A 144179-nucleotide genomic window follows, 5' to 3' on the forward strand; every position below is an offset into this window, starting at 1 on the left:
AATTTTTGCAGTAAATGACATGTTTACTGGATCCGGACCTTATTTTGGACCTGGAAAATTTTTTCCAGGTCCAAAATATGGTCCGGATCCAAAATCTAGTTCAAAATCTGATCCAAAACCTGGTTTAAAATCTGATCAAAAATGTGGTTCAAAATCTAATCAAACATGTAGTCCAAAATCTAGTTTATTTTCAGGCCCAGTTTGAGAATCTAGTCCAAAATTTGATACGAAATCTGGACCAAAATCTGATTAACAATGTGGTCCTAAATATTATCCTAGACCTGGTCCAAATTTGATAAAAATCTGGCCCAGAATCTGTTGGTCCAGGTCCAACATATGGTTCCAGTCTTGACTCTGGTACAAAATCTAATTAAAAATATTGTCCAAAATTTTGTCCAGAAGCTAGTTCAAATCTGTTCCGAAATTGTTACAAAATCTGATGAAAAATGTGGTCCTCAATCTAAAAGCAAAGTCGTGGGCTTAAACCGTCATTAGACATTACCCTTCTTCATCGACAGACTTCGCAGCCGGCTGTTTAGAGTACGGGAAAATTACGGGGCCAAATTTGATGCAAAAACTAGTTCAAAAGCCGATAAAAAATGCTGTCTACAATCGGGCAAGGTCCACAAACTGGTGCTGGTCTAGACTTTAGTCCGAAATTTGATAAATAATGTGGTCCAAAATATCATTCAAAATCTGATTCAAGATCTTGTTCAGGTCCAGTATCTGATCCAAAATCTGTTCAAAAATGAGGTCCAAAAAGTGGTCAAAATGGTGTCCAAAATCTTGTTCAAATTCTGGTCCACATCTGACAAAAATGTTGTCCAAAATTTAGTCTAGAATCTAGTCCAAATCTGTTCTAAAATCTGAAACAAAAGTTGATAAAAATGCTGTTCGCAATCTGTTCCAAAATCTGGTTGCTGGTATAAAATCTGATCAAAAATGTGAATCAAAATCTGATCAAACATATAGTCCAAAATCTAGTTTTTAATCTGGCCCAGTATGAGAATCTGGTCCAAAATTTGACTGAAAATCTGAACCAAAATCTGATAAAAATGTGCTGTTGAATCTGGTCTTCGTCTAGTATGTGGTTCAAAATCTGGTCCCACATCTGTTCCGAAATCAAAAATGTGGTCCAAAATATTATCCAAAACCAGGTCCAAATTAGATAACAATGTGGTCCAAAATCTGGCCCAGAATCTGATGGAGGTCCATCATCTAGTTCAAGTTAAGAGTCTGATGCAAAATATGGCCAAAATCTAATGAAAAATTTAGTTCATAATCTAGCTCAAATCAGTTCGAAAATTTAGTACAAAATCTGGAAAAAAAAATTAATAGAAAAAAGTGGTCTGCAATCTAGTTCAGGTACAAAATACGGTTCACGTTCAGAACGGTGCACCGAAATTTGGATGGTGGATTAAAAACTGATGATTAACAATGTAGCTCAAAATCTGATTTATATTTCCGTCCAGTTTTAGAGTCTGGACCCGAATTTGATTGAAGTTTTTGGAGCGTCTTGGTAGAATACGAAACCTGGAAATTAAATAATTTAATTTCAGAATTTAAAGCTAAATCTGGTCCAGAATCAGAGTAAGGTCCGCAACTAGTCTTGGCCTAGAATCTAATCCAAAATTTTATAAAAAATGTAGTTCAAAATATCAACCAAAATCTGGTCCAAATCTGATAAAAATATTGTCCAAAATCTGGTCCAAAGGTAATAAAAATATTGTCCAAGATTTGGTCCAGAATTTGACGCAAGTCCAGAATATGATCCAGACCAGGTTTAGAATCTGGGTCCAAAATCTAATCCAATCCTGGTCAAACATCTGATCAAAAATGTGGTTCCAAATTTGGTTTGGAATCTAGTCCAAATCTGTTCTATAATCTGAAACAAAAGTTGATCAAAAATGCGATTCGCAATGTAGTCCTGGTCCGGAATCTGGTTAAGTTTTGAACCAAAATCTGGTGGCTGGTGTCAAAACTGAATAAAAAACTGTGGTCCAAAATCTGCTCCAGGTCCACAATCTGACATAAAATCTGATCAAAAATGTGGTCCAGAAACTAGTCCATATTTGTTCTAAAATTTGTTACAAAATTTGGCACATAATCTGATAAAAATGTGGTCCAGGATTTCGTGTAGGTTCAGAATCTGGTTGGTGGTTTAAAATCTTATCGGAAAGAACACGGATTTAGGAAACGAAGGAGCGCTAAATCTAGTCTTCACCAAGGGCGCCACAATGCCACGCTACGGCTATGCTTATATATACGACTTATATCCCAGGTTTTTGGCCACTACTCGCCGAATTGACCACATTGACTTCGCTGGATTCTTTTTAATCATTCTTTTTCGATCCTGTTCCGTTCAGCGGTAATGAAACGGCACTTGCTTTAGGATAGCTTATCACTTTCCTAAGCCTTCTTTATATAGTACACTGTTTTTTCCGACACGTTTACCCGACGAACTATCTCCTTTTAGGATTGCCAAGTGGCCGGTTTTTAGCCGGCCCGACCAGTTTTTCACTTGCAAAGCCGGTGGCCGGTCAATCCTGCAAAAGGCCGGTTTTCCGTCATCGGATTGGTACATTTTGCCCGATTTGTTAAATTTTCTGATAAATTTATTAGCAATCCTGAGCAGTGGATCATTGAAGATAACCAGTTTTGCAGTAACAATACTTTACTTCTGGCGGTAAAATACATTAAATTGTCCACAAGCACCAGAAGCAAGTAATTGTTACTCTGAAACCAGCTAGGGTTCTTTTCTAATTCCCGTCGTAATAAGTAAAGCCATTCTAATTTTCATCACTTGTTGGATGGATTTAATGAATACTCCAAAAGTTCTTGTGCTGATTTGACTAAAACACACTTACCTTCCGATCCGTGAACTTTGAAATCACTGAAAAGCGACTATTAAAGCATATTATTGAAAATACGCAACTGACTTTATTTCTAAAATTCGTCGTACCGTTTTAAAATCCGTCCATCAAATTTTTTCATCGTCCGAACTAAAAATCACAACAATGTTTACGAAGCTAACGCGCATGTTTGTGTGTTGGACGGCGTGACAAATGTTATTCTACAAAATTTCTGCAGGTCAGGCAAGTTTTCCTGGCTGTAGAATAACGACAATGCCTTGCGTGAGTTATTTTCATTTATGAATGACGGAAATTAAAACGATTAGTCGACATTGTCTTCTTCGTCGCACGAAAAACGTAGGAAATTTGGCTGTCATAAAAATGCTGATATTTTTAATAATTTGTGTTGGATAGGGCGGGAATAGGCAATTACGACGAAGCAGCAACTATCTTCAAAAATCCATTCAATGTTCGTTGTGATTACGACTGTGATATCCTACCGTTCACTATCTCCACAACTGACTGTTCATCACATTTATACGGGAAATTGTTAACCGACTTCCGGCGACTAACCAAATAATATGTCATTAACGCAAATTACACACTCCAGGCATTCCTCTAATAATATGCTTCCATATCTGGTCCAAATGTGGTCCAAAATCTGATCTACAATCTGACGCAGCTCCGAGATCTTGTTCAGATTCAGAATCTGATTAAAAATGAGGTCCAAAATTTGACATAAATTGTGGTCCAATATTTGGTCCAAATCTAATAAAAATGTGGTCCAAAATTTGGTCCAGAAGCTGATGCAGGTCCAGAATTTGGCCCGGACCAGGTCTAGGAGCAGGGTCCAAAATCAACTCCAAAGTCCGATCCAAAACCTGATCAAAAATGTGGTTCAAAATTTGGTCCAGAATCTAGTACAAATTTGTTCCAAAATTTGAAACAAAAGTTGGCAAAAATGGTCCAAAATCTGATTCAGAATCTAGTCCAAATCTGTTCCAGAATTTGTCACAAAATTTGGAACAAAATCTAATAAAAAAATGTGGTCCAGAATTTAGCGCAGGTTCAGAATCTGATAGGTGGTTTAAAATCTTATCTAAAATAATAAAATATTTGACGTGGTTATCGACTGTATTCAATAATTCTTTAGACTTGGGTTTTATCGGCTCATCAGTCAGAAAAAACAAACGAAATTTAGCTTTGCCCTAACGTTTCAACATTATATTATGTCTTTTTCAAAGAGATAGCTATTCGTTTTGTCGTATTATTGTTTATATAGGTATCGTCATTGTGCGTCAAATGTATCGTCATGCATATAAATAAAAATGCATGCATGGCGATACATTTGACGCACAATGACGATACCTATATAAACAATAATACGACAAAACGAATAGCTATCTCTTTGAAAAAGACATAATATAATGTTGAAACGTTAGGGCAAAGCTAAATTTCGTTTGTTTTTTCTGACTGATGAGCCGATAAAACCCAAGTCTAAAGTAAAATAATAAACTTGGAGGGAACACGGATTTAAGAGAGTGCTACATAGGGTCTTCGCTAAGGGCGCCACAATGTCACGGTACGGCTCTGAGTGTAACCACCGATGAAAAAACGTTTTTTTGCTATGATAATCTAGATTCACTATAACGGAGATAACTGGAATGTATGACCAAAACGCCTAAATGTTCTTCTAACGTTTGATGCAACTACGTTACTGATGCCTGTCTTCACTGCGATCTGACGTACCTGGTTTACTCTGCGCTGGTGTTTTAACCAGGGCACTGACATATGCTCGCACCTCACGCACGTTTAGATGCACATGTGGTCGCGTTAAGTCAGACCGAGCCAAGTAACAAAAATCTAATTTTGAGAAAAACGAAGTCAAAGTTTGCTACTCTGTGTTGTTTAAAGCTATCAACGGTTTGAAATCATTTCAAATCTCTGGCTATTTGTAACATTTATGTAATCCGATTATAGAATAAAATGTAGTTTAGGAAGTTCTTGGTCGTTTAACTCTTTTTTTTTTTTAATTTTGCGACATGGCCCCGTCTGATTTGACACCGGCCATGTATTAGTTGTGTAGAGCATGTGTAGAGCATTTTGGGAGCACTGGAGGAAAATGGTGGCAGCAGCAGCATCAGATGAGAAACCGCTCAAACTGTTTGTCGTGGCTCAGTGACTTAGTGAATGAATGAATAATCTGGACGGATAGAAGAAACGTCGTATTCGTTTCCGACATGCTTTCAAACATGGCGGTTTGAAAACTCGTCTGTGCTTCTTCCGTTGAGGTGCATCCATAGTTTTTACTTTTGACACAATATTTCTGAAGGTATAGGTGAGTTTTCCTTAATAATGAAAGGTAATTTCGGCCCGCGTTCAGCCACAATCCTTATTGGTTCCTGTTTGGTTGGGTTGTATTCATCGACACGCAAGCGCAACAACCCTTGTCGATATTGGCGTGTATAACACACGATTGCTGGTGGTTGCGGTTTTACGGTAATGGTGGTTATCAGCCTTCACAAACATGCGATTTCTGTTTTATGATTGACATTCGTGGCCTTCCTGTTGCCCTTCCACCGAACCTGGCGTGGCGTCTACTATATCCGGAGACAAATCGTCTAAAATAATAGTTAGTGGAACTCAACTTGCTGGATTTTATTTTAGACCTCGTTCCAGACACCATTCTTTCCGAAAAAAATATAATAAAATGTCGGTCGTCATTTGAATCGAAAACGATGCGATGATTTGTGTTTATTGCCTATCATTACTTCCACCAGCCCCCCGTCCTGGGGGTGAATCTCGAAGGCTGCCCGGCTCTGGGGTAGCAACTTTTTTTTTCTCCCTCGTCCCTCTAATGGCATACGGTTCTTCTTTTACGGTTCGTTAGCATGGCTTTTATTCCGGATCGCTGATTTTCCTGGAATTTGCCTAGAATTTTGCAATCCGAAATGGAAATGTCATAATTCACGACCGGTAATAAATTTGTTCTACACGTTCCGTATATTTTTATCGCCTCCGACCGGAATCGGGCCTAATGATGACCGACGACTTTACCGCTTTGGATTTTACTGTTGTAACGGCTATGAGAAGAAATAAAATAAACCGATGTTTCGATTTATTCGGTGATTTGTACCCGGCAGCAGCTCGTCTCCTCAGTTGGAGAAATTTTCACCATTCTTCAGCCAACGTCCGAGAACTAAATTGCCAAGGACGACTTTGGCGTGTAATAAAAATTAAAGGTTTATAAAATATGTTAACTGTTATTTTGATTATTCTGAAGCGAAGTAATGTTCTAACCTCACATTTACGTCCTTTTTCCTTCAGGTGCAGAACAGCATCCGCCTCCCGCTGGCCGGCCTGGCACCGCCACGCGTTCTGATGTGTAGCGCTTCGATGGGTGCCGAAGGTTCAGTCACCCTGCAGCTGCGGGAAGCCGTGCAGGCACCGGACGCAGCCGGAACTTCGCTCTCCGAACACGGTGGTCTCACCATCGGTTATCCGGATCCGGAGATGCTAGCCGATATGCTCGGTTCGTTTCAGAGCGCGTCGGCAGCCGGGCTCGAGCAGTCCAGTGCAAGTGCAGCCGTCACCGCCGCCACCTTTGATCTCATTCAGGAAAACAGTAGTAGCAACTGCAGCAGTCGCCAGTCTGGGCTGGACCCGACCGAACAGCAACAGCAGCAGCAGCAGCAACAGCACACGATTGCTAGTGCTCTGCTGGCGAAAGCGTCGTCACCCACCGGTTGTAGTAATAGTAGTAACAGTGGCAGCAGCAGTAGTAGCAGCAACGGCAGCGGCGGCAGTAGCAGCAGCAACGGTGGCCTAACGCTGGGAACTCTGAAACCCGAACTGGGTAAGTTGAAATCGAATGAAACTTTGTTTTTACCAAATCATTGATAACTGTCAGATAGCGGTTAAATTGACAATCAGTTTCAACGTCCGTAACGAGAAGAATTTAAAATAAAACAAACATTTTGTTTATGTTTACAAAGAAAACAGATTTTTGTTTGAGTGAAGTCGACGATAAAAGGATTTTACTTGTTTTTCGACTACTTGTTTTGATCAACATGTTGCTTTTATTTTGTTCGTTCTCATGAATAATCAATTTTTGCCAAAAGTAAACAATTTTCACTTAAATTAGTTTCCGAAAAAATAAGTACAAAATTGCTTTCACTTTCACAAACTTTGGCTTCAAACAGTATCATAGCACAAGCACATAAAGAGTGAACGCAAAAACATAAAATCAAGCTCCACCTGAGCAAGTCTATAAATATGAAGACGCGCCCTTTAAGAACTAACCCACACCATTGTGTAGGTGAAAGATTTTCTTAAATTCATGTGACCTTACTTACTTTTACTTTTTCGGCGACAATCCGCTTATCGAATCCATGCCGAATTCAGGAGTCGTCTCCACATTACTCGGTCTTGGGCTGCCTGCTTGGTCTTCATGTGACCTACAAAGTGCAAAAGTTGAGCAACGTTAGCTTTTACAAGTTGTACTCCATGCATTCAAAAATTACTTAACCTGATCTAGGAAAAATAATTGTTATCATAACAGCACAGACTTTTCTGTCAAAAACTGCCAAAAACGAGCCGCACTTTTTGGAATCAAAACCACTAACATCCGATCACCTGCCGCTTGCCTTTACTCGCCTGCAGCCCAACATAAAATCCTGCTGAAACAAACAGGAAACCGAGTAAAACTGGGGCGAAGCTTGATGGGACGGAGGCTGATGGAACGGACGTTGCACAGTGGTCCAAAAGGGCGAAATGTGGAACTTTTTTCCTAGTGTCTTTTGTTTTCATTTTATCATTTATGGTCTTCAGCACTTTTGTTCGTATGAATATCCCCCTTAATCTAAAACTGCCAATAGTTAGTCATCGCTAACTATAATGAAAATAAAAAAATAACTTTTTTGTGTTACGAAATACAGATATAGTTTCTTCAGCAAAGTTGTAATTATTGTAAAAACAAGCAACTTTACTGAAGAAAGAAAACTTCTATCTTTATCGAGTACTGAACTATAGGGCATATTCTTTAAAACTTCTTTAAAAATTGGTTTTTCATGCTTAGCTTTTCTCAGTTGCATTTTTCAAGAATACAATGTTCTAGGCAATTATCAAAGTTCTCAAAACACACGTTTTTGCAGAAGACCGCAAATCTCTTGGACCTTTACTTGCTGAATTATCGCACATTTAAGTCTTAAAATTCCATAGATTCACTAGCCCATGGAGTAAAATGGAGCAAGCGGATTATTGAAATCAGCGCTTCATGTTGAAGCTTAGGACGAGTACTATAAACTTGTATGGGTTCGGCTTGTCCCCAACCACCCAAACGAGAGTACGGCAAGCATGCGTTTTATAAGTTTTGCGTTCGCTAAAGGCTCGATAACGTCCATTTTTTTGTGTTAGTAAATAGACACATGGTTTCCTAGAGATTCGCAACTTTCTGCAAAAATATGTGGTTTAAGTCTTTCAATATAATTGCCTAGAACCACATACTCTTGTAAAATGCAACCAACATACGCTAAACATGAAAAACTATTTTTTAAGAATTTCTGAAGAAAATGCTCTATAGCTTTGCGCTCGATAGAGATAGAAATGTCATTTCTTTAGCAAAATTATTTATCTTTATATTTTCCATAACTTTGCCGAAGAAACCATGTGTCTATCTATAAACACACAAAAAATGAACGTATATCGAGCCTTTAGCGATCGCGAAACACAAAACGTATGCTTGCCGTACTCTCATTTGGGTGGTTGGGAACAAGCGGAACCCATACAAGTTTATAGTACTCGACTTAAGCTTCAAGATGAAGTACTAATTTCATAAATACGCTTGCCTCATTTTACCCATGGGCTCGTGAATCTATGGAAATTTAAGACTTGAATATGCGATAATTCAGCAAGTAAAGGTCCAAAAGATTTGCGGTCTTCTGCAAAAACATGTATTTTGAGAGCTTCGATAATTGCCTAGAACATTGTATTCTTGTAAAATGCAACTGAGAAAAGTTAGGTATGAAAAACCAATTTTTAAAGAAGTTTTAAAGAATACGCCCTATAGTTCAGCACTCGATTAAGATAGAAGTTTTCTTCCTTCAGCAAAGTTGCTTGTTTTTACAATATTTACAACTTTGCTGAATAAACTATATCTGTATTTCGTAACACAAAAAAGTAATTTTTTTATTTTCATTATAGTTAGCGATGACTAACTATTATTAGTTTTAGGTTAACTGCCAGGCCGGAGTATGATGGAACACAGAATGATGCGGCAGAGAATAGTGAGACAAAGAAAGGTGGGACGGAGAATAGTGCGGCGGAGAATGGTGAGATGGAAAATAATAAGACGAAGGCTGTTGGGACGGAGACTGGAAGGCTGGAGAATGATGATAGGATGGAGACTAGTGTGACGCAAAATGGTCAGAAAATGGTGGGAAGAAGTATAATGGGTCGGAGAATGGTAGGATAGAGACTGGTGTGGCGGAGAATAGTGGGACAAAGAATGGTAAATCAAAGAATGGTAAAACAAAGAATGGTGTGACGGAAAATGATGGGACGGAGAATGGTGGGACGGAGACTGGCGGATCGGAGAATGGTAGGATGGACGCTGGGTGGACGGAAAATGGTTGGATAGAAAACGATTGGAAAGAGAATAGTGGGACGGAGAATGGTGGGACAGAGAATGGTTCGACAAAGAATGGTAGAACGGAGAATGATAGGATGGAGAATAGTGGAACAGAGAATGATGGCACGGAGAATGGTGAGTCGAAAAACGATGGGACAAAGGCCGTTGGGATGGAGATTGGTGGGACGAAGACTGGATGGTCGGAGAATAATGGTAGGATGGAGGTTGATGGGACGGAAAATGGTTGGACGGAAAATGTTGTAAAGAGAATACTGGAACGGAAAATGGTGGGACAGAGAATGATGCGGCGGAGAATGGTGGGACAAAGAATGATACGGAGAATGATAGGATGAAGAGTAGTGGGACAGAGAATGATGCGGCGGAGAATAGTGGGACAGAGAATTGTGAGACGAAAAATATTGAGACGAGATTGATGGGACGGAGATTGGAACTTCGGAGAATGGCAGGATGGTGGCTGGTGGGACGGAAAATGATTGGACAGAAAATGGTGGGTCGTAGAATGGTAGGATAGAGGCTGGGTGATGATGAATGATGTGACAGAGATTGGTGATACTAGCACTGGCACTAGGAATGAAATGGACTGGACTTTATTAATTGATCGCTGCTTTTCGTTCATGGTATTCATTAGCTTATTTGGATCATGAATTACTCATTCTATGATTCTCACAGGAACGTACCGTTTACCTTTTTGTACGATTATTTTGTCTATTTTGTCTTGAATTCGAAGCTGCTATATCCCATTTTTCTTCCAGTGATTTTATGTTGCCTCTATTTTAATTTTATTTATTTACTAGCTGACCCGACAAACTTCGTATTGCCTCAAATTAAACTGTGTTGTACATAAATCGTGAATCACGGATGACCTTTGTCACAATTTCGAGTTATGCAAGTTTGTGAGGAGTTCATGGGTAGTTTAATATACAAATTTTCCTCACAGTAAAGTAGGAAACTGCTCCCCCCATTACTTAGCCTGATAAAATAAACCGGATAGCATTTAAATATTCGCCATGATTACATAACATTTCGCCGAATACCAGTTTGCGGAACAGCACTTCGCGGTTGAGCATAACGCGGAATATAGAGTTTCGCGGAATACCATTTCGCGAAAACCCTTACGCGGGATGTACCATTTCAAGGAAAATGTTTTTGTAGAAATTATCATTTCGCAGGGGTTATTCTCTCCTTACTCGCTGTCACCCATTCGGACCCAACTGAAAGAAAGTAATAGAAGTCAGTAAACCTAGAAAAGTAAATAAGTCTAATTGATAGCTTTTGGAGGTCTTGTTATTGACTAATGTTTTATGCAAGAGGCTAAAATATCTCGAGTTCAATTAGTTTTTAAGTTACGCAAAAATTTCTGTTTTATTTGTATGAGAGTCCTTATCCCCCTACCACAGGGGTAAGGGGACTCAAACCAGCATAAAAAAAATTCCTGCCTCTAAAAGCCCCGCATGCCAAATTTGCATTTGGTTGATTAGTTCTCTAGTTATGAGGAAAGTTGTACATATTTCATCTGTATGGGAGCGTCCTCTCTTTTAGGGGGGAGGGGTCATGATTTCCCTTCTGAAGAAAGGAGGGGTCTCAATGCACCATAGAAAAAATTCTTGCCTCCTAAAACACCCACATGCCAAATTTTGTTCCATTTGGTTGATTAGTTCTCAAGTTATGTAGAAATTTGTAATTCATTTGTATGGGAATCCCCCCCTCTTAACGGGGGAGAGGTCTCTTACCATCATAAGAACCTTCTCCGGCCCCGAAAACCTCTACATGAAAATTTTCACACCGATCGGTTCAATCGTTTTCGATTCTATAAGGAACATAGGGACAGACAGACAGAAATTTATGTTTCATTTGTATGGCAGCTCCCCCTTTCAGTAGGGGGAGAGGTATGTAACCATCATAAGAATCTTCCGCAGCCCCAAAAACCCCTACGCATATCGGCTAAATAGTTTTCGATTCTATAAGGAACATACGGGCAGACAGACAGAAATCTATTTTTAAAGATATTGATTTGTATGGCAGCCCCCCTCTTAGTGGGGGAAGAGGTCTTTTACCATCATAAGAACCTTCTCCGGCCCCAAAAACCCTTACATGCAAATTTTCACACCGATCGGTTAAGTTGTTTTCGATTCTAAAATGAAACATTTGGGCAGACAGACAGAAATCCAGTTTTATAGATATAGATTTCTATGTTCTCTTAGTGGGGGGAGGGGTCTCTAACCATCATAAGAATCTTTCCTGGCCCCAAAAACCCCTACATGCAAATTTTCACGCCGATCGGTTCAGTAGTTTTCGATTCTATAAGGAACACACGGACAGACAGACCGACAGAAATCCATTTTTATAGGTATAGATATTAAAGGAGGTTGTTGCAGTTGCAATTGATTTTCAGCTCAAAAAGTAACATGTATTCGTAGTCGTTACGTTGATCTTGGGAAGCTCGTTTGAGATATATCTAATTGTTCTCAAGGGGGGCACATTATACTACATTACGTTAGTGTCCAAACAGAGTAGGACAAGGCATGAAGTGGGAAGAGCAGAAAATTAGGTAAGGCAGGATCATTGAAGCAACGCTTAAGAAATTGAATACCGCTCCTTTTTAACCATGATTAAGGATCATTAATTTTCCATCCATTAATCTTTCCACTTCACGCCTTGTCCCGTTCTGTTTGAACACTAGCAACACCTATGTTTTATTACTTTCTTCTACCGTCCCCTCCTGTAAAAAATACCGTTAATAAAGAATTAATTATATGCTTGACCTCATTAAAGGTTGATAGTATGGATGCTGTTGGGACGGAGGCTGATATGTAACCGACGCTGCTGATACGAAAATTGATGGAGATTGGTGGGGTAGAGAATAGTAGGATGAACAATGGTGAGACGGAGACTGGTGGGGCGAAGAATGGTAGAATGAAGAATGGTGCGACAGAGAATGGTGGGACGACGAATGATGGGGCGAAGGCTGTTGAGACGAAGATCGGTGGAACGGAAAATGGTGAGATAGAGGCTGATGAACGGAGGCTGCTGCGACAGAGAATAGTGGGACGGAGATTAGTGGGACAGAGAATGGAAGGACGCAGAACGAGGGGGCGAAGAGTAATAGAATGGATAGGATAGGACGGAGATTGGAGTGACGGAGAATGGTAAAACGGAGACTGCTGAATTAGAGGTTTGGCGGATGGGAGCTGGTGGGACCGAAACTGGTAGGACGGAGTCTGGTGAGATGGAGAATGGTGGAACAAAGAATGTCGAATGACAAAGCCGTTGAGACGGAGATTAGTGGGAAGGAAGACGTGTGAGACGGCGAGTGATGGGATGGAGGCTACTAGAACAAAGAATAGTGAGAAGGAGAATAGTGGGACAGAGAATCGTGGGGCGAAGAATAGTGGAAAAGAGAGTAGTGGGAGGAAAAATTGTGAGACGGAAAATGATGGAACGAAGGCTGTTGGAGCATAGATTGGTGGAACGGAGACTGGCGGGTTAGAGAGTGGTAGGTTGGAGGCTTGCGGGACGGAATCTAGCTTTGAACCTCAACTTCGAGTCGAAAATAACGCATAGATCAAGGATAGAGCTAACACATTCCAGACAAGCCGCTCCCATGTTGTATTAATGGAGTAAAACATTGTTGCAGCAGCGACTGTACAATATTACTTTGTACTTTTTACGGTTAACACGCATGCCGTTATCACGGCACAAGTCTAGCATACGATTAATATCTTCCTGTTGTTCAACACAATCGACAGGAGTAGCAATCACTTGAAATTTTTTAATAATTATAAACATTAGAGGACCAACCATACTGCCTTGAGGTATACCAGACGATACGTTACATATTGGGCCCTACTCTTACAGCCATTTCACCTAAATTTTTTAGGTGGAACAGAGAATGGTGGAACGCAGAACAGTGAGACGGAGAATGGTAGGATTGATAGGGTAGGACGGAGATTGGTGTGACGGAGAATGGTGAAACGGAGACTAGTGAGTCGGAGGTTAGTCGGATGGGAGCTACTAGGACGGAAACTGGTAGGACGGAGCTGCCAGGAAGCCAGAGACGGGTGCCCGAGGGCCCTATTTGGACTCCATTTGTTTTATATGCATTTTTTATCGTTTAGAACTATAATACATTAAATGTATTGTAATTCCTAATTTTAACATATGCATATAAAGCAATTGGAGACAAAATAGGGCCCCCGGGATCTCCCCTTCTGGCAACGTGGCTGGCACGAAATCTGGTGAGATGGAGAATGATGGAACGGAGGATGGTGGGGCAGAGGCAGTTGCCACGGAGATTGGTGGGATCGAAAATTGTGAGACGGCGACTGGTGGAATGGAGGCTACTGAGACAGAGAATAGTGGGACGGAAAATGATGGGACGGAGGCTGTTGGGACAGAGACTGGTGGGTCAGAGAATGGCAAGATGATAACAGAAATAAACGGAAATTTCTAACAGGGAAAAACCAGAAATTAAAATGTTTAAGCTAGTGAAACCCAGCACGTTTTTCAATTTATTTACTTTAATGTTTCCGGTGTAGAATTGTATTGTAGAAGTTATAGAAAGATTCAATTTTCTTCAACTTTTAAACTATCTGGCTTATTTGCTGCTAAATTTTATCTACTTATAATTTATTTTTATCAATTAATTCTATGATTCTATTATTTCGAACAATTGTGACCAGAATTATATTTAATCAGGCAGCATAGTTCTATATTCAATAAGTGTTTAGTGTTTCCATATCGAAACTAACAACGAGAATACAGGTTTAAACGAATCAATATATTAAGCCAAAGTCTGATGTCGAATACATGCCAAACAGGGGAATTTCGTAATTAGAACCTAACGTATTAAAGTAGGTTTGTTCGACACCACCATCGGAAGCTTAGCCGGTGTAAGTTCGATACGAGCCGACAAAAGGAACAATAGGAAATAGCGTTCCATAAGTAGGATTAAAGCTAAGCCCTTCGGTGCTGGGAAATAGGAAAACAGTCCTGTCGATGACAGGTGGTGAGCGTTTCTTCATCCCACGAAAGCAGCGTCGCACCTTCGGTTGTATAGTTCTGAGCTAAGCTGTGTGTGTGTTTGTGTGCGAACACCATTACACGAGCAACGTCTTGAAGCATCCTGTCTGTGTCGTGGCCTGAGGATTGATCGGTTGTTTATTTATTTATTTATGCATGTAGACGTATGCTCCGTTTTTGAATTCGCAGAATCCTTTCTGTCGGACGAATTTGTCGATGACGTACTGTATCAAAGCGAATAACTTGCTAGTAACGAGAAACATGTTTCCGACCGTTGCCGGTAGGACAACGATATACTTATGGGGTGAGTTATAATCACCAAGTGAAAGAACAGAGGGTTGCTACAAGTAAAATAGTCATCCCGAGAGAAGTGACTGAGGAAAGTTGGGAAAGAAGTCTTCAAAGAAGTTGTGTATTTTAAAACTCAATCAACTTAAACGGGGTTCGCTTTGTAGACTGGGAATTTTATTCCCATTTTCGGCACTGCCACTCTGTTTTACCCATCTCCATCTCGAGTCCCGAGCAGAAAACTGCTGTTTCTACTAAACATCACTAGCATCACGCCAGGGATGTTTGTACGTAAGCAGGTACTACTGCTCTGTTGTCGATGGTTGCTATTTCAAGATCCTTCGGGGAATGCGGTCGGATCTTTGCTGAAGGAAATGAACTTTTGTTCGAATTTGTGTTGGCAATCGTTTTGAATAGAGTTTTAAGTAGCGGTGGATTGAAATTGATAATTTTCTAACATTTATTGTAATTGAGTAGTTAAACATTGTTCAATTAAGAAATTCCAACTATTAAAGTTCATGTCAAACTGCATTTTACTTTAGTTTCAAACAAATTAAATACCATTTGATAGACCAAAAATAAAAACACTTTCAACCTCAGCAAAAAAAAATTAGCTTCCAAAGCGGAAAATATAACTATCGGAATTACGTCGTTCAACCCGCCTGGTTGGATGGCGCTTTGGGAAATCCCAAATGAGCTCGATATCCATCAATTGAACGAATGTTGTCGGTCTACCGGATATTCCAGAGCACCGCTTTCGGTTCGTTTGTTCCGATAGTGCCGTGCGCTTCGTATGTTCGTTCGTAACGTGAGCCCGGCGAGGACGACTGCCGGCGCTAGAACACGCCAGATAGTGTAGTGCTGCACTGTAAATGCAACTGCACCCCACAAAACTATCACCGGGATAAAATGCAATAGTTTATGCTCGGTGATCCGACCATGGTCCCGTTCTTGGATTTTCTCGAATAGTGCTCCTCCTCCTCCACCTCGTCCTTCTCTTCCCTCTGTTGCCGCCGCACCTGAACGAGAGAACGGGCTCTTTGCAAAACCGGACTTAGAAATCCGTGCACCATGCTGGTTAGAAGTATAGTTACGATCGGATTGTATTGTTTCGATTTTAATGGCAGAGAGGGCAGAATGGCAGGATGGTCGACGTTCAGTTTATGTGCAATGCATGCATTTATTTCTATATGTTTAAATCCGTGCAGCAATTCAGAATTAAAATGTGTAGAAGGGGCGCTCCATGGATGAAACGCACACATACACAGAAATACCTACCAACTTGGGGCTTCCGGAAACTGTTGCTCCAATGGAGCGCAGTTACATGTATTGTTGGTAAACCTTAGCATTTTTATACCGGGGACTTCCTCTCCCAATGAATGCTGGCACGAATTGTTCGTATACAGTTTGTTTATTTACCGTTTGAATGGATGTTCGGCTTTGTTTGGCTAAGCTGATTTGAAAACTTGCCGTTCGGCAGCACTCTAGTGTAATATTGGAATTACCTTAATATGCGAAGCAAAAAAAAGCCGATTTCCATTATTGGAGTGACGCTTGATTTGGCAAACACAGCACAGTAACAAAACAACGCAGTAAAACTATAATTAAATTGGATGTGTGAAATAAACGTTGTGAATTTGAATATCGATACAAAGCTATTATTGTTATTGGGAAGTTGACCGATGGCGCCGGTCTATTACTGATGGTCTTTGTAGCGAACTGATATGCAGGAACCGTTTTTGCCTCAGAACCTCTGGTTCAGTTCGGCCGAACAATCACTCTTACACTTTCTTTGGAAGTGCTCTACTAATTATATTATTAAAAACAAAACTATTGCACTGACTTGACTCTATTTCAGGACTGATTAAATTATTTCCGCACCGGTTTCCTTTGATCGTCTTGCGTTGCCATAGGAGATTGAAAAACAAAATGCCTACATCGAATTCGAATTAATGGAGTCGCATGGTTATTGTTAAACGAAAATATACTTTTCTACTTCTGATAAAATATAGTCTCCGAGCAGGACATATAAAGAACAATACTATATTGGAGAATTTTACACAGAAAGGAGACTCTTTCCGATTAAATCTCTGCAATTCTATTTCTACCAATTAGTGCGGAATGAACGACCCCGTTGAAGGGATGAATTTTTCACCTTGTTTTTCGTTTTATGGCACTATTGGAGCAGTATGCAAATATGTACTACTCACTAAACTTGAATGGAAGTGAAAAACAAAGAAATTCCCCCAACGCTCACATATTATAACCAACTAAATAGGTAGATGGTGACGTTCAAGTGTGAGTATTGAAACCCTTTCCATCGGGAATCTACCCACATAATAGTCTGAGAGTCTGGTTGTGTAGCGGGCATCGGTCAAACTTGTACAGACCCAGTCTTTCCGGCCTGTATTTGCTTGGGCTCCCTACGAATGCGAAGCGGTTGGTATTATGCTTTCGTTTGAAATGAATGGAAACATTTATTCGATTCAAATATTTGAATAATGTTTGCTTTCCGGCTCGTAATAAGTTCCAGCAGGGTGATTTTGGAATTTTCGGAAACATGAATTTATTTGAAGAACAATTCAAGAAAGAGTTACGTATAAGTCTATCTCAATCATTAGTACACATTTCCGCTAGGTTTAGGCAACCAAGTCTGTGGAAAAAGTTTTGAATGTAGTTTACCTTACATAATAATAAGCATTGGCGTGTTCAAAACATGAAAACATGTACACCCGTTAGACGCTTACTTAGAAAAAGCTATAAGAAAACTATAAAAAATCATTTGATTTCCATTCACCTGCGTTTAAGATTCTTTAGTTGTGAACCAAGAATCGCAAAATCAAAATGTGCATTTATGGAGCTTCTGACAAATTTTTACAAAGCTTCAGGAAAGGTGCAATGGAACAAGATTATGTTAATTTGGATTTTAAGCATTGCTAATGACCGCGCAGTTAGCATCGTAGTACGATGCTGGTCTAGCAAGGCAGTCGTCGTATGTTCGAATTTCAGCTCGGTGGTGCAGATAGAGTCAGTAGAATTTTTGCACTATCCCCGTAACTGTCCTGTACTCTAAGAGCCAGCCCTACTAGCACAGTTGTTACAAATCAGTTATGGCAACCGATTTACGACTAATTTCCAATCTAAGTGTCCCAATCCCAGTGCCTCAATCGCAATGTACCAGTCCCAGTGTCCCAATCTCAGTGTATCAGTCCAAGTTCCAGGTCTAGAGTTCCAGTCCCAGTCTCCGGGTTCCAATATCCCAGTGTGCCGATGTCCCAGTCTCAATGTCCCAGTTTCAATCTCACTCTCAGTCTACGTCTCCTAGTATCAATCCACATCTCCCAGACCCAGTTCACGTTTCCCAGTTCCATTTGCGTTCCCAGTTCCAGTCCCAGTCTCAGTCCTAATCCCTGTCCAAGTGTGCCAGTCCCAGTGTCCCAATTCAAGTGTTCCATTCCTAGTCCCGGGGTCCCAGTTCCAATATACCAGTCACAGTGTTCCAATATGCCAGTGTCCCAATCTCAATTTTCCAGTCCCAGTGACCAAGCCCGAAAGTCCAAGTCCCGGTGTCCCAGTTTGCCAGTGTCCCAATCTCAATGTCCCAGCCTCAATCTCAGTCTCAGTCTACGTCTTCTAGTACCAATCCACGTTTCCCAGATCCAGTTCACGTTTCCCAGTCCCAATCCCAGTTCCAGTTCTAGTCCCAGTCTCAATGTCCCAGCCCCAATCCAATTTCCAGTCCTAGTGTCCCAGTCCTAGCGTCCCAGTCCCAGTGTCCCAGTCTCAATGTTCCAGTCCTAGTCCCAGTGTCCCAGTTTTAATACACCATTCAAAGTGTCCCTGTGTCCCAGTATTCCAATGTTCTAGTTTTAATGTCCCAGTCTCAATGTCCCAATTCCAGTGTCCCAGCCAGAACATCCCAATCCCAGTGTCCCAATTTCCCAGTCAACGTCTGCCAGTCCCAGTAAACGTCTTCCAGTCCCATTCTACGTCTTTTAGTACCAATCCACGGCTCCCAGTCTCAATCCTAGTTCCAGTCTCAGTCCCAGTCCCAATCCAAGTTCCAGTCCTAGTGTCCCAATCCTAGTGTCCCGTCTCAGTGTCCCATTTCCAGTATTCCTGTCCCAATGTGCCAGTGTCCTAGTCTCAATATCCCAGTCCCAGTGTCCCAGCCGGAAAGTTTCAGTCCCAGTCCACGTCTTCCAGTCCCAGTCTACGTCTCTTAGTACCAATTCTAGTCTCCCAGACCCAGTTCACGTTTCCCTGTCCCAATCGCAGTGCCACTCCCACTCCCAGTCCCAGTCTCAGTCCCAAACCCAGTCCCAATCCCAATGTTCCAGTGCCCCTGTGTCCCAGTCAATGTTGCGAATCGAGCGAGTAGTCAACCATGCCTCTGCACACGCGAGCGAGTGAGTGAGAAACATAGCATTCAACACTTACGCCGCACACGCAGGTGTGCAGATATTTTGTTACCTACACACTCGTGCACGCACATCCTCACATCGTCTTCCTTAATAGCTTATTCCCGAGCAGGGATGGAAGATCAGTGATTTTGATAAAATCTGTGAGTTGTCGCCACACGCACAGATCACGATCCGTACAGATCATGGCAAACAGTGAATCTTTAGCATTGGATCACAAGATTTTGTTCTCTAAACAGTCTCAGCAGTCGATCACAGTGTTACATCTTACCTAGCTGCGAGAAAAAAGGTCACACATGTTGTTTGTATTGTGATTCATACGATGCACACAACCAATCGTCTGTATCTGTTATATTTCTCAACGCAATCATGCAATGAGCATGATCTAACATGAGGTTTGTCATAATCTGTACGGATCGCGACAAAGTGTTTGTCGCTTACAGGTAGTGATGTCAATGAATCTGAATCTGATCGCTTCTATGATCTTGATCGCTAGAAGCGATTTTTTTCCATCCCTGTTCCCGAGTCAAAAACGAGTATGGGATTCGCAACATTGGTTCCAGCCCAAGTGTGCCAGTGCACAGTGGGGATTTTTTTGCAAAAAAAGTCCTTTATCTCAATATCTCCAAATACCGCTAGGCTAGGATCAGTCTTTTGATATCAAAAGAATGGTATTTTTATGGGGATTCCAATGGTTTGGTCCTCGTTTACGGTACGCACATGTTTTCAGTAGTTTTGGCCAAACAAAAGGGATTTTACCCTACTTTTCTAGGAGTACAGAGAGGTATTGCTCAATAGCTCTGGAATCCGCTGGGATAAAACCGATCTTTATAAAACCGAACCGAAAGCTAACTTTATATACTTTCCAATGGCAGGGTATTTCATCGCGGCAAAATTAGTCATTTTACCTTAATTTTCTCAGTTAACGTTACCACATTAATGTAGCATGATCTTTATGATCTTATTGTTGGTCAACACTAAAAAATGCAAACAGGTGCTGTTAACTGTTTGAAAGCATATTAAAATAACGTTCTTTTGGTGAAAAAAGATTTAATTTATTCCAGCGGCATCCAGAGATATTCACTTTTATTGGTAATTTAACAGATTAAACTGTGTTGTATATAAATCGTGAATGTCAGATGTCCTTTGTCACAATCTCCAATTCTCGGTTGACCATAACGCGGAATATAGAGTTTCGCAGAATACCATTTCGCAAAAAACTTTACCCGGGATGTACCATTTCACGGAAAATCTTTTCGTAGAAAGTACCATTTCGCAGGCTGACCCAACTGAAGGAAAGTAATAGAGGTCAGTAGTTCTAGGAAAATAAATAAACTTAGATAGAGGTGATCTACGGGGCGCTGCATCACCCCGCAGTGGCCGGCGCTTCCGACGGCAGGTCACCAGCAACACTCGCGGCCTGGGCCGTCTCGCCCTGAATTGTCTAATGTTACTATTGATAGTTTTTGGTGGTCTTGTTATTGATTAATGTTTTATGAAAGAATCTAAAATTTCTCGAGTTCGATTAGTTTTTGAGTTACGCCACAATTTCTGTTTCATTTGTATGAGAGTCCTTATCCCCCTACCATAGGGGTGAGGGGTCTCAAACCATCATAAAAAAAATCCTGCCTCCAAAACCCCCCACATGCCAAATTTGGTTCCATTTGCTTGATTAGTTCTCGAGTTATGAGGAAATTTGTATTTCATTTGTATGGTACCCCCACTCCCCTCTTAAAGGGGAGAGGGGTCATAATTCCCCTTCTAAAGAGGGCAGGGGCTCAATTCACCATAGAAAAAATTCTTGTCTCCAAAACACCCACATGCCAAATTTTGTTCCATTTTTGATTAGTTCTCGAGTTATACAGAAATTTGTGTTTCATTAGTATGGGAGCCCCCACCCCTCTTAGTGGAGGGAGGGGTCTCTAACCTTCCCTGGCCCCAAAAACCCCTATATGCAAATTTTCGCGCCGATCGGTTCAGTAGTTTTCAATTCTATAAAGAACATACCGACACACAGACAGACAGAAATCCATTTTTATATATAAGATCTTTGATAAAACTAGGGTAAAATACCGTTTATTGGGCCAAAACATCAAGACGCAACCATGTGTCGTAAACATATACCATGTTCTGGGATTTCTCTTGATGATAGCTTATTTATGGCGAAAAAAGATCAATTTTATCTCAGCGGAATCCGGAAATATGGACTTTTACATCTCTTCATGTCGAGAAAAGTAGGGTAAAATGCCCTTCTTTTGGCAAAAACTGCTGGAAACAGATGCGTGCCGTGAACAAGCATCACACCATTGGAATCTTTATAAAAATATCTTTCTTTTGTCATCAAAAGATTGTTTCTAGCCCAGCGGCATTTTAAGATATAGAGATAATGGACTTTTTTTCTAAAAAATCCCCAATGTGCAGTGTTTCATTACCAGTTTGCCAGTCCCAATATCTCGGTTCCAGAGTCCCAAAGTCCCAGTTCTAATATCGTAATGCCCCAGCCCGCGTGTCCCAGTCCTAGTGTCCCACTCAAAGTATCCCAGTTACAATCCCAGTCCCAGTCCCATTGCCAATCTCAGTTCCAGTCCCAATATTCCAGTATTCCAATGTCCCAGTGTTTCAGTACCAGTGTTTCAGTGCTAGTGTGCCCGTATCCCAGTCCCAATGTTCCAGTGACTCCGACTGTCCCAGTGATCCAGTGCCCATGTTTCTTAGTATCACAGTTTTCCAGTTCAAATATGACAGTACCAGTGTCCCAGTGTTCAAGTGTACCAGTATCCCAGTCTCAACATCCCAGTCCCAATGTCGCAATATCCCATTCCGCGTCTCCAGTCCCAGTCCACGTCTCCCAGTTCCAGTTCCAGTTTCAGTTCCATTGCCAGTCCTAGTCCCAGTTCCAGTGTGACAGTGAGCGAGTACTAGTGTTTTAGTACTAGTGCGCTAGTGTTCCAGTCCCACTGTCCCAGTCACAGTCCCAATGTCACAATCCACGTCTCCCAGTCCCAGTGCCCCACTTAGTGCCTCACTCCAAGAGTCCCAGTCTCAGTACCCAGCACCAGCGCCGTTGCTAAAGGCCTAGTAACAAAAAAGCAGGTAAAAAGTTAGATGTGTAAAAGCGTTAGAATGGTGCAAGAATCGAATATTGCTAAGTTGAAATTGTCACAAGGTTCAAACGTAAGAAATTCGCAATAAATGGTTCAAATTCAAAATGGCGGATAGTCATTGATGTTTTTATGCATAAATTGACTGTCATTGGGTTGACTGCCAAAAATCGATTTAAAATTTTAAAATCCGAGATGGGGAATGGTTTTTCAGTTTTGGCATGAAAACCGCTGACTCTTCTGGAAAGGTTCAAACGATGATCGTAAGGCAATGTTTGACGCCATTTCGAAATCCGAAGTGTCTGCAATGAAACCTCAAAATATGGACTTTTTACCAATGGGGATTGCTGCTGTTCGTAGCTGGATGGAGGACGGTTTTTCAGATTTTGCGTCAAACACTGATTTTCGATTTCAAACAGCAACTTCGATTCTAAAAATTGTTCATGTTGTTATTTTCATGCAAAATATAAAACACTAGAAGACCCGGCAAACTTCGTACTGCCACAAATTGGGCTAAATATACGATATGTAAACTTCAGATGAACTCCTGCTGCGTTTTAGAAAAAGGGATATTTTCTAGGTATAAGTCAAGTTTTTCGTTGTCTAAGGAGTTCTGCGTTTGGTTTATTAAACGCTGGGATTTCAGAGAATGTCCAAATTTAACAACTGTATTAAGTCATTAGTAAGAAATGCATATCGGTGTAAAAGTTGGTTTGCCTATCTCCGCAATATCAACAGTCGTGTTTGTGGTAGTTGCATTGAGTCTTGTTTTATAAACTCTGCTGATTAAAAATAGTAATACTGGATGTTAATATATTTGTTGTAAAATTTGGTACGACGGCTAATATCGTCTGCTGCAACTTTGGAATTTCTCGATAATTTAAGGGCCGATTATTCCACAAAATCAATTGATCGCTGTATTGTTCCTTTGGTAATTCACGCACTAAAACAATTTAACATAAAAGCGTCATTTTATAAACCTTTTTACACTTTTAAAGAGTCTAATACGAAATGAAATCGACTGAAAGTTAAATACGATTGTTTTTTGTTTTGATTATAGTCACTTTAACCAGCTTGGGTCATTCGTGACTTCTGCGGGGTTGGGATTTGAACCCGGGTCCTCGGCGTGAAAGGCGTGAATGCTAACCACTACGCCGGGACTGATCCCTTAAATACGATGTATAATAGTTGCTTCGTTCACTTTTTTTTAAATTCTAAATCATATGCTCTTACTGTTGATTTATTAGCTTGATATTCAGTTAAACCGAATATGCTCATAATCCGTTAACATATGCAAAATATATTCTTCATTTGACGATTGGGAAGTGGCAATTGAGTGAATTTAGTGCTTAAACCTTTTGTTAACCTGCATCTTCTGGCTACGCATCCGATGTAAAAAGGAATAAAAATGATTCCTGTTTGTTTCATAAATTTGATAAATGAATGAACGAATAAATGAAATTAACGAATTTTATTGCTGACACTTTAGGCTTGAGTTTAGGTTGATTAATAAGTTAGACCTATTGATTGGTTATTTTCTGAAATATTTAATAGCATTGTTAGATGTGGCGATTCCAATGAAGGTAACCACGTGTTTGTTTGAACACGACTACGGTGCTGCAAAAAATCGTACGATGATCATAGCAGCCAACGACATGGCGCATGCAATGCGTTGCGGGTTTTAAAGGAAAACTAATTTTTCTAGTTTTCCTATCTTCCGAGTAAATTTTTCAACTTTTCTCGCCGGAAAAACATAGCGGAATACCGACGAATTTCTTGTATGGTTGTAGATAAAGTCAATAGATTCTAGTAGCTTACGTAAACAGCATTGAACGTGAAACTTTCCGAGCGTAGGTCATGTGAAGAATTGAAATGATGTTTTTCATCTATACAATTGCTTCCCTTTTAGTGTGACTTCTCCCACAAACTAGAACTGCGAATATCAAAACTCATTTCTATAGTCTATAAATTTTCCACCATTACGATGAAGCAAAGTAGCTCTCTCTCTCTCTCTCTTTCTGTATAGTAGGATTTTATTTGGTTTTTTTTTCTCCCCTTTCACAAACCATCCATTGCGGGCGCTTTCACAATCCTAACTAACGCAAGTAGTTAGTGCCCGAGCGGCTGCGATAATAAAATACACTGATGGGCAGAATAATATCAATAAATTTATGTTCCACTGGCACGACCGCCATTCATTCGGTCAGTGGAGAGCAGAGTTGCCTCTTCCGGTGGTGGACCTTTGCAGGAATCATACAAGGCTCTTGCCGGAGCCTATACTATCGACCGCAATCTGCACGGCAAGTACACGCTAAATTCAGAATAGACTTTCAGAATAGTAATTAAGAAATAACACAAGAGAACGCGACAATTTTCCGTACCCACATTCAGGCAAATAATTAATTAAAACATGTTTGACTTATTGGTCACAGTGTAATATGCAGCTTCTACGACGATCGACCGGACCGGATGCACATCGCACTGGGAAGACTGGAGAAAATGGCTCGTTACGATTGTTACTGTTGGCCGCCACCCGGAGGCTACTCGAATCGAGGGCTTGCTATCGACTGCAACTTACGGTGCCACAAGTCGACACAATACAGCTCTGAAACTAATTAAGACCTACGTTTATAACCGTGTGCACTTCATTATACACACATTGGGGGAGCGGTTTAACGAGGCAGGGTACGGATAGGGAGGTTCTAATTTATGGCTAAGCGCCACGTTGAGACACGTTGGAAGCATGTTTCTCCGAACCATCGGTTAGGAAGCGCTCGGGTTTTGATTTGTTGACACGTAATTATTATCCAACGTGCTTTCCTAAGCTCGAAATTGTTAGTCCACCACTCCGCAGGGGGACCTTTTCGAAGATAGGCTCAACGTTTTCAAATTAAATTACCACCAAATCCCTACGCTCCGCAAAAGGTGTTTCGACCGTGTCCTCTTCCTCGGTGTAGCACCACCACCGAGAGACTTGCGAGACCAATCGTAATCCTCTACCAATTTTCCGCTTCAATATGTTTGTTCCCATTTCTTGGAAAACTTCCAGTGGTTTGCTGGCCAGAATGGCTCGGCTCGGCTCGGACACAGTCAGGTCTCAGCTCTCGGGCCAGGTCAGGTCAGGCTATAGCCAGCCAGGATTAAAGAAATCACTCACTACTAATAATGAAAAGTGGCATTTTCCAATAGAACCTGATCCACAACGAGATCAAAGCCAGCAGCCAGAGCCAACCGAGCGCTCCCGGACAAGAGGAGAACCAAATGCACCCGGATGTGGAATGTTGTTGGTGGGAAGAAGGTATATCGGAAAGGAGCTTGTGCTCTACACTCACTGGGATGGGAAGAGAAAATCCTTTTTCGGTTTTTGCTATGAATTCGGAAGATTTTCTCCATCGGGGCGTTTTTTTTGTGTGTGTGCTAGAACGGTGATTGTTTGTGTTAAAATCACAAAAAAAAACGTAACGTAAAGAATTGATTTCGACAATTTCTCAACTAGCTACTTGCTAATATTTTGATGAGTGTGACTTTAATTTTTTTTTTTTTGTTTTTTTTTTCAAAACAAAAACGACTTCTGTCGCACCGAATGAGCTGAACGGTGAACGCACCGCTGCTCAGGTTCGGTAATCGGTAACTCGGCTATAGGATAGGACAGATTGCTTCCACAGAAGCTACGATGCATCGTGCATTTACGTGCCGGAATTAAGGCCGAAAAGCTGCAGACCTTTCTGGATTACCGGATGCTATCCAGTCGGTTTTACCATTTCCCGCTGGTTAAAGTTGAGATGATCGGAAAAGGGTGATCAGAAAAGGGAATCGTAGAAGTGGGTTATACAATTTGCAACAAGTCGGAAAGCTAATGTTGGATTGATAGTACAACGTAAAACTGGAACCAATGAACGATGTCTGTTGTATGTTGATTGAAAAAAATATATTCAAATATTCTTTCTTTTGTGCTCATAGGGACAACATCGGAAGGATGCTTTGATCTTAAGTTAATTTTATACTATTTGATTGCATTCAAAGATACATGATGCACATAAATTTGAATTGGAAACCTGGAAATGATGACCTTCTAAACCATTTACTATCTTTCTGGGTCAAAACATTCTGTTATTGAAATATTTTACTGTGAAATTACTGTCTACTTTGAGTGGTTGCCAATAATTGAAATAACAGATTTTTCCCAATCTATTTTTTTCCCTTTCAGCATCCAAAGAAACGCTGAATGGTTGCCTCCCCTCAACGGTCTCCGTCGGTGCGAGCAGCACCGGTAGCAGTAGTAATAGCACCAGCAATAGCAGTAGTAGCGGAAATAGTGGCGTTAGTTCCAATTCCAAGTCCACGGTGGCCGCTGCTTCAGTCGCAACCGTCAACAGTGCCAACAGTAATAACAGTACAATGATCGTATCCGGTGCACCCGGAGGACACAGCAGCAGGAGTGACAGCACGAGTAGCTGCAGTAGCACCAGTAGCAGTAGTAGCAGCAGCAGCGGCAGCAGTAGTAGTAGTAGCAGCAGCAGCGGCAGTAACAGCAGTAGTAACGGTAGCAGTGGGTCATCCACACTGGCCGTAACGGTGAACGGGCTACCAACGGTGGTGAAAAAACCACGGCCCAAAACCGTTTCACCGACGCGGCATGGCCCGCAGCAATGTCAGGTGAGCAAAAACAGAAATGCTTTCTTAACAAATGTTAGTAAGTTCCAAAAACCGAAACTGAACAAAGCACCAGCCAATTTCAGGTCAGTTCGAGTCGAAAGTTTCATAAATTTGCACCTTCTTTCCTTCCTGTCCACCAAACTTACCAGGTAGATGTTCAATTTGGCGGAAGATTATTCAACAATTTATTGCTTTATCTGTTCTCAGCGCCTATCCTAGTGCTGCACCGATAGATTCGGGGCCGCCTGTACTTGGATTAAAAAATCGCCCCCTGGGGGACGCTTCTCGATCCGAATCGTTAATGTACTGCCTGGAACATAACCACTCTACACTCCATTTTCGCTTCCCGTTCCTCGAACCCATCGAGAAAGACGCTAGCGCTAGCCTGCAGTCAAGAGATTTTAAAATGATTTCCAGAGTGGAAACGTTCACTTTATAAATACTTCCTTCTGCTATTTATCGATTGGTGTGCCAACCCCGACCATCAGCGTTCCGACCAGCAAGCAGCAAAAGCTTTGAAGGCCGCGGCGTACTTGCCTTTATTGGCGCTCGTTGCCGGCTGCCAGGAGATGGGGGTGAGCCCTAAGGATTTTGTAATTTTCTTCCTCTCCTTTTCCGCGCTGTGATCTCGCTGCGCTGGCTGGCGAGATCTTCAAACAGCGTCTAACTTCGACAAAGAGCGCGGTTCGAAACAGCAAAATGATGCAAATATTTATGTTTGTATATGTTCGTATAAATAAATTTATCTGAAATAAATACTCGGCAGTTGGCTGGAAGGAGAACGATTCCGAAAACGAAAACGGCGGGAGGAAATATTGATATCACGTCGTCGTCGTCAACGTCGTCATGAACAACCATCTTGATAAACCAACCAGCAGCAGCCGGCAGTCAGTTCCACTGACGCCAGTGATGCATGAAGAGCTGGTAGTCGTCGAGTTTGCGCAAGAAAGGGTTGCGGGAATTGAATTTTCCATGTCAATATCAAATGAAACGATGGCGATGGATGAGGCTGACGTGCTGCTCTGGCTCTGGCTAGACTGACTTTGAAGTCAGAAATCAACGATCATAAATTGATTTAAAACGTTACTCGCTTCAGTAGAAGGATTTATCCCATATGGATGAAGGGAAGTAAAGGTGGTTGGGGGATTTGTTTGAATTTTACTACTTTTCATTGGATATTACAAAACCGTGTAACATGAATCGTAAACTTTAAACTATAAAAACTAAAAACTTAAAAACGAAAAACTAAAAAACTAGAAACTAAGAAACTTAAAACTGAACTAGCTTAGCTTAGCTTAGTCTGATTGCACATATCAATGTTTGCACTCAGTGATTGACCCGAGTCAGTGAAGTTGCACAATGAAACAAATGAATGTGGTTGGAAAGGACCGATTATTCTCACTTTGCAAAATTCAGGAACTCGGTATATAAAGGGTCAACTAACTGCGCCTGCCACGTCTTTGCAATCAGGTGGAATTGAGGAAGAAAAGTTAGTGGCATCTTTGTTGTTTTAGGGACCGTATAACCCTCTGCATCCCCACAAAGATTCTGTAATATCTCAGGCTTCGTCGCTCCCTGAACTGCAATCATCAAAAGACAAAAGTCGATTCATAGCAGCCTTTCCGTGATAAATGTGTCGTCTGTGTTTGGGAAGTCGAAAAATTATGGAAAAAACAATTCCAGTAGAAAACATCCAATAGCCTTTTAAATAGAATTTCATTTAAAAAAATCAGAGGGGTTGTGTACAAGACACGACCGCATAGGTGACGCAGGACTACGTAAGTCTCTTTGTAATGATAGTAGCATGTATCCACGCATGTAATAATACGATTCTTCATGTACATCATACTACATGCAGCATTTGTTGAGACTAACTGCAGGTTGAGAAAATACGATTATTTTTAAATGAATGTTAATAGCGCTAGCGTCTCAAATCTTCAACATCAAACACTATTTACATATACCGTGGACCCCCGTTCGTTTGACCATTTTTAATCTGAACACTTTTTAATTTGAACCCCGCTGGTTTGCACGACGTGCAAATTAAAAATGGTTCAAATGTCATTCTCAACATGACATCATTTGTTTATGCAGACAATGCACATAAATACGACTTGGTTGTACTGACCTAGCGTGTTTAATCGGTTTCACATATCGTTTTAACGATTAAGATAGATATCCGATCGGAAAATTCAATATTCGCACTTGCAACACTTGCCAACTAAAACAAACCACCAAAACAATAACAAAGAGCAGGGCGGCCAGTTTACACAGGTTTCAGCATATTTCGGGTTACCAGTTGTTCAATGTATTTTGATAACATCAAAAAATTGTTATGTTAAAATGACTTGACTGTGCTGCAGGTTGAGAAATTCAATTTTTTGCAAATAGATAATTTTTTTACATGTTTTTACTCATTTTCATGATTGAACGCTACTGTATAAGTTAAAGTCGTTTGGAAAAAGTTTTGTACCTTACTGCCTTATACTGAGCTGACGATCAAATAAACATTGACATCACTACGGATGCCTTCTACCTTGTCTTGTCCATCATTTTCGATAGAAATTAATCTAAATGTAATACTTGACTATGTAACTATGTAAAACATGAAACGTTCAGAACTATTCTCGAATAAGAGAGTCGCTGATTTTCCTCGCGTGGAGTACTGCCGCGTTACGTCACATGCACAAATATCCCTTCAGCCCTGTTTCCGAGCAAGACAACACTTCCGAACAAATTCTTGCAATACATATATGGATGCAATCTGGCAAAAGAAAAGAGTGGTCGCTCACTTTTATATGAAGTTTCACTTTCAGGACATCGAATTGGGCTAGAATTAGTGTGTAATCGTAATATCGGTTGAATGAAAGGGGTAGTTTTACCCTTTCAGTCACAAAATTGTTTACGTGCAGGACATCAAATTGGACTAGGTTTAATGTTTAAACGATAACACAGGTTGAATAAGAGGGGTGGTTTGGCACTCTGGCGTACTTCCCAAGCACAGATATCAAATTGAACTAGGTTTAATAGCTTTCGTAAGAAATTTTGTTGGGAGGGGTCAGTCCCGGCGTATTGGTTAGCATCCACGCCACTCACGCCGAGGACCCGGGTTCAAATCCCAACCCCGCAGAAGTCACGAATGACCCAAGCTGTTAAAGTAACTATAATCTAACAAAAAAAAATATTTTGTTGGAACGAGGAGACTTTGTCACTCTTTCTGGCGTACTTCCCCAGCATAGATATCAAATTGGTCTAGGTTCGATCGTCGCAAAGAATCTTCGACCTGTTGGTACGGGGAGATTGTGTACCTTTTTTCTAAAAATACGTTTAAACTATGATGGTGTCTTTTGCAACCAATCACGAAGCGAGGATTGCCAGTTGGACAATGCTTCATTATTTTCAATTTTTCAATAGTGCGTACTTTGAAATCAATAGGTTTCAATATTGGAAGAATTTCCGATCGGTTAGCGCAAAAATATTTAAAATCGATCGGGAAACCGCTAAGCTATTAGCGCTCAAAACTTATCATTTCTAGTGACGCTCGCATTTTTCGATTTTTTGGAATTACTCCCTATATCAGCTACCTTCCTGAAAGACGTAGTCCTACGTCAAAATCTAAATAATAATTGTTCAAGCGTACATTTATCCACACTGGTAACAGCAATGCTAAGCAAAACCTAGTCCTGCATCCCGTTTTCGAAAATTGATCTATTTTTGCTCAACATACTTCACAGCCAGCTGGTGGAGTACAGGACAATTGCGGGGCTAGTGCTACGTTCCTATTGAGCCTAACAGCCTCCCATCCGAGATTCGAACATATTTATGTACGACGACTAGCTTGTTAGGTCAGCCTCTTAACTCCATGGGAAAATGAGAGGTTAAGCACTGGCAAAGATCTTCAAAACCCAGCAGTCGTCGCAATTCAATTAAAATTGTTATGTCGACTGTAGAATTTAATATTTTCTGTTTTCTTGGCTATCAGTCTATTTGTAATCTTTCCAACGTTTCGACTGTGTATTTTAGGTTTCTTCAGGGATATGCATGGGTGTGTGTTATGGTTAGTCTATACCTATAAAAATTGATTTCTGTCTGTCTGGCTGTCGGTATGTTCCTTATAGAATCGATAACTACTGAACCGATCGGCGTGAAAATTTGCATGTTGGGGTTTCTGGGGCCGGCGAAAGTTGTTATGATGGTTAGAGAACCCTCCCCCGACTAAGAGGGGGGGCACCCATACAAATTGAATACAAATTTCTACATAACTAGAGAACTAATCAGGCAAATGGGATCAAATTTGGTATGTGGGTGTTTTTGGAGGTAATAATTTGGAGGGGAATTATGACCCCTACCCCCTTTAAGAGGGGGGCTCCCATACAACATACAAATGAAATACAAGTTTCCTCTTATCTCGAGAACTAAACAAGCGAATGGAACTAAATTTGGCATGGTGGGGTTTTTGGAGGCCAAATTTTTTTTGTGCTGAATTAGGATCCCTCGCCAGTTTAAAAGGGGGGGAGGACTTCCATACAAATGAAATACAAACTTATTCATAACTTGAAAACTAATCAAGCAAATGGAACCAAATTTGGCACGCGGTGGCTTTAGCAGGCAAAAAAATTTTCTTTGATAAATTATGACCCCTCCTCCTTTTTAGACGGGGCTCACATACAAAAGAAATACAAATTTCCTCACAACGCGAGAACTAGTTAAGCAAGTGGAACCATGCGGCATTTGGGGGTTTTTGAAGGCAAGAATTTTTTCTGTGGTGAATTATGACCCCTCCTCCGTTTAAGAGGACTCTCATACACATAAAACAAATTTTTTTTGCGTAACTCAAAAACTAATCGAACTCGAAATTTTTTTGAATCTTCCATAAAACATTAGTCAATAAGGCTATTATAAATATTTTATAGAGTTTTTGTCCTCCCAGTGTTGGGCAATTGAAAGGAAAGAGAATAATTCTCTTGCAGAACTTTTCAAGAGGACCGAAGTAACAATGAGAGAGTCTCTTTTTGCCTCTTCTCTTCCGCTTACTACGGCGATGTGAATCCTCTTTAAAACATCAGCTTTGCATGAATGCGTTGTTAGCGCCACTATTTAGCTAAATGTTAAGAAAATTTTCGTTGTAATGCATTTATGATGCCGAAATAATCGAAAGAGAGGAACGTCAAAGAGAGTCTCTCAATGTTATTTAGGTCCTTTTGAAAAGTTACGCGAGTATCGAGCAAAAAGAATGCATTTTTACCTAAAGTTTACACGTGAAAACCAAATCTGTTCTTGTTTTTCTTATATATGTTATTGTTTACGATGCAAAAACTTACGAAAAGAACGAAAAAATGGCGATTTTTACAAATTCTATTGTTTGAATTTCCATTTCTGTTTGGTCTTAGACGCGTTAACACACCGTACACTCATTTTTTGAGTTTTTTGGGCTGTGGAGCTCACAGACCATTGATTTTGTTAAAAAAAATCGACTTGGCATCCCACAAATTATTTTTTGCTTTTCGATTTTTCAAGCCAATTTCAAAAACTTTAAAAATAATATGCAATGGTCTAATAAGAGCAACGAAAATTAGCCTCCCCGCAGAAATCATTTCTGTCCAGGTTTATTTATTTTCCTAGATCTACTGACCTCTATTACTTTCCTTCAGCTGGGTCCCAACAAGCGACAGCGAGTAAGAAGACCCCTGCGAAATGGTACTTTCTACGAAAAAGTTGTCCATGAAATGGTACATTCCGCTTAAGGTGTTTCGCGAAATGGTATTCGGCGAAATGTTATACAATCACGGCGAATATTGCTATCCGCTTTCTGGCTAAGCAATGGGGTAGTTGCTTTCTACTTTACTGTGAGGAAAAATTGCAAATTTGTATATTAAACTACCGATGTTTTCATAGTTACGTAACTGTCAAAATGAATCATCTAAGGTCGAGCTCCTCAGAAACTTGCAAAACTCGAAATTGTGACAAAGATTTATGACCAACACAGGTTAATTTGTGGCAATACGAAGTTTGTCGGGCCAGCTAGACTCATATATAAAAATGGATTTCTGTCTGTCGTTACGTTCCGTATAGAATCGAAAACTACTGAACCGATCGGCGTGAAAATTTGCCTGTAGGGGTTTTTGGGGCCAGGGAAGGTTTTTATGATGGTTAGAGACCCCTCCCCCCACTAAGAGGGGGGGCTCCCATACAAATGAAAAACAAAGTTCCTCATAACTCGAGAACTAATCAAACAAATGGAACCAAATTTGGCATGTGGGGGATTTTGGGGGCATGGATTTATTTTATGATGGTTTGAGACCCCTCACCCCTGTGGTAGGGAAGGGGGAGGGACTCTCATACAAATAAAACCGAAATGTTTGCGTAACTCAAAAACTAATCGAAATCGAGAAATTTTAGACTCTTCCATAAAACATTAGTCAATAACAAGGCCACCAAAAAGAGAAAATCCTTACAGTATAACCTGGAATTCCGGAATTTTTAACCTAATTGCGATAAATAAATTAATTTAAAAAAAATAGATCCACAATCCTACGATTACTTGATTTTTTCAGGCCAAAGCATACAGAGTGCTCCACCTTTTATGTCGGTATGTAAACGCTGTATAACTTTCACATTTACCAACCGATTTCTTTCATTAGATATGTTTTGGAAACGCCATTTCAGTACAATTTTCGCCATGTATCGCTTCACACCGAAAGAACGCGCTGAAATAGTGACACTTTACATCGAAAATAGTCGTTCCATTGTGTTAACTCAACCTGCATATCGGAAAAAATATCGCGGCAATTTTAACCTCTCTTCAACCTGGCGGTGTTAATAAGCAAAATTGCCGCATTTGGGGAACGGAGAATCCTCACGAGATTCACGAAATGCCCTTGCATGACCGGAAAATAACTGTGTGGGCCGGGATTTGCGCCGAAACCATTATTGGTCCATATTTTTTCAAAGAAAATGAAACTCTCGATGCGCGAAAAAGGTCTAGAAGGTTACTGGTTTCAACAGAACGGTGCACCATGCCACACTGCGAATTCAACAATTCAATTTCTGCAACGAAAATTTCCGGGGCGTCTGGTGTCAAAAATCCCCAGATCACCTGATTTAACCCGCAATTATACTTCTTTAATAGTTTGAACGTAAATTCTCAATTACTCACGGTTATAATTGGGATTCTATGTTCAAGTTACTAAGGTACAACCATCAAGATACAGATATTTCTCCTTAAAGTATAGTCGTGCCTTCACGCTACTTATCATAGATAACTCAAAAATATTTTCACAAGAATCAACTGTCATTATCCGGTCAGCGCGTGAATTGTCAAAGCCTCCAAGCATTTCTAATAGTCATTCGTTAGTAAATATAAAAAAAGAACCGGAGCGCAATCAAGTAAATTTCAATACTTCCCCCTTAAGTGCGCCTTATGCATTATAATTAGTTCCTCATCCGATGCCTATCTCGACTATCGCATTCGCTCTCGGGGTAAGATCCCAGCCTCCAGTAGTACCATAGAAAATTATTTTCATAAAACAAAAAAAAATGCGAACGAACGTACCTCGGAGAAACTCTACGGATGTCTCATTATCGTTTTCACTTCTCCACTCCATGTCATGTCTGAGTGGTTGAAAGTGGGAGGAAAACCGGTGAGGAAACTGCCTATAGCTTGTCTGCCTTTTCTCGGCCTGTGCTCGGTGTGCGCAGTGCAGATGCTTCCCTGTGCTGTGGAAGCGATATAATGACGTGTCCTTCCGAGGTAATTGGAAATTTTATAGACATCTTTACGTCATAAAAAGGCTTTTTCTTGCACCTCCAAGCGAAAATTTGCCCGCTCAAAACGTGTTGATCTGTTCGATCTTGCAAGGAATATTCTACACAGTTTGGTTGAAATGATTTTGTTTTAATTATATGAGTTAAAGTTCAATCATTAAACAACGTTGAAATGTTTATCAAGTTAAATACCGTATAAAAACTTAAAAATTAATTACCATGTGCACATTGTCTCATAGATAGTTACAGTTTCCGAGATGAGAAGGAGGTATCTGCCCGGTTTAAATCCATCCTAGTCTGCAGTTTGTCTTGATTGCTCCCATACAGACGGGCTGCAAAACTGCAAGACTAACGATGGCCGCTGAAGTTAAATACGTGTACGCCGGACATGTCCAGCCAACCGACACGATCATATCGGTGGCAACAGTCGACAGCTGGCGGTGGTCAGTCGCTGCACCCTGGTTGGCCAGCGGTCCACACAAACTAATGAGAGTAATCTTGTACTAGAATTAAAATTTAATGACTACTAATATTCAGGTTTATTTGCGCCGTCGCGTCGCTGCTGTCGTCGGTCGCTCTCCTACCGGGTCCAGGCTCAGGCCAAGGGCACTAATGAATCCTTTTTGGTGCGTCCATCCATGGTTGCACCTAGTGGAAAGCGACTCGGGGACGTACAGAGCAGCACACTGGAGCGGTCCGATGATGCGGTTTAGAGTGTCAAGTTCTATTTGGCGTTCAAGGCCGAGGGAACGGTGCCGAGGGAAGGGCACGAGCACTGGGGAAAATTTATTCGGGCAGTAAACTCTATCGGACTGCAGCGGTTAATTTAATGACAATCTTCATCTGCCAGTTTATGATGGCTGATTATCTCATTGTGTACTTTAACGAATTCATTTTTTTAAACATTTTAAATTCTAGATTGAATTTTGGGTTTCTGTATTCTAAATGTGGCATCTCGAAGTTAAGTTAAGAACCATACCGCAAAGAGAATTCTTTAAACAGTTTTGATTAACGAAGCCTAACAACAACAAACGCCCGCTACACTGTATTTCTAGACCTACCATTGGCTACCATTGGCAATTCATTAGCAAGTTTCTCTAGAAATAACCACCACCTTCTGCTGGTAACCCTAGTATTTGCAATCAAGTTGGCACAAGCATCAGTGAAAACCACTCTTCCTATCCATCAGAGACTGCCTGCCGCAGATCAATCGGAAGCTGGTGGAGCAAACACTGACGACCACGAGGTGGGTAGGCTGATAAATGATTACGGAGGGAAACTCCCCGGGCAACGCGCAGAAACTTTCTTGCTTGGTATAGATAGGTCGGTACATACTTTAAAAATAGTCGACTAACTGACGCGATGCCAGTTCAGGCATGGAAGCCTCGCAACCATCATCGTTATGGTAACGAATACGACGCTAACGATGGGGAATAGCCTGCACAGCTGCAGCAGTGGTTGTTTATTAAAATCCACAGACTACTGATTCTGATTCTGAGTTGAATTATTTCATCACGTGCCCGCTCAAAAGGTGGAAATTTACAGCCGCCGCTTGAAGAAAAAAGCCGCTGAAATACTCCACCCATATCGGTTCCCGATGATAGCTCGCATGGAGGATTTTCTCATTGGTCGCATTCGATCGTACATGGATGGAATTGTAATTGGAATTTATTGCCAATTGAGGTCATGGAACGGATTTTCACCAATCGAATCAAACGAACATTTCGAGTTTATTTTTAGTGACTGGATCAAACAACGGTCATTTGTTGTAATGAATTCGATTTAATCGAAATGGGAGAGGTTTTATTTAATAACAGCTTTTTTTATGGAGGTTAGGAAAATGACCTGTACCCTCACATCGAGAAGACCTGCCAGGCTTGTGACATACAAATGAAGGACCGCTCGAAGCTGGAAGCTGTTTTACGAGCGTAGTAAACATGTGCGATTCAGACGGTCCGAAGTTCGTTCATGGGCCATTAGGCCTAATGGATGCTTCATTATCCGGTTGACTCGTTTTCTCCCGGACCTTGAGTATGGTTCATTATAGGGCATTTTGATTCGTAACTTTATCAGTCTCCCGATGGTAGACTTTTACGCTTTGTAATATAATTTAACCCTACACGCTTGGTTGGGTGGGAAGCCGCTGACCTTGGTCGAAATGAGTGATTTTCGGCAGAAAACATTTGCGGAAGTGAACTGTGTGATTTTCGTAATTCAATGAAAGCATTCAAAGCAACAGATAATTAGTGTGCACTAAGCAGCGTCTAAAATGCAATGCAATTATGCAAAAAGTTACCGTTTGATTAATCTATTATGCAACAGTTTTAAATGATTATAGATATTTGCGGAAGAGCATTAACCGATAGATCCTGATGCAGAACAAAAACCGACGGTCCTTGTATTTTAAGTTGAAATTCTACTTGAAACTTTAAATAAAAAATCAGAGGGGCTGTGTACAAGACACGACCGCATATATAGATGACGCAGGACTACGTAAGACTCTTTGTAGTGATAGTAGCATGTATTCATGCTTGTAATCATTCGATTCTTCGTGTATACATGCTATATGCAACATATATACATGCTACATGCGTTGTATGTAACATTTATTAAAGTAGTAACATTGCATACGTTCAATTCTCAAAAGATTGTGCATTTGAAAACTATTTAACAAAATCAAGAACACAAACTATTACTTTCCTGCTACCTTACTGAAATTAACCATTTTACCAATTCAATCTTATTTTATCAACAGCACATCTTTTCACTACACTTCTAATGAAACGGCAAGCATGCGTACTCATACAGAGTCGTATTATAACCGAACACTACAGCTGTGGTACCTTTTTCCAACACAGATATCAAATTCGCCGAGGTTTAATCGTCTCGCAGTAAAGAATTTGCGATCTGTAGGGACAACGAACTTGTGTAATTTTTTCTGGCACACTTCCCTAACACAGACATCAGATTGGACTAGGTTTAATCGCGTTCGTAAGAAATCTGTTGGCACGAGGGGGCTTTGTCACTCTCTATGGCGTACTTCCCAAGCAAGGACATCAAAATGGTCTAGGTTGAACCGCGGTGTTAAGAAATTTTGTTGAAATGAGAAAACTTTGTCACTTGTTTTGGCTTACTTCCCAAGCACAGATATCAAATTGGTATAGGTTTTGATCATCGTAAAGAATCTTCCAACCAATCACGAAACGAGAATTCTGGTAAAACATAGGTTCATTATTATCAATTTTGCAAAAATTCAACGTCAAGAATCCATACTTTTCTTCATTTGGGTCAATTCTTAGAAGATTTTCCGATCGATTGGTGTAAGAATATTGAAAATCGGTTTGAAAACCGCTGAGCTATTAGCGCTCAAAACCTTTCATTTTTCGTAACGCTCGCATTTTTTGATTTTTTGGAATGACACCCTATCTCAAAACTTGCCGTAAGACGTAGTCCTACGTCAAAAGTATCCTGGAGTTCCCGGTAACGAAGGAATTATAAAATCCATGCGCTCTAGTGGCATTACTGGAGCGCTAACTCCGATCAAGACAAATCCACATTTAGTATGGATGTGCAGTGCTTGCAAAAACCTTATATCTTAAGTGCGCTTTGCAAGCACTTTGGTATCCGTCAATAAGGCGAGTGAGTCTATAGTCGAATTCATGAAAAATGAAGTCGGCGACGGTTTTCTGGCTGATATTAGGAAAGAGATTCGTTTGAATTTCAAAACGTTGATAAATTCTGTCCCACGCACACCAACGTCCATCTATCATACCCTGCTTCCATCTTCGTCTAGAGCTAAACGACTGTGTGAAAATGACGACGATGATGATGTTTTTTTTTTCGTCGTCCACCAAATGCTGCATGTGGCATCGGCGAACCTGGTTCCTGAAGCTGCTGAACAGGACTCGAATAAATTCTGGCTGTACTTATCAGGCATCTTACCGGAAATTCCAGACACTAAGGTTTCCGAATTAGCAATGTCCAGGTTGAAAACTACCAATCTGCGGGTAGGCAAACTCGTCCCACGTGGTAGAGACACAGGATCACTCACATTTGTGTCATATAAAATCGGAATGCCGTCCGAACTCAAACTTGTCGCACTTTCAAGTGACACTTGACCCCGTGGAATTCGTTTTCGTGAATTCGAAGCTACAGGTAATAAGAAGCAGGTTTTTTGGAAACCAATGATGTCGACCCTCGAACCAACCGTTGTACCCGAGACGCCGAAAGCACCATCCAACTTTCAGAGGCCGCCCAGTAGTATTGACTACCTCTGGCCCAATAAACACTACTGTACCTGTTTGCTGCGCCACCTCTCGCTTCTTCGTGCCTGGTCCCTTGTCTCGACCCACCACACCGCAATCACCTGATGATTTGTCAAGATCAAGCTGTGTGATCGCACCGTTGACTGTTTACTACCAAAACGTAGGCGGGATGCATATGAAAATAAATTACTTTTTCCTAACGACTGCTTTTTGTGACTATGACGTTATCGTGCTGACCGAAACGGGGCTTCAGAGTGATGTGAAAAATGCTTAACTGTCATCCAACTTCAACATCTTCCATTGTGACCGGAGCTCCGCAACCAGCCAGTTACAAAGAGGAGGAGGAACGCTCATCGCTGTAAAGAAAGCTATCTCATGTACCTCCGTACGTCTAGACGACTGCGACTCGCTTGAGCAAGTCGTTATCAAACTTTCCCTCCCGACCAAATCTGTCTACGTATGTGGAATCTACCTGAGACCCAACAGTGAACCGGATAGATACATCGCACATTCCAACTGTGTACAGCAAATCGTGTGTAAAGCAACCTCCAACGATTCAGTGTTAGTAGTCGGTGACTATAATCTACCTCGCTTGACATGGTCCTACGATCTCGATGTAGATTCTTATATAGCGTCAAATGCCTCCTCTGAACACGAGCTTGTTTTCACCGAATATATGATTGCTAGTGGATTACAGCAAAATGCAACGTACGTAACACGAACGGATTCTAGGATTCTAGACTTGGCTTTTGTAAGTAACAGCGGAGAAGTCGAACTGGTCGAAGCACCATTCTCGATTTTACCTTCTGACCGTCACCATAAGCCGTTCGTTCTTCCCTTAACTGTACAATGTCCATCGTAGAATCTATATAGAATATTGGCAGATCGAGATCTTGACTTTAGCCGCTGTAACTATGAAGTTATCGCTGAACTAGGCTTATTGAGTTGAGATTAACTTCTTTACGGTGCAGATACCTATCAACTCTAGCTTAGAGAAGCGCTGTCAAGTGGACAGCATTTACGTGGATTTTGCTAAAGCATTCGATAAGGTGCCCCACGAATTAACACCGAAAAAGTTGGAAATGCTTGGTTTTCCTCTCTGGCTCATCTCGTGGTTGCAATCATACCTATCGGACAGATCTGTTATCGTGAAACTAGGATCTGTCGAGTCAGGCAGTTTTTCAACTCCATCTGGTGTGCCGCAAGGTAGTCATCTTGGCCCCTTAATTTTCATTTTATTCGTAAACGATTTGAGTAACCGATTGAACTCTCAGCATCTCATGTACGCTGACGACTTGAAAATATACCGAACCATCAAGTACAAGTCTGGACACCTTATCATGCAAGCCAGATCGCTCGCATCGAAAGGGTTCAACGCTGTTTCGTTCGTTTTGCGCTTAGACGACTGCCCTGGAATGAACCACAGAGATTGCCGCCTTACAAACAGCGATGCCTACTGTTAAGGCAGCCTTTGCACCAGCGACGCATATACCTAACATAGCGACCGAGTCCAAGACGGCCATTTTATAGCATGTTTTTCGGCTAATGGATGTCCTAAAATGAAAATCGACTTGCGGGGCTCATAGCGAAAATGGCGATTCTTCGATAAAATGCAATATGGTGACCAAATCCAAGATGTTCGCCAAAAGTTTTTTTTGCTCTATTTAAAAGCCCTATTCTTCTTTTTTACAGAAATTGTACAGGATATAGTTCTCAAGGTTTGCTAAAAATTAACCTTTTTTTAACTATCGGGTTCCGTGGCGAACGAAGGGTCCGCTGACTGTTTCGAGGTATTAAAAATGTAATTATCATTTTTCAATCATTTTAACGCTTTATAAGGCAGTGGTAACTATATTGTCACCAACGAAAAATATTTGTTTTGCTTCTATAATAATATCGATATACAATAAAACTGACCCTTGACGCGCTGTAGGGCTTTTAAACTAATCAGTAATTGAACAGCGGTCACGTTTACTTCTGAATGTGGGTAACGGGTGGCAACTAAAATTTTAGAGTTTTTTCGCCGCCTTTATACTTAACAACAAACGAGCTCAGAGAGAAATGAGAGTATGTATGTGTTAGCTCTCTTTCTCCTATTTTTGTCAATATTTTTTGTTTTATTTGTGCTTACCCAGTTTTGCTTGAAATGGCATCGAAACAAGAAGTATGTCGGGAGCGCGTTGATACACTTCTACGAACTGCAACAGAAATCTCGGCAAAAAATATACAGTGCAACATTTTAAAAGCCAATATGTTGCGACTTCGACTGTTTACCATATCCTAAGATGTCCAACAACTATTCGCAAGCAAGGTAGTGGAAGACCAGCCAAAATTATGGACGTAGAAGGTTATCGTTCTCTTTCTCGTGCCTTCAACAACAAGCCCTCTGGCCTGGTTATTAATTAAGATGTGCACCAGACAAATGTTTGAAGAAAATTTGGACCCGAAAAATCTGTCTCAGTGCGCCGGATCGAAGATTTCTTCGGGATTTTGAGTTCCTTGGTGTACAAAAAGAACTGGAGAGCCACGAATTGCGAACAGTTCACCGAACAGCCGATTACGGACCGTTTTCAAATGTACACCAATTTTTTTCAACAATAGATAATGTATCTTTAATTTAGGCAAATCAGATTTTCTTTAGGTATCTTTGTCTTTTTTTGACAGCTTGAGAAAAAAAAATTCCAAAATTTTAGTTGCCACCCGTTATGTGTCAAAATACTTTTCTGATTTCAAGTGGGACTCGGGTTAAAAATTTACCAAATGTGATTGATGCGTTGTTCAGAAAATGCTTTTATTCCGTTTAATAATAAGGCCAGTACGGGGATCTCTGATAATTAATAGATGAACGTCTCTGGAGTTCATCCCTATTTATCACAGCTGTCATAAATATCTCCGAAAAATGTCAACTTGACTGGGTAGGCCGGGTGCTTAGGGTTATTAAGGGGATGTAAGCGGGATACCAGACCCGGTTTGGATACCGAAGGAGAATTCTACAGTGATTATGGGCAATAATAGAGGTACTAAGGTAGCAGATGGGAAATTAGGTCAATTGTTTTACTATATTACATTTAATTTACAATAATAATATTTCTAGCGGTCGGTTTTTTGGGCTTTGGTGCCGGATTCCCATTATAAATACTGCGCACTAGCTCTGTGCCCTCGAGAGTTGGCAGGCGGGTACGACCCTATGTTTTAAAGCTTCTGTCGACTACCGCGAATGCGTAGGTCGTCTTGCGCTCAATTTGCTATGCCTATCCTGGGACACTGCATAAATGCCGGGGGGATGAAAGATGAAATTTATTCCATGGGTCGAGCCCCGATTAGTTGATAACCACTGATGTTCGAAGATTTGTCTTCCTTTTGGTTCATTGGTGGTTGTTTGTGATGGAAAATTGATGGTGGGTGCGCGGTTGAGGACAACCGGTCGGGGCTGACGAGATTTCCACTTCTTCACTATACTACATTTAACAAGTAAGGTAGTACAAAATGTCCTCTGATCATCGATTGATTAAAGATTGTAGATTGGGCCACTGCCTTATAAAAAGTTAAACCAATAAAGTAGATACAGAAGTTCCAATATTTGAAGACCTCGTGTCAGTAGTGGCCCCATTTCAACGAGAATCACTCACAAGATGAAACCATTACCTACCCATTGTGTGTGTTTTTCGTTCTCGCAAAGGAACATTTCTCCCCACGAAAAGTAAAAATTCGAAAAATACCTTAAAGATTATTAAAATTTTTAATTACCTATGATAAAGAAACGTGCGTTTCCCAACGAGATCGTGTTCGTCTCCAGCTATTTCTGACAATCCTCCAGGGTGAAACTTTTCAAACCCTATTCTAGCAAACGCCACGAAACGCGTAAATTTCAACCTGCCAGCGCTGGAATTAATTTAATTTGTTGGATTTGTAGAACACTTCGTTCGGTTGTTTACCGCCATTGCCATTAGCAACGGTTTGTCCGTATCCTGTGCTATTCCCGCACCGCCAATTCTACGCAGGTAATTTATTCCCATCAAATTGAACGCCATTCCTTGAATTCCTTCGTGCACTCCTCTTGCTTCGGTAGCGAATTTTTAAGCCATCAACATACACACACATACAGTCACACCAACAGAGATACCTTTAGACGTACGCACATTGTATTCACGGATCGTTAATTCCGGCCGTCCAATAACGGCGGCACCTTTGCGGCCTTGGTTGAATTGTTCATCATTTTAATGGACACATTATGGTGGTGCGCTTCGGTACGCGGATACCCAACGTGATGACGACGATGATGACGACGACGACGACGAGACAGGCAGGGTGGCCTCCCTGGGAAAGGATAATGTAATTCTTGACTTCCGCCCGTGTTGTCTGTATCGGGACGCGGTGGAGCGGTTGCTGGAGCGAAGAAACCCGGAGGCGGCACAGTGAAATTTCGCCTGTGCGCCTAATGGGGTACTCCAACGATAATAATAGAGGCTGTAATTTCGCTCCGGAAATAATTGCGTGGATGCAAGCAGTTGAATAATGTGTACAACAATTTCCGTCTTTCGCATCTGGAGTGATTGATGGTAGATGTTGAATTGTGATTCTATAAAAAACTGATAATTATATTAACATTCCTTTGCTCACTCCGACATGCCTACGTTTGGCCCGATTTATAACTTTGTCAATTTTCTTTTCGGATTTTTTTTACAGGTGTGCAGTAAAGTGTTCGGAAATGCATCCGCCCTTGCTAAGCACAAGCTGACGCACAGCGACGAACGGAAGTACGTATGCATAACGTGCTCGAAAGCGTTTAAAAGACAGGATCATCTGTAAGTACGCCCATAGTCTGCATCCATTGCGAGCAATGGCCACCCGCGGTGGCCGGGCAGGACAAACACCTTTGATTAATTGGAATTTTTGTCATTCTCCGCAGCAACGGACACATGCTGACACACCGGAACAAGAAACCGTACGAGTGCAAAGCCGAGGGGTGCGGAAAGTCCTACTGCGATGCTCGTTCGTTGCGGAGGCACACCGAGAATCACCACAGTGCCGTCGGTATGGCATCAGGACCATCGACGCCCCTGACTGTGGCGGCTGCTAGTCCGACGGGCGGAGCGGCACTGCAGTCGGTCATTGCAACGATGGCTTTGACTACAACCACTACGACGACGACGGCAGCCATGACCACTGGGCCCCTTAGTGGGCTCAGCCTTTCGCCGGCAACCGCCAGTGGTAAGATAGAATTCCACACTCAACCTATCCGTTACCTCCGCCCAAATCTAGCCCGAACAATCCGCTTCAGAACCTCACAACATATTACGTGCCATATTCCTTTCACCATTTTTTCTTTCCTACAACATCCTGCCCGCCGTGGTTGTTACTCTTTCACTCCAATCAACTCCGTCCGCACGGGACAATGCCATTAAGAAAAGCTTTCCACATGTATGAGCTACCTTTGGCAAATCCTGCCTCCAACAATTCCAATAAACTGTCGAAAGCAATCACATTTTTCTTCGTCTCGAAGCGATGTGTTCCGGAGACGTAGTTTTCCGCATATTTTGCCACTTCATCTGCACACTACGAGCTCGCTGACGGCCGGGCATATTCCGTCACGTCGACAAACTTTGTCGCCTCCGACAAAAGGACAGAAAATTCCTTGCCCCCCGTTTCCTTCGACCTACCTGTCTTTGTTTGCTCAACTTCACCGCACCGTGCATGTGCTGTGGGTATGGATTATTCATGCTACCTTCATCCATCATGCAGGGAAGAAAAATTTCTCTTCCTGTTATCGCCGCACCGTCGTCGAAAGCCTCGACTCGTTTTTCTTTCACAGTCCTACGGTTTGTTGGTTGGTTAGTTCGATGGTTCACTGCCACTGCTAGTCAGGTGTGTCAGCCTCCGCCCTCTCCCTCCCCATCACTGGGTATAACCAAAACTAACAGGACGTAGTGCCAATGGTGATGGTGACATTTTTCCATTTCTAACCACTTTTTTTCGTTTTTATTTTCTTCACTTTGCCCTCTTTCGCAATTGACTGGTCTGTTAAAACTAACTCTTCCTCCGAGAAAAGATGAGATGAGATGTTGGAAGGTACAATTTCGTCGGGGTCGTGTACGTGATTTTTGCTTTTCAACGGGAGTCAAATTATGACGTGTCGCTAAAGTATGTGGAAAAGTTGTTTTTTTGTATACATAGTTCTGGCTTTCAGAAGAAAAAAAAACATTTCTGAAGCACTGTCGCAAGATTCGGAATAGTAGTTCGAGAATTTTAAATTAAATTATTTGATTAGTATCATGAAATACCAGACAACGAGACTGAAAATGAAAAGTAGCTATCGTGATTCGTGATCCGGTACGACTATTTAGTAACATCAATGCACTGTGGTCCAGAAAGCCAAATTAGGTGGAATAAATTGTTTCCTCGGTATACGTTGATTTTAGACTATTTATAAGTTAGCAACAAAATCATAATTTGGGATAGCGCTTTTTTGGCATGAGCTATTTTAGAGTGACCCTTAAATTAACCAAGATCCAGAAATTATCTTCAAAAGGAAACAAGATAGAGCGATATTTACTTCAACAATTTTATAGCTTGAAGTGTTTTGAGTAATATTGCAGAAGATATAATCCCTCTATCTCAAACCGTTTCCATATTAGGGCGTTTTTTCTGAATCAAGTTAGGGTGACCCTGCTATTTTGCGGTTTTTCTCCATAACTTTTTTATTTTGCATTTCTCGCAAAATACTTCTTAAGATGACTTTTGAGGCCTAATAAGACACAACTTTTGGTGAAAAAAGAAACTGGCTATCTAATTTAGTTCTACACTTATATCGATTTTGTGTTAAAAATAGGCCGTTTTCAAATGTTAGTATCTTGGAAAGGTGCAAGCAGAATCAAAATCGGTTGATTGAGTTTGAAAGAACGTAGTTTTCTGTACATAATATTAAAAAATTGAAGAGGGGATTTTAGGGATTTTAGTCTATTTATACCTATAAAAATGGATTTCTGTCTGTCTGTCCCTATGTTCCTTATAGAATCGAAAACTACTGAGCCGATCGGCGTGAAAATTTGCATGTAGGGGTTTTTGGGACCAGGGAAGGTTCTCTCGATGGCAAAAGACCCCTCCCCCCACTAAGAGGGGGGGGGCTGCCATACAAATCTATGCCTAAAAAATGGATTTTATCTGTCTGCCCGAATGTTACTCATAGAATTGAAAACTACTGAACCGATCGGCGTGAAAATTTGCATATAGGGGTTTTTGGGGCCAGGGTAGGTTCTTATGATGGTTAGAGACCCCTCCCCCATTAAGAGGGGGGGGGGGGGGCTCCCATACAAATGAAACACAAATTTCTGCATAACTCGAGAACAAATCAAGCAACTGGAACAAAATTTTACATGTGGTTTATTTTTGGAGACAAGAATTTTTTCTATGGTGAATTGAGACCCCTCCCCACTTTAGCAAGAGGGGCTCCTATACAAATGAAATACAAATTTCCTCATAACTCGAAAACTAATTATTCAAATTAAACCATATTTGGCATGTGGGTGTTTTTGGAGGCATGAATTTTTTCTATGATGAATTAGGACTCCTATCCCTTTTAGGAGGGGGGGAGGGCTCGCATTCAAATTAAATACAAATTTCCTCATAACTCGAGAAGTAATCAAGCAAATGGAACCAAATTTGGCAAGTGAATTTTTTTAATGATGTTTTGAGACCCCTCACCCCTGTGGTAGGGGGATAAGGACTCTCATACAAATAAAACATAAATTTTTGCGTAACTCAAAAACTAATCGAACTCGAGAAATTTTAGACTCTTTCATTAAACATTAATCAATCAAGACCACCAAAAACTACATCCCGCGTAAGGTATTCCGCGAAATGGTATTCTGCGAAACTCTATATTCCGCGTTATGGTCAACCGATAATCGGTGTTCCGCAAAATGGTATTCGGCGAAATGGTTTGTAATAATGGCGAATATTTAAATGCTATCCGCTTTATTTTATCAGGCTAAGCAATGGAGGGAGTTGTTTTCTACTTTACTGTGAGGAAAATTTGTATATTAAATCACCCATGAACTCCCCAGAAACTTGCAAAACTCAAGATTGTGACAAAGGTCATCCGAGATTCACGATTTATGTACAACACAGTTTAATTTGTGGCAAAACGAAGTTTGTCGGGTCAGCTAGTCTCAAATAAATCAACTTTGAATATGTGGGGTTTTAAGTATATTAACTTTTAGTTAACGAATTGCGCCATAACTCCGGAACGCCTTGACTGTTCTTCAGAAAACTTGGCGTACATGTTTCTTTACATAAGTAAATTAGCACAGGGGGTTGACAAAGGGGGGAGGACCAAAACGAAAAACAGAACGACAGACAGGAGAAAAAGCAGGGCATAATAAGAACAAAGAACGGAACTGACGAAAACCAGAAATTAGAAAAGGAGTTAACGGTATTGAACACAAAACATGAGACTGGAAAAGAGGAAAAAGGGAAGGAAAAGACTTAACGGAATCGACAAAAACAAGAGGAAAATCTAAACTGATGAGGACAAAAAACGGGACAGACAAAGAAGAGCAAGAGGAAACAGTGGAGAAGAAAAAGGAAACACAACAAAGAAAAAGAGTGAAACCAAAAATAGAGAGAGAGAAAACGAGGAAAATAACCGGGATATGAGAGCAGGAAGATGAGACAATATGGAAACCAGGACGAGATGGGAAAATGGGATGCAAAAACATACGTAACAAAAAACGAAAAGAAAAAACGGTGTTGGATATCAACAGCCCATGCTTCATCCTTGGTTAAATCAAAAACATTCCATCAAGAAGACTGACATCTCTTCCGCGCGCCTATACAAATGACAAGCAACAGAAGCAATAGCGCACTCCTCCCGACAAAAGTTGAAGCTGTGTGTATATGTATTGGTGGGAAAAGATGTTTGCGAGCGTGACAATGCATTGCATACATGTTTGTGTACATCCATATTTTGATTTACACACACTAGTATGTGTTAGTTCAACTTTAACTCGGTAGATAGCATTGCTGTTACTGTCTCTCGACTTTTGGCCGAGTTGCCAGTCTTCTTGATGGAATGTTTTTGGTTAAATTCTGCGATTCACTAAATTTCTACTATCCGCTGCAGCAGCAGATAAACATATTCGATTAACATCGTCGTTATCATCGTAACGGCATCGACCGAAGCCACTTAGGATAAGTGGTCGTGAGCCGTTATCAGCGCAGTTCTATCGGTGACGTATCGATCAATCGATAACTACTGATATTAGCCAAGAGAGCCGTGGAGATCCTCTCAAGGGATGGGAAACCCATCATTGACTGCTGATAATTATCAGTAAGCAATAATACCACTAAGTATCAGTGAACTTCACTGCTACTGATATGTACTGATACAGTTGCATCGTCCCGTTAGAAAAATCAGTTAGATTGAACTCATTGGCCGGTAGCTGTGTACGATGGACGAGGATGACACAATATATCGACGTCATCGTGTGCAACATAGAGCCAAAATGGCTCGTTCTGTTTCAAGCAGCCGTCTCCATTTAACTCGAGCTTGGGCCACTCGTCGCCAATTTCCCAGTCATCTCAGAAGTCGCGAATTCGAACGCACTGTCGTCCAGTATCCTTACAACGTGTCCAGCCCACCGGTGCCTACCGGCTTTCGCTAGATGTAGATGAGAAACTCTTTAAGCAGTGCAAGCCTCTCTCTGCTTTCAGTTTGTACTCTCTTTGTACTCTTTGCTTATGCCGCCGAGAAAAAAGAATAGAATATCTAGTCGGTCAGTGCGATAGAAACAAGCAGCGCGTTGCCGACAGCCGCTCCGGCAAGTCTCGTGTCAAACCACCACCGGGTGTGTTTTTTCGTTTTATTTACTCGTGAGTGCATGTCATAACTTATGTATTACGTATTTGAGGACATTTCATAACTGCAAAGTTATTAGAAATGTATGATCAATAGCATTTGTAATTGTATTGTAATATCTATTGTAAACTTGTTGGCAGGAACAAGATAAGAATTGTGAGCGATGATCAGCTGTGGAGCCACCAACACAGGACAAGGTTAAGAAGACAACCAGTGAGCTCCAAAAAAGTGGAAGGTTGCATCAGCGACCCTGCCGCCTGTTGACGTAGGACTACGCAAAGCTATATGTGTGATATGTTTTCACCTTAGAAATACTTATACATCAATAGATCAAAAAATTGTCTTTGCATTGAAAAAATAGTCGATTTAACTACTTCTCACTTGATGATATATTTCTTTATAATTAAATGTTCTACTGAATTTGTTTTACAATGGGTCCAGTTTCTAAAAATATGTACCAATTTTAAAACCACACTCGAATTGCATAACTGAAAACTGACTTCAAAATTAGGCACAAACGTAAATGAACAATTAATTGTGGGGCACTTGTTGTAGTGAGTCAGACTAGAAGTCTCGGTAGGAATTCGTTCGAATTAACTGATTTCGTTTGAAAAATCACCTGTAGGAGTGAATCTGCTTCAGGACCTTATATATGTGCTTCTTACAACGATTTTTCTTATCATCCTTGGTGATGTTTTACGAGCCATGCGCGACTTTTATCATTAATTTTCGGACCTAACCGGCAAAATTCACGTACTATACGTTTAAACCCTTCGTACACTCTTAAATGAGTGTACAGTACCGCCCCGCTAATCCGACAAATTTATAGCCGGATTAGCGAATTTTGACTCGATAATCCGACAGTCAAACTGAAGTCAGTGTGAGTTTGAAATGTGGTTTTGTTTACATCCATACGTAAACAACTCCGGAAATTTTTGAAAATATTTGTCGTAAGTACGCAATAACTATGTTTTATACTCGGTAATGCTCTATTTCGTCAACAAAATACTTTGAAATTCTTAGTTAGTGTCGAAATAAGCGCAAGCATCAGTCTATTGAGAGTAGCAATGAAAATATTATAGCCATGGCAAGAGTGAACGTATTGTCTATTGAGAGTAGCAATGAAAATATTATAGCCATGGCAAAAGTGAACGTAGTTAGAAGCAACACCATGTACCATTTTCATTTAGTTAGAAAGAGTGCCATTCTGACTTTAACGGAGACGCCAAACGAAGGTAGTGTTCGATTGAAAGAAGTCAAGTACAATACGTTTTAATTCGGAATTTTCCGGAGTAGCGAGATCCGGACTATTGAGTCGTCGGATTATTGGGTGTCGGATTAGCGGGGGGATACTGTACATGTAAATTGGTTGGATTTAGCTTGGTTAAAACTACTCAAAATACACTTAAAGTGTACAAACTCAGATTTTTATTAGTTTTTCAACCAAAAAATTGATGATAGGATCTTAAAAGTGCGTTATTTGTCACAGAGAATGATTCAATTCCAGTGTTTCTATAAGGACTTGGCATGAAAGGAAAAGCTATGGAATTGTGAGCTTAAATATCCAATATTTAGTAAAATAGCAGTAATTAGACAGAAAAGTTACAAAAATGATGGATCTCACTCCCACATATACCTGATAAATGCAATAGAAGTAACAAGTTCATACCCGAAGATGCTCAAACGTGATTGGTTGGAAGCTTATGTAAATTTACTCAAATTGTTTGACTTTATGTAAAAATTCCAGCAGCTAGCTGTAAAGACCCACCTTTTTGTGAAAACCACATAACGGGCACACGCTTTGTGAATCGATTGGTATGTAACCCAGCAAAATCCGTTCGGAATTGAGCGAGCTATTAGCGTTAAAAATCTATCACACCGTGTCACGATTGTTTTTGCTTTCGTGATTTATCACCCTAATAAAGTAAGACGCAGTTCTGCGTCGAAAAGGTAAGGCTGCTGGGAAGAGATACCAGCCAGACTTCTTAAGGTGGGGAGTGAGCGTCTGTACGAACCAATCCACCGGATCATTTTCAAGGTCTGGGAGGAAGAAAAAATGCTGTTGGATGGCCTCATTTGTGCTTTAAAAAAGGACATCGACTCGAGTGTAAAAACTATAGAAGTATTACCCTGCTAAATTCTGCCTATAAGGCGTTCTCCCGTATCCGGTTCTGTAGACTATACTTGTTCCGGGAGTACAACTTGCCGACACCATGTGTTTACGGACTTTAAGGCGGCATACGATTCAGTCAAACGAAATTAGTTGTGGCAGATAATGCTAGAACATGGTTTTCCGACGAAACTAATTATGCCGATAGGTGAAAATCATGAGTCAGAATAGCGGGTGAGACCTCAGTCGCTTTCGTGACGTGGGATGGACTGAAACAAGGGGATGCACTCTCGAACCTGCTACTCAACATTGCCTTGGAAGGTACAATACGAAGAGCAAACGTTGAAAGGGACGGGACCATTATCACGAAATCTCACATGCTTCTTGATCTTACGTGGAGACGTGGAAATCATCGGAATCAACCATAGAGCAGGGGACGAGGCCTTTGGGCCTTTTGAATGGGAAAATGCGAGTTCGGATTTTTTTTTTCCAAGAGTGGACACTGCGACCAGTATCGTTGATCTATTGTGATATCGCCCGGGTGGTTGCTGCATGACCCGCACTGCACTATTGAGTGAGCGATATGCTTATTAAATTTTATGCGTGCTTGTATGTACTAGTGTTTATCCTTCCTTCAAAGCTTGCTCTACGTTACCCCCTCGTTCCCCGCTGCCTATACAATCCCATATTATAGCCGACCCTGGCGAGGACTCATTTGTTCCTTTGACCAGTACACTCAACTATAGGAGGGACTTTTGCACTGTCAAGAGGCTTCAGCGGGTATTATTGAATTCAGCATGAAGGCAGGGTAAATGAGGGGACTGAGAATAAACCCATGCTAAAGTCACTTGACATCGAATGGCTTGATTCTACTAAGATTCTCCAGAAGACAAAGGTAAATAGAAGAAAGAACTGAGACAAAGCTGTTGATAGTGTTTCCAGGGTGAGACAAGACGTGAAGGGAAATGTGTGGAAAATTAGGTAAGGGTGGTTCATTGAGGCAACGCTTATTAAGTTTGTACAACGTTTCTCTTTACCCAAGTTGGGGGATCCTTGGATCGAACCAAGCTATTATCAGAGCCAATTATAACCGGATTTGAATCCAACTTTTCCCCACCCTATGGATCACTGATATCGGTGAAGCTTTGAACCTCAGCGGAATTCAGTCTAGCTCGTCTTATACCTTTATCCCATTTCCATTTAACTGAGCCGAAAAAAAATTATTTCTCCATAAAATAGCTCAAATTGTCAAATTGTCCCAATTTCAGGCGATGCCAGTTCCCCCCATGGAGCGACCACCTGCAGCATCCAGTTCAGTTCGTCGGCATCAACGACGCTGGGATCGGCCAGCAGTGGCGGTACCATTCTGAGCAGTTCAAGCGCAAGCTCTTCCAGCAATTCCAACAACAGCAACCATGGCCACCAGAGCGACTCGAGCGGAACCGGCGGCAGTAGTAAGTCGCTTTCGCCTAGCTCGCCGGCAGGCGGTAGCGGAAACGAAGGCCTAACCCGACAGCAGTTAGATCTGATCACGCAGATTATGCAACAGACGAAACAAGCTAACGCAGCCGCGGCCGCCGCCGGTCAGAAGGTTCATCCTCGACCCCGAACGTGGAATATGCAGGTAAGTTTATATCCAAAGTAAAAGGATGGCAAGTTTTTGGTTGACTTGCACTTTAAATCTGCATAAACTCACTAGTATCATCGATTTGCTCCACAAACTGCCAACGAAGTATCGCAAATTGATGGCAAACAAATGGGACAACTGTCCCGTTGATAACCAACTCCCGCTCGTCGATTTAGAAATGGCAGAAGATGCAAAATAACAGCATATCGACTAGGAAGCAAAGCGCATTGATAAAGTAACTCCTTTTTATAGTCACTATACCCACTCGGATCTAGAGACAACTCCTGCAGCTTTTAGCATAGGGCAATGGGGTTGACAGGGATGAAACTTTGAAATCCGTCCCACAGCACTGCACTGCACTGCACTGCACTGCAGAGATTAGGTTCTGAACTGATATCCGACCGTTACAGCCCCTGCCGATCGTTAGTACATCGAGTGCTTGCTTTCAGCAAACATCACCAACAATGGCCAAATGGTTGGAATGCCAAATGCCAAATGATGTTTTATTCATGAATGCTGCCTGTGCCCACACCGTAACCAATGGACACCGATCCTGGAACGATGGACCAAGTTTGGTAGCCTTTTTTCTGCCGGGTTTTTTTTTCTCTCCCCGTCGCGTCGGTCGTCGTCGCGTGTCGGTGTTATGCTGCCTGTCAGTGCAGTGCTGTGTCTGGGAGTAGTCCTCCGTAAGCAGACCGAAAAGCGAACAGTTGAATTTGCTCGGTTTTAATCGGGTGTTAATGCAGTAAAGGTTTGCTGTTCAATCGTTTAGTTTTTTTTGCTTTCGTACACCCGCAATGAACTCATGCCAAGTCCAGTCGGGGGCTCACTTTGGAGCGAATTAGCATCCATCGCAGCTGGAAACATAAAGCTTTCATGAAGTGAATTAGCATAATTTTAGCACAGTGCGAATGGGTAATGGACACGAAGGCGACGGAATAGTAACTTGATAAAACTTTTCGAAATTTACATTTTCAATTTGATAAGCCACATCGTGCGTCTCTTATTAGCTAACAACTAAGGTACACAATTTTGCGGAGCGGAAAAAATACTCGAGTTGTATTTTGCACAAAAAATGCAGAATTTTTAATGTTGCAACGTCGCTTATTGGTTGATTTCGAACGATTTTCCATATAATTGCATGACTGGCTTGTTTCGAGCATCAAAACTCAGCCTTTCAAATGTTTTGTAAATTTAATCCAAACTCAATTCAAATCAAATCAAAATTTAATTCGAAACTAAATTGCATCCAAATTCACTTCTAATCGAATTCAAATCCCGTCCAAATCCAATCCAACAACAATGCATCTTTAATCCAATCCAATAAAAATCAAACTTAAATCCAAACTAAATCCAATCCAACACCAAATCCTATCCGGGGTCAGTTCCGGCTTAGTGGTTAGCATTCACGCCCCTCACGCCAAGGACCCGGGTTCAAATCCAAACCTCGCAGAAGTCACGAATGGCCTAAAGCTGGTTAAAGTGACTACAATCTAACAAAAAAAATCAAAAATAATCCAATCCAACACCAAATCCAATCCAAATTCAACTCTAATCCAAATCCAGTACATCTACAATCCAATCCAAATCCAACTTAAATCCAATCCAAATCCATCTACAATCCAATCAAAATCCAACTTAAATGCAATTCAATCCAACACCAAATCCAATCCAAATCCAATTCAAATCCAATCCAAATGCAATCCAAATCCAATCCAATTCCATTCAAATCGAATCCAAATCCACCTTCAATCCAACTCAATTCATCTCCAATCAAATCCAATTCAAATCCAACTTAAATCCAATCCAATCCAACACTAAATCCAATCCAAATCCATCCCAAATTTAGTCCAATTCCAATGCAGATTCAACCCGAACTCCCCCAAGGAACATTTTTGCTGTATAGCAGCTTATGAAGCGCTTCTTCCATTGATTTTAGCTATTAATAGTTGAATAAGCTGCTTTTAAACAAAATTGTTTGTTGGGAAATAGGGTAATTTGCCAATGTTCGCACAGCTAAGCCCTGTGTTTTTAGTTTTAACGATACTTTCTAAACAAATAATTACAAATAGACAGAAACATGAAAACTCTGAATCAGATACAAAATATGTTCACATTACGTGACCATTTTTGCGAAATAAATAAGCTTTTCGTGGAAAAATATTCGATTTTTTGACAACGCTTGAATGTCCAATCGTTGAACACTTCTGAAACCGTATTGTCCTATAGTTGGACACTTATTGTCCAATGATTGGACATGCAATATATTGCACCGACCCTAGGGGCGTCTCACTAGATTTATATTAAATATATTCACTGCAAATGCTGCAATCACTGCAAATATCGCTTTGCATCCACGGTTGCAGCCAATAAAAAAATTTTGCAGCAAAAAAATCATTCATTTTTGCAATGAATGCAAATGATGTAAAAAGCTAATGCAAAATTGCGAAGTGAGACACCCCTTGCTCATACATCATTTTTTTGTAGGTGCTTTAATTTTCGCAAATACTTGAATAGCTTTTTTTCCGTAAAGGACTTAAAAAAGTTTTAGTTTAGAAACCTTTTTTCCCTTAAATCCCCTTGGGCATTTTGCGATGTATGGAAGAATTGTAGGCCATATAATTATCTATCTTCAGAAAAAATTTCATCAATTTCTGAGATGGCCTTTTTTCGAAAATCGATTTTTAGTTTTTAAAATGCTTTATTCTCAGTATAGAAATTAATTTTTATTTTTTTCAGTATTTTTTTATGAAAATTCAGAAGAATGAAATTTGTTTTAGGTCCTATAGTTTTCGAGTTATATTTTTTATAATAAAAAAAATAAAGCCCTTTCCAAAAGTTAGTCCAGACCAATTCGAAAAACTAAGTATGCAAAGATGTTTATTTACATGAACTCTTTACACACACAAAGTTTCATTGAATTCTAAGCAGGTCATGCCTACCTCTGGTCGAGTTGGCGTGAAATCCGTCAAGAGTAGGTCCAAAATAAGAGCTTCGGGGTACAGTGGCTTGTCTAGTTTTAAATATCATATTCATTAAATTTTACTGCTCATTGACAGTTGATCAAATGTTGTTCTTACCATATCAATACCTTCCTCGACTCAATGTTAAATTTTCGCCATTTGAAATGCAGCAATTCCCAACCAAAGTCTATCTTGTAATATCGATTTTCTCCAATGAATAGCTTAAACTCAAATAAATTTCTGAATTGTGACAATAAAGCTTGCTTCATTTAGAATTGGAACAAACTTTTGCTCATATTGTGGCGCTCTTGGTGGACGGATTTGAAAGTTCTTGGCGCCCACGTGTCGGAAATTTTGTTAACTTCACCTATGTATTTTTGATATTTCGCAAAACGACTGTATTTTGTAAAAAAACAACATGGAAGCCGAAAGAAGGGAAAAAATTGTGCACAGTTATTTGGAAAATCCATTGTGGTCTGCATCTAGGTTAGCCAAACAGCTGAAATTGCCCAGAAATACCGTATGGTGCATTATTAAACGGTATAAGGAAACATTAACGACGATTCGGAAGCCCCAAGCTAATCATCGGAGTGGAACTGTCGACCGGAAACTGCGTGGTAGGATTTTGAAGACCATCAAGAGGAATCCTAATCTGTCGGACCACGATTTGGCCAGAAAATTCGGTGCCCTGCCCATAGTACCGTGAGGAGAATTCGACTCCGGGCAGGAAGCAAGTCGTATCGAGCTAGCGAACAACCAAACCGAACCTTAAAACAGAGTAGTGTGGCCAAAATCCGTGCTCGAAAGCTATACGACCGGGTGCTAACCAAGTTCGGCGGGTGTCAAGGCTGACTTCGGGCAAATAATAGGTCAAAAATTTTACTTGGCAAGGGCTCGGGGGATGTTCCAAGCAAATTTAAATTTGTTTTTGCCGACAAAAAAAGTGCCTCCTAAAACGAATTTTGCCGTTCATTCGATCCCACCACCATCCCGTGATGTTTTGGCCTGATTTGGCAAGCTGTCATTACAGCAAAGTCGTTCAAGAATGGTTCGAAACCTGTGATGAATAATTTTATCCGTAGTTTTTCCTAAAAGTATGAAGAAAATGCTACATTTGTGTAAGAAAAGATCTTGAATTTAATAATAAATACCTGAAATACACGCAATTGGTTTTGTTCCAAAGCAATCTGAAGCAAGCTTTAATTACCAGCTTCCAAATAATTTTGCCATGCTAAAAAAAGGAGTTACGTCACGCTTCGTTGCATTAAATTCATACAACTGATGTTACTGATGAATCTGTCGAAGCAACGATGATGATGAGCATGCCCATCAAAGAATATCAAATAGGTAAAATGTTCGACAAACCAAGGGCCTGAACGCTCGCACGTTGCCATTGGTTTATCAATTAGTCCGATTTTGAATGCCGTCAATCCACAGCACAGAAGAACCGAGTGCTAAAAAATCGATACCTTTGATAAAAAGTCTGGTCCTTTCAGGATTGGGAATTACGTCCAACCGTCCGTCCGACCGACCGACCGACGTTCTGTGTGCGCTGTATGAATAGCGACGAATATGAAAAATTCAATTTATTACCCCCTTCCGTACGTTTCGGTGGAATAATAAAAGCAAAGCTTTTCGGTTTCCCAGACGCAACGAGAGCGACTTCCCGGTCCGAACCAATCCGGACGCGGCGCGGCGCGGCGAGAACCGAACGAGATAAAAGGTGGTCTCTTCCGGGCCGAATCTCCGAAGCAAAAAGCCGGTCCTCTTATCATTGTCCATTCACTTTGATCTTTATTAATAGCGGCCATAAATCTTGAGCTCACACGAAGCCCTCCGAAGCTAGCAGCCAGAGCGTCCCGAATTGCACCTGCGAAGTGAAAAAGTCCTGTCCCGTGAGTGTCGTCCGTAAAGTGACGTCATTCATTTCTGTCTTAAGATTGGTGATGTTGAAAATTATTTTATGGCTGCTTTCAGTTGCGATGTCGCAAACAGTTCAGATAAATGAGCAGTTTCAATGTCAATGTCTGACTGACACATGGCAATCGTAGTTCTACGTCATACATACTGTCAACACCCGTAAGCCCGGAATGGTAAAAAGTAAGCCTCTCTCGGACGGGTTCAGCCTTTATTCAATCGTAATTTATCCATTCAATCAAAATCCTCTGTCCATGTGCGTCACGCTTGCTTGCTTGCTTGCTATATACAATTTGGTGCGAAACAAAACGGTCCATCAAAGGAAAGCGCTAAGCAGCTGGATTTTGGGATCAGTTAGAGAAAACAAAAGCTCACTTTCGTCCTGTCTGAAACCTCCTGACGGTTGCTGACACGTTAGATTGAAATTGCCTCCGGAATTCGTCGAACACGGTAGCTTAGAGCTCATCGCTCTGATATCGAAATTAAATGAAATAGTTGGACATTTAGAACTTTAGAGCGAACCGACCTTAAACATATTTCGATTGATTCGAGTATATCACCTTTCATCTAACTTTGATTGAATGCGTAATAAGCACTCCACCACACTGTTTTTGCTTCCTGTTAGTTCATACAAAGCGAGAATGATGCTTTCCCTTTCCTTCCATAAAACAGTACAGATTAATTACTACAGCTTTGGGGTAGCCTCAATCACTCCGTCCGTCGAAGGCACATCAGTTGAAGTAACGAACATGAAGATTAATCCTCAGGAAATGGCAGAATTTTATCTTTCCATGTTGACTTTGACTGGCAGCGAGCGGGCGGAGGACCTTTTCATCGTTCCATCGTCCCACGAGAGCAGGCGTGCACAATTAGATCCGACAGATGTTTATGGCAATTTTATTATATTGCCATATCGTGAACAAAACGACGACGAACAGCAGCGGAAGCAGTCAAATATACGACAATTTGATTTGGTATTCGGATCGTAACACCCTTTCCTCGAGCGTCCTCGAGCGGGCTGCCCATTCGCTCTTATCCTGTGTGCATGAATACATGTACATGAATATATTTCCGCCGGCATCGATTCCGGTGGGAAATTTGCCACCGGCTTCCCGCAGCAATTGTTACCACCGAGCACCGAGCTGCTGCTGCCGAGAGTGTCATCTCTGTGGATTGGTTTAATTGTGAACCATAAATTTTTGCCAAATTTAGTTTGAGCGTAGAATATAAAATGTAAATATAAAACGACGCCCTCCGGAGCTCTCCGATGAAGCCTATCTGACAGAGTTGTAAAGTGGCCGAACACTGGGGGGTTTTCAAATTTATGCCATTTAAATTAGTGCGTTATGCTGGGTTTTCTATCATAAAAGTAAAATTTATCTTTCTTGGCGGCCAGCTCTGTTCAGAGTTGTTACGGGTGTTGAAATTTTCGAAAAATACCCATCCTTGCGTAGATACATGATAATGTAGTTTGAACTGCAGTGCATGTATGAGTTTCAAACAACCAAACCGCGCTAGAAGGATAAGTTCTACGGTGCGTGTTCATTGTTTCAGCCCCCCCCCCCCCGCAAGCTTCTAGCATTTTCACCCACCACGAACCCACAGCCGTAAGCTCATTATGTCGTAACATTCCAGTTTCCAACGCTTTACAAAACGTTTACTTTTTGCAACAGCTTTTTCACTCTGTATGTGAGCGTTTTCCCCCCTCGAACGAATGGTGCAAATGAAAAGGCTTTTAATTTAGGTTCGTCCATTTTGCATGCTGGCCTGGCTTCGACCCGAGCCCGGCTTTTTTGCTCGTTCGTTACTTTACATACATACCTACCTACGTATGGACGTTGGAAAATTGATTCACGGTTCGTCCGGCAGATTGAGTTTATTTATTTTGCGAACCCGATTGATCTCCGGAATGTTTTCAGCGTGTCCCGGAGCTTGAACTGATGAATTACATTGGTTCTGTATATTTTTGTATTTTTGTATTGCAATTGTAATACTAACGATAAAGAGTAATCGAACCAAAAGCATATAAAGCGGGATTCGAAATATTCTAAGAATTCAACGCGTGAAAAAACAGTACTTTTTAATTATGCAACAACCAATCGTGGTATTAGTACATGACTTGATGACATAAACTTAAGGATATTTGACATTTTTTCTTGTGACATAAATTATGCATTGTTTGACTATACACGAACGAAGAAAAAATGTCATTAAAGAGATAGCATTTTTATCATTTTTGTGTCGCTTATTTACATTTATATGTACAGTAACATTTTCCACCGTTGTAGTAACGTCCAACACAACAAGTCCTGCAACTTTTTTGCTGTATGGGCATTTACACTGCGACCAGTGTTTTGATCTATTGTGACCACATTTGTTGTGACTGGTTATTGTAAAGACCGGTCAGGTGTTTTTCTGAAATTTCTGAAATTCTGAAATTACTAATCAAGCAAACGGCACCAAATTTGGCCAGGCGGGAGTTTTTGGAGGCATGAATTTATTTTATGAAAGTTCTGGTTAATCATTTTTTTATTAGTTTTATTAGTGGTTTTAAGAAATTGGTTATGAAAACCACTATACGAACGTAATAAAACTTGGAATTGTTACTTGGGATGTACATGTACATTCATTTGAATAAATGAATAGAGCAATAGTCTAAGGTGATTGGCAAATCGTTAATAAAAAGCGAAAATAGAAGAGGGCCAAGAACAGAACCTTGTGGCACTCCAGATAAAATTGGTTGTAAGGAAGATAGCACGTCATTACAAGAAACAGCTTGATAACGTTCAGTAACGTATGACTTATTCAATTTGGCAGCAGTTGCAGAAAAGCAAAACGATGATATTAGTTTATTGACTAGTTTGTTGTGCGAAACTCAATCAAATGCTTTGGCAAAATATACCATTAAAAGAATGGCAATTCTCTTCTTATCTAAAGTCCGTCCTATGTCATTGTGTACCTTCAATAGTGCAGTTTCTGTACTATGGTTTTTCCGAAAACCCGATTGGAAGGGACTGAGAAGATTCATTTCCTGAATGTGGTTTGAAATCTGTGCTTTTACTAATTTTTTAAAGGCTTTAGAAAGAGAGCTTAAAAGGCTGATGGGTCTGAGGTTTGTGTTGTGAGTTAAATTACTCTTCTTTTTAAGAAGTATTATCTTCACAAGCTTCCAGTCTCTTGGATACTTTGAAGTGCAGAGAATTGAATTGAATAAGTGTGTTATAACCGGTAAACCCCAAGACAACATTATTTTAATAAACGCAATTGGAATATTGTCCAGATCATGCGCATTTGACTTAACCGAGAAAATGGCATTGGCGATCTCGTTTTCATCAACACGACGAAAGCCAAAGCTATTTCTATCACTAAAAGGTAATGAAGGGGATTGATCTGAGATAAAATTCAAAATAAAAATTTCATTGACTTCGTACGCCGTATACCTTACAGGTAGCATTTTTCGTTACACCAAGCTTTTTAATATTACTCCAAAACTGTTTGGAGGGAGCATAAATTCGAATTTTTTTTCTCTCATACTCAGTTTGCTTGGATAAATATGAGCACAAGTGTAGTAAATAGGACTGAAAGTTAAATTTAATTTGTAACCTGATACTACGGCAACACCTAGATACAGCCGTGTCGACCCTAATTGCAGAGTCGCGCAGCTGTAGCCAGCGTTCTGCATTATCAACGACTTTGACAACTATCGCGAAATTTCCTGGTTCCTGAACCCAGTGTTGTGTGTCATGCAGTTATCAATTCGATGGTATTTGTCAACTCGCTGATCAACGCCATATAAAAAAGAAGACAGGTTGATGTGATCATCGACTTTAGCAAGGTTTTAAACAAAGCTCCACACTTGTTATAGGAAAGTGAGGAAGGGTCTCGTGCAAAGAGTGTTAAACTGGAAAATTACGATATGTAGGCTAAAAATGCATTGAGTCGTTCAATGGCAGGTGGGACTTCAACCCACACTCTTTTGGTAGGTACCTAAAAGTTTTATGCAAACAAACTACTGCCGCACCCTTATATTAGATAGTCTCATATCTAATTTTGTCCCTCCAGTGTAAATTATTCCATACACGTACGCAGACGCTCTTCTGCCGACGGTAATTATTTTTGTATGATTACCCTTTGCTTCTACCACCGAGAAGATCAACTGTTGTGTGGTAGAAGCGAGTGAGCAGAGGAGACGGTTGCCGACCATCGAAACGGCATGTTCAGTGTATACCACATCGGGTACGTTTTTTTCTGTTTTCCTTGTCTCTGACTCTGTCCCAGTCCAACGTAAACTTTTTTGTAAAGAGAAAAAGTGTTTGGTACGAAGAATGATAAACTGGATCAAACTGGAAAATTTCGATATGAGGTTAAAAATATGTTGGGTAATAATTAGGTTGGTATACGGGAATGAACAGGGAGAGTAAAACAACACTAAGCATTAGACTACCTGATATAACGGGCGGCAGTAGTTTAGTGAGTAAAACATTCGGGTACCAATCGAAAGAGTGTGGGCGCGAATGCCACCAGCCATTGCAAAACCCAATATATTTTTGGTCTATAACGAAATTTTCCAGTCCATCCTATTAATCATTCTTTGCATTAGACACTTCCTTCCTTTCCAAAATAGGTTACCAAATAGAAAAAAAAGATACATTCAAACTACTGAAACTATCGTACCCGTTCGATAACTCCTGCGATAAACCTGCAGCTCATGTACGCCTAGAATCCTTAGACTTGGCATCACTTTTAGCTGACCAGGCTGTTCTCCGGTTTTATGACGGGATCTTCGATGTCATCCATGGGAATATTTCAATTAGACAACGACTTCCTTGTATGCAATACAGTAAACCTTGGTGGACCCCTGAACTGCTACATCATAGAAACCGCGAACGAACAGCCAAAATACGCTTTTTGAAACGTTAAAAATAGCGGTTACTCCACGACATGGAACAGCTCTACTCCAGTTAGCTCAACACAGTATTGCATGAGTACATATTGCGCAACGAAGCAAACGCACATCGTGATTCGTCGACATGGTTTCATGAAAAAAAGCGGTCTACAATCACTAATTTGATGGTATGGCACAGCGGATACAATCATTGCTCTTACCGATCGCTCCGCTTTTACCAGACATTAATTCGCCTTGTACCGAGATACTATCTTGCGTACCCCTAGGTAGTCACCTACGGTCTTTGTTAGTCGTACTTTTCGTTAACGAGCTGTGCACTCGTTTAAGCTGCTCTAAGCTTACGTTCACCGACGAATTGAAGGTATTCCGTGAACTAAAGACCGATCAAGACGATATTGATTCTCCATCACGATGACATCTACGTGAGTCCCTTGCGAAACGATTACACTATCGAGTGGAGCCATCTACGCTGAGGGTTTATTGTAATTTATTGTGATTGCCAGTTATTTCTACAGATGCAGCACAACCACCGATTCTCTTCTTTCGGTTCAAAGGTTTTTTCGAATTGGATCATCTCAAAAGACGAAGTATTTTTTGATTTCGATTTTGAAATAAACGAATGTCTGATCTTAGAAAAAAGGTCCGAACTACAAAATTTGCACTCCCAACACGTTCGGCAGAATCAAAAACTTTCCTACACAAAATCTCGATAACCATCTTTTCCGCTTATCTTTTCAATATTTCTTTGTCCAATGTATAAAATTTTCGAGACTTGCTAAGCTTCTTGTATTGAATGCTAGCTCATAAAGACATTCTCGACGCAATACAGCACCTCATCACTCCCTCAAACCACCAATTCGTTTGTTCGTTTTAAATTCAATCGGCACCGGAATGAATGTGCAAATTTAAAGCTGCTAACCGGGGAGAAACTTTTTCCGAAAATCGCTCGCCCCCCCTCCGCTCCAGCGCGATTTTGTCTTGAATTTTAAACCAACCCTTGCGAAACGCATTTCGAATTCATAAATTCCACCACTCGGAGGAAAATTGAAACTTGAAACTTTTCGATTCCTGCTGCCTTAGGTGTGTGCTTATATCATGTGTGGTGTGGCGCGTGTAGCAAAAAGGCTTCCCAACTAAAGCTGGCAAATATATATTCATGATGGCGCAGCCTTCGTTTCCTCGTTCCGTTCCGTTCCGTTCCAACCCCGTCGAAAGTGTGTCACAAACGGGAAAACAATTCCGCCCGCCCCTCTCGCGCACCTCATAAACGTAGATGAACACAAAAATTCAATCCCACCCTAGTTGCTGTCTGAACGTGGATAAAAGGATTTTGTCGTAAAATATTGGCCCAGAAATTGCCTGGTGTTGAGAATTTTTCGGGAACGATACCAGCGGCAATGACATCTTCAGCACAAACCGCACACCTGCTGATTTCACTGGCAAAATGGTGCACGAAAAAGCAACAATAAATCTCCAGCTTCGGATGACATCAATCTCTGATAAACGATGTAAGTAAACGTGTGGAATCATCTCGATTCGCAGTTTGCGTTGGCGGCAGAAGCACGTGTTGCTCCAATTTTGATTTTTTCCATCCTGCCATCGTTGAGAAGTAATCCTCGAATGATAAATTACCGGTGGTAACGGCTTACCGACATTGCCAACACCCGGACCCGGAGAGAAACTACCGGTGGGGATTTGCTTGTTTCGTTCAAGGTCGCCAACACTATGCGTGAGGAGGTCCGCACTGAAAAATTGATTGATTTTCCTAAAGGATGACTTTCCCAACTGTTACGCAAGCCGAAGTCGATTAATTTCGCAATAATTAATTCACTGTCAATCACCGATTTATTCATTACACGAAAGCGCTCCGAACTCGGTAAAGTCATTAATAGCAGCAGATCCGGTTAGCCTTTTTTGAAACAAAAACTTCAGCAGGATGAGGAAAATCGTTAGGACTAAATTAGGCTGATTTCATTATAAGGCAATGGAACACTGGGTCATTCCGTTCGGATCAAGAGGAGAAAAAAATTAAAACCCAAGACCCGAACCGGAAAGGTATCTGCTCTGTTGGAGTGTTCGGCGGAAGAAAAAAAACGGGTGGGTGTGAAATTCACATTGTCTGCTGTCTGAACGGCACACGCAGACCGGACCGGCGGAGCAACGAAGGAATTAATGGTAACGATTGCGTCGTTCAACTTTGTCCCCAACCTCTGGGAAATCGGCCAAAGGAGACTGCCACGGAATGCGCTATAAACGATAACGAGGTGTCATTTTGGAGAATTGGACAGGAGTGGCCAAACTATGCGAGACTTATTTTTAGAAACGATAATGTTTTGCGTGATTCAGCGAATGTTCGATGCGAGAGCTGCTTGAGCGGTACCATAAACTGGAGTCCGACTGGTCGATTATGGATGCTTTTTAAATCAACACAATGTCATTGTGTGCAAAACCAGTCGATCCGGAGTGAGGATTTCCACGAACTGGCTGAATTTGAGAATCATTCTAATAATTGATCAATTCTATTATAAATATTTTGCATTTAAAATGCGATCAATATCACAAAGGACTAACAAGCCTGACACTTTCGGTTTGATCCGGCTTTAACACGTAACTTTCCGATCACTCAGCCCCACCGTGTATGATTTTCATTATTACTTTCACCGACCCCGCATTCACCATCTTCAAGCACTAATCCCATAAATTTATCATGAGCTCGGAAATGATCCACATCATTACAGAGCGTCTCCCAGCCAGTGTCTAACCTCAGGCAGGCCAGTCGGCAGAAACTTTCCCACAGCGCAATTATCTACGCTCTGGCCGCCACATCAGCAGCCTCCGGGAAGCTGCTCTAGCTAAGCCGTCAAATGATAAAATACGCCGGCTTCCAGAGGGTGACACCGGCTGACCACCGATGGATGCATTGCGTTTTTACCACCCTCTCTTCATTTTCCCATTCCGCTGCCCGTTCGTAGGTTCATCCCCCCCCCCACACACACACACGTACAGCACTAATTTATTTCCCTGTACAAATTGTCGCTTTTCCAACTATAAACGTCGACCGACAAAACCTACAATGGCAACGACAGTCGGTGGCCGGCCTCGGTAATCTTATCGTTAAATACACTTCCCCGCAGCATGCATGGTTTTCCTTCTCTGATAACTGAAGCTTTATATGTAGGCGGTAGAACGAGAGAAGTGCATCTCGATTTGAGAATAAAATTACCAGGAGTAGGGAAGAAGAGTTTAGAAGCAAACAGTACCCTAAAGAGGTGCAGATGTTAAAGCAGATTTACGATTGTGTTGGCATTAAATCGATTGGTTTAATTTTACTACCTACTACACATTTTTGTGACTAGATTTCATCTGAATTCAAGACTAGTGAAGAACTGTGGAAATATTTAAGATGGTAACGCTTAAAGTTTTATTGTAATGCGGCTCGTCAGCTCGTTCTGCCCGACAAAACTGTTTTCATCACTCGTTCATGATTTCGTTTGCACCGACGCATATGCAATACGAATTTAGTTTAGTTACGAAGGTGATGAGCAAACCGTTCAACACGACGTTTGAACGTTGCTTTAGAGATCTCAATGCACAAGCATACCAACAAATTATTCCTGGTGTTGATTCTTGATACTGAATTAGCACCAGGAACAATGTGTTGGTACGAAGGAGATAAAAAGAGAATGTGAAACAGCTTTTACTCGAAAGCGCGGGCGCATTATTGTCTCATTAACTCGTTCATCTTCAGCATTGAACAACTTACGCATATTGCCAGTGGTGCGCGCGCATCGCAGGAGGTGGTTATTCTTGAATTTGGTTCAATAGGTAAATTGAACGAAAAGCTTTCGGTTCGTAGTTAAATTCAGAGACGAGTTTGCTGGTAAAGTAAACCGTCGAATTCCGTTGTTATTTAACCCTTAAATGCGCACGCTGAAAAAATCATTTGAAAAGAAAACTTACTTATCTAAAGGCGGTAAACATAATTTACTTTGGGGATGTTTTTCACTATGTTGTTTTAAAACAACATTGCGCATTTAAGGGTTAAATAATAGTAGTATTCACGTAGCGCTTGCTATGTTGCGTATACGGAGTATTGCGGTGGTTGAACAGGTAAGGCTAAACCCCCACGAGTCGCCACAACATTTTTGATATGAAATGGGGAGAGTTGCCTGGAAGCAGTGTCTTCCTCTAAGATCGAAGCCAAACAACAACGATCGATGGCCTTACCTGGTTTAAGCATATACTGGTACAGCTAACAAGGAAACATCACTATTGGTCACAGGCTTAGAGCTTAACCATATACACTATAGTGTAGTCCTGTCGAACCAGAACTCAACTGCACTGCTCGTATAGGTGTAGCCTATGAAACTTTTTGGAGAAAACTTAACTTGAAATTTATATGCGCATTTGACTTAATGGAGGTGCATGGTACATTTGGAATATCCGGAACGTAACAGATCGAAAAGAAAATGATATTGTTTGAAAAAGGATAATTAGATTATACAACAAGCTTTTCTAAAATCCCTTTTTCGTGTGTTATTAAACTTTTCTCCTCGTTAATTCCGGGAAGCATGTTTGGTGTTCTGAATTGAAACTACAAATGTACTAGAAAAAGCAAAAATTAGTGCAAGATTGTTTATTGCATGTTGCTTATCTTGAAAAATCAAGACAAAATTACGCTGGTGTATTAAATTCATATGGATGTTCATCAATGAAGTCGGTCCGATACCATGAATACCATGATACCATAAAAACTTTCTAGCCTTGGTATCAAAGCATGTCTAGAATTGCCAATACATTGTTCCGCTCAAGATTGTGATGCCATTGAATTTTATTACATACGTTTCGTATGCGATCCTTGAATGGCCGATTAATATATATATATATATATATATATATATATATCTGCGGTTTACAGAACCGAGGTTGAGTCAGGCGGAAGTAAAATGATTTCCAATTTTTTTCTGAGCGATATACGGCTACTCCATCATTTGCTTATAACCGGACCATGAGTTAATTTTTAAAACTCTGCCATCTTCAACTCTCCTTCATCCATTACTTACGTGACTTTTTTAGCGACAATCCACTTATCGAATCCATGCCGAATTCAGGAGTCGTCTCCACATTTCTCGGTCTTGGACTGCCGCTCTCCAGTAGTCCCTAACACCCGCTGCTCTAGCAGCTACGTCAACAGCGCTCATCCAATGGGTACGCGGTCTGTTTTCGCTGGTCTCTCATCCAACATCCTTGCTACGTGACCAGCCCATTTTACCCTGCCGTGGTTTAGTCGCTTCACAATATCCGCATCTTGGTTTACTTGTTAGGTTTCATGCGCCTGCGCCACACTCTTTTGTCTGATATGCCGCCAAGAAATGATCGCGAAAATGATCAAAAACGACAAGAGTTCGTCGGTCGGTTTCTTTCAATTTCCACGGTTTGTGGCCGTAGAGTACCACCGGGAGAATTAGCGTTTTATATGGTACGAGTGTTGTACGGAGTTGCAGGCTACGGGACATCAGCTGGCTACGTAATCCGAAAACGGCCCTGTTGGCAGCCTTTTTACTTAACGAGTCACATCGCTGTCACTTGTCATGAACGTACCAAGGTAAACAAATTCGTCGACCATTTCAAAAGTATATCCAACTATCACCACCGCAGTTCCAACATCCACGGGCCAACATATACTTTGTTTTGAAAGAATTTATGAAAAGCTTTGCGTCGCGCAGCTTCCACTTTAGGACGCGTGTTCTCTGTTTCCACAGCTCTACGGTTAACACCGATGATACCGATGTCATCCGCAAACGCTAGGAGCATATGAGGTTTCTTGAAGATGGTACCGATTCTCTATATGCCTACCCTTCGAATAGCACCTTCCAATACAATGTTGAAAAGCAAATTCAAACCATCTAACGTCACCATCGAATCCGATGTTTCACCCGCTATCCTAATGCTTGATTGGAACCATTAACAATAGAACGTTTCAGCCCTGTCAGTTTTGTTGGAAAACCATGTTCGAGCATAATTTGCCACACCTCATTGCGTTTAACTGAACCGTACACCGCCCTGAAGTCTATAAACAAATGGTGAGTCTGCAAGTTAAATTGCCGGAATTTATCGAGGCGCTACAATGCTAGTAGATCTTTAGTGACTAAGTGAACGTTCATTTAGTCACTAATGAGTTACTAGCATTGTAGCACCGTAAATACAAAAGATACAGCAATACTTTATTCAGAAAAGTTGTAGATAATAAGTAGTTCTTCAATCGTCCCATATATAAGTTTTTCAAATTCTGAATGACTGAGACGGTACTGTCAAATGAATGTGCGCCCGTTCTTTCAAAAGTTCGGTCCCGACTTTCAAAAGTTCAGCAGGGATGTCATCCTTTCCAGCTGCTTTGTCATTTTCAGCAATCTCGCTGATAAGATTATAAACCTCGTACAAAGTTAGTGGATCCACAGCTTGTCCATCATCTTCAGTCGTTCTCCTATTTCTGTTGAGTGCTCCATCTTGTTGACCATTCAACAATGTATCGAAATATTGTTCCCAACGCCTAGCCACCTCCTTCATCCATTGCTTGGCAATTTCGCTGCCCATCAAACCAGATATGCTGGAGTACAGTCTGTCCACAATCATGGGTCACACACAATTGTGGGTCATTTTAGCTCTAGCTGCTGATTCGCGTTTACATATCACCTAATGATTGATCAAATTATTACTGCTACTTATGACTAACAATTTTAGCAATCACTTCGTATAATATTCACGCATTAATCAGCAGAAAAAGCTAAAATGGCCCATAATTGTGTGTGACCCATGATTGTGGACTGACTGTATATTTGCAAATTTCCAATTGCTGTTTTATTCAACATGATACGTAACAAAGAAAAGGTCTTTACCTTGCCTTTTTCGGTTATCCAGCAGCTAAACTATTGTAAACATCTCTGAACCGTATTTAGTTAAATAGAGAGAAGATACCGTCCTGTATCGTAAATGAATAACTTGAACCGCAATTAACGTATTATCAGTATGAGAAAAGTTTAATAATACTTCCAGGTGGACAAAAAAAAGGAGTTTAGAAATGCTTGTACGAGTGCAAAAGGCAGAAACATGTCGAAAATAATTTTCACGCATTCAACTACGAGCAGTTCTGTTAGTGGTAAAGAGGTCGTGCGGTGCCGTCATAGCGAATTGAGAGCGGATGCAACTTCGTTACTTTTGCTTGTCTTGAATGCAGTCTGGCATAATTGGTTTGTGTCTCGCTTAATGCGGACGATTGTACCACGAAAATATGGCGCCCCATCAGGGGCCTGGTTTCGGTTACAGACAAGGCTCTTATATGTGCAGAAGAAGAAGATAGATGGCAGGACACCTGACAAGTGTTCCCTTGCGTGGCACTTAAAAATCGATATTTTTCTGTATTGGAACCGATGCGATGCACTTTAAGATTTTTCAGACGGACACTCTACCTTCCCGTGAGGCGTAGTCTGACGTCAGGAAACAATCTGCTGGGTCTTCGTCCATCTGTGATTCATTTTCATCCACAAAATCAGTATTAATTTTAAGCTTATAAGAAAAACGCATTAAGACTGTTAAGACTTTTCGCGTTTCTTTTAAAAAAGCTATAGATAGAAATTCTTTGTAATATTGTAAGAAACAGAAAGTAAAAGTTGAATTTGGCTTCTCCTTAATCACCAGAAATTCTTTCGAATTGTTCGAATCGGGCGAGACCAGACAGCAAACCCTTCCATAGGTGGCCACATCTCCGAAGTTTGCTACCGTACTGCGGTGCAATGGTACAGCTTCGTCTAAACCCTTTTGGTTACCTTCACCGTCATTAGGTGCGTGTGTCGCAATCTTCTTGTTCCAGCCATTCGAAAGACGTATCAAATCTCCATCCTTTCGAGCTTCAACTAGCCATTACAACAATAAGCTCTTTATCGTCGCCAGAAAAGAAACAGAAAAGAGCTACCGAAAAAAAAGTAGAACCACTCCCCAATTCCGTTCCGTAATTCCCGCTGGCTTTCAGAGTAGCACAGCAAAAGAAAAGAAAAACACGTCAGCGGCACTAACCAGCCAAGCGTATGTTCACTTCCAGCGGAACCACTCGAGCCAGCATTCACCATCAGAGAACTTTCAGCGCCAAGTGGATCCTCTCATCCTCATGCTGGATGCTGCTGGTGAAGAAACCAGAAACACAATTCGACACAACACACTCACGCGGAATAATACCTTGCGCGCGGACGCCCCAAACTGCCGGGTTTGAAAAGGGGAGGAATACACACAGTGTGTAACTCCGGTATTTGCACCGGAAGAAAACAAAAAGTAGCTCTCGCAATCACAGGAGCAGAACTGTTTTTTTTGCCTTCTACCATTTTACTACTGGTACTGGCGAATGCACTGAGTCGAAAAACTCCACCCGAAAGCCCTCTCAGAAGTGGCTCTTAGTGTGTGTTATAACAATCACAATCAGCACTCGGTGCCGTCCGATTCAGGCTCTCAAGATATAGCCGGTTTCATTGTTAACGGTCTAACGGGAAAAAATGTAACTCCATTTTCGTCGTCGTCAAAATATTTGGCCAGAAACCCCGCTATCGGCCTGAGACGGACCGAAAAAAAAGTCAATAAATTTGACCTTTTCCGGTTGAATTCTCAAGATACTTTCCCGCCCATCGGTCGTCCGCCAACTAGCTTTGCACTTTTCCTGCGAGCATTCAGTTACAGATAGCTTGATTAGTGAATCGTAAATTATTCTTACATCCCTTTCTCTTTTACGTTCCTTTCTCCTACCAGCTCCAGCTGAGCCAGCACAAATTGACCCCGACGTCATCGGTGATTGCCAACTCCGTTTCCACAAGCCAAAGCAGTTCTTCGCAAAGCCTCACCAGTACGAGCTCCATCACAACGCAAGCGGCTGTAAGCGTCGACAGCGCGGGTTCTTCCACAGCAGCAGGTGGCGCTGGCGCCGCTCAATCGCAGAACTCATCCGTAGGGCAAGCGCTGAACAAGTCCGACCAGAAGCCCGTCGAGTGCAACCTGTGCCACCGGAAGTTCAAAAACATCCCGGCCCTTAACGGGCACATGCGCCTACATGGAGGCTACTTCAAGAAAGACTCCGAAACGAAAAAATGTGATAAGAAAGAACATACCGGACCGCCGCTGCAAACCGCCAGCGTCGGTGTGCGGGCCCTGATCGAGGAAAAGATCATCAACAAGCGCAGTAAGGACCTGAAGGTATGTACCCGCTATTCATTCAACTTTATCGGTGTTTGGTGTTCTAATCTAGTTGAACTTTTCCCAATTTGGTAACCGTAGAATCTGTTGTTGAAGGGTTCGTTCGTCGTGCCAGCGGCACCGCTGACCGCTCGAAGACTTCTAGAAGCTAGCGAGGCGTTGCTGACCCCCAAGCCTGGAACGGTAGCGATCGTATCAACACAAAATGGAACCACTCAGATTATCAATCCGAAAGCAACTATTATGGCGGCGGCAGGTGGTGCACTCTCGGTCACTACCAACTCCGGAGGGCTTCCTACCGAAGTCAAAGATGCCACATTGATAGAGCTGCTAAAACGAGGAACAAAGGTGGCCGTAAAGCGTACCTGTTCGGATCCTGGTCAACTAGCGATCGCAACACAAACAACGCAATCTTCGATTGCAACGAGTGCAACCACCAGAACCGTCGTGCTGCCGGCAAACCTCAATACGGCGTCGTCAACGACCGGCGGGGCACTGTCGATCGCCAATAGTTTGACAACGACCGCCAGCAGCGATTCAACGCCTCTGTCACTCACAATATCACAAGCGCCTTCCGGCAGTGCGGATGTTTTCACTTTAGCCTACTCGACCGATGCAACCGGCGCTGCTGCCTTCTTTAGTGATAACGATGTGTACAGTGTTAGCGATACGACCATGCTATTGCAGGCCGTAGACTCGATCCAGCTCCTTCAGGATCCCTCGTCATCCGATCAGCTAGACGAAATAGCATCACTTTCCGACTACACAACAATCAACGAGCAAACCTTTACTCCTTCCCGTCAGCTGCAAGCCGTACTGGACTCTCCACTACCTGAAAGTTTAGCTGAATTCAGTGCTCTTCATTCCAAAGATTTCATTCTGTACAGTGGCAGTTCATCGAATGCCGGTAATAACTCTGACCCGACGGGAAGCCAAACCTCTAACTCGCCCCTTCCATCGCCGCTGGCATACCCGACACCGCCGGCTTCCCACGAGCCCGTAACGCAGGCATCTCCCTTCCTGGACGATTCCCGCCACTTCTCCGACGCCAGCTCCTTCTTCGATGACAAACGCAACACTACCAACTTTCTCGATGATGGCTTCTTCAAAGTAGAACCCAAAGACGTTAAACTCAACGATGAAAAAATCCTCGCCCTAAAGAATGAACTGTTGGATGAAAACCACGATCTTTTCCGCAGCAACAAGAACATCCTTGACGAGCACTGTCACGAGCTGTTCAAAAGCGAAGATAGTTTCTTCGTCGAAGAATCAAGCGCCAGTAAACCGACGGATTCCTCCATTAGCACCCCTGGCAATGTGCACTCCCCTTCCAAAATCAATTTGGACTTTCTCGACGAAGCACAAGCATTTATCAACGAAAATCGCAACGCTTCCTCTCCACTGTCGAATGCCTTCTTCTCCGCCACCATGTCCAGTGCGGAAGAAGTCAAGGAAGCACTGGAAGAGGTACTTCCCAGCGACGAAGACGTAGCCATCGCAGAAGCCGACATCGATTTATACTACCTGAATGGGCTTTCCTCGCTGCAATCGCAAATGATGCCCAACTCGGACGATCCGTTGCTGTCCTCTTCGCCGAAAGATTTCGCCCATCGACAGCACCAGAAATTCTTGTTCGAGCAGCAACAACAACAGCAGCAGCAACAACAACTAAGTCAGCAGCAGTTGAGCAACAACAACAATAACAACAACAGCACCTTCTCACCACCGAGTGCCAAAAAGCTTAAAACTGAAGCGGATGCTCCAGCGTTCGCCGCAGCTAGTGATACAAACAAAATTCCACTAACCGTACAAACTGAGCAAATTCCAAAAGACAACCCGAATGACTCCGTATTTCTCAGCCCGAGTAGCATCTCCAGTACCAGCAGCAGCGGCAGCAGCAGTTCCCCGAAATTGCAGCATGCTCTCCTGCGTAAACGGCCCGCCGCCCTGCTGCCGACGGTATCGATCCGGAAGTCACCCATTTACCACTCGAAGTTACGCAAATCCACCACGGCAGTTCCCGTTACGCACTACACTCCACAGCCGATGCTGAATCCAAACCGAACTGCTTCCGGACTGTACTCGACGATCGCTTCCACACTAGCCAGCCAGTCCAGTTCTGTTTCCGATTCGACCGTTGATGACACCTCCGACATTTTCAGTGAACCACCGCTTCCTATACGGCCTCGCATCAATCTAGGCAACGACTATCAGGCAACAATTCCCGACTGCACCGCACCCAGCTACAATCAGTCTAACAATCAGTCCGATCAACACATGTGGGACCCTGTGGTGGTTCAGAACGAAACCCAAATCGCACGCTACGTTGAACTTTCGCGCTCTTCCGCAGTACCGCTAGGATGTCATTCCGAAGAAACGGCTTTAAAGGCACTACTGGAAGCTCAAGGTGAAATCCACATCGCTATTCTGAACCTGATGCAAACTCCTGCGACCGGTTTGCACCGGCGATGGTCACCCAGCGAAATGGAACAGTTTATCCGTGGATTGGAACTGTACGGAAAAGACTTTTTCCGAATAGCCTCCGAGTTGCTGCCGGCCAAGTCTACTGACGACTGCGTTCAATTGTATTACTTTTGGAAAAAACTATGCGTAGATTACAAAACCACTCACCTTCTTCAGCACGGCGACAATTCAATGAAATTCATCAACATGAACGTCAATCCGGACGATTTACTCCTAGATCACGCCGCCTATACCACCAACACTGTCAAATCCAGCGGTCTAGGTCACCATTCGAGTGCCAACAGCAGCAACAGTAGCTCCACGAGCGACGTGCGTCCGCACGTCTGTGAGGTTCCCGACTGTTCAGCGGTAAGATTTTCTCAAAATTTTCCCATTACACTTCCTCCTTCAATCAACCAAATCTTCTTCACAGAGTTTCTCCTCGAAAGCCGCCCTGCACGGTCACATCCGCATTCACTGTATCGGACGTTCGGCGGCACACCTGAACGGCACTACGCAAAATGGTAATTTCTTGAGTACTACCGCTGCTGGTAACCCTATTAACCCTAACCACATACCAACAAAGGATGATTATCCCTGCAAGGTGTGCGGCAAGTAAGATCACCCCAGTCATTGTCCGTAATTAGAACAAAAACAAGTACACGAACAGACAGATTTAGTCAAAAAAAAAAACAAAACAGAAAACCCCCTATTCAGAATCAGTGGTTTTTTCAAGCAACCTGCGCGTTTTGATTTCGTTTTCATTTTCAGTTCAAATCGTTCTGTATTTATGAATCCTTAGTTCGCTAGACAACAAGTATCCTACTATTGTTCTTCTCTAGAAAACTAGAAACAGTAAACTACACATCACTCGACTCGGCTATGTGTTGCTAGCGAGTATATTTGTGTTCGTGTGTTCGTCCGGTCAAGTATTTCCTCTAGTATTTCTTCAGTTTGCGTTCGTGGTTAGAAATCACCGTATATACATTTCATCCGCAGCAGTGTAGCCAGACAGAAATACACAGACGCGTCTTTTCCTATAGCTCTTCTCATGTCTCCTCTAGTTTCCTTCTAGTCAGTGTTCGTTTCGTTTTGTACAGACAGTAGCGAAGCACGTACTCGACTGCCATAAAAACTCAACGCTGCCATCTATCCAGTTGCAACAACAACAAACAACAACCACAACAGCAAAAAAGTGATGAACCGAAATAGTTTCACACTTGTTTAGGACAATTTTAACACCTACAGTCAGTGCCGCTTCTTATTATGTCAGTGTGTGTTTGTGTGATGCGTCCCCTTATTTCCTAGTGCCTCTTAAATAGCGCATTCTAGTTGCGAACCGCGCGGGGACACCGTCAAAACCGATGAGATGAAGCGAACCGTTTTAGTATCGTTTTGATGGAACTCTTTCTTAAGAAAAAAGAAACTTTTTGTGCCCTCCAAAGGCGTTGTCGTGCAGAATCGTCGGTTCATCTACGGTTTCAACGGTGTCTCCGCTGAGTACTAATTTACTAACACATACAAACAGTCCAACATGTGACCTTCGAGGAGATGAGATATTCGTCGGTTAAATTTATTGTTTTTTGTTTTCTTTCAAAATTAGTATCGAAATATTATCCTTAATACTGTTCAACTGTTTATACAACTTACTTTACTTTTCTAGGAACTGGAGATGTAGTTATTTACTTCGCAGGTGAGACTAGAACCCACAACACTCTGATTGCTAATCGGAGTGTGTTTATAGTTGCATCACCCACTAGGATGGTTGTACAAATTAAATTTACAAGCATTGATTCAAGCCATAGAAAATCAGGGAAGGGTGATATTTGTGAATCGTTCGTGACCTTAATTTTGCGGACAAATAATATTGAGGAAGATCTTACGTCTCCGATTTGGAAGCTTCAATACTACGCATTTCAAACGTCTCGTCGTAAAAGACAGCATTTCTGCTCACCACTCACTCATCCGTCGTGTGGTTTGCTGTGCTGTGATAGCGACAAACTTGAAAAAGGAAAGAAGCAGCAAAATATCTGGCTGCTGTCCACCATTGTGCAAGGTATTGTCATTCGTCGGCTGATGTGCCGTGGAGACACCAAATCAACGCTATCGACTTCAATTTAAAATAACTAGCCCTTTTCAGGGCCATCAAAATTTTAGTTGAAATTTTATAATGACCTCGACCTAGCCGCAGGCAAAATCGAAGCGAAAAGAGTGTGCCACCTTTTCGCTTCGATTTTGCTCTTTTGATTTCTGCAAGCAGAAATTGAAAATCTCATGGTCGTGATGATCTTGAGGATTCTTCCAAGTTCGTTCGACCGGATCGTCGGATGTGGACTTGACTCTGGAACTTGTCAAGCAAAAAATCTTGGGTAAGACCGCGAAATGGCATGACTCCGCGAGGGATTCGGCGATGAAAATCAGACAGGGTAGAAATAAATCGCTGGCCTCCCACTACTGCAAGAATGTGGGCCACATGCAGGATTTGTGCGCTTCAACCAGATGGAACCGAAATCGAAAAAACCGGGAAATCTATCATCGCCCGAAAAAGAGGTAAATTACAATTCCGTTTCATTTGTATTTCTGGCCGACCAACACGAGGATCGAAGCGCGGACAAGCCGTGGATCGTGGACTGAGGAGGACCGAGGACTGAGGACCGAGAATTTTTCACGAAAGCGAGGTGAAACATGGCACACTTGCCGATAGGAAGCGAGCTATCGTCGAAGTAGAAGGCCCCGGGCGTGATCCGATGCTACAACGACCAGGGCATCAAGCAAACCGAGATGACCGTGAGCAGAACGCTCTACACACCTACGCTGGCTATGAACCTTTGGTCTGTTCCGTCGCTGATGCAGAAAAATGCAACTGTTATTTTTGACATCAACGGTTGCCGAATGATGCTTGTCAACCATAACAACGCTCAAACAGGGCCTCTTCTACCTGAAGCAACCGAAGGTGGTCATCCTGCTGGCCGTTGAGAGCCACAAGAAGGGGTTTCAAGCAGGAGCGGCACCAAAAATTCGGCCACCGAGACCTGAACGCGATTTCCCGAATAGAGAGAGATGATTTAGTCACCTGCGAGTGTTGTTGGAAAGGTAAGCTCGACCACTGAAGCACCATTGGACCTGGTGAATAAGAACGTGTACCGGAAACGGGGTAGCAGAACGACGAAACCGTTATCTGACCGAGATGAGCCGGTGTCTACTATTCGATTCCGGACTGGACCAGTGCTATTGGACGACTATAATATAACACGACAATATATCTTCAAAGTATATCATCATCAATTTCCGTAACAGTCACGCCATATGAACTGTGGAATGGCCTCAAACCTGATGGACTCAAACCTAATTCCTACATCCCGGAAGCTGGCGTTCCCAGGATCACGAGGCGTATCGTTTCCTCGACAAAACCTTCCGGAAGGTCTACATTATCAGGGATGCTTCATTTGTAGAAGGCGACTACGATGAGCTTACCGAAAGCGTTCAAGAGGAGAACATGATTGAATTCTACTCCAAATTAAAGCTAACCACAACAGAACAAGAGGAAAGCGTGGACGGCGGAGCGACGGGACCGTTGTTGTGAACCAATCCGATGACGACGATACCCAGAAATCCAGTTAGAGGACGACGTTCGAAGAGATCCACCAAGGCAGTCCAGCCACAATGCTATGGACAAGTCACGGGTGTCACCAGCAACAACACCAACAAGCCAGGTAACTATTCCGAAGCAATCCAGTGCTCGAAAGCAGAAGCTTGACAGAACGGGATCCTCAGTCATCCCGTCAACTGCTTGCTGCGGGACAACCAAACGCGGGAGCTAGTGTCTCTACCAACCCTAGCGTGCAAACAATCGGTACGGGCCTGGAACTAGAAGCTTGACAAAACATTCAAGAAGATAGACTTCAAGCATGCCGACTCGGATCCTTGCCTGTACATGTGGACGACATGGCCGTATGCTGTCACACACCAGAAGAATTCGAGATGATCCCGAAGGCGCTGGTGAAGAAGTTCAAATTTTCAAGCCAGCGAGAGTTACGACTATTTCTCGGGAATCGGATCGAAAAGTAAGACGGACACTAAATACGGGTTGATTCAACAAGATCGTGAAGCGGTTCGGACACGTGAATACCAAAACGTTCAAAATCCAATCGACCCTGTCTACGTCAAGCGAAAGAAGGAAGAAGAACTGCCAACTACCAACGAGTCGTATCAAATCTTGCTGGGTAATTCGCTGTGCGTCGGGGTCAACACCCAGCTAGATATCTGTCTTGGCACATCACGGCTGGGGAGAAGGGTATCCTCACCTCGCGCTTGGTGATGAATAGAGAAAAATGTTAAAAATGGAACCAATGCAATCGACCCAGATGGTATTCTACTCGTATTGAATTATAGGCGAAGAAAACACACTGTTACTTCTCCTGTACTGATTGGTGGTAGGCTGAGCTTCAGTAATGAAATCCAACATCTCGGAATAATTCTGAACAAAAAACTAAACTTAGCTGCCCACAGTGATCTACGCACGATCATGGATCTCCTAACCGGACACAGTTCCCCTCTTTATCATTTAAAGAGTATCGGATGATACCGACACATTATACCTCTAAACTTGAAACGAGGCTCTTGCTTTATCTAGGCATAACTTCTACAGAAGTTTCTTTCATATTCCATACCAAGCATAGAACCCAAACCCCAAAAGGTCATTGATTTTATAAACCATGAGTACAAAATTGGGGCACAGCATAACAACTATCTAGCTCAACTTCATCAATGAGTAAGAGTAGTCCGTGAACTGTGTTCAGCAATCGAAGTCTGCTCTAAAGTCGATCATTAAGACTGCCACAGTGGCCTTTTAACCCACCGCCCTTATCTATACCTATAAAAATGGATTTCTGTCTGTCGGTATGTTCCTTATTGAATCGAAAACTGTATCGCCGATCGGCGTGAAAATTTGCGTGTAGGGGTTCTTGGGTTGTAAGGGGAAGGTTCTTATGATGGTTAGGGATCCCACCCCCACTAAGAAGGGGGGGGGGCTCCAATACAAATGAAACACAAATTTCTACATAACTAGAGAACTAATCAAGCAAACGGAACCAAATTTGGCATGTGGGTGTTTTTGGAGGCAAGAATTTTGCACTTGCATTCAGTTGGGTCCGAACGAGCGACAGCGACACCCTGCGAAATGGTACTTTCCACGAAAAAGTTTTCCGTGAAATGGTACATTCCGCTTAAGGTTTTTCGCGAAATGGTATTCGGCGAAATGTTGTACAATCACGTCGAATATTGCTATCTGCTTTCTGGCTAAGCAATGAGGGGAGTTGTTATCTACTTCACTGTGAGGAAAAATTGCAAATTTGTATATTAAACTACCCATCCCAGGTAACTTTACTTTACTTTATTTATTTACTTCCTTGTGATTTCATCTGGCCTTCACAGGCCTCAATGAAATTTGGGGGGTGGGGAAAAGCCCACCCGAGGTCGACCCTCAGGTGCGCGTAAAAACCCCACCATCTTTTGACACCATTACAATAGTTTTACAATTACAAAACTGTCTTACGAGCTGTATACATTTATAGTAGCTTATATAAAAAATCTGTTTACCATTAATACATATTTAACTCAAAAAACACATTACAACATTCGCTTAAGTCGATTCTTAAAAGTAACACTGGATAAATTAAAGTCAAATAGTTCACACGCGTAAAGACGTCACACATCGCCCTAATGGGTTTGTTTTGGCCATAATCGGTTCGGTGAAATGCAAGGCGCAGAAAATTTCGTAATCTTAGTGTTCTGAAAGGCACATTTATATTGATTTGTGAAAGTATATGTAGATGCTCCACATTTCACCACCTAAAAGTTTTCCTACGAAAACAGCTCTTGCGATATTTCGCCTTTTTTCAAGTGTGTCAATTCCCAATAGTCGACAACGGTCAACATAGGTTGGCAGATGGTTAGGATCACGCCACGGAAGAAAGCTGAGAGCGTAACGTAGAAACCTAGCTTGTACTGCTTCAATGCGGTTGGTCCAAATTTCAGTTTACGGACTCCAAATTACAGCTGATGTCTCCAAAGTGGAGCTGGCTAGTGAAAAGTACAACGAACGTAAGCAAAACAGGTCAGTGAACTCTCTAGCAATCCTCATTATGAAGCCAAGGTTTCTGTTAGCGTTTGCTATGATGTGTGAATAGTGATGCATAAAGGAGAGTTGTGAGTCTAGTAATACGCCCAAGTCTTTAATTACTGTTACTCTTCCCAGTATTTCTCCAGATGCAGTGTAGTTCCATAATAATGGGTTGTTCTCACGTGTGAAAGTAATTACAGAACATACTAAGAGCCAGTGAATTGTGCAAGCACCAGTTACAAAAAGAGTTCAAGAGCCGTTGCAGCCTAATACAGTCCATTACAGTTCGTATGACGAAGAATAATTTCAGATCGTCAGCATAGATGAGTTTACAGTTTGGCGGGATAATGAAGCAGACGTCATTGAAAAATACGGAAAATAGCAGCGGTCCCAGGTTGCTTCCTTAAGGAACACCTGACTAAGGGAGCTGTTAGACTCAATGTTTCCTAATTTAACACAGAGTGAACGACCAACTATGTATGATTTAAGCCATTCAGTAAAATGTATTGTGGCTCCGAGACATTCGATTTTTGCTAACAGGATAGAGTGATCCTGACGCGGTCAAACGCTGCTTTTAGGTCGGTATAGATAGTGTCCACTTGCACGCCTTTTTCCATATTTCGAATGCAGTTTGACGTAAACTGAAGCAAGTTTGTCGTTGTCTACCAGGGTAAAAACCATGCTGATCCGTGGAGATATAAGGGTTGAACTCCCGGAGTAGGACATTCCCAATTAAAATCTCAAATAGTTTCGATCCGGCGGAGAGACCAAAAGGCATTAACATAAGCAGAAAATCAGCTTATCTGGCATTTATACTGCACGTTGTTCTATTAGCTTTTTGACTGCATAGGTGTTGTAAATTGGCATCTAAAATTCTATTCAAATTCTTCGAAATTCTATATCTCAAAATGCCGCTAGGCTAGAATCAATCTTTTGATGACAAAAGAAAGATATTTTCATACGGCTCCCCTTCCTCTTCATTTGGCCAAAACTACTAGAAACAGGCGCGTGCCATAAACAAGGACCACACCATTGGAATCCCCATAAAAATACTCTTCTTTTGATATCAAAAGATTGCGCAATCTTCTGAAGGACATCAACGAAGAACTCGTGTGCCCAACCATCGTTTACGAGGACAACTAATCGTGCATCTAAATGGTGGAAGCCGCATTTCTGGAAAGGAGCTCCAAACACATCGACACGAAATATGCATTTACCAGAGAGCCAGGAACGGATCATCGGCCTGCAATATCTACTGACCACCGAGATGGAAGTCGGCCTAATGACCAAACCTTCAGAGCGGGTGAAGCTGGGTGAAACAACCAGATCGAAGCCAATCATAATAATCTTTATATGCTGAAGAGAATATCTTTTCTTTCACTATTTAGTAACTATTTAAACCACTTGAGTTTTCCTTCCAGAATAAGTAATGAGCCAGACTGATTTATTCCGTATAGAAATGATAAGCACGATAGCCGCATCTCTACACTCTTAAATGAGTTTGCACGTAAATTGGTTGGATTTAGCAAAAACTTGGTTAAAACTACTCAAAATGCCCTTAACCTTTCGCTACTCGCGTACTAAAACCTAACAGAATTCACTCGTATACTAATGCCATGGTGAAAAACTTATGAAACTTTTTCCACCATTTGAAAGCTCTTGGTCTGAGTATCAACTTTACTGAAAACAGCAATTTTGTTTGTTGTTGGAATCCCGAGATATTCCGAGCTAAAGTTAACGGTTCACAGACGTTGTACAAAATACAACAGCGCGAGTAACGGAGGGTTAAAGTGCACAAACTCAGAATTTGAGTAGTTTTTCAACCAAAAGTTTGGTATTAGGTACTTGAAAGTCCGTTATTTGTCACAGAGAATAATTCAATTATCGGTAGCAAGTAGACAAAATTGGTTGAATTTTTTACACAAAATTTGAGTTTGTGCACTTTAAGTGCACTTTGCGTAGTTTCAACTAAGTTTTAACTAAATCTGACCTATTTACAAGTAGAATCATTTACGAGTGGAGGACTTGGTGCCATCAAGTAGCGGTCTAACGCTTAAGGGGACATCATCACGGCGACGTTTCTTTGAAGGCTCGTCGATGGGCAATCTTGAACTTAACGATGTAGCGGAGTTTTCCTGAACTTACTTATGTTGGCGCATTTGCACGATCAGCCTGGTCACAGAAGCCCCATGAATTGTGTGTACATTTTTGTGTGTTTATTTTTAATAAGCTGGAATTTCAAAATGATGAAAGGCTAAGCTTCCATTAAAGTACTTTGAAATCTGATAAAGTTACTTTTTTCTAAATTACACTCTTAGTAAAGACTCACAATTGAATATAAGTAAGATAATAAGTCGATTTAATTTTTATATTTTGTCGTCATTTACCGAAAAATATCTCACGTTCTCTCGAAGCACTCTACTTCTGACGATACAACTTCTGATTAATCCATTATTTTCATCTTCTCTTTTTGATGAAACACTAACCGATCTCGCCTTAGGGTATTTAATAAGGTAAAAAGTCGCAGCGCTCACATGAAATCTCACAGGCCTCAGGATGCGAGCGATCAACTGCAACACCAGCTGCAACTACACCAGCAGCAGTTACAACAACAACAGCAGCAGCAACAACAACAACAGCAACATCAACAACTTCAACCGCAGTGCTCAACATAAGCAAAATCCCAGCTGACGGTCGACAACCGAACTGGTTGTCGACGGTCACAGCAACCGATAAAAGACAAAACGAGCTGAATTTCGAGACAATCTTTAAACCGGTAAAACACGCAACTGTGTTGTTACAAAACAAAATAAAAATAAATAACCGAAAGCCACCTCGAATAGTAACCAACAAAACAAAAAAAACACTTTTTAAGCAAAAGTAAAACCTGAGCAAATCACTGTAACGGAGGTTGTAAAACAAACAAACGCAAATAATATGAGAAAAATCCCACAGAAGCAAAACAAGGAACAAACTGAACACTCAAACTCACACTCATTCACACGCAAACATAAATACATATAAAAACACTCACCTACATCAAGGAACACAGAAATGCGAAAGCGAATCGTCAAATTATCTTTAAACATATTATACACATTGAGGTAAAACTTCCAATTAATCTTAAATATATATATTGATATATTATCTACTTAAATGTAAGCTAAAAGAAAACTGTTTTTGTATACTTTTTGTTGTTAAACTTTCTATACACTTCAAAGACGTAACATGTACTTGTACATAGAAAAAAAACAATTGTTGATGAGAAATTGTGTATTCTTTTAAAACTCTTTTAGCGAAAAGTAAACGAAGAAATAAAAATAAATCAAACAGTCGATAACAAATCAAAAGAAAAAACTGGGCGTGGCCTTTTAACTGAGATGTAAGAAGTCAAAACAAAAGTTTTAGCGAAGCTATTTCTCTTCACCGCCAACAGTATAGACACGCCCTCAACCCGCCCCTGAAAGATGTTTAAAGCGTGTGTGATTGCAACTCCTTTTCTCTTTCTATCATAAACAAAAAACAAACAATTACACACGCTCATTACCAAACAATAACAGCAACAACAACAAACAACAAAACAACTATGAAGCAATGCCAACTTAGTTTCCTACGTAGTCGTCCTACAGTTCTCTAAACAACAAAAAATCTTACAACTCACAACTCTATATAGATGACTTTTTATCTTTCCAGTATTATGTAGAGAAAAAAGAAACAGAATGAAACCTACATTACAAAAAACAATAACGACTTTCCGGTCGAGAAAGTTCATAAATTGTAGTAATAATTCAAACTGATTATGAAAAAGTACATTCTTTCACGAACATACACACCATACGACACTCTCTCTCACACACACAAACTCATTCAAACGTAGAACAATGTTTAATCCAAAAACTATCGAGGAAAAGTAAATGACGAAGATAAAAAAAACCATGGTTGTATCTAGAACTTAAGTGTTGATCGATGTCCCTAATTCTATATATTATTATGAACAGAAAGGAAACTACAAGAAGCCCTAGCAAGGAGGCAAAGAAAAATCCAATACAGAAAAATAAGAACAAAAAGCGACAAAAAGATATATATTATAATATATTTATTACCTAAGAAAAGATATATTGCGTGAACACTTCTCACGGTAGTCGGCAAAACGAGGCAAAACCGGGCCACCGGGTCGGGCCATTTTAACCTGCAGCAAAGGCAAAGAAAAGTGACTGGATTTTCTTTCTTCGGGGAATTATTTTAACGATTTTCACAAAACGGCTGACGATATACAGTGAAACAAAATATCGGCTCAAAATCCAAACGGCAATAAAGAAAGAAAGAAAAAACAAAAATTAAAGAAGAGGAAATCTAAACTCGCTCGCTCAAAATCGTGAAAGCGCCAAACCAAACCAAACCAAAAAAAAAATAGGTAATGGAAGAAAAAACGCGTTGTGATTCTCACACCTGCTCACGTCACGGTGCAGCTTTTCTATTGATTGTGATACTAGTTTTTCTGTTTTTGTTTTTCGAATCGGAAAGTAAACGAATAGTGAAGAAGTGATGATGATGACGCGTGAACGTTGAAAGCTCAAGCTCAAGTAGGGTTTTTTTTCTCGGTCATTCGAGCGGTGTTAGTTGAATTTAATTGTAATCGGATCTATGTACCTATATATTTACAGAGAAAAAAAATCTAAATAGTGCAGACAACCAAACGTGACAAACCCAATTGGTGCAGAGATGAAAGTACTGAATACTGAATACTTTCCCTACCAGTGTTTGTTACTTTTGTTTGGCTGCGTGACAGAATTACTAGGCATTACCGGCGGGGTTGAAGTGGTTAGTCGATTGCACCTGAAGATGGGGAACCTGATGCTTTTTACTTTCACCATCATAGGCACAAAGAACGCCAAAGAATTACCGAATTTATCGTTGCTGAGAATTTCAATATAGATTTTTACTTTAGCGTCGTGAATTTTTGATGAAATTTGAGTTCTGAACAAGGCTAGCTACCTATAGATCAGTATTCAGAGTTGTTTTGTCAATAGTCAAAATGAATGATTCCGACCCCATAAAAAGCCGATGTTCAAAACCACTTTGTGGAGATATAAACCTTGTTAATGATGTAAACTAACTTAATTTATTGTGAAAATTCGTAGGGAATATTTCGAAAATGTGTGCAAGTTTTACAACACCATTTCAATGTTTTTCTAAAACAAAAATTAGAATTTGCGACGCTTTTTACATCGCTAATTTTGAATTTTTCTAATGTAACCTTTGGGAATGCGTGAGTTTTGGGAATGGGTTAAATTCACAAGTTCCGCGAGTTGGATTCACAAAGATTCTGGGCTCTATTTTGACAGTCACCATCACCTTCCCTTACAAGCCCTATTTGATTGATTTGACAGTCACGCAGATGAGAGGAGCCACCTAGGTAACTCCCATAATCGCAAAATGTGCTCTCTCCCAAAAAACGTAGGTGAGGTGAGATTTCTGCCCAATTAAAATCCATCACTATATTTTCACTTTTTCGCCGTCGATTTTTCATTAATTTTTTTCGGCCGTTCCATTCGTCACATCACTCGTGAAACTTAACTTGAGGCACAGAAAACTTTAATTAGTTACAATTAGAAACAGTTATTTAGTAAGATATTAAAATGATTTTGCCCAAACTGTTCACTTAATTTGATAAGAAAAACTTTATACTTCGTTTCGATTGCAATTCCGAATTCGCGACCGTCGTTGTTGTACGTTGCCAAGGGAACGGACGTTTATATGGAGTGATGCCAACGTAAACATTTGAGCATGAAATTGGCCAATTATTTTGGCTATGAAGTATTCCACCACGCACACATATAAAGATTTTTTGACATTAGCTGAGGCCCTCGCTGAGACTGTTTGCAGTAGGAGTAATATCAACAACATCAAATTCCAAAATCCCGGATCCTCTCCTCCACTCTTTGCTCCCCTCTCACTCCTACATAAGCGATCCTCAGCAAATGTCATTCTCGTTGGTGACGAAACCGCAAATTACTTCATTAAATTAAAGGTCGTAGAGTGTCGATAATCTATACCTATAAAGAAGGATTTCTGTCTGTCTGTCTGTCTGTCTGTCTGTCTGTCTGTCTGTCTGTCTGTCCTGTGTTCCTTATAGAATCAAAAACTACTGAACCAATCGGCGTGAAAATTTGCATGTAGAGGTTTTTGGGGCCAGGAAAGGTTTTAGTGATGGTTAGAGACCCCTCCCCCCACTAAGAAGGGGGGCTCCCATACAAATGAAACACAAATTTCTGCATAACTCGAGAACTAATCAAGCAAATAGAACCAAATTTGGCATGTGGGTGTTTTCGGTGACAAGAATTTATTCTAGGGTAATTTGAGACCCCTCCCCTCTTTATAAGGGGAATTATAACTCCTCTCCCCTTTAAGAGGGGGGGTTTCCATACAAATTTCCTCATAACTCGAGAACTAATCAAGCAAATGGAACCAAATTTGGCATGTGAAGGTTTTCGAGGGCAAGAAAATTTTCTATGTTGAATTAGGACCCCTCCTCACTTTAAGAGGGGGGGCTCCTGTACAAATGAAATACCAATTTCCTCATAACTCGAGAACTAATCAAGCAAATGGAACCAAATTTGGCATGTGTGTGTTTTTGAAGACAAAATTTTTTTCTATGATGAACTGGGACCCCTCCCCACTTTAAGAGGGGGGGGGGCTCCTATACAAACGAAATACAAATTTCCTTATAACTCGAGAGCTAATCCAGCAAATGGAACCAAATTTGGCATGTAGGTGTTTTTGGAGGCAAGAATGTTTTCTATGATGAATAAGAACCTCTCCCCACTTTAGGAGGGGGGGGTCCTATACAAATGAAATACAAATTTCCTCATAACTCGAGAACTAATCAAGCAAATAGAACCAAATTTGGCATGTGGGTGTTTTCGATGACAAGAATTTATTCTATGGTAAATTGAGACCCCTCCCTCTTTATAAGGGGAATTGTAACTCCTCTCCCCTTTAAGAGGGGGGGCTTCCATACAAATTTCCTCATAACTTTGGCATGTGAAGGTTTTCGAGGGCAAGAAAATTTTCTACGGTGAATTAGGACCCCTCCCCACTCTAAGAGGGGGGGCTCCTGTACAAATGAAATACAAATTTCCTCATAACTCGAGAACTAATCAAGCAAATGCAACCAAATTTGGCATGTGAAGGTTTTCGAGGGCAAGAAAATTTTCTATGGTGAATTAGGACCCCTCCCCACTTTAAGAGGAGGGGCTCCTGTACAAATGAAATACAAATTTCCTCATAACTCGAGAACTAATCAAGCGAATTGAACCAAATTTGGCATGTGTGTGTTTTTGGAGACAATTTTTTTTTTCAATGATGAATTGGGACCTCTTCCCACATTAGGAGGGGGGGCTCCAATACAAATGAAATACAAATTTTCCCATAACTCGAGAACTAATCAAGCAAATAGAACCAAATTCGGCATGTGGAGGTTTTTGGAGGCAAAAATATTTTCTACGGTGAATTACGATCCTTCCACACTTCAAGAGGGGGGGCTTCTACACAAATGAAATACAAATTTCCTCATAATTCGAGAACTAATCAAGCAAATCGAGCCATATTTGGCATGTGGGTGTTTTTGGAGGCAACCATTTTTCCCATGATGAATTAGGACTTCTTACCTTTTTAGGAGGGGGGGGGGCTCCCATTCAAACGAGATACAAATTTGCTCATAACTTTAGAACTAATCAAGCAAATGGAACCAAATTTGGCATGTGAGAGTTTTAGATGGCAGAATTTTTTTTCTGTGGTGTATTACGACCCCTTTCCCTTTTAAGAGGGTGGGCTCCCATACAAATGAAATGCAAATTTCCTTATAATTTGAGTACTAATCAAGCAAATGGAACCAAATTTAGCATGTAGGAGATTTTTGAGTCTTGAATTTATTTTATGATAGTTAGAGACCTCTCACCCCTGTGGTAGGGGGATATGGACTCTCATACAAATAAAACAGAATCCAACTCGAGAAATTCGAGACTCTTCCATAAAACATTAATCAATAACAAGACCACAAAAACTATCTATAGTAACACTAGATCATTCAGGACGAGCCGGTCGCGAGTGTTGCCGGTGACTCGCCGTCGGAAGCGCCGCCCACTGGGGGGCTTGCAAAACTCGAGAAGTGACAAAGATCATCCGAGATTCATGATTTATGTACAACACAGGTTAATTTGTGGCAATACGAAGTTTGTCGGGTCAGCTAGTATACTTATAAAATTCACTGATAATAAAATTCACCGTAAACAACATTTTATGTGATAGAATTACTGTCGGATCTAGGTTAACAGCAAAAATAGATACGCGATTTTGCGTTTCATAATTGTTCATAACAGATTATTACCTACTACTAGCAACTCTATTCTCAACAAAACGATAGTGGCAACAAGTACTGAAATCAGTAAAAAGGCAACTGAATTCTGATGACCTTCAAAGTTGCAGCTTCGAAAGCAGCTATTAACAAGCCTGAAGCTTGATAAAATCACCAGATTTAGATGTTTAGGAGCTGAAAAAACTGTTTTTATTTCTAAACCTAAACCATATTTCAGCCACAGGTTGAAATAAAATCAGCTATAAAAGCGTTTGATCAGCCTGAAATTGTTACTTGGGTACACTGTTACCCCTAGTAGTATTCTTTTGTCTGTCAACGCATTAACATGACTGCTGAACTGCTGGCAGTGTTTGTGTTTCTCAGTTTTCTACCCTTCAAAACAATTCATTCATGAATTGCAGTGCTAAATGATTGCTCGACTAACCTTTCAGTCATTTTTATTGCTCTTGAGTAATATTTTAGATCTTAAAGTTTAGTTTTTTAAACTGTTTGTTACAACTTCATTTGCCGTTGTCGGCAGTTCAAAATGAATGTATGATTCACATTTGGTTTCGTTCTCTATTGTCGAGAACGAATGAATATAGAGAACTACACAAACATGAACGCTAGTGATTCGCTCGAATCGGCGGTTTCAGCTTTGCAATGCTGGGTGTACTTTATCTGTACTAGAAGCAGTACTAGAACACTTTTCTCTTCTCCTTTAAACTGACGACTACATTTAGTAGGCAAATATGTACCTCTTCTGTTGGGTACTCTTCCCAGTGCGTCCATAATTTTGAACTACTGTGGTATGCCCCGTTTATTTCTTTTGCTGTACGCTTCAAGGGATTACCTACGAATGGCCGAATCACGAATGGCCGTAATAACAAATGGCATAATATATCTAATAGCCGAATCACGAACGGCCGAATCACAAAAGGCCGAATCACGAATGGCAGAATTATAAAAGGCTGAAACACGAATGACCGAACATCATATTCGGCCGAATATAATCATGGCCTTCAGCCTGCACAAATGTTAGGTATATGCTGTCCTTACTCGTCACCGCTCGTTCGGACTTAACTAAGGGATAATGCCTACTAGTCAGTAAACCTAGGAAAATGCATGTACATGAGCGTGTGTAATGCTGTGATTGTAAATTAACCAGCTTGATATGCAAACTGGTGTTTCGATTATGGATATCTAATCATGTTTTCAAACGTCAGACAGACAAACATAGTTTTTAACTATACTGATGATAAACTAATTGGTCTGAAAGCTTTTGGAAGTGATTTGTCACGTTTTCCTGCTTTTGCTATGAATACAACTTTTACTAATCTCCACGTAGACGGAATAAGATTTAGCATCAGACTTGCCTTACTAATCTCGATAAGAGATGAAATTAGCGCTGATTCTCCGTTTTGAATCTGAGCTGGGAAAATCCCATCTGCACCTGGCCGATTTATAAGATTGAAAGGATCTCACTGCGTTCTCCACCCTAGCCCTAGTGAAGACCAGCCCAGCGACTCTGGTTGTGATCTCTTTTGTCCTCTCAGATCCTGCTGGAAAGTTTCCTACATCTTTTACCACAATCGGAATCAACGCTGGTAACAACGTTGACTGAGGAAAATCCCGGAAAATGAGTCCCCATTATTAAGTCTAGTACTTCAGCAGGTGATTTTGTGAATGAACTGAGTCCGTTTGAATGCTCCTTCGCAAGAGTCTTGTTAAGTGTTGCCACAATTGGAGTACGTGTCAGTTCTTTGCTATATTTGGTTATAGCTATCCAGTCCGAAGTAATATTAGCTCTATTGAACAGTTTTCGCACCATTTTCTGAAGCCGTTCGAGCCTTTTGTTCCACCAGGGAACATTCCTAGTTGAAGTAACCCTTTTAAGTGGACAATTACTATTATAAGCAGAGATTATGTTTCGTTTAAGACCTTTGAAGCCGAAGCAAGTTGTTGACTGACCTAATTCTTGTAGTGAGGCTTTTCGATTCGCGTTCCAGCGCATACTGATCCCAGTTGGTACTGATCCTTGGATCTCGATATACAGCCTGTCACACTAGGCCACCCACCCATTCGAAAATAATGTGCCTGTGATCAGACAGCGATGCTTCGTCCGACACGTGCCAGTTCTGTATTTTCTCCGAAATTACTGGACTGCCCAGGGTCAGGTCCAAGACTTCCTCCCTGATAGCATTTATGAATGTTGGTTCATTGCCTCTATTAGCAATATCGATATTGTTTGACGAGAGAAATTCTATAAGGCACTCACCTCAATTGTTGATGTCAGTACTTCCCCACAGAGTGTGATGAGCGTTGGCATCACAGCCGATGATAAAGTCTTTGTTGACTTCTCTGCAGTATTTTACAAACGCCGCAACCTCTTGAGTGGGAGCCTCAGGACAATCACCAGGAAAATAGGCCGATGCTATGATAATTGCGGTTGGTACCTCAACTCTGATCGCGACGATGTCTCGTTTAATTAACTCTGTAATGGGAAAACAATTAATATTTGCATTAATCAGGACAGCAGCTCTCGGAGAGTCATGCTTGTCATCATAGTATAACTTACATGTTCTTGTTTGAATACCTTGTATTCTTCCTTTGTAGACCCAGAACTCTTGAATCAAGGCCAGGTCCACAGCAACTTTGATAAACCTCCTGGAAAGTATGCCCGATGCAGCTTTCGCAGGATGGAGGTTTATCTGCAGAACCCTAGTGTTCTGCATTTTTGTGAATTTTCCGCTCACTAGCATTTGGGAGAGACGGATTCCCTGGAGGTTTAGACTTCATGGTGGCAGTTTTCTTACTGCCAGTACCCGAACTCGGTTTGAATCGAGAGGGGGCTGACTTCGAGTGGTTTCGCTTTTTTCCACGGATCTTGCAGGAGTTTCCTGGGCCACTTGTGGAGACCACTGTTTTGATTCTACTCGGCCCTGGCACCGCCATACTGTCAAGATCCATGGGCATGGGAGACTTACCCCGATGAGTCTTCTCTTTACCAGAATCACAGTTGGGAGCCATTTGAGAGTTCTGTGGAACCTCCTGTTTGGTTCCAGTAGCCTCATGGATTTCCTGGTTGTCAGGATTCTTGGAGTTTTGAGACTCAGCGCCAGCGAACCCTTGATTCACTTTGACTTCGCTAGTACTGGCCTCAGAGATTTTTGCCTCCATAGGCTGACTTGTGATTTGTCGTTGCCTCGGGGTTGTTTTCCTCAGCAGGGTTTCGCCGAACCGAAAATTTATGATGAAGTTCCTATTCACGAGTTGACGCATAGAAGCTTTAACAATTGTTAGCGACCAATCCGCATGTTTCCCATTCGGATTAAGTTGGCTGCAGAATTCGCCATTTATCAGTAACTAGATTCTCATTCTGGCTCTCTATGAATCTTCTGATTCTCTCGTTATCGAATGACGCGCTTTGTGGGAAGAAAGCATGATAGATTTCTGGACGCGGAATGTTCTTTGCATCCAGAGCAACGAGTCTTGATCCTTCCCATAGTGATAAGCCAGGAACCACTTCCTTTAACCACTCCGAAGTTTCCTGGTCTTTACAAGAAAGAACCAGATACCCGGACTTGTACGAGCAGTTAAAGAACTTAAGTTTAACCTGCTCGTTACGTTGTTGCTCTATGGCTATTAGTAGAGCATCTTGAATCGAATCCAGTTGTGTCGTACTCAGTTCAGTGCTGGGATAATCCTCAGAGAGGATCTCAACTCTGATCTGACCTACGACCTTCCTGTAGGAAACACCAGTAGTGGAGTCCGAGGGAAGCTTGGGGGCTTCTCTCGTAGACCTCACTCTTGTTCCTCTCCTTCGAGCGGGATGGGTGGTTTGCTTTCGCACGACCTGTCCCACTCGCTCTCCAGGGTATAGAATTCGCTTTTGTTTTTTGGGATCGGCTTTTCTCCGCTGCTAGGCAGCTCCAATCCTCATTGCCTTTTACCTGACACAGAAGCAGATTGTGTTAACACTTGCTCCCGTGCCTCCTTTGCAGGAAGCCCAGAGGCAAGCAAACTCTTTAACTTCTTTTTCTGAGCTTTAGTCAGGTTCCGTTTCTACGGAATGTCATTCTCAGCTGGACCTTCCACTTTAGGTCCAGATCTGATTATGACGATTATTCCGTCGCTTTCGTCGTCCGTCGACTCACAACGAGTCGGCGTGTTGAGAATAGACGAGGAACAAGACGGAACCTCTGCTAACGCATCGTTCAATTCCTGACCCTGCCCTATGTTCATCTCCTCCTCCTTCGTTTCCGGCAGAGAGAGCCTGCCGGAGCCCTGTGTTTTATTTATATTAAGACTCTCCATATGAATCCCACGAGTAGCTCGGTAAAAGATGGTCCGGCTGCTGAGTATTTCTAGAACCCCCTCCACCTTTCATCCCTCGGCACGGGTCGCATGACACCTTGAATTAGGGGTTTATCCAAACGTGCATACTCAACACTCTAAACCAAATTTAATACTCACTTACCAATCAAATAAAAGTTTTTCGTCTATTGGCACTAATGCATGACTGCCATGCTTTGATAAATACGCAAAATTACAACAGCCTACTTTGCCATTCGTCGTACCACACTAAAATCCCAATAAAAAATTCCTCCAATTTACATAACTGTTCACTGCTTCAAAGAAAGATAACTATCAGGGAAGGAAAAGAACCGATTTCTCTCTCTCCAACTCCATGTGCAATCGACTTTCCAGCAACGTTCGCTCACTCGCCACACTCTGCGTTGTGATTTACCTTACCGCCGAAGGTTATGAATGTGAAGCAAATCTATACTGTGTACGACTTTAATTAGCTGACTGATCTGCTGCTCAAATTAGTAAGTTTCCTCTTCACTGAGATGATATATGTATATGTTTTTTTATTTCTATCAGTCACCACCAAAAGAGGAAAGTCCATGCGAAGAAACTGTGGCCTAGTAAAATGTGTAGCGAAATCTTATTGTTCACATTTCGGTTGCAATTCCGGGCGATCAGTTTTATTCCGCTGAAAAAGGCAATTCGGAAGTGTCATCCTTTGACCGCAGTCGGTCGATCGGCTAAAAATCCTGCATACGAAAGGCAAGTGAAAAAAACACGATTGGATGCTTTTAAGAAATCCAATAATTCAAAAAAAACAGTAAATATTGAAGAAACTGAAATTACAATGAAGAAAATGAGATAATAGTTGAAACATATCAGTTTTCTAGAAGCAAAAAAGTGTATTTAAAAGAAGTAATCTTAGTAAGCAGATTGATTAAAAATAAAAGAAAAAAACCTTTATTAAAAGTCACAAACGTTGAAAGCCATAATTCAAAGAGAAAAAAAACACAACTCACATTTAAGAGTAATGAACTACGAAAAGTGTTGTACCTTATCTTAAACCGAAAAAAAATAACGAGTAGATTAAAAGAAATCGTAATTAAGTCAAAACTTTACAGTTGCACCTTAGGCTTAAGGTAAAACAGTGAACTACAACTCGGAGAAGAGCCGAACAAAAAAAAACAATAAAATATGCCAAATTGTACATACACAAACAGGCCGGGATTACACGGAAAGAACCGATTCGGAACGGTGGCAATCGCGCGTGAAAATGTGTTTCGAAATGCTTCCCTACCTACTACAGGCTCACCGCCAACCCGAGCAGGAGTAATGAAGTTAGAAGAAATCAAACAAACAAAAAAAAAGACAAAAGACAAGCACACCCTTCCGGACACAGTTGTGCGGCCAGGCAAAAACTTGAAAAGTAATATATAATGACAATCCTGAACGTTTAAAAACACACTGCGGCTGTGCGGTGAAACCTCCATTCAACCGCACGCCTCGTTTTGTACTGTTTGTAAATATTGAAACAAAAAAAAATCACGTGGCAATTTGTCGTGGCCGAGGCCTCAAACTGTCAAAACTAAGAGTAAAAAAAAATCATAAAAAATAAGAAGGAACGAATGAAACAAGTCAATGTGTCTTCATGCTCAATTCTGTCTCACAGCATTTTTTACTGTGCAAAAGGTGAAAAAAAACAAAACAAAACAAAGTGATTATTGTCATAGCAACTGGCAACAACTGAGTAGCTAAACAAAAGCGCCCCTCTTCCTTCTGGTTTGGTAAAATCTGACAGCAACACGATTGCTTTCCTTTGCTACTTTCAACTAAAAGAAGCTTGAAACAGTCTTTGTGTTTATTTTCCATCCTGTTACCCTGCGAGGATAATTAACAATAATTAAAGAGGCTGCATCCAAAGAACACGGCCCTGCGCATCGCGAACAACTAGCATTAGGTCCTGATTTAGCTTTACACGACTAGCTTTAAGTTTCCTAGTTAGAAATTGTTTTTACCCTGTTGAGTGTTTTGTTTTCTTATTCGAGGTCATAAAAAAAACTTTTCACTACGTTGACGTTTGAGACGGTTCAACGGAGCGATCCACCTTAACCCCGTAAGCTTTTTAGTTAAAATGCTTATTTATTTTCGTTACACTCTAATATGATGAAACTGGTTTTCACATAGAATCAACAAGTCTAGTTCAATTATTGTTACGAGTTTTCTAAAAACTTGATTCGTTCGTTAGTTCATAAATTAGTTAGTTTAATGTGCGAAGTGAGTCGGAACGCGGCCCATCCGCTGCTGCTAGTGCGAGTCAAAAACCAAAGCAAACAAAAGGCAACACAAGCAATGTGTAAAACAAAACAAAACCCTCCTTATTCTCTCCTTTATTACCTTAAAAAAAACCTGATTAAATTTTCCTCCAATCATTTCATCATCTACGCACCTCCCCGTCTGCTTTGCTTGGTGAGATTTAAACAAAAATGCCTAACACAAACAATACATAATGTTCGAGATAAGTTTCCGAAGGCTTTGAACTTACAAACAATGCCCCCTTTTTAGCTCCGTAAAACATTGTGTACTTTATTGATTGTTAATCTTAAGTAATTGTGAGTAAAAAAAACCAAAGGATAATTATCACAGAATGCCAAAAAGAAAATAAACAAAAAGGAAAACTAATGGAATTAAAAAACAAACACACAGTTTGCGCTGATTATGAATTACCATTAGAGTATGTTACGTCAACAAAGCAAAGGCAAACATTTAACTTATTTGTATTCGATATCACAAGTGAAATAAGTCAAGTCAAGCCGGCGAGCCGAATGAATGAATGGATGTGGATGTGGAGTCGGACGGACAGCCACAGAAAATGCTCATGACGTTGCGAGGCGGCATAATGCTCTAGAAATTACTTAAAAGATTCAATGTTTTAACTGCTAGTTTTAAACCGGTAACGAATCTGGATGCCACGCGCGAGTTTAAGCAAAGCGGATTTATTTTAAGTCTTACGATGTACCAAACGTGTAGAAGATTGCAAGTTTCCAAAAACACTTCTCAAAGACATACTTCATTGTGCAGAACAAACACAGTAAACAATTTAAAAGAAAGAAGAAGAAAAGAAAAAAAACGCAACCGAAAGAAGCAGAAGCAAAACAAGTACAGATACTATTAAAACAAAAAGCCAAACAAACGAAGAAAAAAAACTATTGTTGTTCAAATTTCACTCTAAGTGAAGCTTCTTTTCTGTTGAGGAAAATAAATTGCCTAAATGTGTAATGTTTGTTGTTTATGGTTATTTTAGCGATCACTGCCATTCGAAAACAAACGGAGAACGGAGAACAAACTTTGAAGAGATTTTCATGACGACACCAGCCGAAATTCGGAAAGTTAAGATGAACCAGTCACGTCGCGCGGATGCCGAACAACGAACAACTTTCAAAGTTTCAACGGACGGAAAAAAAGAACGAACATCAACATTACAGTTTTTATTTCTTCCACACGATCGAATCGATCCACTGTATGTAGTACGAAACCCGCGTATAGACACCGGGCTTCCGCGCCGTTCCGCAGATTCCACCGATCGAGGTAATTCCGACAATGTCGTACCGACAGCTCGGATCTTGCGAGCGTACTTGCAGTGGTCCACCGGAATCGCCTTCGCACGTATCCTTGCCGCCCGTCAGTTCGCCAGCACAGATTTGCGACGGCAGCACGCCCTGTCGGAGCCGCCGGCTAGGGGGGCTGGACAGCAACCGGTTGCACTCGTTCTGATCGACCAGCGGTAGGTCCACCTCGTGCAGTTCTGCCGGTTGATCACCATCTAAGAGAAAAAAAATTGAAATAATCTAAAATCAGTGTGGTTTGATGGAACAAAAGATTTTCAGGAATTTTTTTTAACAATTCTAAAATAAAGTGTAATGAATTAAACTCAGTTCGCTATTTGGCGCTATTTATTCGAACGATGTCGGACAGACGCAAGCAAAAAATTCGTTTGAGTTGGATGATGTCTGACCGACAATTCTAACCGGATTCTAACAAAATTAGAGTAATTTGCATGTCATTGGAGACTTGGGGCCAAATCTCAAAAACGCGATCGCTTGCTATTACGTAAAAAATACGATATTTTTGAGATGCCACTTTGGAAAGGTTAATTATAAAATATAGCAAGCATCAACCGTTTGCGATTGATGGAGCTATCTAAACGTGTACTTGTTGCCACTATCGTTTTGTTGAGAATAGAGCTGCTAGTAGTAGGTAATAATCTGTTATGAACAATTATGAAACATAGAATCCAGTATTTATTTTTGCTGTTGAACTAGATCCGACAGTAATTCTATCACATAAAATGTTGTTAACGGCGAATTTTATAAGTATATTATCGACGCACTACGACCCTTAATTTAATTGCGAAAATAATTGGTCAATTTCATGCTCAAATGTTTACGTTGGCATCACTCCATATAAACGTCCGTTCCCTTGGCAACATACAACAACGACGGTCGCGGATTCGGAATTGCAATCGAAACGAAGTGAAGTTTTTCCTATCAATTCAAGTGAACAATTTGGGCAAAATAATTAATGTCTCTCTAAATAACTGTTCGGATGGTAAATTAAAGTTTTTTGTGCCTCAAGTTAAGTTTCGTGAGTGATTTGACGACTGAAACGGCCGAAAAAATTAATCAAAAACCGACGGCGAAAAAGTGAAACTATACTGATGAATATTAATTGGATACTAATCTCAGTATTTAATGTAATTAATGACCGAAAAAGTAATAGAACCTATAGAATGCAATGTTTAGTGCTTCGAGTTGCAAGATCTTATTACGGCTAGCAGGTTAGTTGAACTAATTTTATATTTTTGTGATGGTTTCCCGAGTCTATGGGAGCATGTTGATACACTGAAGAAGGGAAGGGAAGGGTGATATTCGGTGCCATGCTGACTGCCATAAATGGACTCTGACGACCTTGTCGTTAAAAAGTGACCGAACATGGGAAAACCCACTGTGAACATTATGTTAGGCACCGTCTAGGGAACGATATCTTACACGGAAAGAAATCTATTTTTGCTTCCATCAATAAAAAATGATGTAAACATTGGGCTTGAAATTTTATGAAATCATTACTATAACCCATGATTTCATGACTGTACCGAAAAATATGAAGAACTATAACAAGTATTTTTATGAATATTCTTCATGATTGCTTCAAGCGTTACACGAACTGTCAAATCGGATCTTTGAAATCACAGCAACCAATGAAATTTGTTAGTGATTTAGTAGTATGTGACGTTTTATTAAATGGTCGGTGTTAAGTCAGACCGAACCAAACCACAAAATTCTGATTTCGAGAAAAACGCGATCAAAGTTTGCTGCTCTGTATGCTTTATAGCTATCAATCGTTCGAAATCATATCTGGCTGTTTGCAACATTTATGTGGCCTGATTAGAGTAAAATGTAGATTTGAAAATTCTTGATCGTTTGCTGTCATTAATTCATTTTTGACGTAGGACTACGTCTTTGTTTACTATACTGGGACTGGGTAGCACTTTGTGAAAACGAAAATAGAAGCGTAACGTTTGAATGAAAGATTTCAAATGCTAACAACTACTAAACTACTGAACGAAACTGAACAATTTATATGTCGTTGGATAAATAAAATGACCAGCAATTTTATGGAGGGGTAAGAGAGCAATTTCAAAGGGAGCATAAGAGCGGGGCTCCTATACAAATGAAACCAAATTTCCTTAAAACTCGAGAACTCATCAAGCAAATGGAACCAAATTTGGCATCCCAAGCAACAATGTGAGTTTTATTGTACTCTTATGGTTGCTCCATCAGCGGGATAAGAACCTTAGGTCAACAGCCTACTGTACCGGAACATAAAAAGTTAATGAAAATGGAAGAAGAAATTGGCAACGACCTTTAGCATGAAAACACGGACACGAATCGGAACATCAACTTGCAAGGGAAGCTAGCCGTCTGAAGCTTGAAATCCTGGAGCTGAGCGAGGTCCGATGGCCGGGTACTGGCGAGCACAGGGCATTGTTCGGGCAAGTCTTGCTCTACTCTGGCATACGAGGTGAAAATGCTACTCGAGAAAGAGGAGTTGGATGATGAAGTGGGAACCGCCAAACGAGCGACTAATCGTTGCCAGATTCAGAACACGGGTTAGGAACCTTACAGCAATCCAGTGCTATGCGCCAACAGCTGCTGCCGACCTGCAGGAAAAAAGAGCTTTTACAGCCAGCTGAACAGCGTGGTTGAGAAAATCCCGAAGAGGGACATCCAAATCCACTTGGGCGACTTCAACGCGAAGATTGACTCAAACAACGCGGAGCGTCATGGGACGCCATGGCCTAGGAGAGATGAGCGAAAACGGAGAGCTGTTTACAGAATTCTGTGGTAATAACGACATGGTCATTGGTGGATCGCTCTTTCCCCATAGACCAGTGCATAAAGTCACGTGGGTTTCCCGCGACGGCCGAGCAGAAAACCAAATCGACCACATCTGCATCAGCCGGAAACGCAGCGCTGATATTGCATTCGATCATCATCTTGTTATCGCTGAGAGACGTTTGCGCGTCGCACGTGTCCAACGACGGAAGGAGAAAGTCGGGTGCCGCTACGACATCCGTCGATTGGAGAATTCTGAGGTGAAAAGGGCCTTTGTCGAACAACTTGACTCTCGAGCCTCGGAGTTGCTACCTGGTGGAACCGTCGAAGAACAATGCACCGGCATCAAGAACGCCTTCATCACGACCAGTGATGGAACCCTCGGCAAAGCGCGCAGCGGGTGAATGGAGTGGATTTCGGATGAAACTTGGAGGAAGATCGACGAGCGGAGAGAGGTGAAAGCCGGCATTGAGCGAACGCGGACCAGATCGGCTAAGACAGCTGCCCGTCAACCATACGCCGAACTGGAGAGGGCTGTTAAACATGCTTGTAGGCGGGACAAGAGAGCCTGGACTAACTCCCTAGCCGAACAAGGGGAAACCGCCGCCGCCAATGGTGATATCCGTTTGTTGTACGATATTTCTCGCCGCCTTAGTGGTGCCAGGATGAATACAAAGATGCCGCTAAAGGACAGAGCTGGTCAGCTATTGACTGACCGTACAGAACAGCTTAAGCGATGGACTGAACATTTTGAACAACTCTTCCGCGTTTCAAATGTCAGAGACCAACAAAACCAGCAGCGTATGACGCCTACAGTTATTCGAATTAGTCGCGTCAACTCGGAGGCGCCATCGCTGGATGAAATTGTAGCAGCCATCAAGAGTATGAAATTCAATAGAGCGCCAGGGATAGATCGTATTTCAGCCGAAATGCTCAAAGCTGACCCATCTTTGTCAGCCCAGATGATGCATCAGCTTTTCAGCAATATTTGGGAAACCGAAACTTTTCCGGTCGACTGAATGCAGGGCATATTAGTCAAAGTCCCTAAGAAAGAAGACCTAACTGAATGCGGTAACTGGCGTGACATCACGTTGCTCTGTATTACTCTCTAGTACTCTAAGTACTTTGTAATCCTTACTGAACTTCGCCAGTGACGGACCTTCGCTGATGAACCGTCACGTGTGGCTCCCTTAAAAAGAGTGAACAAGTGATGGTGAAATTGGATCGGGACCCGAGCTGTCTGTCACAAGCCAGGATAAAGGAGGAGTGTTAAGATTTGTCGCTCGGCGTGCGGCTCCGGGTGGCTCCATGGCAAATTTGTGGTGGATCCATCCGGAATCGCACATCGAGTCTCTTCCGCAGCAAATCTTGTAAAACACTTTCACTCCAATGCAGCAAGCAAGCATTCTGAGCAAATTGCAGAGGAGGACCCCAATCCTCGGTGTAACGCGACCCGTGCCTGAGCATGAATGTTTGGGGGGGTCTAATTAAGTCTCCCAAGGTCGAACGGAGCTTTCATGTTACCAAGGCACCCCGGGCAGTAATTTGCTCTCTCTGTTCTAACCTGGTAAAGGACAGTTGACTATTTCTCCCAGCAAATTAAAGCCATCGAGATGGAAACAATCAATGAAACTTCTAATTTGATTATAGATAACAAATCAAGTGAAGGATCAGCGCTCAGGAATGACCCTGACATCGATAAGACCCAAAAGGAAACTGGCTATGTTGATATAATCAGTCAAATCCCAGGATCCAGTGGTGTCAACGGTGCAGGATTAAACCCAATACAGCCCGGTCGTACCACAAATCATATAAAACCACAAAGAAGAAATATTAAATTTGTTTAGGTGAATCTTCACCATGCCAACTTTTGTAAACGCAATAAGCCAAGTAGTACTTGACTTAACACTATGCAGTCCAACGATGACTGATAAAATAAAAAAATTGGCACGTATTGAATGAAGAATCCTTGTCCGATCACAAGCTAATCATATTTGATTACGAAGCTAATCAACAACTTAAGGAAATTATAAGAGACCCCAGGAAAACAACCTGGGATTAGTATAATTTGAAACTGAAGGTTGGAGTCAAAAACTTGAAAGGCTGCTCAAGGACATGTAAAGCACTTGAGGACAACTCAAAACAACTTTCAAACCTGATCCAACAAGCTCATCCCGAAAGCCGTCCTGCAAAGGAACGCTCTACGAATAGAGATGTACCTTGGTGGAACAAACCTTGGGAGAAATTTAGGATGAAAACTCGGAAATTATTTAACCGAGCAAAACGGACACAACAGTGGAAGGAGTATAAACAAACTCTCACTGCCTATACTAGGGAAATATGAATATCAAAGAGGATTCACTGGAGGCACACTTGTGAAAACATTGAATATACTCCAGCAACTGCTAGATTGCAGGAAATCCTCGCTTAAGATCATTCTAATCGGTTAGGCACTTTAAAAAAAGAGTATGACTCTTTTACTAACTCAACTAAAGAAACATTAGAGTTAATGATGAAAACACATTTCCCCTGTTCAATCATTAATACATGTGGAGACCAAAGTGCAACGGCACTGAGAACTGTAAATCTTGAAACCGGGACAGACATTCACGAAATAGCGAATGAAATAACTGGGTTAGATAGAAACAGGAATGATGCTTGTACTTTGGTCAAAGAAATTTTACGAGAAGCAAGGTTGAGTGGGCGATTGACACATTTGAACCCTTCAAATCACCGGGTAGGGATGGAATTTTTCCTGTACTACTACAGAAGGGCAAGGCGTTTTAACACCTATTCTAACAAACCTTTTTCAATGAAGCCTGATACTTAGGTCATATGCCAACAGTATGGCGACAAGTATGGGTCACGTTCATTCCGAAGGCTAATAAGAAGGATAAAACTTCCGCAAAATCCTTCAGGCCGATAAGCTTACCGTCTGTTGTGTTAAAAACAATGAAAAAAATAATTGATGAGCATTTAAAGTCATCAAGGATCCTTTGAACAAATATCAATTCGCATATCAAGAAGGCAAATCTTCAATAATCGCAGTACAAAATGTTGTAAAAAAAACTAGAAAAGTCTTTTGAAGCTAAAGAAATTTCACTAGCTGCCTTCCTAGACAACGAAGGCGCATTTGACAATTCATCTCATAATTCAATGATCACGGCTATGACGAAACGTGGTTTCGATATATCCATTATCCATTGGATTAGCGAAATGTTATCAAAAAGGGAGATTTGTAAAAGGAACGGAACACTTTTAAAACTTTCAGACACTGTCAAATATCTTGGAGTAGGGTATGTTGCTGCTTCGTCGTAATTGCCTATTCCCGTCCTATCCAACACAAATTAGTAAAAATATCAGCGATTTTTATGACAGACAATGCAAAATTAGTTATTCCCTAATATTTTAGTTTGTTGTCTATCATAGGCGATCAATCAAAGTGAGCTGAGATCTATTTGAATGCATTTTTTAATTAAAGAATTCCTAGCAGCCAAATTTCCTACGTTTTTTCGTGCCACGAAGAAGAAAATGTCGACTAATCGTTTCAATTTCCGTCATTCATAATATGAAAATAACTCACGCAACGCATTGTCGTTATTCTGCAGCCGGGAAAACTTGCATAATCTCCAGAAAATTTGCAGAATAACATTTGTCATGCCGTCCTACATAAATACATGCGCGCTAGCTTCGTAAAAATTATTGTTATTTTTAGTTCGGACGATGAAAAATTTTGATAGACGGATTTTAAAACGGTACGACGAATTTAAGATATAAAGTTAGTTGCGTAATTTGAATAAAATGCTTTAATAATCGCTTTTTAGTGAATTCAACGGGAATTAGAAATAAACCCTAGTACCGAATTGGGGCACAAGATTACAACTATCCTGCTCAACTCCATCAATAAGTATGAGTAAACTGTGTCCAGCCATCGGGGCCTGCCACAAAACACGATCATTAAGTCTGTCGCAGTGGCCTTTTAACCCAATGCCCTACTGGCATACAATAAAAAAAATGAATGTGTCCAATTGAAATCAAAATTATCCACATAAATCTACACTGAGATGTTATCAAATCTTTATGCTACAGCTTGCTGAACGTTTTTCAGAACAAACTTGATGAGTTTATCCGGGAAAACAAACATGAACGAAAACGAATGAATTCTGATAAAAACACAAATACGACCGCTAGCGATAAGGGGCCGATTGATTGCTCAGACTAAGCAAATTTCATTGACTTTTTCTATACCCAGAAAACACTTGAAACACACCCAGTCAGTGGACACTCACTGCACTGCACTGTTTGCTTTCGAACTGCTATAGAACGCTTAAATCATCGTTCCAGAAGTGGGAACGTGCTTCCACTGTCCAGCGGAACGCGTGCGATAATTTAACGTCGTGAAAAAATGCTTTAAACTTCCCGCGTCACGTGACTTATTATCAAACGATGATGGCATAAGCTAATTTGTGAAAACGTATTCCATTCACTGATAAATCGTTATCAAACATAAGAAATCCCCCAGCTGACTCGGGATAAACCAAGTCTTCGTGGACACAAACAGAAAACCCATTCTCATACTCACAGTATCCCAGCCGGCCCCAGCCGATCGCAGTCAGATGCTCATCGGGCAATGTTTGAAGCTGCCACAGACAGGCCGGTCGTATGAACCGGCTGAAGGTTATGGTCTGATTCATCCGGATCAGTGCGATATCGTTGTAAGCCTGAACGCCATTGTAGGCCGGATGATGCACTATACTAGCGACAGCCACATCCTGATGCTCGCTATCGTCATCCGTGCTGAGATCGAACTCGCCAAGACGCACCACTAGCGGGGGATCCCTGCAATCAGATCAAAGAAATAATCATGAAGGATATTCACTTAGTTGTAATTATTTGTTACTTACGACATCTGACTATTAGCACAGTGAGCTGCAGTCAGCACGTATCTGGCCGAAATCAGCGATCCGCCACAGAACCACTCGAACGAGTCATTGTTTCTCGGGCGCCCTAGCACGGCCATATGTGGATACGCGCCCTGGTTGGTTATCCATCCACCGACAATGTACGCCATCATCGGAAAACCTTCGCACACCGTAAGACCCACGAGGAGCAACCAAGGCAAGAATGCAGCTGACATCCTGATTTTTTTCTATCTCTCACCGGTAGGTACCGAGGGCAAACACTTGCTGGATGATTTTTGAAATGCTTCAGTACTCGACCAATTACCAACTTGGAATGATTCACGTTTTGGCGCTCGGGCTGCTGCAGGGCGCAAAAGTGTTGTTCGCAAGCCGCTCTAGTCGACGTTCGTTCGTTTCGTCGTCCGTCGCCCCACTTAACCCGCCCGTGGAGCCACCTGTTCCCTCATCCTAGTTAGGCGGGAGATGATACCGCTGCTGCTGCTGCTGCTGCTGTTGTCGTCCGCTCGTGTACTCTACATAAAAATGCAAGAATATATGCTACCGCCGTAAAGCTCTGCAGCGGAAGGCTCCCCGCGATTGGTCGGCCGATTGGATGACCACCGAAGCAAGAATTCGAAGCATTTGTTTGGGTAAACAAGCACGACGGTAGGGGTGGGTCCGGTTTGCTGTTTCTTTTTTCTCTCTCTCTCTATCTCCTCTATCGGCCGATGATGAGTTGCAGAATTTCACAATTAGATTATTAGGAAGTTAAGTTAGGTTGAAACCAAGTCAAGATATAGTAGAGAAATTTGTACCTTACTTTTTTTACCTTCTGTGTGGCAAGGTGACAAATTGACAGCAAAATTATTGTAAATGAATTTGCAAGAAGTATGAATTAATATGTCGTCATAAGTAATGGTTATTAAATAGGCTTCTTTTTCAATTTCTATAAGTTTTTTTCTGTGATAGAAAAATTTGTTTTCTAGATTGAATAATAAGGCCATTGCAAATCAAATTTAAAGTTTTTGTCACCCCCCCCCCCCCCCCCTTGGAAATTGGTTTGAAAAATCGGGGGGCAAAAAATAATTTGTAGGATATGAGTCAAATTTATTTTTATAAAATCAATTGTCTGTGGGCTCCACAGTCTGAAAAACTCGAAAAATGAGTGTACGAGTTGAATTAACGCTTCTAGCACAAAACAGAAATGGAAATTCGAACAATGGAATTTCCGAAAATCGTCCAAAAAAATTTTCCTTCGTTTTTGTCTTTTTTCGTATATTTTTGCATAGAAAATAATAACGTATATATTATAAGCAAGAATAGATTCGATTTTCACGTTTAAACCTTAAATAAAAATTCTTAAAATCCATGTTTTTTTTTGCTCGATTAAAAAATTCACTTTGTTTTTTTTTCGCCCCCCCCCCCTTCAGTGACCGAACACCGGAAGGACAAAAACTTTATAAAATATTTGCTGTTATTTAGGCGTTCTTATTGGATAATGTTAGGCCATTACATTATCCAATAAGAACGCCTAAATAACAGCAAGTATGTTAAATGTTAATTAAATTACAGCTCAGTTATTATTATCAGTTATTAAGTCACGTCCCAAGATATAGAAAGCCTGATGAACAAAATTCATCCAGTTAACTCAGTTTAGGACTGCAGGTAACAGTTGGTAAAAAAGTGTTAAAAGCAGTAATCAAATTTATTATTCAATACAATCTTGAAATTACATTTCAAATTACTTGAAATTATAATTCACTTTACTTTAAATACTTTGACTTTAAATTGCATTTAAATTAGACTTGAAATTGGACACGCAATTGGACTTGAAGTTGGACTTGACATTGGACATCAATTTAGCCTTGAATTTCGACATGGACACGAAATTACATGCAAAATTTTACCTGAAATTTGGATTAACATATTTTGTCTTACACTCTCACTCGTTTTTCTCTCTCCTGGTTCTTTTTTCTCTTTCCAGTTACATTTTTCCACTTTTAGTTCCGTTTTTTCCTTTTTATGTAGGGGAGAGACGTCTACAGTGAGACACTTTTTTTCCAAAAATTTTAATTTTTTTTTGGTGATAGCTACCAACGCGCTCTTCAATCTATTTGAAAGGTATATCCTTCTAGTTACCTGAAAAAAAGTTTCAGCCATTTTGGTTATAAGCTAAATTAGTTACAAAAACAAACGTGGAGGTGTATTTTTGTCTCACTGTTAACCAATAGGTGGGAAGAGTGAGACAACGAGTATTGCGTACTGAGACACCAATTTGAAATCGATTTGAACCATATTTTTGGGTAAGAAAATACATGTTTATTGTGTCGTGTTGTTTATCATGTCTATAAAGCATACATTATTATGGGTATGATTGAAAATTCCGATTATTTTCACACATACATTTATGCTCATTTAGAGGACAAATCCTGGACATCTGACTTTTAACTTACACTTCAGAATTCATTTACAGTCAATTCCTATAGATTGATTTGCTATTGAACACAAAAAAAAATTTTCAAAAAAATTTGCCTGGCAAAAGCTATGTTTCAGTGTTACCCACGACTCTGTGTCTCACCGTTGCCAATAGGAATGTTTTATGAAAAATAGTGAACTAGCGGAGTTAGCAAACAATTCGATTGTCATATTTTTTCAAATATTTACTCTTATTAGTATGTGATGCCATGCAGTAATTTTAATTTTAATTTAATATGCATTTTGTTGTTGAAAATCACTTGAAAATGATTGCAACAAAATTTTTTTCTCGTTTTTCTTTTAATCTGTCCCGTGATTTCTTTTTCATTGTTCCGTTGTTCGTCGTTTCCAGTCACTTTTTTTCTTATTCTCTGTCCTGGTTTTTCCACTTATTTCTCACTCATTTCACTCATAATTTTTTTCACATTTTCCGTCTTTTCTCTTTTTTCGTTTATAGTTTTCGTCTTTTTCTAGCTCTTCTCGTTTTCGTTTTTCGTTGTTGTCTATTTAGTTTCTTTTAGCTGACAAGTTTTTTCTTCTTCTCTATCAGGTATATTGTATTTTCGACTTCTTTTTTTTCCTTTCCAGTTCGGTTTCCTCAGCAGGTCTCAGCAGGTTCACCTCTTTTTTGGTTCATTTTACCTGTTTTTCTTATCTTCTTTTTCTGTCACATCTTGTTCCCATTTGCCATTCTCTTTTTGTCCCATTTTTCTCCTTTTACATACCGTTTGATCTCATTTCTCGTTTCCTCTGTCAGTTTTTTTCCTCTCGCCTTTTCTACTCTGTTTCTCTTGTTTTCTGTTCCGTTTTCCCCTTCTTCTTTCCCTCTTCTTTTTTCCCTCTTTTTCTTTCCCGTTTCCCACCTATTCTGTCAGGTCCCTCTTCACTCTATTTGTCTCGTTTCATCCTTTCTGCCCTCGTTTTTTTCTTTTTTCTACCCGCGTTTCTCGTTTTCTTCTTTTCCTGTCCCGTTTTCACCCGTTTCAATTCTTAAATCCTTGGTTTTGTCTTTGGTGATCCGATTTTCGTCTTTTATCTACGTTTTTCAAGCGCGTTTTTCGTTTTCTGTCTCGTTAGCTCCTTTTCTATTTTTTGTTTGTTTTCATCTTCCGTTCTTCCTGTTATTTATTATTTATTATTTATTTATTCATTATAAATTATATTCATCTGACTAAGTCTTAATGAAACATAAAGCACAAGTCAACAAATTAATATTATATCCAGTCAGTTCTCTGCAATTTTTGCACAAATTTTACGGTAGATTCACCAAACTCGAACAGTCCTTCAGCCTGCGTTATTGTGTCCTGCTTCTCCTCTTTTTCTGTCACGTTCTGTTAGTCGTTTTGTCCCGTTTGTCTTCTGTTTTCGTTTTTTCTCTCAATTTACTTCCTTTCTATTCACGTTTCTCAATTTTCATGCTTCTATGTTTTATGCTTTACTTTTGCTCATGTTCTATCCCGTAGTTTTTGTTCCGTTTTTCTCCTTTTCTGTCCAAGTTTTCTCATTTTTTGTATCGTTTTGCCTTCTCTCCTCTCATTTTTCTTCTTTTCTCTTCAGTTTTTTCTCTCTCTCTTTTTTCGTTCAATCTCCTTTTTTACAACGTTTTCCCATTTTTCTTCACGTTTTTTCTGCAACTTTTTTTCTTTTTGGATCTCGATTTCCCTCCCTTTACGTCACAATTGTTCTTTCGCTTTTCTTTTTTATACTAGTTTTTCTTCTTTTTCTTTACCGCGCTTTTCATCTTTTTCTAACTCGTTTGTCCAGATTAAGGTTAATTTGTGAATCCGCTAATAGTGAAATTGCTATACAGTGTAATTTTGAATTTGGCATGGCTCGATTTTGGCAACACAATATATTTCACTTCCAAAAGTAGGGTATTGTCGTTATCGTCGGGCCACTGTTATGGTCGGGCCATCACGATTTTACAGTTTTAGTAACTCATGATATCTATGATACAACCATTGTAAAACTTCTTACTGTGATAGCTAACTTTTCACAATATTGTGAGTTTCAATCGTGTATTCAAAACACCCGTACTGAATTCAGTGACTAAATCTTACAAAAAAAGTTTTCCAGGCGCAATAAACTTTTCTTCAAGAAATGATTCATGAAATGCAATTATCGAGATAAATTTTGGAAATGTTAAACACTTCATTGTTGTGCTGCACACGAAGGCTATAGAAAAATCTCCTCCAGAAAGGTGTTTGGGAGGGCTAAGGTGAAATACTAGAAAAGCGCTATTTGTAAGGGTCGGGCCACTTGAGTAGTCATGGTTGGTCCACCACAATTTGAAGCGCAGAAGAGCAATAATCGCTAGAGAATGTCAGTCACGTAAAATGTCATGAAATAAAGCAAAATTAATACGATAAAGATTTTTGTTGTTTTTTTTTTCATTGTAGTTATACACTTCGGAGAAGGCGATTGTAGCAATATTCTTTTCATGTCTCTATATAGAATTTCAATACGTATGTCTTAGATTTTCTGCGGTGGCCCAAGCTGTACAACATGGCCCGACTATGACAACATTTTTTGGCATCGCGAAAATGCCTATAACTTTTTTATTTTTCAAGCAATCAGTTCAAAACTTGCCGGAAATATACCTTATTCTTAGACCTTTGCAACGATGTATTTAGATTTCCAAAACTCCTTTTGAAACGAAAGTTATGGGCGACTTTCAAAACGTGGCCCAACTACGACGACACTATTTATCCTATTACCACAAATATTTCCGAAAAATATCGGATTGATTGGGTCGGTCGGAGGCTTAGGGTTAGTAAGGGGATGTAAGCGGATCCGGTTGGATGCCGAAGGACCACTCTACAATGATTACGGGTAATAGTAGAAGTGCTTAGGTAGCAGATGGGAAAATTAGGTCAATTCGTGTCGTGTGTTCAAGTCTCGGCTGGGTGGTGCTGTCCTGTGATCTGATGGCCGGACGCGGGGTCTGTCGATGGGAAGAGGTCGAGTCTTAGAGAGACGTTTAAGCCCACAGCTTTACTACACTAGCTCTTTTTTGTCGTGGGTTTGAAGACGAGTGCGTCTCTATATTTTAAAGCTTCTGTCGACTACCGCGAACGTCTAGGTTGTGCTGAGCTCAATTTACTTTGTATCATGGGACAGTGCATAAATTTTGGGGGAATGAAAGATTAAATTTGCCCTGATAAGTTGATAACCAAGTTTTTGACGACCTGCGGTAAGACGTAGTCCTACGGCAATAGAAAATATTATTGTTCGAAACATTCTATAACCGCAAACTTTTTTTTATGAACACACGTAGGGCATTATTTTCTCATCATTTAAAGTATGTATGCGGAAACTGACTGATATTTAAGAATATTTTTGGAAGTAAAATATTTTGTGTTGCCAAAAACGGATACTTTTGTTGCCAAAATCGAACCATGCAAAATACGAAATCCAACATTATTTTGTCTTACACTCTCACACGTTTTACCTCTCTCCTGTTTTTTTCTCCTTTCCGGTTCCATTTTTCCATTTTTTGTGCCGTTTTCATTAATCTGTACGGTTTTCTTGGTTTTTGCTGTCATTTTTCATCTTTTTCCTTCCATTTTTCTTTTAATCTGTCCCGTGTTTTCTGTTTCATTGCTCCGTTTTTCATCGTTTTTAGTTCCTTTTCTTCTTTCTTTCATTTTTTGATTCGAGTTTTCGTCTTTTTCTAACTCTCCTACTCGTTTTTCGTTTTCGTCTGTTACGTGTTTCCTCTTTTAGATACCCAATTTTTCTTTTTCTTAGTCACGTTTATTCTGTTGTCGGCTCCCTTTTTCTTTTGCTGTCCTTTTTCGTTTTTTATCTCCCATTTTTTGTCTTTTTCTCTACAGTGTCACCTCTTTCTTTGGTCCGTTTTTCCTATTTTACTTATCTTCTTTTTATGTCCCATTTTCCTATACCGTTCCCATTTCCTACTCTCATTTTATCCCATCCTTCGCCTTTTATGTACAGTTTGACTTCGTTTTCCAGCTTCCTTTTTTCCTTTATCAGTTTTTTTTGTCCCACCTTTCCACTATGGGCCAGAAATTAAAATTTCGGGACAAAAATATTTGCGGTCAAACGGCATGTCTCAGCTCAATGTGGTCTTCGGTAACTTTTTGAATAGAAAATTGATGCATATTGTGAAGGGGTCGTCCAATATTTAAGCGCTACTTAAACAACAGTTTAAGTAATAACTTTTTGAGTAAACTTTTTTCACCTTTTTGGTTTCAAGATATTAAAGATAAACCAATTTCAAGTATTTTTTCTGAAGATATCAAACTTCTACCTTTTACCCATTTTCAGCAATAGACCTTAGTTTATAAACGACCCCTCAAATCACATTTCGTCTTGTAACATGGTTATTTCAACAGACAGCTCAATATAATGTTCTAGAAAATATATTGCACATAAAAGAGGAATATTTTTGCTGAAGACTGTTTTGCTTTATATGCAATAATAATTAAGATATAACTGATTTTAGGTTAAAAACCGTCTGATGAAGATGCATTATTTTTTTATTCAAAAAGTTGCCGAAGACCACATTGAGCTGAGACAAGCCGTTTAACCGCAAATATATTTCTCCCGAAATTTTAATTTCTGGCCCATAGTGCGTTCGGCAAACGGTATTCGTCGTCTCTTTTATTCTCTAGTGTTCTCATGGGAGACTGCGAGTTTGACGTTCTAGCTCGCTGTTCATAAGGATGGTTGGGGGGAAAACAAAAGAGGCAAAAATAGCAGTGTAAATCTTCGAACCTATAATTTTTAAAAAAATAATTTTTTTTCGCACTTTTAGGGGGACTAATCAAAATTTGAAATCCGCTAGATGATAGAACTTTTGATTTTAGGAAACTCTTCCAAAGGTTTCATAAACTTAAAACCAAGTTTTCCCACTCAAAACTGTAATGCGCACCAAAACAGGTTCTGGGCCAGTGTGCTGTGCCCGGTTTACTAGATTGCGTTGAGGTTTCGGTTGATCAATTAAGGGCTGAAATTTAATTTTTAGTAGAAGTCTTAGATATTTCAGGGTCGTAAGTCTTGAATTTTGAAAAAAAATTCCAAAAATTTTTTCCCGATTTTGTCAGCTCAAAATTTAACATGGGGCTGACAAAATGGGAATATTACTGTACTAATATAGTGCACAATATGGTTGATGTGTGATTATTTTAGATTCATTTGAGGTATTTTCTTTCATAAATTGCATTTAAATTGAATATGTCAAAGGTAGCCCTACGTATCCAAAGAAGCCCGGCTCGATGGTATGCTAAAAAAATAACTTACATTTTCAGGAGAAACTGTTTGCTCATACAGCGTATTAAAACAGAAATCAAAGCCCTATCCTAAAATGAATATCCGTTGACACAAAACAAAATGTTGAACGCTCAGTCGCATACTAGTCTAATATGGGACCATTAAAAAGTAACAAACATTTCCATACGAAATTAGCGTCACTTCGAGTAAAACGTAACTGCTCCACATAGATTCCTGTTCATCTAACTCCTGGTGACGAATGCCAGAGCATCCGCTTACCACACTCAGTTGGGCACGGGTGGGAATCTGCGAAACATTCCACCACTCAGTAATCAGACCAGGTGTCACCGAAAACATTTACTACCGATCGCCGATAGATTTAATTACCTGTGGTGGGTTTTAATTGTGCCACCCAAGAGATTGCCGGATAAGACTCTCGACCACGTACGCATGTTCGTTGGACCGACGAAGGCGAACGATTAAAACCAAACATGAATGAATCACCGATTCAAACGGGCTGCTCGATCCGGGGGCCGGCTTCGTGTTGCCCATTATGATAAAACTGGTCCACCATGTCCTCTATCTATATGCATCATGCTACAGCTGATTCTTCACAAGAAGCCGAACCGGACAACATATGAATAACTCAAAGCAGCATATGCACGTCATACGAGTGTGACTCATCTCGTGATTGACCCGACTCCGAAGGAGAAGGTCCGTTCTCCGTGATCGATTCCGCCCTGGCTGCAGAGGACACACCAATCATGCGTCGCCGTGAAAAGAAAGAGAGCAAACAACCGGATCATCTTCAGCCGGTAAAAGGCTCCTAATGTATTCTTCTCCAATTCGCGTCCGTTTCACACCGTTCGCGTTCGCACACGAAGCCACGGGGGTTGACGAAGCTCACCTGTTGCAATGTTTTGATTTCTGTTTTAAAGCACCTTCTGTTTCTGTCCGGTTTTCTTCTATTGCGCCAGCCCCAGCCGGTATGACGCTAGCAAACGCGACCGACCATGGCTTTACGCGTCACGCTCCTCGCTCGTTCGTCGTCAATGACGTAGAGAAGAATTTATTATACACGATACACGAATGTGAGAGCTTTAATCTTTGCACGGATCCAGCGCAGCGCGGTGTTTCGAATGGTGAACTTTGTTGGAGAAATGCCTGTGGAATAAAGCCAAAAGGCATTAAGGTGAAGGTCGTCAGAGTCCAGCAACTTTTTTACTGATTTCAGTACTTGTTGCTACTATCGTTTTGTTTATGCTAAGTTTATGCTCAGTTGCTAGTTGTAGGTAATAATCTGTTATGAACAATTATGAAACGTAGAATCGCGTATCTTTTTTTGCTGTTGAACTACATCCGACAGTAAGTCTATCACATAAAATGTTGTTTACGGCGAATTTTATAAGTATATTATCGACACACTACGACCCTCAATTTAATTGCGAAAATAATTGTTCAATTTCGTGCTCAAATGTTTACGTTGGCATCACTCCATATATACGTCCGTTTCCTTGGTAACGTACAACAACGACGCCCGTGGATTCGGAATTGCAATCGAAATGAATTGAAGTTTTTCCTATCAATTCAAGTGAACAGATCGGACAAAATCATTATAATATCTTACTAAATAATTGTTGGGATCGTAAATTCATGTTTTTAGTGCCCTAAGTTAAGTTTCGCGAATAATGTGACGAATGGAACGGCCGAAAAAAATTAATGAAAAATCGACGGCGAAAAAGTGAAAATATAGTGATGAAATCTCAGTATTTAGTGTAATTTATGCCCCAAAAAGTAATAGAACCTATAGAATACAATGTTTAGTGCTTCGAGTTGCAAGATCTGATCATGGCTAGCAGGTTAGTTGAATTATTTTATTTTTTTGTGATGGTTTCCCGAGTCTATGGGAGCATGTTGGTACACTCAAGAAGGGTGATATTCGGTGCCATACTGACTGCCATAAATGGACTCTGACGACCTCCTTAAACCTCCTGCTTCATACAATTTATTAACTTTTTAGAAGCAAAATTTTTTGGAATGATTATTTCTCAAGGCGTGTTCCTTTAAAATTTTCCTAAAAATGTGTAATAAAACTTTCTTTTACTTGCCAACTGGAAGCTCTGGTACCGTTCTACAACTCGCTCTTTTACGTGAAACACCTATCTCATTAGTTTCGTGGCAATTTTATTTTAAACGTATTGTGTTGGGTGTCTGAAAGCTGCACAAATTCATACATCACGCATAGCACACTAGATCACCGCGTGCGACGAACACAATTTGACACGTATGAACAAAGAAACAGACTTCTCGGGTCTCTTTGGGAAATTTCAGCTAATGATTGCAGCATCAAAATGCATTTTCTGAAAGGACTTGCTTTAACTTTATGTTAAAGCTTTTTGCTACTGAAAAATGTATAAATTTCATGAAGCAGGAGGTTTAAGTGCAATTTTTAGTGTCAAATTTGCTCAGCTTTCCAATGAAAACAACAGAATTGAGCATATTTTTCGTACTAGAACTGATTTAAGGAAACAGAACCGAAAACTAGAAAAGTTTAATAACTCTGAGGCGATTAAGTTTGACCATGTCCGTAGATGAATTTTTTCGTCAAATCTGTTCTTCTATGACCCCCTGAAATATTTACACATATTCCTTGACATAAGACAATCAGCACGTTTCTGTTGTATCCAGACAACAGACCTCATAGTCCCCAGACAAATAGTGGCGCTGGTATGCAGGAATAAAATAATCAAAGTGAATTATTGGGCTTTGCAGCAATTTGACGAGTACCGAACAAATTCATATTTGAACATTCATTATCTCGTACACACCGTTACGTTGAAAATACGCTTGTCAAACAAGGAGACGTACAGAACTATCCGAACTATCAGTTTGGGGGTGAATAGAGGCGTAAAATTGCTAAATTGCAAATGTGTGGGTGAGCCGCAGAAAAAATCAGGCCTATAATTTTCGCGTGGGAGTCTAAGGCTGTGAACCCTTTCGCAAAACTTTTAACTTTTTAGTTGAAATTTAACAGTTCAATAGTTATTTCATCTTCTGTCGAAATCAACCCTGCTCTGTCTGAAGCTTGGTTATTTCCACCCCATCGGCAGGCAACCATGTTATCGCCGCCAACATCTCGTGTGTGCGAAAATAAGATAGCATGTCAGCACTGCGTTTCACTCAACTGCCAGCAGTCTGATTTGGGCCCGTTGTCAAATTTTGAGCCCAGGACATGCTGTCGCTGACGTTCACTGCAGCTCGATGTAGAGATGTCGATGGGGTGGTTATTTCTGACAGTTCAATGGTTATTCTGAGAGCCAATGAGACATCCACAGGTGTGGATGAGAGCTTCGATGTGTTTCACTGATTTTTCCTTGGATTTTTTTTTACCAATCTTTGGACAGCCTAAAGGTTTGGCCGGTGATCAACCACTCTCGTTTATTCTACAACTAGCATTGGTTCTAGGTCCTAACATGTAGGGGAGTTTTTCACATCTAGGCGATTTCTCTACGTGAGAATCACTTTTTCCTGTTCTGGCGATAGCCAAATTCCACCCCATATCCTGAGTACCTTGGCCGCCCTCTTTATTTCATCTTCGCGGAGGTCGAAAATCATTTAAAAAAAATTGGTCAAACGAAGAGAGTGCTTCGCTTACCTTGCGCACGCTCCGAGACGTCACCGGTCTGACGCCTATGCAGCTAACTATAAACATGGCCGTGGCACTTTCTGCAAGCTACACGGAAATATTGATTTGTTCGTTTTTCGAGCCTCAAGGCACATCAAAAAGCAGTTTAGTTGAGGTTTTAATTTCATTTTCTTTGCGCGCACTCTTGGAGAAACCGGACCGCGCATTCCAAAAAGTGTTTTTATTATTTTACGCCGTCGTTGGTCGTTTTATTTCCTGACCAACCGACTACTTTTGACTTGCCATGAATTGATCGGAATTCAATCCTCTGGGTACATGCTATTTCCAAAATTCGTTACATAGACAGCAGGGCACATAACGTTAAAGTTGCCTTGTATTCACATAGATATTGCATGAAAATGGTGTTGAATACCGTGACGTTTACGTTAAAATCACATAGCTGTTATTATGTTTAACATTAGCTAGTTATGAAACGAATTACCAATGCACTATTTGGTCGAATTTGAATAGTGACAGCTTACCAAGTCGGGCCTGAAAATAATCCTTGTGCTACTCTTCAAAAGATCATTTCTGATGGTACTTCTTTTGACAAAATTTCCAGGTTAATTGCTCCTGAAACTGGACTAGTTGCGAAAACGTCCCTTTCAAGACCGCAGCTATCAAATAGGTTACCAAACGACTTTTACCCCTTTTTATTTCGTAGTATTTCGAAGAACTCACTTATCATACGAGCTATAAAATTCTAATCCGAAAAAAAAATTGGTCTTGCCGTCCATTACGACGCAATCGTATTTCGTCAGTAAAATGTACAACCCGATACAACTTGTGCTCTGAAATATCTCAAATCAACCTTTTCCTTGTTTTTTGGACATGTTTTCTGGTTTGAGAAACTCCTGCGATTTTCACCGCATTGCTCAACGACAACTTCGGGTTTCGTTGAAAGACAGCTACTACTATCGAAAGAGTTTTAGGATAAGCTGTCTTTGCTATTCTACTGCTTCCAGATTTTATTCTCAATTGGTGGTCAAACGTTCTCCAAATCATTTCACCGTGGATTTGGAATAATTCAGGATTTTCATTGCAAGTGTCCAGGATCAATTTGCAACACGCTTGTTGTAACATCATGGTATAAACAAAAAAGAAAAAATTGCTTCTAAAAGTCCGATTATTATATAAAATTTTTGCAAATTATAGATTCTAATTAAGACTACGGTCCCCATAATTAAACTTTGGACGAATGTTATTCCGTAGAATTTTAAAACTTTGCAATTGGTTTACCTGGCAAAGCTTACTGCTCTTCAAAGATAAATCATACAAATAATAAATTTACAAAGCAAAACATCTACAGAGACGACCATCTATAGATCGGCAGGATCTCACTGGTCATTTTGGTTTGAACTTTATTCGAGAAGCGTTTGATTCGAAACCTTAAAACTATTTACAGCCCTTCCGAATGTTGCAGGGGCAACCCTGGCATCCCTGCTACGATGCTATCTGTCGCTGTATCCAATCGGTATAGGACGAGATCCGAGTGTACACTCCGGGAAAGTTGGACACCCCACAGGTGCGTGGCCCGAACGAGACCAACCCGAGTAGCACGAAGCGGTCCCGGCTGGAGATGGCTTCGTTCATTAACGGTCCACCGGAATCACCCTGGCAGGCATCGCGATTTTCCTGACCCTGGACGCACATCTGATTGCTTGACACAACAATCGGCGTTCGTGAATTAACGCTGTACCGAGCATAGGAGTTAGCACACTGGGTCGTGTCCACGATCGGCAACCGAAGCCACTGCAACGTTGGGCTGGGAGTGTTACTACCTACAAAGAGAGACTGGATCAGCTTTAGTCGACCATTAGATAGTTACAAACTTACGATTACTCGTCGATCCCCAGCCAGCAATGATTCCCGTAGTACCAGTCAGATTTCTAGCATAATCCGAATACTGGTCCATGGGAAGACACAGCGGACTGAGGATGTTGTATGTTTCGGTTGTCTGCTGTAATTTCACCAGCGCAATGTCATTAGCATATTTGGGGCTGTCGTAGTTTTCGTGTGGAATTAAACGTTCAATTGCAAAGTCCTGATAGCGATTGCGGCATCGACTATCGGTCAAGGAGTTACACTCGAGGTCGCCCAACCTCACGCTAACTCTGTAATAAAATCGCATTGTCATTAACCATTAATACTTAAATATTTTAAACGAATCTTACAACTCTAATTCATCGATCAAATTCGTCACACAATGAGCAACGGTGATCACGTGACGATTGGTAATCAAAGAACCCGCACAGCGATACGTCACTCGTCCCGAAGCTGTAAAAGACAGGCAAACATTTACTCACGGATGAAATCGAAACCAAATTGCAACATTCGTTACTCACTTCGATTCCTGTAGGCTAACCGCGCCATCCAGGGGAACTGGCCGGGAATTTCCGCCTCTCCGCCGATGATTCTGGTGTTGACGGAGAGCCCGCACAAGGCGTCATTTACAACCGGTGGTGGTGGAACAGTCGCAAGCAATCGTGCCGTTGTTTCGATCACTGGTGCCTGTGTGGTCGCCACGGTCGCGGATTCTACAGCGTTCAATATTTCCTGGTTAGTTCGGGTGTTGCTGAAAACTGGCCGAGGACGAGCGGTTGTCGTTCTACGGCGAACCGCTGGGGCAATATATGGTTTGCTCGCTCGGCTGACGCTAGCTTCGCTAGCTGGGTATATCACCGGTGGACAATTTTTTAATGTTTTGGGATCTTCGAAGGATGTGATGAAATTGTATCTGTGCTCTTGTTCGGCTTTGCCGAAACCGAACTGACTCTTAGAATAGTGCATGTACTTTAGATTATCACTATCTGAGAAACCGAAACTGGACCGTGAATTTGGTTCCGTATCGTCGGTAAGCCAACTGTCATCCAACGGACAGCATATACTGGGTTCTCTACTCAGCCCGAAGCCACAGGTGAGCCGTTTTAGTTTCGAGTTAAAACTACTATAGCTAGACTTTGGGGTTCGCAGCATCTCCAAAATTTTTGGACATTCTCTCAACGTAACACACCGGCAATTGATGCCGACCGATGACTGGCGGGTAAAGGAGGACGCCGGCTCCGAGTCCGGTTCCTCATGATCGAAATGATGCACAAAATAGTGATCGAGCAGCGTCGTCCCACCGTGATCGTTCTCCTGTTCCTTCCACGGTTCCGACCGAACTGGAATTAGAATAAATCGTATAATTATGCAAAACTTTTACTCTTGGAATCTCCTATACAACGAAATCCGCTTCACGTGCTGATTCGCTGATGTGTGCCACTCCAGTGCCAACAGTTTGGACCAGTCGCAGTCGTCGGCCACTGAACAGGCTGTTACATAAACGTGCTATCGAAGAGAAACCGATCAATGGCAGAGGTTTTACGGTAGATTGTCGTAGTTTATCGGTGTAAAAGTAAAGCAGTTTATGCTTTTCCACCTGCGCAAGTCAAGGTCATTGGCAGGCTAAACGAGTGCAATCGAACAGCAAACGTTTGCCGGTCGGAAATACGATGAAGCGTAACCAGCGAGCAGGCAAGCAACGGAATTATGGCTCGCGGTCATGAGTCACTAGGTCAAATCGTCCGAAGAGCGGCGGCTGTCGGTCAAGTTCGCAGCTGATACTAGCCAAGGACAAGCAAAGCAAAAAGATAGTTTCCTCGTTCAAACGAGTTGTTTGATTATGAATTCCAATAGTTTTTTTATTTTATTTTATAAAGCCCCTACCCCGAGACCCGTCATCGAGACAGAGAGAAAAAAAGCGAAAGAAAATTTGTCGCAGTGTGAAATTTCGGTGCAAAAACAAAAACTAGTCGAAGACGGAGAAAAGCATCGCACGCGCTGATCTGGCATTTTAAGGCTTGCTCTGTCGGTCGTCGCTCGTCGGTGGTCGCACGCAGTTACCTCACAGGGGAAATGCTATACGATCGAAGGACGGTTTATGGGTCAACCGAAATCGTGTGCTTTAATTTTGGGTAACTTTTCTCTGCGTGTGGTGCAGTATCTATGGTAACGGAACGATGGAGGTCTTTTGTTATTGCTTTTGACATATCCGTTTCAAATGTTTATATTTCAATTTAACTGTGTTTCTGCTATAATACTGTAGGTCAATCGTTTTTCGATAGGCCTACGATTCTATGGTTATTATATGGTTTAAATAATTATTTATCTATTCAATCGAGGAGACCCAAATCCTTCTCATGCTTTTTGATTACAAATGAACTTGTAAATAACCACTTGTCCACTCAGTTTTTCACAAGATTAAACAAGCAATGCAAAAATAGGAAACAAAATCCCAAATTTACACGTGCAGCAATATTTACATAACATCGTTACTTTTTCACCTAACAGAATTTCCTTGATTGTATTTTCTTTAATAATATTCATCTGACTTATCAGTCTTGATGCTTTACTTACTTATCCTGGTGCGATGCCCCTAAGGATTGCACCTGCATAATATTGTTCTACCAACAAACTCGGTCCATGGCTGTCCGTCTCCAATTTCTCGTGTGTCCACACTTTCCAGGTCTTGCTCCACTTAGTCTAACCATCTAGCACACTGAGCACCTTTGCGTCTGGTACCAACCGGATTCGAGGCGAACGCCATTTTTGCCGGGTTCTTGTCCGGCATTTTCACAACATGTCCCACCATTGTACCCTTCCAGCTTTAGCAAGTTCCCAGTAAACCATTTGGTTTGTATATATCGATTGCAAATGAGAAATACAACATCATATCTGAACGAAAAAATTATATTTCACGCCAGATAAGAACATATAAGTGCCAAAGTGGAGGCAATATACGTGCGAAAATTTTGACAATTATTTATAATTCTATCTTGCATTTTATACAGCAGTTTTTATAACACGCAACTTAATACTCCTGGATATATGATTAAGATATAACTCAATATTGCAATCATCTGTACTGCTTTATAATTCACAGTCATGAGTTGTATATGAGAACAGGCACGACTGTAAAACAATTTATTGTTTACTTTGTTTTGACATAGGGTAGATGATCCATTAGTTGCGCCACTAAGCACAATATAACTTCATTTTGCTTGTTTATTGAGGTATATGCTTCAATTAATGCTTGTGGGATATTAATTTATCAAATACAAGGCATTTGTCACAAGGCAAGACAATTGCTTTCGTTGTACGAGAAGTTTTATAAAGAAAAAATGAATTTTCCGATTCAATTATATTGTACCAACAGTTGCGCTAATGTTTCCTTAATTAATTTTGGTGTTCCTTTAATTGTGTTATTCCATATACATTGCTAGGTTGCAAAGTGAAAAAACATCGTAGCAAAACTATAGATGAGCGCCTATAGTTGTGCGCTCCAACTGTGCGTTAGATTTTGGAAAATTGGCATTTTAGCAAATAATGCTTTAATTTTAAATGGTGTAGTCTAACTACCAATACTTCTAAAAGCCTGTTTTATATAATGAATGTAATTGTTTTATCTAAAATGCTACGGTGACGAAAATATGCATTAATAATGAATAGTAGCGCAACTATTGGTACTACCACAACTATTGGATCAACTACCCTATTCTGATCATTATACAATTCCAATATAAAATTGACATGAAAACGATTTAATGTGAACTTTCTGCTCCTTTTTTTCAATCGCATTTACACCGCGTATTCAAATTCACACCGTCCGTTTAGTGGTGGAAAACGAACGCTATGCATAACACAACTAGCAGTCATACCTCCGACTGAACAGCAGAACGAATGTGTTTTGAACTTTTTTAACATTTTCGTTTCGATCAAGTTTCCTTTAACCTTTATCGTTTGGAGCAGCGAATGACTGCAAAACAGTCAAATGACTGGCAGTTACCACACTAACAAAAAGCAACCGCGCTTTCGTATGATTCAATACTACAAAAAACCAAGGGGTAGCCGATTTGGAGACAAAAAGAGAAACGAAAAAATACGTCACTTTATGCTTCCAGTCAGTTTGCAGTTTATATTCGTCAATGTGAACGCAAAGCGGAAGAACGACTGTTGGTTTCTCTGGAGAGGCCGCATGGGCAGCAGCGGCGCAAGCGCTAGATTGACTGGATTCGAAAAACAGTCAAATGATCGTCAAAAATACGCGAGGCTGGAGGCAACGTACGACAACTGCACGTCACGGGACATCAAGATCGTCATCGGGGATATGAACGCCCAGGTCGGTAGGGAAGAAATGTATAGACCGGTGGTAGGACCCCATAGCCTGCACACCGACACAAACGATAACGGCCAACGATGTATAAACTTCGCAGCTTCCCGAGGCCTGGTGATCCGAAGCACCTTTTTCCCGCGCAAGGATATCCACAAAGCCACCTGGAGATCACCTGACCAACGTATAATGAACCAAATTGACCACGTTCTCATAGAGGGCCGGTTTTTCTCTAACATCACGAACGTACGCTCCCGTCGGGGTGCGGATATTGATTCTGACCATTATCTAGTAGCAGTACATGTGCGCTCAAAGCTCGCCACGTCAAAGCCAAACATCAGGCAGCTAGATAACCCACAAGCTGCCGAGAACTACGCGCGAGTACTGAATGAAGCACTGCCTTCTTCCGAGGAGTTAGGTGCTTCAAACCTCGAAGACGGTTGGGGCAGAATACGCTCGCCCATCGGAGAGGCCGCTACCGCGGCACTAAGTATTGAGCCTCGGAGTACACAAAATGATTGGTTTGATGGGGAATGTCAACAAGCGGTGGAGGAGAAAAAAAATGCTTGGAAAAATTATCTAAGTATTGCCACTAGAGAGAACCTGGCCAAATACCGACGAGCTAGGAACCAGTTGACCACGATCCTGAGGAGAAAAAAGCGCCAAAAGGAGGACAGAGATCGTGAAGAATTAGAGCAACTATTCCGAGCTAATGACACGCGCAAGTTTTATGAGAAAGTGAACCAAACTCGGAAGGGTTACACACCAAAACCTGACATGTGTAGGGACGAGGGAGGGAATCTAATTACAAACGAGCGCGAGGGGGTCGACAGGTGGAAGCAATTCTTCGATGAACACCTCAATGGCGAAGTCGCAGAAGGAGGTGGAACGGGAATTAACCTAGGAGCGCCCATGGAAGATAGTAATGTCCTAGCACCGAATCTCCAAGAAGTCAAACGAGAAATCGGGCTGCTGAAGACCAATAAAGCCGCTGTGAAGGACCGCCTACCGGCAGAGCTTTATCAACATGGCGGAGAAACGCTAGCAAAGGCTCTACACTGGGTTATTTCGAGGATTTGGGAGGAGGAAAAGCTACCGGAGGAATGGATGGAAGGAGTGGTTTGTCCCATCTACAAAAAGGTTGATCGGCTAGACTGTTGCAACTATCGTGGTATTACGCTGGTAAACGCCGCCTACAAGGTACTCTCCCAGATCCTGTTACGCCGGCTGTCACCGATAGCACAAGGTTTCGTAGGGAATTATCAGGCGGGTTTCATGGGGGCTCGCGCAACTACGGACCAAATTTTTACTATCCGACAGATCTTGCAGAAATGTCGGGAGTACAACGTGACCACGGATCACATCTTTATTGATTTCAAAGCAGCATACGATACAGTCGATCGAGACAAGCTATGGCAGATAATGCACGAATACGGTTTTCCGGACAAACTGACGTGACTGATCAGAGCTACATTGGATCGAGTGATGTGTTTCGTACGCATCTCTGGGACACTTTCGAGTCCCTTCGAGACACGACGAGGGTTGAGACAAGGTGACGGTCTATCTTGCATGCTGTTCAACATCGCTCTTGAGGGGGTGATCCGACGAGCGGGCATCGAAACGAGAGGCACGATTTTTACCAAGAGCAGCCAACTTCTAGGCTTTGCAGATGACTTAGATATCATAGCCAGGAACTTTGCGACGGCGGAGGCAATCTACGCCAGACTGAAAGCGGAGTCTAGGAGAATTGGGCTAAAAATAAATGCGTCGAAGACCAAATACATGAAAGGAAGAGGCTCAAAGGAAACAACTGCGCGTCTCCCACGGACGGTAACCGTTGACGGCGGCGAACTAGAAGTGGTAGAGGAGTTCGTCTATTTGGGATCGCTGGTGACCGCGGACAACAACACTAGTAAGGAGATCCAGCGGCGCATCCAAGCGGAAAAACGGGCCTACTTTGCCCTTCGTAAAACGCTACGATTAGGAAGCATACGCCGCCGTACGAAGCTAACAATGTACAAAACCATTATTAGACCGGTAGTTCTTTATGGACTTGAAGCCGTGATGCTGCTTACGGAGGACATACGCGCTCTTGCCGTGTTTGAGCAGAAAGTGCTGCGGACGATATTTGGCGGAGTACAAACTGAAAGCGGAGAGTGGCGGAGGCGTATGAATCACGAGCTACAGGCACTGCTTGGAGAGACTCCCATCGTACATCTAGCGAAAGTTAGCAGGCTACGGTGGGCAGGACACGTCGTAAGGATGCCGGACGACAGTGCGACGAAAATAGTCCTCTTCTACAACCCCACCGGCACCAGGAACAGGGGGGCCCAACGTGCACGATGGCTCGACCAGGTCGAAAGCGATTTGCGACTTCTGAGACGACTAGGAAATTGGCGACGAGTGGCTCAAGACCGAGTTGAATGGAGACGAGTGCTTGAAACAGCACGAGCCATCCCGGCTCTATGCTGAAGAAGAAGAAGAAGATCGTCAAAAATGTGCAAGTTGAATGCGGAAAGCGTGCGTATTCACGTCACAGTCAACTTACGATCCCTTTTCAAGTCCTGGTCTGTCGTATAAAAACAGAAGTTCAAGTTTCGATGACGAAATGTAGTTTGCTAATTGTCGGCGATTTGATTCAGAGCGTCATAATCTCGTATTTAGAGACGCTAATAGTCAAGTTATTCACTTTACACCAATGTACCGACGTATCCAAATGAGGTTGAAGGCGATGACAATCCTCGATCTAACGAATCGTTAAGTAAAATTTAAAATCGTCACAATATACCAGTTTACAGTCTCTTCCAAGGGCAAAGGTAGCGTCGTTAAAGAATAAAATGAAAAATAGTGAACCTAGGATAGTGCCTTGCGGTACATCAAATTATGAATTGTATGTATTAAAAGTGTTATTATGTAGTATAATGTATTAAAACAGTTTAAAGGCAAAATAACCCCTCCCAGTTGTCTTAAAGTACGACGCTGGTCGGACAAGCCAGTCGTCATATGTTCAACAATCGGCTGTGAGAGGCTGTTAGAGTCAATAGGAACGTAGATATGAGTGGGACTGAAACACAGCGATTATGGAGAAAAGCTTATTTTATCAAACAGTCAGTTGAATAAACAAAGAAAACTTAACAATAAACTTTTACTTTTCTAAATCAAGCATACGCGGATTTAGATTTATAATATTGCAGACTTTGGTTAATTCTAAGCGTGGTGTACGCCTTTTGATTCGAAGTGTACAATTTGTACTCGGTTTTTTATAACTAGGAATAATTTTAGCTTCCCGAGTGAGTCCCAATAATGTTAAAGCAGCATACCGTCAAAAGAAAATGTGACGAAATGCAAATTACAATATGTATCATAATGTTATATTGGCTACTCAAAATTATCTAGTTTTTTAGTGTTCAGATTTCAATACCACATGGTATGCCAAACCCCAGTTGACCTCAAGAAACGACACTAGTCGAACAAACCATCAGTCGTCGCAAGTCCCAATCTCGACTGGAAATGTTAGAATCGCTAGGATCGTAGCACTAGCTTGTATTTTAACGGTGAGTAATTCTTTAACTTTAACGGAACTGAAAGTCAGGCTGTGCAAACGGAATATAGAATATGGTCTTTACTTTGCTTTAATATGAACATCATCGAAATCCGTTTAGAATTAAAAGAGCTGTATGTATTGCTAAAAAAAATTATCGCTAAAAGTAAAACCCATTAATGCCCATTATTGAGTTCAGCAAACCAACACCCTTAAGATAATAAAATATATTTCTTAAGTATCAATTCATATTCAACCGATTCTAGACACTTGACTGGTCGTCCACTAACTGGATGTCTGGACGCGTGCGCTACGACGGAACGGTTCAGTGATTATATTAATTAAACCCGGCAAAGTTGTACGTCGTTCCGACCCTGACAGTGCGTTATTGAATATGGATTACCTACTATTTCGCAAGCAAAATTACCGTCCCCATCGACGACGCACGCTACGGCCAATATTTTCCACAGCAATTCGACTCAAAGGTTTGATTTTTTGCACCTCTCTTCGACATGATACCGGCATGATCGAGCAAAAAAGGCGGAAACTGACTCACGCTTATGCTCCCGCCACGCAGAGATGGATCAATCAAGACGAGTGCGACAAAGACGACGACGACGAAGACGACGGTGGTCTTTAATGGCCAGTGAGCTTGTGTTTCGATTGCACTACTAGCTAGCCGGTGGTAACTGCTTTGGCCGGTTGTCGCACAAAGTTGACCATGACAGCAGGCAGCTGGCAAACTGTGAGAATGCGATCGCTTTTACGGTTTGCTCTTAGAACTTACCACTGCTATAATGACACAGAATCGCAGCAACACCTGCTAGGGTTTTAATCCATGGCACCATCATTGCACGCAATTAACAAATCTCGCTGGGATGTTTCAAAACTCCAACAACCGCCACCTTTGTTTCACTTAACACGATTACTATTGCACATAGATTGGTAAAACAATTTTTCAACTCCGCCCCAACGTTGACACACTCGGGATCATAATTTGATTTCCTTCGATTTGACTCGCTTACACTCACGAAACACTTTAATCCAATGTTCCAAATCGTTGATCACCTGTAATTCCAACCTTCCGAAAGACAATAACATCCACCATCATCGGCTCGAAAGCAGCTGCAACAGGTTGACTCGCGCAGCCACCGACTCCGATCCGGTTGGTTATAAAGTCTCTAGACCTTGCCGGTTTGGAATTGCGAATTTTTCAAAACTTCACTTAACCGCCACCGAACGTTGCTTTTGCTGTTCCGCCACGCTGTCTAGCTAATTGAAGGGGGTGCAACGATTTGTAGCGCGTTCCGATCGCGACTGTTTCCAGCAGAACGGCAGCAGACACAGTTAAAGTGTTTTTGTGTCCATCGTCCACAGCAAGCAGCAGCGCACAGGCACAGCACAAGTGCGGTTCGTCGGGTGAGCCGCCTTCGAAATGCATTGGTAACCGCCAATGCCGCCCGTGTGCGTGGCTACCAAAGCGCGAAGACAAGGCGATGCGATGCAGAATAAATGCCTACTAGCAGACACTCACGAGCAGGCACTTATGCTCTTGAGCGGTATCGGGTAAATGGCGCACTTTTCACACGTGGTTGTCTATGAGCATTATCAGGTACAATTTGCAAAAAAAAAATTAAACAGCTTGCAACTCTCTCCGATGTGAACGAAAATTTCAACGTTTTGCCTTTCTACTATATAAATATATAGTATAAAGGTATAGAAATCACTTGGAAAACCGGAAATGGAAAGAAGGTCCTGCGGGCCGAATGTTATATACCTTTCGACTCAGTTTCGAAAACTGAGCATTTTCTGTGTGTGTGTGTGTGTGTGTGTGTGTGTGTGTGTGTGTGTGTGTGTGTGTGTGTGTGTGTGTGTGTGTGTGTGTGTGTGTGTGTGTGTGTGTGTGTGTGTGTGTGTGTGTGTGTGTGTGTGTGTGTGTGTGTGTGTGTGTGTGTGTGTGTGTGTGTGTGTGTGTGTGTGTGTGTGTGTGTGTGTGTGTGTGTGTGTGTGTGTGTGTGTGTGTGTGTGTGTGTGTGTGTGTGTGTGTGTGTGTGTGTGTGTGTGTGTGTGTGTGTGTGTGTGTGTGTGTGTGTGTGTGTGTGTGTGTGTGTGTGTGTGTGTGTGTGTGTGTGTGTGTGTGTGTGTGTGTGTGTGTGTGTGTGTGTGTGTGTGTGTGTGTGTGTGTGTGTGTGTGTGTGTGTGTGTGTGTGTGTGTGTGTGTGTGTGTGTGTGTGTGTGTGTGTGTGTGTGTGTGTGTGTGTGTGTGTGTGTGTGTGTGTGTGTGTGTGTGTGTGTGTGTGTATGTGTGTGTGTGTGTGTGTGTGTGTGTGTGTGTGTGTGTGTGTGTGTGTGTGTGTGTGTGTGTGTGTGTGTGTGTGTGTGTGTGTGTGTGTGTGTGTGTGTGTGTGTGTGTGTAAGCTGTTACAGTACCAGACAATGGCAGGACTAGTGCTACGATCTTATTAACTCCAACAGCCCCTCCTAGCTCAGATTCGAATATATGACAACTGGCATGTGTCGTACCTCGATGCCATCCGGGAGACCTGCTTTATTATGTTGGGAAATAGTAGTTCGTTACATTTTTTCTCCATTTCCACAAAATATATGGATATTAGAGGCATCTTAGATAGACGCACTCCTTCTCTTGTGAATACGCCTTAAAAATGATCCCAATAAAATAGAATGAAAATTTTGAACCGAAAGCAAACGTTTTTGAGATGTTCTCAGATTATTTTGCATCTTCTGGTAGATTTTAATATCTATGTAGGAACAAACATAAAAATGCCGACCATCGTACCATTACCCTATGGGAGGATAGAGGAATACAAATTTCACAACCGGTAACTCACATGAAGAACTTAAGCTCGGACCTGTGTGCGAGTGTGAGTTCTTCAGAACGACGACGTCGCACGGGTGCACTCCTGGGAAAACCATTTTGGCTCGATTTTCGAGTCCAAAGCCGGTATGTGGAAGTGTGAAGCGCAAGGCGCCAGGCTTTTGAACTATATTAGAATGGATCAGAAACCACCGCCGAGTGAATCAGTCGCTTCAGGAAACGAACGCATTTAGCCGACGGTCATGACGTTGGAGATCCCCGTTCCTCTAGGATATGCGTACCAGTTTTCCTGGGCGACCTCAATTCCGCAGGTGTCACGAACCTCATTTTGATGATTTTGCGTGCGTCAGCTCGTATTGCAATCGTAATGTAAAGGCCAAATCAATTAATTTTAGTAGAACACAATTAACGGCCAGATTGCGCCCAATTCCGTGGGAATCATTGTGAAAAGGTTTGCTCAATCTAATTCGATTGTTTTGCGAGTTTTACGATTTAACAAGCATTCAACGGAATCTCACCCCCAAAACAGCATGCATCTTCCAGCTTATTCAATTCGAATTTCATGTTCAAGGGTGCCATGTTATGTGCCCGGCTAAATTAGTCAGTACCGCAAGATGAAAGAGTATAGCATGCTAATATGTAGGTGAAAAGATGTGTTCAAATTTGAGGTGAAGGCGGCGCAGGCCTTGTCGCGTCTAGCCACTACACACCGACACCGGCTTTTTTTTGCAGCAGCAGAACGCAGGTATTTACAATGCACGCACGGGGCTTTGCAAGCTGTGAGGTAGCCGAGCCGCGTGAGGAGACGTGAGAAAATATGCATCGGCCTACTTTGTCGACCAAATTATTCGATTCCGATGGAGCAGGCGATTTTGATGGTCAAAAATTCAAAAAAAATTAAGATGAAGAAGAACGCGGAAATTTAATAATTTAGACTGGAAGTAAATTTGAACAAGGAAGTTGATGGATGTTGATTTTCCGAATCACAGGCGTGAAATTGACCCGGTCTGTTGATTGGATCCTTGCCTTGGGATCTTTGTTGATGGGGTTTTCCAATTTTATGGGTGCTAAATCAATCTTTGAACGTCATTCTCGTAAAATAATAATTAAATGTTCACTGGTAGCTGGTACATACGTATATGGACATATTAAATTGGCTTTGTATCATCCTCCAGTTGAGCTAAAATCCTATTTCATTCGAAGGGACGGATCCGTTTTTATGATATACCATTTAATAGTTCTCCGAAAAGAAGACAATTACACCTTTTAAAGAATTTAAAACCTGATTCATCTTCTAGACAGGATTGGCTTTAGTTAGCGTAAAATAACAGGAAATATTTCATTCATTTAGTCCGTTCTGATTGGATTGACTCAATTGCAGAAGCATATTTGGTTCGAAAACATTTAACCGGTTAGTGTTTCATCTTATTTTTCTTTGTGAACTGAGATGAACGATAGGGGAACCACCCCAAGTCATGGATACGGATGATGGTAGAATTAATCCAGTCCACATCCGACGTTAATATTGCTAAGAGCAATGAGCATAATTAATCCTAGATTAGTAAGCTCTACTTCCCGTTCCAAATCAAATCATGTCATGTCATCATGTTAAGAATGTGTTCAAAATCAGGCTGAAAGTAGCAGCTTGTAGTAGAGAAAAATGAAAATTGTTCCTTTCAATTGAAATATATCATTTTTATTCTGACAGATACCTATTACACCTCCAGCTTGCAAACTGTAGCCGTATCAGGTTAAACTTTGCATGTTAGATGCGTAAATGCTTTGTGAGCGGCGTTGATCAATCAGCGTCGAAATGATTGCTACCATTTAGCTAATATTCCTATTTGCAGAAGGGACGTAAAATTCTGTGGCAGCTATTAAACAACTCAAAGTACCGTTGCCTATTGCCCACAGGATCTCTAGGAGATCTAATTCTTGCCGTACTGTTGTCGTTTGTAGCCTTGTCGGTTTGTATTCTCCACTGATTCCCGCTTCAACTCTTTCATCTGAATCAAAATCTGTACCCAACAGGTGAAGAAACCGTTAATCATAGAACATTGGCGATTTGGTTTGTTATTTAATGATCAGATGACCGCCAGGTGCCTTTCTAAATATGTCTTCGTTTAGTAAGACTTCATCACACGCATCCATCCGACAATCCCTACGCACACAGCACGTGAAACTATTCTCCCCGCTGAAACAGTCGCCGAAAATGCTACTGATCTTACCTGTGGCTTCTACAACAAGCATTTTTTGATGATCTATTACCAAAATGTCAGGGGACCACGAACTTAAACAAACGAACGAACTTCGGAACTAACGGAAACATGGCTTCGTCCGGACGTCGTGAGGAGCAAAATATCATCCGATTACTGTATCTTCAGGTGCGATCGAAACGACTCTACAAGTCAATTATCGAAAGATGGCGTAATGCTAATCGCCGTTAAAGTTCATAAATGTTGTGCACTTTTTTTGGACGATTCAAGTCAATAAGAACGACCCCGGTAACCAATAAGCATTACTGGGCAATGAGCATTTAAGTCACATTAAATGCTACTTAAAAACTATTTTGGTCAAATATACGGCAACTTTACTGCTAACCTTCTTATATTCTTTTCTATCCTTATTAACCTTCTCACGCTAACAAAATTAATTTCCGCAGCAGGTCTTGTTCAGACTGATGCACTAAGTAACGCCAACGGTCGAATTCTTAATTTGGCTTATGTTAAGATTCTAAACTATTTATGTTAAACTTTTTAGCTCTGCCACTGTCCTACAACTCAATCCGTAGTTCACAGTGCCAAATTTCCGCAACGACACGATGGATGACATTGCTCTTGACTTTAACAATGTGCCAACCGTTAGACGCAAACCTTGCTGGACACCACAGCTTTGTAATTGACGCAATAAGGTCCGAAAAATCCGCAACTGTTACTTTATCGCCAGATCTGAAAAATCAACAGTAATCGTCTACGAATCATTGCAAGTGACTACAATGTTCTACTTATAGCGTCCTAGGAAGAGTACGTGGATAGACTGCAATCAAACTTGAAGCTGAATTCGTCATCATTTTGGGTCACGTCTCACCTGGAAAGATTTCACCTGATACCATCATGCGATGTATGTATTTAAACATCCCAAATTTCTGTTTCACGGATTGGGATGTACTTGAACAATTTAGAGGTAACAAAAGGTCCTAGAGTGAATGGATTGACACCATTCCTCATCAAGAGCTGTGCGGAAGAACTGGCTGCACCGCTTACTTGCTTCTGGCAGTGTAGAGCCGGAGGAACTTGTCTCCACTGTCCTCGATCCTAGGCTACTCGTCACTAATTCATTGAGCATCTCGACTCGCGCAAGTCGGCTTAAACCTAATCGAGCCATCTAGCACGTTAAGCCGCTCTTTTCCTAAGGCCAGCGCGAGGTTCTTAAAGAGAACAGATGTCACTACACAGCCATCCGGCGACTGGCCCATCCTATCCTGTCGACTTTTGCGACTTTATGTGGTTCATACACCTCCGCACACGGGTATGAAATGGGGAAGGCAAATAGAGCTCTAATCCAATTTAGCTGTAGCCATCCCAAGCTCCTACCTAACGCCTCCACGTACCCATACCCCGTAATGCTCTATTGAGTAGTTAAGTTAAGCTAGGAGGTGCGATGCTAAGTGGTTCCCGGCTGGCTGATCTCGAAACCGCGGTTTGGGCATTCGGCATTGCTAATAGGTAAGCTTAATATAAGTTATTTTAATTATTTTTTTCGTTTTAGCTTATGAACCACCTCCTGCTACATAGTGAAAACTTTGGCCAAAACGAGTTTTAATACTGCACATAGATACCAGGAGAAAAAATTAAATTAATTATTAGAAGCACTTATGGAAGGACTGCTGGTGAGGTTGTTCTATTTTTACCCATATATACCACATTTAATCCTAATATCATATTATTAATAGTAGGTATTATTATTAATATCATCTATGTGGAAGGCTGGATGATGGAGTGGACTGCCAACCGGAATTCTTACATTCTCACAAATAAATCATCACATGGGTTAAAGTTGGTGCAGCTAAATTGATTTTTACATGGAAGGATCCCCATGCTGGAAGGCAACTTCTATAACCCCGGAATTGCCTCTGCTTGTGAGTCCGCCCAAACATTTTTGGCCCTTCATACATCTCCGCACACTGTCAGCTTCCCGTCTTAACTCCAACTTTCGTTCAAATACGGCTAGCAAAGGTACAGCACAAACTAACAGATGTAACACTGGAGCATGGATCCATCACCAACCAAATTTACACTCAAGCCGAAACCTAAACGACAGTTCCTGCGCGAGAACGTAGTTCACCTACGCTAGCGCTACTGTCAGATAAAACACGAGTAGATTACAGCGAGCCGCTTTGCGTGGTGATGCTAGTGTTTTTGCGAGACTTAGAATAGTCATTTGTACGACGGTTTGGTTATGATTGACCCGTTCGATAGTGTAATTAAAAATAACAGCATCTTTTTTTCGTCACAAGGATATTACAGAGCAGTTTGAGGGATTTACAGCGTGTTTAAGATACACCAACTAGCGAATACATCCAGCTGGTTTTGAAGTGCGAGACAGTCCTTCAGTTGATCAGCGGTATATGATAATTGTGGTCCTTCAAGCAGGTGGTTCAAAGCAAAGCAAAGCCTAGGTGCTACATTCCGTTATCGAAACTTGACCTTCTGTTTTTATATGACAGCCTTCGCAGCCAGCTGTTAGAGTGCAGGACAATTGCAGGGCCAGTTGCTACGAGATTCGAACATACGACGACTGGCTTATTAGGCCAGCGTCATACCTCGAAGCCAACTGGGAGGCAGGTGGTTCACGTTTATGAAATAGAACATGAATATGAGCGGTCCAAGATGACTGCCCTGCGGAATACCTGAGGTGGCACAGAATGTACTGGATCTGCAATCACCGTTGGTAACCAACAGCTAACGATCAGTTAGATAAGAACAGAAACACCGCAGGAGAATTCGTTCTGGTTATCCGAAATCTTTCGTGTTTACTTACTTTTTTTACTTTTGCGTCGACAATTCGCTTATCGAATCCATATTGAATTCAAGAGCCGTCTTCACAAAACTCGGTCTTGAGCTGCCGCTCTCCAGTCGCACCTAACACCCGCTAGCATCCTCGTCAACAGCGCTCATCCAACGGGTACGGGGTCTGCCTCGAATTCGTCGGCCTTTGTCGGGTTCTCTGCTGCATATTGTTTTCGCTGGTCTCTCATCCGGCATCCGGCCACACTCCTTCGTCTAATATGCCGTCAAGAATTGATCGCAGGATCTTACGCTAGAAAACGCCGATCGCTCTCTTTGAACGTACACGCTTCATGGCCGTAGAGTACCACCGGGAGAATTAGCGTCTTATAGAGCGTGAGTTTTGTACGGAGTTGTAGGCTACGGGACCTCAGCTGGCTACGTAATACGTAGAAGGCCCTGTTGGCAGTCGCAATCCGCCTTTTTACTTCACGGCTCACATCGTTGTCTTGTCACATGTCACTAACGCACCAAGGTAAACAAATTCTTCGACCACTTCAAAAGTAACTCCATCTATTACCACCGCAGTTCCAACACTCGAAGGGCTACCACGCTCTTTACCAGCCACCATATACTTTGTTTTAGTAGAATTTATGACAAACCTTATCCTTGCAGCTTGTTCCTTAAGATGCGTGTACGCTTGTTCCACAGCTCTACGGTTAACACCGAGTCTGCAAGTTGAATTCCCGGAATTTATCGAGAATCTGTCGCAAGGTGAACATTTGATCCGTCGTGGAGCGTCCGTCACTAAAACCGCACTGCGCAATGGTATTCACCAACAAAGGTTTCCTGCACCGGCATCAGTCTGAGAAACAGAATGCGGAAGAGAATTTTGCATGCAGAATTGAGGAGAGTAATGCCTCGATAATTGTTGCATTCGAGTCGATGGCCCTTTTTGTAAATTGGGCATATGAGACCTTGCAACCAGTCCGTAGGTAATTCCTCCTCAGTCCAACTTTCAAAAGGTCGGTGGGAATGCTGTTCTTTCCAGCTGCTTTGCAGTTTTACAGCTCTCTCGTTGCTTTCCTAACCTCGTTCAAAGTTGGTGGACCCACAGCTTGTCCATCATCCTCGATAGTTATCCTGTTTCTGTTGACCGCTCCATCTTGTTCACCATTCAACAATGCATCGAAACCTCCGATCTTTCGGTAATCAGGTTCTCCTCCTTGTCGTTGCACATAACAGGAGTTGGCACGGTCCGGTTCCTGATTTGATCGTATTATAGAGGCGGGCAATTCTCCGCCTCCGGAAGAACGCGATCCCAGCGCTGACGTTTCTTACGACGGTGAAGTCTCTTTTCGGCAGCTCTAGCATCTCGGTATCTCTCTCTGCAGTCACAGTTGCAGTCAATATGTAACTTCTGGCTCGATTCTTCTCATCAGTCACTCATTGGCACTCTACTTTAAACCATTCACTAGAAGTGGCTGCAGCAGTAGTACCCAACACTTCCCCCGCTGTTGTGCTGATCGCGTCGTGGTTGTGCCTCCACTGTTCGTTCAGATTCTCTCCGAAATATTCGCCGATTCGCTTATCAGTCTTCCGAGAGTACTCTGCAGCAACTCCTTCAACCTTCCGCTGAAACCCGCCGAATATTCAGTCGTATCTTCCTCGGTGGTTCCGATTTGAATACGTTGGACAAGCGGGCGCGGATCTTGCCTACTACGAGATAGTTGTCCAAGTCGACGTTTGGTCCCCGGAAAAGGATCGCACGTCTGCAACATCAGAAAAGTGCCGGCCATCAACCAGAATGTTCAAAATGCGTACTACAGATAACCATTTCTCTGGCTGCAGCGAAATTGATTAGCCTCACGCCATTGGTGTTTGTTGCAAGATGGAGGCTTTCTCTACCAATAACGGGACGAAAGAACTCTTCACGTCCAACCTGTACAATTGCATTCCCGATGACTATTGTTATTTCATGTCCTACCGAAAAGATCATAGAACGCCTCTTTTACGACATCGGGTTTGTCGTTCGTCGGTGCGTACACATTTATCAGACTGTAGTTAAAGAATTTTCCCTTAATTTTCAACACGCATAGACGGTCATTGATGGGCCTCCACCTAATGACACGCTTCATTTGTTTTCCATGTAATACGAATTCGACTCAATGCTCTGCTTTATCGCCGCCACTGTAGTAGGGATGTGATGCTCGAATGCCGTGTCCGCAATAGGATCTACTGCGCGGAATTCACGTTCTCCCGTCTTCGGCCACCGCACTTCCTGGATGGCTGCAACCTCGACCTTCATCTTCTGCAGCTCTCTTGCCAGGATACCCGCGCACGTCGGTTCAAGTAGAGTCCTGACATTCCAAGTACCAAGTTTCCAAAAATCGTTGCCCTTTTTCTTTCGCCTGGGTCCATACCGATCATCCGACGTCGATCAACCACGACGAATCTCCTTTCATTTACTACTTATGCTCGGATACTTAGTATCCGATGTGAAGGCGTTTCTAAACGGATGCAATTTACACCGACCTATTTGCTGCTTTTAATACGTTAAATCATGAAATTGCTATTGCCAAACTGGACAGGATGGGACTTGGCGGCACCCTACTGCTCTAGCAAAAGTCCTACTTGGTTGATCAGCACCTGGCTGTTAAAATCGGAGAGTCGGCGTTATCCAGTGATTTTATTGCTACGTCCGGTATTCCACAAGGCAGTCATCTAGGTCGCTCAACTTCGTGCTATACTTCAACGATTTTAAACTTTTCGCTACGAGGAGCCAGGCTTTCCTTTGGTGATGATCTTAAGATGTAACTCGAGAGTAAAAAGTAGAAGACGCCCTGCAACATCAACTGGAGAACTTTTCTAGATGGTGTAACGAAAATAGAATGGTACTTAACATTAGCAAGTGTTCAGTTGTGTCGTTCGTCAAAATATTACTATTCTTATCCCGACACAAAACCCATGCGGGATCCGTTTATTTTCTGGTAGAACTTTAGCGCTTCGACGAAACATGCGCTTTTTCTCCCAGAAGATTTGGGCTCACTGCATCTTCTTCTATCTGTATTTTCACGTTTGTTAGCCCGAGTAGTACCGACAGGCGATCAAAACGTGGACGATCTGTGATACTGTCTGATTTACTTGTGTAGGAGCCTATTGTGAAATACGGCCATGTTCTTGGAAGTAACAAAGTCGATAAATTTTAGGCTCCTTTTCGTTGATCAGCAGGTGTACGCCGAATTCTCCAATCACCGGTTTGTATTATTCCTCCTGACCGCCCTGAGCACTGAAATTTCCGATGACGATCTTTATCGGGGGACCTGTTGCGTAGAACTACGCGTAAAATTCTTCCTTGTCATCATCGGTACTATCTGTAGGAGGGTTCATACGTAGAGTTTAAAATTCTGCTTGGCTGAGATGGCACAATCAAATAGAACAAAATCGAAGAAAAGTGATCATGCCATGCCTGATGATCAGAGTACCTCATTGAAATGGTTCGATATACTTAGTTGTATTTGTAGGTAAATAGCTGATAGCATTTGAAAACAAAACTATTTTTGAGTGCAAATTTACTTTAATAAGTCTGCTTGTTAGCCGTCATACCAATGAAAACTTCAACGCAAGTCACATTATTGGTAGCGAAACAAAAAGGGAAAAACAAGCTAAGCGCAAGCAATCAAACAATCGCACATCAATGTCATATTCAGGCGCGTGTGCAGTGTAGATGACTTCTGCGGACGCCATAACCGGCGAATCATGCCGCGGGCATAATCGCCTCGAAACGCCACTGGTTGTATTGTTTATGGGCAGTTCAAATGCCGATTTGATTTCTTTTCGTCTGCTACGTGCGAATTATTTATTTTCCTGGCCTCGTTTTGGATTTAGGTTGGGCTTGTTGTTAAAGAAAAATTACATCATAAACGAATCATAGCGTTTTTAGCTGGTGGCCCGTGTGGTACAGGCCGCACACGTTGCCCCTGGCAACGTACTTTTCTCACGCGTAGCGCGTACCAAATTGCCACCTCCGCAGCGGCAGCAGTTGACGGCGCAATTGAATCGTTATTCAGCTGTTTAATTAAAACGTTGCACTTGGCGATTGCCTTTCTGAGTAAATTATAAACTGCTGATAGTAACAAAGAGCTCTGACAGACGTGTGTTTTTTTTTTTTTCTTTGTAGTATGTAATAAATGTAGAGTTAAACATGCGTTCACTAGGTTGACCGTGGCAATGGACTTTTGCGGCTTTCAGCGAAGGGTTACAAAAGGAACAAACACCGGTTTAGTTTTGAGGTACACTTTTATATCGTGAAACTGTACACGGAAACACCTCTACGATTTTATTTCGAAATTAATTTTTGCACACTATTATAGTTGTGCTTGCAACTCAACGACAAAGGAATAAAGTATTTTTGCGGCTTCGCCGGTTTTTACGATCTTTTAATGTAATTCAAAATAACTTTTGTTTCCTTTTAGGACGCATCTTCATCAGATTAAAGTATTCGTATGAGTTTGCTTAGTTTATTAAATACTTATGTCTTTTTTCATAATTGAGAACTTTTCTTTTGTATGGCAAATTTAAAATTGCTGCTTATATCTTAACCAACTATCAACTCGATAAATAATTATATAAATTTTAATCTTTTTTTCTCATATGATTAGTGATATCTTTCGTCGTGCTTTTTGATTTGTCTGGATCTTTGAGTGGCAGAATTGAGTGTCGTCACAAGTGGACAATTCTTCTAACCGTTTCGCTTCGAAGAAGCGTTCACCTGTGACAGTGCTAAAGTTAATTTGTTATAATAAATAAATTAATATGTTGCCAGCAACTTACGCAGCTGCCGTTGGGTGGAAAGCGGTTTCGGAATGTTTTAGTAGGAGGATAAGTTACGCTGCAACGCAGATAGGGGAAATTACTCAGTGCCGGTCTTCGAAAAAATGAAGATCAATGTAGAAAATTCTGTTCATGCCGGTCCTAAGGAGTCTCTAGTCTTCCCCAATGACCAGCAGAATGTTGTTATCGTTGCTATGGTTGCTACTGTTGTTGTTGTTATTAACGATGGAAATTGTTGCGGCGTTGGATTCGACATTCACCACTATTGTGTCATGTTGTGCGGTACTACAAATCAGATCATTGGTTGTGGCGATGCCTGCTGTAGCTGCCGGGTCGCCAGGGTAGGCCGCATTGATCGTGGGACCGCATCCGGACAGTTCCTGCTGAACCAGACGACCGAAGTCCGCATCGATTTCGTTCAATCGCTCCAGAAGTTTTTCGCGATAAGATTCCGGCCATTTGCTGGACCATTCGTTAAATAGTTTAACCTAAAAATTCACATACATTAGCTATTATTATCTATTTGCACAGGTGGGCACCGCGGAATTAGTTAAAATTTTGGCTAGAACGCCTAGCACTTTCGCTAAGTTTTAGAAGTGTTAGCGCGTTGATTAGCCTTGGCTAACTTAAAATAGCCGCTGATTTTTGGAAATAATTATGTTTTCTCCTTCCAAAAACGTAGTGAGACTTTTGAGCAAACCTATAGTTTTTGTCAAAGATAATATTAGAATTCATTTTAATTATGTTCTCTTAGCCTAACAATCGCTCGGTATCACCGTATTTTATCTCGTGTGTTATATTCATTGACAAGATAGCGAAAATTGGGATGATGTACTTCTTATCAAACAATCGATCCCATTAACAAAATGCCAAGAGCTGACAGCATATAGACGTAATAATGCATTTAAAAGAAACACCTGCTTGTTCCCAGTGTTAGCATCGCTCCTCTTCATCGCTATCTATCTTATTCTTACCTATGTTTACTTTTCAAACAAACGCACACTCACCCGGCACTGAAACAGACTCATCGGTTTGTCCTGTCCGCTAATGTTTGCCATCCCGCAGATGATTCCGTTCACGTACACCGTTCCCCGGCCGGGGCTAGCCTTTGCGGTGGTCAGATAGGTTGCCAGCACCGGTACGAAGTCCTCTCGCTGGAAATCGCTCCATTCCGTGAACCACTGCACGATGTACCTGAACTCCCGGTCTACCGTTAAATTGTGGCCACTTCCAAGTGCTCCTCCTCCTCCTCCGCCGCCACCGGATGCCATTGCGTCAACCGTTGACTAGTCGTCGCCTGTATTTGTACCTCTTTCTGCTGTTTACACTGCGCAGAATAAGAACCCGAGAACCAGCCTATCCGGTTTTCGACCTTTCTGTCACCAACGTTGTGCTTTTTTTTATATTATTAGCCTCGCAACGCAGTACTTTCGATGATCAATAACTGTAACTCTTATTCTTCCTCCACCCAACGACGGCTGCCAATAAGTGATGCTATTGCTCTCGAAGATAACCGCGTTGATTGCTACCGATGGTACTTAATTGATTAGAAATACGAAGTACTGGACACTGCCAGACAGCGATGACCGACTTTCGCGTTGCCGTCGTCGACGCAATTGCCACAACCCACGAACGTTTGTCCCGTTTTCGTCTAGAGGTGTGAAACGTAGCACGGCAGCATTATTACCATACTGATTTTTATTATAATTTCTCTACTAGCTTTGTTTTGAAATCACACACTTGAAACTAATGCATATTTTGCATTTTTTATTGTATTACGTTGAATGCATCAAATCGTAAATATATGAGAGCGGATCGAAGTCGGCTACCTTTTCACTTATAGGTGTTGTTTTATTTTTCCTCGGATGCTGCTCTTGTTTTTCTTGTTTGTTCCGACTGTGCCCACAACAACTGTGCTGCGCTGTGATCTGATACGGATATGGCTCTCGATTCTCTCGAGTCTCGATTCGTCGCGAAATGTTATGGGATGCTGCAGCGAGTGGTGAAGTGAAACTGTGATGTGAATGTGAGTGAGAGGTGAGAGCTAATCGCGGACGCACCTGGCTGCGGCTGGCTGAAGTGGAGAGGTTCGCTCTTGCTTTGGCTTCGCGTTTTGTACATTGTAGGGATGTCCGGTATTTTGTTGATGTTTCGATATTCAATCAAACAGGCGTTTCAAAACTTGTGCCTTATTGTTATATCCTCGAATCTAAATCAGTGTAAAGACGTACAAATACGAACATGAACACTACTTTCGGCTGGGCGTTCGGCTCCAATGATACAACCAACATTTTGTTCAATTCTAGTCCCATTTGTTTCGTAAGAGTATGCTAGTCTTAACAGTAGTGATATGATAAGTAATCAGCTCAAAATTAACGTAAAAATAAACAATATGGTGTATAATGCGAACCGTTTGAACATTGAAACGAATAATCGAATCGATGAAGGAACGATCGAAATTCTACAATTTTGGAACACCCCTCTATTTGTATATGTCCGCTCCAAAACTCTCTCACGCCGTTCGTTGGGTTGACGGTTGAGTTGTTGTTTGCTTTTGGGCCGCAGGATGTGCGAGATTTAAGCTGGAATCACACTGACCGTCAGCGAGCATCATCAACAACGGATCGTAACGGAACGTCAGTGATGGTCGCATGCATTTTCAATGTGCGCATTCACACGCGTCCAGAACGTCATATCACGGAACGTCACGGCACTCGCTTGGGCACTCGTGTGAATGCGCCAGCGGGGTGCTATCCCTATCTTAACGAACGGTGTTTGACAGTCGACTTAACGAAGGGCGCTATTGCAGGAAAAGCGCCCGTCTGACAGGTAAATTTGCTGCAAACCTTGTCGAGATGTGCTGAGATGTTGGCAACAAAAACATGGCACCCATCGCAAGCCCCTGGAATGCGCTCATTGAAAATATGTACATGTGACCATCACTGACGTTCCGTTACGATCCGTTGTTGATGATCAAAGTAAATTGATATATACCAGGTACATGACAATGCGAGCTGTCATATACACTTTGCACTAACACATCTACACTAGTTCTGAGATTTCGAGCATTTTGTATGGAAAATTAGTTAATTTTTTAAAAAAATCGTTGGATACGCAAGATTTGTCTATTTTTTTTCTCACAGTTTTTATGTTTATGCTTAGAACATTACTTCTAGTATGTATTTTCATGAATACAATGAAGTGCAACATTCCAAATTGCAAGCGGAAATTTTTTCGTCAAAACGGTATCAAGATGTCTCAAAGAAATGTCGTTATATCGCTTTCCTACAAGTAGTAAAACAAAAAAGATTTTTTTTAAAATGCTCGGACATGATTGTTCAATAAGCAGCATGAGCAACATTGTTATCCGCCCGCGATATTTTTCGTCTGATTTCTGGTAAGCTTTTAAAGTGTTAATTATCTTCTAAGACCGTTTTGTAGCAATCTAAGATTACTTCTTATGGTTTTCTACGTAGTGTTGAGACGGGTAAATTTATGATAAAAAGGTATCATCTTGGAACAATGACTTTAACTTAAGGATTTTCAAGCAGTAGCACAAGCATCTATTCGAATAAAACTATTTTTTAAAAGAAGACATCGAAGGCAGATATTCAAGAGCATCATGCAAGCAAAATGTTGGATGGAACGTGTTTTAATTTAAGCAACCGTATACCGTATTGATCGTGAAGTATTAGAAACATTAATTCATTTTTCAATTGCACATCGAAATAGTTAGTCACCCATGTTCTCAAATTTTTTACGTATAATAAAGAAGGCTACAAGTGCAAATGACTTTAAAATATATTCCTTACATTTCATTGTAAATGTTCAAATATTTCTCTGGAATAATATAGCTGCATTCATTAATTACATATTAATTTAGTTTTAATTTTCATGCAAGTTCCACCATATTTCAGAACTATTTCTTCTTCTTTCTACACACACTAATGCAACCCTCGATGGTCACATACCTGGTATATATCAATTTACTTTGGTTGATGATGTTCGCTGACGGTCAGTGATTCCAGCTTTATTAATTTGACTTATTTGCCAACTAGCATAGATTTTTTATGATAGTAGTTTTACTTTGTCTTTTATGCATCAAGTTTTCTACACTCAAAATATTCTGCACATAACTAATGGTAAATTTCCATATGAAATTCTAGATGATTATCATGTGCCGCATATAAACACAATCCGCCTAGAAATACACATAGAAATTATACGGATATGAATAGTATGTGCAATTATACACATAAAAAATATGCGCATATGAATATTAGGGTAACCAACCTATTTTGGACCCCCTCAGCAGCTGTACATAATTTGGACACTTACAGCAAAATCAAATGGAAGTGTCCAAATTATGTACAGCTGCTGAGGGGGTCCAAAATAGGTTGGTTACCCTATGTGCAAAAGTTTCGCGTACCCATAAATTATAACTGTGTGGCATATAAAGTTCATTGACTAGGCATATTGCAAAAATCTATGTGTGGGACACATAGAAACTATACGAAAAGTTTTCTCAGTGTAGGTTTTAGATGAGTTTTAGAATGGTGGCCGGTTTTGACCTGCATAAAATGTCAAACTCAAGTTATTCACCAGCATGAAATGTCAAAAACGGCTCGGCATCTGTCAAACGGTCAAACTATAAACGTCGGTACACTAGAAATACTCACAGTAAGAGATACGCGGAAACTAAAGCCAACGATTGGGCAGCAGTGTATAAAAACTGCCAGCACTTGCTGCGGAGCAAAATGCTGTAGCAGTGTGACTTGATTGTTTTCAACATGATCCGCTTCTGTTATGTTTACATCAATTTTGCACAATAGAGCGATTTATCTTTCTATTTAATCAGTGTAAAATGTATTGCAAAGCTTTATACACACCGAGTATAATATTCAAGGTGCGTGACAATGGCTTAAGTAGATTTCATAACTATTTCAATACTTGTTAATCAAACATTTAAGCAAAAAATATGCGTGTTCGATTGGCTCCCTTTTGACAACTCTCGCTGCTCGATTGGCTCCCAAGATGGCTGCTTCCGCGTATCTCTCACCTCTGAGTATTTCTACGGTACACTACTAGAGCAGAGATATGCGAAAACTAAGCCAATGATTTGGTGATATCGTGAACTCCCGCTGGTATGACCAGCGCTGCCATAAATACAAATATTTTACTTACCTAATCAGCTCCACACACTTAACAAAAAGCACCGAATTCGGTAAAATTTTACCGAAATCTAAACAGCTGAACGTTCGGTAAAAATTTCGATGGTGCCAAACGACGTTTACAGATCATTAGTAATGTTTGGTGCAATAAAAAATTTTACCGAACGTTCAGCTGTTTAGATTTCGGTAAATTTTACCGAATCGTTTAAGTGTGCAGGCCGTAGTTTTCTGCTGTACGAAGAAGTCGTCTCCTTTCCACTCGGTCCATGACCGCAATTCGCCAGACACGTAGTCTGCGTAGGTGAGCAATGGGTGGTTCCCTAAGCAGCTGATGCAATTCATGGTTCGTTCGCCTCCTCCACGTTACGTCTTCTATCTGCACTCCGCCGTAGATGGTGCGCAACACCATTCGTTCGAAAACACTAAGAGAGTGTTGGTCCTCCACGAGCATGATCCATGCCACATGGCCGTAAAGGACTACCGGTCTAATCAGCGTCTTTTAGATTGTTAACTTCGGTCGCAGCGTCCTACGGAGTCCAAAGTAGGCACGATTTCCTGCCATAATGCGTCTTCGTATTTCTCTGCTGGGGTCGTTGTCTGCGGTAACCAGTGAGCCCAGATACACGAACTCTTCTACCACCTCGATTTCATCACCGTCTAAATGAATCCGGGGAGGAAGGTCAGCATTCACTTCTCTAGAACCTCTTCCTTTCATGTATTTTATTTTCGATACATTAATAACAAGTCCAATCCGTTTGGCTTGAGCTTTCAGTCTGATGTACGTTTCCGCCATGCTCTCAAAGGTACGTGTAATGATGTCAACGTCGTCAGCGAAATCAAGAAGCTGGACGGCCTTCGTGAATATCGTGCCACTCGTGTCTATCCCCACTCTTCTTATCACACCCTCCAAAGCGATGTTGAACAGCAAACATGAAAGCCCATCACCTTGCCGTAACTCTCTTCGAGATTCAAAGTGACTCGAGACTGCCCCTGATACTCGAACAACACAGATTACTCGATCCATCGTCGCCTTGAGCAATCGCGTTAGTTTATCCGGAAATCCGTAGTAGTTTGTAG

General features: G+C 41.4%; 4 protein-coding genes across 5 annotated transcripts; 1 reads left to right on the plus strand and 3 right to left on the minus strand.

Annotated features, from left to right (window-relative positions):
* The first annotated feature begins 6185 nt into the window (after positions 1-6185).
* On the plus strand, positions 6186-77671 carry LOC128735448 (serine-rich adhesin for platelets). The gene is made up of 9 exons (XM_053829934.1): positions 6186-6708; positions 26538-26986; positions 43702-43820; positions 43925-44226; positions 52250-52605; positions 71185-71625; positions 71707-74457; positions 74522-74703; positions 77455-77671. Exons 1-9 carry the CDS (start codon positions 6234-6236, stop codon positions 77669-77671), a joined length of 5292 nt encoding a protein of 1763 aa, XP_053685909.1. The 5' UTR covers positions 6186-6233.
* An 18690-nt stretch (positions 77672-96361) lies between these two features.
* On the minus strand, positions 96362-104405 carry LOC128735488 (serine protease snake-like). Its single transcript, XM_053829972.1, has 3 exons — positions 104173-104405; positions 103851-104107; positions 96362-96696 (listed from the first exon to the last, which is right to left on the minus strand). The coding sequence occupies exons 1-3, from the start codon at positions 104403-104405 to the stop codon at positions 96362-96364; spliced, it is 825 nt and encodes a 274-aa protein (XP_053685947.1).
* Positions 104406-116912: 12507 nt separating this feature from the next.
* On the minus strand, positions 116913-120197 carry LOC128735548 (CLIP domain-containing serine protease B9). Its single transcript, XM_053830032.1, has 5 exons — positions 120104-120197; positions 117910-118728; positions 117739-117841; positions 117401-117678; positions 116913-117345 (listed from the first exon to the last, which is right to left on the minus strand). The coding sequence occupies exons 1-5, from the start codon at positions 120195-120197 to the stop codon at positions 117008-117010; spliced, it is 1632 nt and encodes a 543-aa protein (XP_053686007.1). The 3' UTR covers positions 116913-117007.
* Positions 120198-137388: 17191 nt separating this feature from the next.
* On the minus strand, positions 137389-139930 carry LOC128735091 (uncharacterized). 2 transcript variants are annotated; one of them, XR_008412006.1, is made up of 3 exons: positions 138939-139930; positions 137932-138419; positions 137389-137869 (listed from the first exon to the last, which is right to left on the minus strand). XR_008412006.1 is itself a non-coding variant. In XM_053829579.1 (2 exons), exons 1-2 carry the CDS (start codon positions 139200-139202, stop codon positions 138084-138086), a joined length of 600 nt encoding a protein of 199 aa, XP_053685554.1. In that variant the 5' UTR covers positions 139203-139930; the 3' UTR covers positions 137389-138083. The 2 variants fall into 2 exon arrangements, 1 of the variants encoding a protein (XP_053685554.1); XM_053829579.1 differs by having other exon boundaries at positions 137389-138419.
* Between the last annotated feature and the right edge of the window lie 4249 nt (positions 139931-144179).

This window comes from Sabethes cyaneus, chromosome 1 (genome assembly GCF_943734655.1).
Source record: "Sabethes cyaneus chromosome 1, idSabCyanKW18_F2, whole genome shotgun sequence".
NCBI classification, from domain to species: Eukaryota; Metazoa; Arthropoda; class Insecta; order Diptera; family Culicidae; genus Sabethes; species Sabethes cyaneus.

What these genes read in the sequence shown, in the direction of transcription:
- LOC128735448 (XM_053829934.1), top strand. Translation starts at nt 6,234, where the DNA reads ATGTGTAGCGCTTCGATGGGTGCCGAAGGTTCAGTCACCCTGCAGCTG. An exon ending in TTTAAAAGACAGGATCATCT is followed by an intron (nt 43,821 to 43,924) that starts GTAAGTACGCCC and finishes CATTCTCCGCAG; the next exon opens with CAACGGACACATGCTGACAC. An exon ending in AGGTTCCCGACTGTTCAGCG is followed by an intron (nt 74,458 to 74,521) that starts GTAAGATTTTCT and finishes TCTTCTTCACAG; the next exon opens with AGTTTCTCCTCGAAAGCCGC.
- LOC128735488 (XM_053829972.1), bottom strand. Translation starts at nt 104,405, where the DNA reads ATGTCAGCTGCATTCTTGCCTTGGTTGCTCCTCGTGGGTCTTACGGTG. An exon ending in TGTGCTAATAGTCAGATGTC is followed by an intron (nt 104,108 to 104,172) that starts GTAAGTAACAAA and finishes ATCTGATTGCAG; the next exon opens with GGATCCCCCGCTAGTGGTGC. An exon ending in CTGGGGCCGGCTGGGATACT is followed by an intron (nt 96,697 to 103,850) that starts GTGAGTATGAGA and finishes TTTTTCTCTTAG; the next exon opens with ATGGTGATCAACCGGCAGAA.
- LOC128735548 (XM_053830032.1), bottom strand. Translation starts at nt 120,197, where the DNA reads ATGGTGGGACATGTTGTGAAAATGCCGGACAAGAACCCGGCAAAAATG. An exon ending in GTTAGCCTACAGGAATCGAA is followed by an intron (nt 117,842 to 117,909) that starts GTGAGTAACGAA and finishes TGTCTTTTACAG; the next exon opens with CTTCGGGACGAGTGACGTAT. An exon ending in TTGATCGATGAATTAGAGTT is followed by an intron (nt 117,679 to 117,738) that starts GTAAGATTCGTT and finishes ATTTTATTACAG; the next exon opens with AGTTAGCGTGAGGTTGGGCG.
- LOC128735091 (XM_053829579.1), bottom strand. Translation starts at nt 139,202, where the DNA reads ATGGCATCCGGTGGCGGCGGAGGAGGAGGAGGAGCACTTGGAAGTGGC. An exon ending in TGAGTCTGTTTCAGTGCCGG is followed by an intron (nt 138,420 to 138,938) that starts GTGAGTGTGCGT and finishes GTGAATTTTTAG; the next exon opens with GTTAAACTATTTAACGAATG.